At 43.4% G+C, this 121,896-nt stretch overlaps 2 protein-coding genes across 8 annotated transcripts; both read left to right on the top strand.

Moving 5' to 3' along the window:
- The first annotated feature begins 28,463 nt into the window (after positions 1-28,463).
- SPART (spartin) lies at positions 28,464-54,020 on the top strand. 6 transcript variants are annotated; one of them, XM_045015727.1, is made up of 11 exons: positions 28,466-28,699; positions 33,985-34,096; positions 35,412-36,244; positions 37,404-37,601; positions 38,581-38,685; positions 42,810-42,939; positions 44,748-44,942; positions 46,942-47,100; positions 47,199-47,289; positions 50,121-50,181; positions 52,126-52,261. In XM_045015727.1, the coding sequence occupies exons 3-10, from the start codon at positions 35,414-35,416 to the stop codon at positions 50,179-50,181; spliced, it is 1,770 nt and encodes a 589-aa protein (XP_044871662.1). In that variant the 5' UTR covers positions 28,466-28,699; positions 33,985-34,096; positions 35,412-35,413; the 3' UTR covers positions 52,126-52,261. The 6 variants fall into 6 exon arrangements, 5 of the variants coding, with proteins under 5 accessions (XP_044871676.1, XP_044871667.1, XP_044871654.1 ...); XR_006579138.1 differs by lacking the exon at positions 50,121-50,181 and adding an exon at positions 53,787-54,020 and having other exon boundaries at positions 52,126-52,390; XM_045015741.1 differs by lacking the exon at positions 46,942-47,100 and having other exon boundaries at positions 28,464-28,699.
- Positions 54,021-58,466: 4,446 nt separating this feature from the next.
- On the top strand, positions 58,467-104,271 carry LOC123369790 (coiled-coil domain-containing protein 169-like). 2 transcript variants are annotated; one of them, XM_045015762.1, is made up of 8 exons: positions 58,467-58,708; positions 69,333-69,415; positions 72,444-72,554; positions 72,667-72,707; positions 89,491-89,589; positions 89,804-89,857; positions 98,018-98,094; positions 101,249-104,271. In XM_045015762.1, exons 1-8 carry the CDS (start codon positions 58,485-58,487, stop codon positions 101,346-101,348), a joined length of 789 nt encoding a protein of 262 aa, XP_044871697.1. In that variant the 5' UTR covers positions 58,467-58,484; the 3' UTR covers positions 101,349-104,271. The 2 variants fall into 2 exon arrangements, with proteins under 2 accessions (XP_044871697.1, XP_044871689.1); XM_045015754.1 differs by having other exon boundaries at positions 58,468-58,708; positions 101,246-104,271.
- Positions 104,272-121,896: the final 17,625 nt, after the last annotated feature.

Consider the following 121,896-nt stretch of genomic DNA (forward strand, 5'->3'; position numbering starts at 1 on the left):
GAGTGGGGAATCACTCTTGACATGGTGGCAGACTGGTGGGATCATTCTGAACCAGAAGCACAGACCTCGGGATTTTAAAAGGACACATTTTTCCTTTTGACAGCCTGCAAAGTCAGGGAGGTTTTTTTTTCTTTGCTGCCTGAGGGAGAACGGGCATGAAAAGGGTTCAACCTGCCAAGCCAGGGAGTCCAACAAGCAGTTTATTTTTTTTCTAGCTTTGTGGCAATGAAATAGCTAGGCTAGAGTAGGGCAGCTCTGTGCATGAGGTTGAGGTCAGGCTCTGAAACTCTAGAGCAAGGGTTCCCAAACTTGGTTTGCAGCTTGTTCAGGGTAAGGGTGGGCCACAAAATGCTTTGTTTACCTGAGCGTCCGCAGATATGGGCCACAGGGAGCATGGGAGTAGGAGCCCTGTGTCATTTGGACTCTGGATCATCTATGACAATATTAAACACTGCAAATGTCAACCTAATGGCATACACCTCAGGGGAGTTATTTGCCATAAATATAGCATTTGGGAAACCAAATTCTGATACCTGTAAGTCAACCAACCAGCATCGACATTGGGGGCAGAAGAATGACTAATCTCAGAGTTGGATTAATGGATAGGGGAGTTAACGGGTATGGCATTGTTGAATAGATGTAATACACCTTTTTAATTGCTTGATTGATGTAGAAGCACTGGTATCATGGTCTCACAATTAATGTTATTAAAATAAGTAAGTGATGAAAGATGTTTTGGAAATAGTTGTGTTAAAGATTTTATATATAATTGTTAGTAAAATATTATTTATTATTTTTAAGTTTAAATTTTTACAATTTGATAAAATAAATTCAAATGAATTTTGTTTTACGGTTAAAAGTTTTCACCAAAAGTTATATATTGTTCAAATAAAAATCAAGCTTCTTTTGAAAAGGAAAGAGACTTTCATTTTCTTTATATCTTTCAGAAGGGGAAGCCAAATGGTAGAAGATGCGGATATATTGATTTTAGCTCTTATGGGTTTTTGTGTCAATGGGATTCTACTATGGTGGTGTGAATTTGGGCAAAACACCAACGATTCAATGGGCCATATCCCATCCCAGTGATAAGGTCTTGGCTAATAACAGAGGAATGTGTTTTCACAATTTCTAAATTAAGGAATACAGTAAGAAAAGTAGTAATGGGACCTGTTTGAATGATAGAGTTTATGGCAGAAAATTATATGGGTAAGGTACTAATCACAGATGATGCCCACAAATTTAGTATTTTATTCAGAGATCAAGGAAAGAGTATTGATGTGGCAAAGGTCTGATGAAAAATCACCACGACCTCCAAATTGTACATGGAAATTGGAGGAAGGAATAGGAACCATATGTGGTAAAGTAGTTAGGTTTGGACCATAGCAGTGTGCACTACTAGAAGGATTAAAAATATTTGCACGCTCACCAAATGTATTAGTAAGTACAGAAGAGAGAGTGGATTCAGGTATAGAACCCACAGTTAAACCTCAGACGATAGTTATGAAAAGAATGATGAAGGCAAACACAGAAACAGCAATACAGTGGATCAAATCCAATACAGCAACTATTTAAGGATGCAAGTTCACAATTTGAAAGAATGATAGGGCAAAAGCAATAGCCATTATCATGGGTCCTATAAAAGCCATAGAACAAAGCATGGAAGACAGGAGATGGAAGTTTGTTACAACCTATTACGATGCTCAGAAGTGTTCTATTGTGTATGCCTCTCAAGGACAGAGACACTTAATGACCCATCCAGATTATTATACCTCACCAAAGCCATCAAATTGTGATTGGGATGCTACTGATAATATAGGTAAAATATATGGGAAAGTAGTAAGAGTGAGACAATGGCAATGTGCCATAATAGAGGGACCAAATGTAATGGCAGGATCAGATAATTTAATCATATATCCGAATAAGGATTATTTCTGTGCCGTCATAGCATGGAGTAAGGAGAGTTCAAAAACAATACTCATAAAGTGGTATCATAATTTTGTTAATTTGACAGAAACTCTATTTCAAATTATAGACCAGCAAGGAAGATCAGTAGAATAGATGTTCGGCGTGAATTACGAGTTGAAATTATATATAAAAATCAGATGACATTACAGATACCATGGTATGCACATATGATAGAAGGTGATAAGTGTGAATGAGGAAATTCGGGTCAAGTTTTATTTCATTATTGGTGTGAAGGTACTGTAAATATAACTAGAAGATGAGGAACTGGGAGTTGGAGAATTAATGGTCCTCACTTAAGTTATTTTTTCTCTTTTACATGGATATCTAAACCAGAGTCAATGAGCATTGGTCCCTATGTTGTGAAAGAGGATATCAAGAAAGTTGATGATAGAGCCCGGCTATTCTCTAAAGAAAATAATAATAGATGTATACCATATGAATATTTCCCATCAAAATCCAGAGTGCAAAAAGTACACTAACCCATTATTTGAGGGCTGGAAAAAGTGGATGGAAACTCAACTTCAACTGAGAACTCCAACCAATAGAATGAGAAGAGATTTGATGGGTCCAATATCGGGAGGAACGGGTACAGACTTGGGTATGTTAAACAGCATAGATACCGAGGTATTGGCCAATAAATTAAATTCAGTGGGGCAACATTTGGAAGCAATCTCGAAACCTTTAACAACATCTCTGAATGATATGAGTGTTATCACAAATTTACTTCCTGGCTGGAAAAAATGACAAAGAAAAGATCATTTGACTGTTCTAAAGACAGTAGAGGTATTGCAAGACAATGTATCCTTAGCTTTAGCAAGTATACAGGCACAAACTTGGACAAATTATGTGGTAAAGGATATTATAAGAGATGGAATGAGTGGTATTTTCCCTCTTGAAATAAGCAGCATTATGTAGAAACATGCCTCAGAAGCTGAGAAAAGATTGTACTCTTGGTGGAGAATGGTAAACTTCACATACAATCCTTAATGGAATCAAGCAACCACGTTCATAATTATGATGTCTAAAGCTCATATTGAATGGATCTCTCTGACTGTATTACTTGGATTAAATATTAACACGAGTGTCATGCAACCAATTAAACTTTGGACAGTAAAGCAGAATCAGATATGGAAAACTGGAACTTGAGGCTTGTATGGAAGAATGAGGAATTGGATATAGTTGTAGTAATGATGCAATTCAACCTTATGACATATGTTTAAATGAAGAAAGAGGAAAATGCTATTACCAATTAGATCCTTTTCCATTTAATAGTTCAATTGTTGTATATGTTGAAAGAAAATGTGTATGTATTAGAAGTTGGTGCACATTATTTGAAGTAAATTACATATGCAATGTAACCCATAACCGTTATGAAAACAAGTGCTTATGTAATATTACCTCAGTGATTGGTTGTGATTTCAAGTTTGCCTTACCTGAAATTGAGAATGAGGAAATTAAAGATCAGTATCAGATATGAGAGAATTAACCCAATCCCTTTAGGATTAAACATAAATTTAGTCAGGCAATTAATGACTCATCCTGAATTGCAAAGATAATGACAAAAGGCTCAGGAGAATGCACAGAACGTTATGATCGCTTGTTGCAGCGCAGGCGTGCGTGGACAGAGCTCGACCACCAATATGATTTTTAAAGCAGAGTCATTTATTTCTCTCCAGCATATTTCATTTATACAATTAATGCAGGCAATCAAGCAATTGCTAATTGGTTAATAAGGTGCAGACAGGCACAGCTGTAACTTCATTGGCTATTTAACATCCTGGCCAACCCTTTAATTTATTATCCTGTTATTGTCTCCCAGCAGATAAGAACTAGCTTCATCCTTGAAACTTGCATGTCAGTTTCTCACACTCTCATGCACAACAATCCCACACTTCCCCCCTCTTCTCATAATAAAAAAAAGGAAGGCACAGCAAAACAATCCCAACTCACAATATCAATACTACATACACACAAGCCAAAACAAAGGGCAAATAAAAATACCAGCTGTCTAACTAAACCGTAACAATATCTTCCGCAGTACCCTGCTCTCACCTATCACATCCCCCCTCCAGGTAATGCAAGTGGCCCAAGGGGCCAGGAGGGTTCTGCCAATGTGCAAACACCCACAAAGCAGATTTCCAATAAGGGCTTCCACTGCAGCAACATGGGGCAGCAGGCAGAAGGCCGTAGTATTTATGGCACTCTGCGCCAAAATCAGCCAAGGCCGGACCCACTTCGCCGGAATCCACCTGGCTTACTGTCTTCCCATTTCCCATGCACCGTATCTGATCCAGTTAGGCCACCTGGCCTTTGCCTCACTCTGGCAGTTCCCTACTTTCTCATAACAACATTATCTCATCCCTCTGTGCTCGTAATCATGCAGCTGTAATTTTCCACCAAGGCAGCATAGGGAAATTCTCCCCTCTATTCCAAAACACATAAAAAATTAACAATAACCAATTAAGCAAAACAAAACTAAAGGCCAAATAATGCTTCCCCAATGTATAAGGCTTATCCATAACCATGCAATTCATAACATACAACACCAACAACATCAAACAAAACAAACATAAATACACAAAACCAAACACTTAAATGGTGTAAATTCTGCAGGGTTCCCCCAATCTCTATTGCACACCAAATCGTGACAAATTTCTATTACCAATCCATCCCCCATGTGTCAGGTGATCAAACTGACACTGGGGGGGGGGGGGTCCTAACAGGAAAAACACAACATAAACCACATAAACATTTTAACAAAATCACAATTCTTTCTGGCCAGAAACACATATCACAAACAAACATAAAACATGAAACATAAATTTAAACTCTATAAATAATTACATGGTACATTAAATACTATGCAGCTAACACCAATTTTCTTTAATATCTAAAAAACAAAAACAAAACTACCCCTACTGGGCAATTGATCATTACTTAAAATATACCAAAACCCTATATAGCTAGCAGGCAAAACAAAAAAAAAATTTTACTTCATCAAATAAATCATTTACATTAATACAATTGCTTCCTAGCTTACTCCTAAAATTCAAAGCTAATTACAGCTTAAAATTTCTTACTATTAGCTTCTAATTTTAAACACTAAAAAAAAAAAAACATCACCACTTATATGCCCTTAGCCTAATACAATTACAATTACATAGCACAATATACAATCTTCAACTAATGCAACAAAATATTCATGGCCAAACAATTGCAAACTAATTTCTTGCCTAAATTTATTTACAAACATTTCAAAACACCAAAAACTTTTCTCTAAGCATTTTTACAAAATTCAACCTTTATTCCCTCTGGCAACCATAGAGTTAAACTTTTAGTCTCGCTACGCCCTCAAGAGTTTTTCAGCCAGCTTTCCAAGCCTTATCTGTTGCCTGTCCGCTTGGGCCCGATCCTGTTTTCCCTTCAAGTTCTCTATCTATTGCGTGCCTGCCTGGGCCCGATCCATATTTCCTCTCCAAATACGCTGTCTATTATAATATAGGCCACATCTAATATCAAACAGTCTACAACGGCCAATAATCAGCACATAACACAAAATTAACAAAAAGTCTAAGTAGACTAACAAAGGCACTTTACATAAAAATTCTTAGGGTCACATAAATTCAAAGCCATTCTCCCAAATTACCTAAATTTATGCCTAAACAATCCACAATTCCCCCCTTGAGAATACTCAACAAACCTTTTGGCTGAGTTTTCTCAAACTTGAAAAACAACAAACAATTAAACTCTAAAAAGCTGGGGCAATTAATTCCACGTTCATCCTCCCCATGAACCCGGCAGGGTTCGATATGTAAAAGCCCTCACCCCCCAACTCAACTGGTTCACATGCTGGGGAGGGGCACTGCAAATATTTACACTTTTACTTAAACAGTATCAAAATATATTTTTACAACTCCAAATCAAATGGTACTCCTAATATATTTGTAAGGGCAGTGGGCTATCCATACTAAAGGATTTATCCAAAACACAGGGTGCAGCCTGTAGAATAAACCCCAAAATTCAATTAATACCACAGTTCCAAACATAAGTCCCACAAATTTCGTCCTGCCAGTGTGTAATTCTTTATTTCTTCACCAGGGTCAGTTCTCAATGTCTTTTAATCAGGAATTTCTGGACTTTGGCAACATCAACAACATAAGTATTTTTCCTTGTTTTCCACCACCGGCATGGTTCAGCTTCTACAGGGGAAATGCTGTCCAAAAACACAATAGGACTAAAAAATTACATAGGCCAATCATCAGTAGAAAAATTCTTCTAATGTGGAGGGGTCTTTCTGCAGTAAAAATCATGGGTCCAAGCAGTCAGTCTTTTTTGTAGCGTTTCTTTACCCATAAGAAAAAAAATCTGACACATTCCGGTAATGCCAGGCCGAATTTTGCAGCTCTCATTAACTGTTTTTTGGGCCCAGTCACGCTCTCTTTAGTCTGGGCTGTTCGCCAAGTCATATCTTTAGCTTGCTTAGTTAACTCATGCTGTTCCTTTTCCTTCCCTGCTTGGCTTCTTTTAATCTGTAAATCCTGTGTCAGCTATTATTGCTCATACCGGAGAAGCACAATGGTTTTCCCAGCACTGTCCCAGGCTCAAACCAGCCAGCGTAGGATGCCTTCTCCGGGCTTCTGTAGGTCCGAACGACCTCCGGGGCCCCGGCACAAGCCTCTGCCTGCGCCGTGCACTCCAACGTCTTCCCGTCCAGGGCTCGCTTCCAGCGGAGCACCTCCTCGTCCTGTGCCCGAAGGCCGGTCAGGAGGAGCCTCCACAACTCCCCCTCTCTTCTTAATAAGTGAATCAGTGCAGCAGGGAAGATCTTTTCCCTTTGTCGGTTCATAATGTGCAAATAAAGGCTTCTGTTATCTTTTCTTCAGCTGATACAGCGGTACTCACGTTAGCTGCTCTGCCCTTATCCACCGCGGCTTATAGCCGCCCTTCTCCTCCGCGGCTTGTAGCCGCCGCTTATCTCCGCGACTTATAGCCGCCCCTCTCCTCCGCGGCTTATAGCCGCTCTCCTCAGGGCTCAGGTGCGTCTCTCTTTTCGGACGCTCGCAGGCTTCTCCGGCACTCCCCGCTGCGGCTCCCAGCCGCTCACCGCGTCTCTGTTGGACGCCCGGGGGCGTCTCCGGCACTCTCCCCTGCGGCTCCCAGCCGCTCACCGCGTCTCTGTTGGACGCCCGGGGGCTTCTCCGGCACTCTCCCCTGCGGCTCCCAGCCGCTCGCCTCTGGGCTCAGGCTCCTGGCCGTTCGCCTCTGGGCTCAGGCTCCCGACACTATCATCACTCGATACGAGTCACGTCGGATAAGCACTCCCCGCCTCTGGGCTCAGGCTCCTGGCCGTTCGCCTCTGGGCTTCTCCGCCTGGGTCAGGCCACCGACACTTTCATTCGATACGAATCACGTCGGGGTCACCATTTGTTGCAGCGCAGGCGTGCGTGGACAGAGCTCGACCACCAATATGATTTTTAAAGCAGAGTCATTTATTTCTCTCCAGCATATTTCATTTATACAATTAATGCAGGCAATCAAGCAATTGCTAATTGGTTAATAAGGTGCAGACAGGCACAGCTGTAACTTCATTGGCTATTTAACATCCTGGCCAACCCTTTAATTTATTATCCTGTTATTGTCTCCCAGCAGATAAGAACTAGCTTCATCCTTGAAACTTGCATGTCAGTTTCTCACACTCTCATGCACAACAATCCCACAATCGCTGTCCACCATTCCACCAGAAAAATCGAGTAAGTAATTGAGCGTATAAGAAGTGATACTAAACGTAGATAGTGGGAAGTGTTTTTTAGGATGGTCCCCCACAGAAATGGGATTCTTTAATGTAGTTTTACATCCCATTGTGATGCTCTTAGCATTCCAAATTCTAATGATAATTATGCTTATTATCCTGGTATTCTGGATCAAGTGAAAATTCAAACAGCTAAAGTACATGCAGATCCCCTACCTGAAAAGGAATTATGACACCCCAAGGAGTGTAACCAAAATGAGAATCGAGAGTGATGAGGGATTGTGCCAATATGAAGATATGATGGCTCAGTTTCTGGCAAAGGAAAGCCTTGAGTCTGCTCTGGATAAGACCCCATGTTCATTGAACTCACTGGATTATGAAAATGCTGGATAGATAGAATCACAGAATATCAGGGTAGGAAGGGACCTCAGGAGGTCATCTAGTCCAACCCCCTACTCAAAGCAGGACCAATCCCCAACTAAATCATCCCAGCCAGGGCTTTGTCAAGCCTGACCTTAAAAACCTCTAAGGAAGGAGATTCCACCACCTCCCAAGGTAACCCATTCCAGTGCTTCACCGCTCTCCTAGTGAAAAAGATTTTCCTAATATCCAACCTAAACCTCCCCCACTGCAACTTGAGACCATTACTCCTTGTTCTGTCATCTGCTACCACTGAGAACAGTCTAGAGCAGGGGTGGGCAAACTACGGCCCGCGGGCCACATCCGGCCCGCGGGACTGTCCTGACCCAGCCCGCCCGCGCTGCACGGAGACACGGGAAATCGCAGCGCCTGTCCCGGGCGCAGCGGCCCCGATCGGGACCTGGGCAGCTCGCAGGGCTCGCGAGAAGCAGGACACCCCCCCGCCGCCGCTGGCTGGGCCCCCCGGCTCTGCAATCAGAGATGCAGCGCTCGGCTGCTCCTCTGCCCTAAAATCCAGCCTCCCTCCCGGCACGGGCTTGTCCCTCCTCCGCACACAAAGGCTGGTGCGGGAGGCAAAGTCTCGGGAAAGGGGAGGCCGCAGGAGCAGGGGGCAGCGAGATCCCACCCGGGGCCGGGAGAGCCCCGCAAAGGAGGCACAGACACCGCCCCCCCTGCAGCTGCCATAAGCGCCAGTGAACAAACCGGAGCGCTCCCCCCTTGGTGTGGGACACACTCACTGCCGGCCCGAGCCGCTTCCTCCTTCCTCCGCTGCACTCAGGGGCGGGAGGTTTCGGGTTACAGCGCCCCGGACCCACCACAGCTGCCGCCAAGCGAGAGGCCCGGAGCAACTGCCCGACCCTCCTCCCTCCATCCCTCCTCCTAACCTTCTCCTTCTAGCCCCCTTTCCATATCTCCTCCTAATCTCCACCATCCATTTCCCTTTCACATTTTTTCCATCCAGCCTCCTGTCAGGGGATGGGGAACTGGGGGGGGGGGAGGGTTGGATAAGCATGGGAGTCCCAGGTGGCCTGTCAGGGGGCGGGGGTGTGGATAAGGGTTGGGGGGTAGTCAGGGGACTAGGAGAAGGGGGGTTGAATAGGGGGTGGGGTTTTGGGGGGCAGTTAGGGGTGGGGGTCCTGGGAGGGAGTGGTTAGGGGACAAGGAGCACCGGGGGTTGGATGGGTCAGGGGTTCTGAGGGGGCAGTCAGGAGGCAGGAAGTGAGAGGGGGTGGATGGGGGCAGGGGTCAAGCTGTTTGGGGAGGCACAGCCTTTGCTACCCGGCCCTCCATACAGTTTTGCAACCCCAATGTGGCCCTCAGGTCAAAAAGTTTGCCCACCCCTGGTCTAGAGCCATCTTCTTTGGAACCCCCTTTCAGGTAGTTGAAAGCAGCTATCAAATCTCCTCCCTTCTTTTGAAAAGGAAAGAGACTTTCATTTTCTTTATATCTTTCAGAAGGGGAAGCCAAATGGTAGAAGATGCGGTTATATTGATTTTAGCTCTTATGGGTTTTTGTGTCAATTTAGTCTTCTCTTCTGCAGACTAAACAATCCCAGTTCCCTCAGCCTCTCCTCATAGTCATGTGCTCTAGTCCCCTAATCATTTTTGTTGCCCTCTGCTGGACTCTTTCCAATTTTTCCACATCCTTCTTGTAGTGTGGGGCCCAAAACTGGACACAGTACTCCAGATGAGGCCTCACCAATGTCGAATAGAGGGGAATGATCATGTCCCTCGATCTGCTGGCAATGCCCCTACTTATACAGCCCAAAATGCCATTAGCCTTCTTGGCAACAAGGGCACACTGTCGAATCATATCCAGCTTCTCGTCCACTGTAACCCCCTAGGTCCTTTTCTGCAGAATGGCTTCCTAGCCATTCGGTCCCTAGTCTGTAGATTCTTCCGTCCTAAGTGCAGGACTCTGAATTTGTCCTTGTTGAACCTCATCAGATTTTTTTTGGCCCAATCCTCTAATTCGTCTAGGTCCCTCTGTATCCTATCCCTACCCTTCAGCTTATCTATCACTCCTCCCAGTTTAGTGTCATCTGCCAACCTGCTGAGGGTACAATCCACGCCATCCTCCAGATCATTAATGAAGATATTGAACAAAACTGGCCCCAGGACCGACCCTTGGGGCACTCCGCTTGATTCCGGCTGCCAACTAGACATGGCGCCATTGATCACTACCCATTGAGCCCAACGATCTAGCCAGCTTTCTATCCACCTTATAGTCCATTCATCCAGCCCATACTACTTTAACTTGCTGGCAAGAATACTGTGGGATAAATGAGCAGGCAGTTTGAAAGGTCAACCAATCATAAAAGGTCAGAGAACTGAATATAAGGAGATGGCTGGCAAGCTCGAAGGAGAAGATCATCGAGAAGCAGCAGCAGCAGAAGACTAGAGATATCAGAGAAAGAAAGAAAAGATCAGAGATTGGAGAGTGTGAAAGAGTGACAGAGCAGAAGGATCTAAAGATAAGTCAGAGGGATTGAGAAAAGGAGTGTGTGACATTCCCCTCTGGACCAGTGATCTGCTAGGTCACTCCAATCCTTGACTCTGGGAGCCAGCCTTACCCTGTTCTGCTGTGAGAGCTTACCCTCTGGCATGTAAGCACTCCTTGGATTGTGCACCCAAATGGCACTTGCCAATATCTCTGGTTGCAGACACAACCCTAGGAATCTCCATCTAGAAGTGTCTAGACACTGCAAGCTTATATGAGTTCATCAATTTAACAAAGAAATTGATATGCACCAGCATTGTTATCCCAAGGGGAGTCTCTGACACGCTTTAAACCAAACACACTGCTTCAGGTAGAACAAACAGATTTATTAACTACAAAGATAGATTTTAAGTGATTATAAGTCAAAGCGTAACAAGTTGGATTTTGTCAACTGAAATAAAAGCAAAAACACATTCTAAGCTGATCTTAACACTTTCAATGCCCTTACAAACTTAGATGCTTCTCACCATAGGCTGGCTGGCTGCTCTTCAGCCAAGCTCTCCCCTTTGATCAGCACTTCAGTCACTTGGTGTGGTGTCTGTAGATGTAGGCAGGGAGAGAGGAAAGGCATGGCAAAGGTCTCCCTCTTGGCTTTGCCCCCCTCCCCCTTCAGAGTCAGGTGAGCATTACCTCATCACAGTCCTAAACTGACCAAAGGAAGGGGGGTGACTCACTCAAGAGTCCAACAGATCCTTTGTTGTTGCCTAGGCCAGTGTCCTTTGTTCCTGTGAGTCTGGGCTGGGTTTGTCCCATACATGCCCTGATGAGGTGTGAACTGCCCCTCTGCTCTTGAAGAGTTTTTGCTTGGGCCTGTTTTAAGCCATGAGGATATATTTTCATAACTATATACATGAAATTACAACCTATAACATCACTATAACAACAATGCTCCATGCATCATGAGCCTTCTGAAGACACCTGACATGACAAACTTTGCATTGGATACCACACAACCATATTATAAGGATGAACATGGGAGTACAGAGATACCCCTGAGGTACAGATTGTCCCAGAGTGTAAGTCTGATTTTTGCTTACATTAAGAAGACCGCTTGTGTGTATGCTTGTTAATAAAGCTGGATGCCTGCTTCTGAGTGAGAACTGCCCCACCCCATCCTGTAAGCAGCCAGCCACTGCTTGCAGAATTGTAATTGTTAATTGTTTCATGTTTGTTTAATGCTATATTGTAACACTTTTATGCATATGTATAGAGTACTTGTATGCTACATTGTACCACATCTAAGGTTACTGTATTATAGGCCTTATGTATTATTATACGCCTCTCTCTCGGTGGTCTCAGTACCACTAGATAGGACAGAACACCACACCCAGGAGGTCTGTGGGTTACGTACACACACAAAAAATGAGGCTGCCATATAATGTCAAGCTTTGCAGATCCTCCAGTTACTCAGATATGGTGACTGCAAAGAAGGAGCAGTGAATGGGCATCTCTGAGGAAAGGAAACAGACTTCTGACCACAACACAGGTTGACTCCCAAGTGAGGTAAAGTCATGGTCACTTTGTTGAGGACCAAAGGATTTGTGATCACTGAACACTGCTGCAAGAAAAGTGGCACAGGCCAGGCATTGATCCTGCAGAAGGTTGCACACACATTTAATTTATATATGTGAGTAGTTCCATTGACTTTGGGCAATGCGTAAGATTTATGTGTCTGCATGATGATGATGGCCTAATATTGTTTTATATAATGGTGTGTAGAGAAGTGGACTCACCCCTGCGGTGCCTCCTGCTGGTGACTTCCGGTAATTAGCTCATTCCAGCTCTGGCGCACCCTCTGCAGGCTGGTGATCCACCTGTCCTCTGGCCCCCGTATCCCTCCCTGGACCCCGGTGCCCCTTTAACTGGGGTGCTGTCCCCTAGCAGTACCCCACTAATCTGGGTCTCTCCTCCCTGGGGAACCCCCAACCCTCTATCCCCACCTCACCTCAGTATACAGCTACTGCCAGTCATTGTCTAGCCCCCGTGCCCTGGGGCAGACTGCAGTATCAGCCTACTCATCACTGGCAAGGTTGGGTTTGGACCTGCTGCCTTGGCCTACCCCTGGGCTGCCCTCTCCAACCCCCAGTACCTGTTGGCCTTATGGTAGGTCACAGCCTGGGGCTTTCCAGGCTGGAGCTCCCCAGCTCCTCTGCCTTTCCCCAGCCCTGCTCCACTCAGGTACCCTGTCTCTAGCTCCCTGCAGCCAGGCCCATCTCCCTCTACAGCCAGAGGGAGACTGTTTGGGCTCCTGGCTCACAGCCTTTTTATACAGGCCAGCTGTGGCCTGACTGGGGCGTGGACCAGCTGTGGCAGCTTCCCCAACCAGCCCAGCTTTTAGAGCTGAAGCCCTCTCCAGGGCTGCTTTTTAAACCCCTCAGGGCAGGAGCTGGTAACCACCCTGCTACACCGTGAGATTAAAAATCAAGCAGCCCTAGAGGTAATTGTATTTCAGAGTGTGTCATTTTGAATATTCAAGGCTGAGCCATTTCTTAAAGCATCCTGGGGGTACAAGGCTGACCAGACAGTAAGTGTGAAAAATCAGACAAGGGGTGCGATTTACTAAATGAAGATATCTTGAGGATGATAGGGCTGTAAGGAATAGCCAACATGGATTTGTCAAAACAAATCATGCCAAACCAACCTAATTACTTCCCCTGACAGGGTTATTGGCCTAGGGTATGAGGGAAAGCAGTAGGTGTGATATATCTTGATTTTAGTCAGACTTTTGACACAGCTCCACTTAACATTCTCACAAGCAAATGACAGAAATATGGTCTATGTGAAATTACAACAAGCAGAGTCAGCCCTAGACCAAATGATGCCCCAGGCGAGGAACATCTTCAGTCCCCCTGCCCCCCCGCCATTTGTTAAACTTTTGAATCCCTTATTTTTTATTGGATTTGTAGCCCATTTCATGACTTTGATGCATGATTTGCATACATGATTTATCCCGGTCATATAAGACCTATTGGAGACACCCCACCCCTTATATACCTGCAAGGGCATGGCTGACAACATTCTAGGAGGTTTGAGGAAATGTAGTTCTCAGAAAATCTGGAAGGTTCCATGAAATTCTACAAAGGTCCAGAACATTCTAGGAGGACAGTGAAAAATGAATCTACATATGGAATACCTGAAACATTTTACTTCAAATATTCTATTTTCCCTTTTGTCGCTAACAAAAACAGCACTGCAAGCCCAGCGCCCCCCAAGCCCAGCCCCTGCCCCTAAATCCAGCCCTGACAACAATGTGGGTGCCCAACTGATTTTAAAAGGGTACTCAAAGAATAGTTATTAATGGTTCATTATCAGACTGGGAGGACATATCTAGTGAAATCCTCCAGGGGTCTAATCTGGGTCTGGTACTAATCAATATTTTCATAATGACTTAGATAATGGAGTGGAGAATATGCTTATAAAATGTGTGGATGACAGGAAACTGGTAGGAGTTGCAAACACTTTGGAGGACAGGATTAGAATTTAAAATTACCATGATTAATTGGAGAATTGGTCTGAAATCAACAAAATGAAATTCAGTAAAGGCAAGTGCAAACTATAACACTTAGGAAGGAAAAATTAAATGCACAAATACAATGTGAGGAATAACTGGCTAGGCGGTAGTACAGCAGAAAAAATCTCTAAGGGTTATAATAGATTACAAATTTAATGCATCAACAATGTGATGCAGTTGCAAAAAGGGTAATATTCTTCTGTGGGGTATTAACTAGAGTGTGGTATATAAAACATTGGAGGTAATTTTTCTGTTTTACCCAGGACTGGTGAAGCTTCAGCTGGAGTATTGTGTCTAGTTTTGCACACCACACTTCAAGAAAGATGTGGACAAATTGGAGAGTCCAGAGGAGAGCTGCAACAATAATAAAAGTTTTAGAAAAGCTGACCTATGAGGAAAGGTTAAAAAACCAGGCTTGCTTAATCTTGAGAAAAGAAGGCTGGGGAGGGACCTGGTGAGGGCTTGTTATAAAGAGGATGTTGATCAACTGCTCTTCACATCCACCCAAGGTATGACAAGAAGTAATGGGCTTAATCTGCAGCAAGGGAGATTTAAGTTAGATATTAGGAAAAACTTTCCAACTGTAAGAATAGTTAAATAGATTACCCAAAGAAGTTGTGGAGTCGCTGTTATTGGAGATTTTTAAGAGCAGGTTAGACAAACACCTGTCAGGGATGGTCCTGCCTCAGCGCAGTGTGCTGGACTAGATGACCTCTTGAGATCCCTGCCAGGCTTACATTTCTATGGTTCAGTGACTTACAGACCAGAACTACTTGTATACATACCTGCCTGCCTGCCTGCAGCTAATACAGGGCTTAATCCTGCTTTCTGCTATGTAGATGCATTAAGTGGAGGGAAGAAAGTGTAGTGTGCAGCACAGAAGTATCCTCAGTGCCAAAGTATGATGGTACCAAAGCCAGTCAATATTCCAGCTCTAATAAGGGCCTGAAGCAGAGGCTGACAGGGAAGGCAATGTGCCTCCCTGATCTTGGAGCTGCTGATATCTAGTTTGGCCGCCAGGGCAGGTTAGATGCCCTGACTTGTGTCACAGCCACAATGGCCCCCAGGGGCGGCTCTATGTATTTTGCCGCCCCAAGCATGGCAGTCAGGCGGTTTTCGGCAGCATGCCTGCAGGAGGTCCACTGGTAACGTGGATTTGGCGGCATGCCTGCGGGAGGTCTGCTGGTAACGCGGATTCGGCGGCAAGTCTGCGAGAGGTCCACTGGTAACGTGGATTTGGAGGAATGCCTGCGGGAGGTCTGCCAATCCCACGCCTTCGGCATACCCAATGCCAAATTGCCGCCGAAGCCCTGGGACTGGTGGACCTCCCGCAGGTGTGCCGCCGAAGGCAGCCTGACTGCCACTCTCATGGTGACCGGCAGGCTGCCCCCCCGCGGCTTGCTGCCCCTGGCACGCGCTTGGTGCACTGGTGCCTGGAGCCGCTCCTGATGGCCCCTGTGGTTGTTCCAGCAGCTGGAGATAGCCAGGGTGTAGAAAGACCTTGGCTTGCCTCTTCCCTCCCTAGTCCGGCCTGCCCCACAACATGCCCCTTACATGCTTCATACACTGGGCTCCTGTAGGGTTTGTGTAGAGCTGACTACACCAACCTTTTGATTTCAGTGGGGTTTTATGTGGCTTTAGATACTGCACAATGGCTGAATCCAGTACTAAGTAGTCTCACTGCTTCCTTGTGCTCCCCATTGGTCTGTCTGTATCCATCTATTTTCTAGTCTTATACTGATGCAATATACATGACGAAGCCTATGTCTGCATAGCTCTGCTGGCATAGCTGCCTAGTGTAGACGCTGAGTATGCTGGCAGAAGCTTGGCTCCTGCTTAGGGAGATTGAAGGGTGCAGCATCCAGCAATTCTCACTGAGCACTTTTCAAATCTGGCGATATCATTTAGATGCCTAAATAGGAACTAAGTTCCTCTGAAAATATGGCCAGTAATTCTGGCGTTGCTCAAAAATAATGAGAACACTGCCATCTAGCTCTGCAGCAATATTATATCTCCAGTCAAACTCTGCTATGTGCAGAGTTAAGGCCCTCGTTTGGAAAAAATAACTATACAAACTCCAACTATATTTGTGTTAATTAAAAAATGGTCAAATACCGTATGTGGAAGATGATTTTGACAAATGACTCAAAAGGTCAGAACCGTAATGCTAGAGCTGGTTAAGCTATTCCTTATGAAAAATTTATTCTACAAATTTAGGGCCTTATCCTGCCAAGATTTATATCTGTGCCTTCAATTTAAAGGCACTAGTCATGTGTGTAAAGTTACAGGCATGTGTGTTTGCAAGTTGGAGCCATAGCCCTTTTTTCTGTTCAAGATTTGTTCCCAAACAGATTAGTATTTTTGCAAAGGGGCTTGTTTGAAATTGTTTAATAATTTTACTAATATATATTGCACTATGGATAGTTCAGAAACTGACTGTAGTGTAATATTCAATTGATTATTCAATATTCAGAATTCACTCTTTGAGCTTTATCACTGGCTACCTAAGTCATGTGGTATTGTGCCGGTTACCTTATTGGATGACCTTTAAAACTGGATGTCCACTTCCGCCCAAAACAAAGTTCATCTAGCCACAAAACAAATTTTGTTTCTTAATTAAATGAATCTCTCCTACAAGTCTGAAAATCTTTTCCTGTGATCACTGTTTCAAAGTTAACAAAACTTTGATTATATGAACATTCACAAATAACTAATCATGAAGAATGAACAAGCTGATTCAAAGCCCAGAGTCTAAATCAACCAACTATTCCTGAATCATCCAGCCAGTTCTGCATAATACCTTAGTTTCTAAGAAGAGGTATCACTTCAAAAAGAATGGCTCCCTCCATGCAAAAAGTCTACTGTAGTCAGGGTTTAATATTTCCTGCAATTCTTGCCACTATAGAAGTAACTGGGAAATTATCCCATACTACACAATCAGTTCAGAATCCACCACAAAATGGAGCTCAAGAAAGAAAGGAACCTAAATTCTAAGCTATAGTTGAGGAGTGCTCAGGTGTGTGTACGTGTGTGTGCACAAAGGAGGTTTTAATTCTCATCTATCCAGGAGCCAGTCCAACACTCAGAGTAAATTACAGTAGTTTTAGGGCCATTTACAATGGAACCGGTTCCAAGGAACACAATTCAATATGAATAGAGGCATTGTCATGCTTGCTACAAAAAGTCCCAACAAGTGTAAATGTCCCTGCAAACGTTCATTTCACTGAAGCGTTGCAACAGTTTCATGCAACTGGTTTTTCTACTTTTAAATATGGCTGGGAGGTAGAAGGAAGAATTGTTCTCTTCTACCTTGCTATTTAAAAGCAGGCTTCACTCAACACTTTACAGTCCATGGTGTATTTTTAATTAAGGAACTCGATTATACTCCACATGGATTCTTTCTTGTTTAACATTTAGCTCAGCCAAGGAAACATAATCCTAATTCCACAAGGAAATCCTTGCTCAGAAATGTTTCTTTTTAAATTAGTTTATAAAAGTTTCACTGTGCTAAGGCTTCATCTGAGTATCATGGCACTGTGGGTTAGGGCACTGAGCACAGGACAACATGTAAGGAATCCCTGCATTGTAATCTTGTCTCTATTGATGTTCCACTATGTGGCCTAGATCAAGTCACTTATCTTTTCTGTCTCAGTTTCACTGTGTGTAGATAGTACATACTCATTTAGGTCAAGGGGTCACTGTGAGAATTAGTTAATGCTGTACAGCAAGTAACCATATTAAATATTTTGTTTAAACTTGGCTTTTGATTCTCAAATCTAATACTAATAAATATTCACAAGGTACCTTTTCTAAGAAACTGCCATTGAAATGGAACTGAAAGTGTGGTCTGGTCAATATAATTCTTGGGATTGCCAAGGCACCTTTTTCGGGCTCTCAAAATGCTTTAGAAAAAATAAATAAAGCCTCACAGCATCCCTTTGAGGTTGGTAGTTACTGTTGTCTCATTTTACAGATGGGGAAGTAGACACACACACTGCTCTGATGGGGATGGTATCGACACCTACAGGGAGATTCACACACAGAGAAAGAAGAAACCTTGTGAAGTGCTTTTGGCTGTTATGTGGGTGGTCCCCTTTTCATCAGTGGTTTTGAACTCTTTCCTCCCCAACAGCTTTGGGATGGAGACCCCTCCTATTTCTTTTGGGGAAGCAGGCATTCCCCCAGAAATCACTCCAACGTACAGCTGGTCAGGAATTTTCCAACAAAACAGTTTTTGATCAGACAATATTGATTAATCTAAACCAGAAACATATTGGTTTCCACGAACTTTCGACAAAATGTAGGCAGGGTTCTGTTAGAAACCTGCCTGGTTTCCTGCTAGCTCACCTGGCAGGCTGCAGGGAAGTCCAGGTTTCCAGGGTCTGCAGCTCTAGGGCAGCCTCCAAGTCAGGGCCCCAGAGCTTCAAGGCTGTAGAGCCTGGAGTTTGGAAGCACTGGCTTTAGCCATGGCTCTACTCCGACCTCTGCAGCTGGGAGCCTGGAAACCCTGAGAACCCTGGCTCAATCCAGGGCTTCCAGGCGCACAGCTGGCAGCCTGGGAGAACCAGCTCTAGCTGGGGTTCCCAGGGCCTAGGCTGTCAGCTTCTCTGATTGTTGCCAAGCTGCTTCTGTGCCCCAAGTGTTGATGTTGTGGATCCCCATATTGGCTAGAGGGTTCTGATCCATCCCCAGTCTGGCCCAAAATGTTGAGCATGGGTAATCGAAGCGGAGTATGTGAGTGGCACCCTTGGGCTCCATCAGTCTTTGGTGACTCAGTCACCGGAATAGCCTTCTCTTTAAAGATTCTACTCAGTATGTGGGTACTGGGCGTGAAGGGAGTACAATTTCTGAAAACCAAAAGGGCCACAGACAATTGCCCAGCCAACTGCTGTTCCAGGCCAGGGGGAAATTCGCCCACCCAGTGCTTGGAGGTCAGTTGGAAGCTGGGGGCAAACTCATTTAGCATGTTGGTGGCTTTTTGACTCATAGAATAAAACTTTTTAATCTGTTCATGGGGAGTCTGAGGCCCAACAGTTTCCCTCAGATGCTTAAAAATCTTGAAGATGTGTCGTTTTGGTCCCCTGTTCTTTGCAAACGATTCTCATCTCAAACCTGACAAACTCACTACAACAAATACATTGCTTACAGGGTATTTGTCCATAAAGAGTAACCAGTAAGGTCTCTACTGAAAGCTTGAGACTTATCAATACTCCTAATTATGGTGTGATGTGCGTATGGGTAATATTTAAGGAATAATGTAACTCTGTTGAAGTTTATGCCTGTAGCTGAGGCCTGACTTGACATGAGTAATTAATACATGGAGGAGGCCTCATTCTTTGTAAGAAAGGATTAGGGAGGAAAATGAATCATCGGGCTGAAAACAGGACATCTGTGCTAAATCAGCTAAGTAAATAAGTAGGCTAAAAGGACAGAATGGCTGAGCCAGCTAAGATAAGAGGGAGAACACCCAGGGAACTATTGACTACGAACTAGATTACAAGGGACAAAATAAGTTAGAAATAGAGAGATGAGATAAAGAGGTCAAAACATGGACAGCATGTGGACAAAGCATGTAGTACAAAGATTGGTTCCTGCTAGGTAACCAAGCCAATCCTAAAATGTATGATACAATCTACAGTGAATGCAATGAGTTGTGTAAATGTATATAGAGAGTTTCTGTATAATTTTGGAGCTATGTTGTACCTGCATCCACCCCTCCTGTATTTGAGTCTGATCAACTCAGTGTAGCATTGCTATATGCCAAACAAAGATACCTGAGTGACAAAGTCAGGAATTGAACTCAGTTATAGGAAGCTGAGTAGAAAGAGGTCTCAGAGGGAATCCCAACAATGACCATATAGTCTTTAAGGTTAAAAGCAGTCACCAGAGAGTGATATGACTCGGTGACAACCTATCCATGTAGGAGGGAGCTGCCACCCTCTCTGTTTAGCCAGTGACGATAATGCAAGGCTCAGTTGTGTAGCATTGCTCCAACACAAAACAGTCAATGGAAAATCATCAAAGACAAATGCAAACAATCAAACCACTTGGAGGTAAAAAAAAAAAAAAAAGGACCATTACAATAGACAGGGGATGGCCCTGTCCATGAACAGAGAAAAAAGACTATTTCAGTATAACACAGAGTGGGGAGAGGCACTCTGGATCCAATCACCGAGGAGACATCTTGTAGAGCAGGTATTTTTCATGCATAATTGGATCCTGGTTCCTATGAAACCAGCCAACTCCGCAAAAGATTGAACTTTGGAGGAAAACCTACTTTATTAGATAGGAAAGGTAACTATTGAGAAATATAGGCTTTAGTCTGCATTTTATAATTTTGTTTTGTAACCATTTGTTTCTATCACTTTCTGTTGTTTCTAGCAGAATCTCTATTCTTTCTTAAATAAACCTTCATTTGTATGATTGTATCACAAGTGCTCTGTGTTATATAGGAGCGGTGGTTTAGGGTAAAACTGCTAAATTGTAATACACTGTTCCTTTGGGAACAGGATCTGGGATTTCTGGGATTAGCCAGTGTCAGGGGCTAGATATCACAGGGAAGTGCTTGAATGGCTAAGAGGCTGGTGGTTTTAGGGAGCTAACACCCAGTTAACACAGGCAAGACTCCCCACAAAGTAATTCACAGTCCTGGGTACCCCAAAAACCAGCATACCTGCCCACAGGGAAAGTTTCATCCTAACCTGTGCAGCTAGTGGTTGGCTTAGAATCATAGAAGATCAGGGTTGGAAGGGACTTCAGAAGGTCATTTAGTCCAACCCCCTGCTCAAAGCAGGACTAATCCTCAGACAGATTTTTACCCCAGTTCCCTAAATGGCCCCCTCAAGGATTGAACTCACAACCCTGGGTTTAGCAGGCCAATGCTCAAACCACTGAGCTATCCCTCCCCCCATAAAATTTTAGTGGAGGATGCAGGCATCAATCCCACTACCTCTCACATGCCAAGCAAGCGCTCTACCATTTGAGCTAATTCCCACTATTCTCTGAATAATGTGGGTTTTAGAATATCTACTGCTCACAAAAAGGGCTTTGCCTCAAACAAAAAACCCTAAACAGAACTCCCACACTCAGGGCTCCAGCCTGCTTCCTACAAACAATAAGAAAAGTAAAAATCCACTCATTCCCTCTTCACTATACCACTAAGGCCTGGTCTAAACTAGGGGGGGGGGGTTCGAACTAAGGTACACAAGTTCGCGTAGCTGAACTCGAAGTACCTTAGTTCGAAGTACTTACCCGTCCTCACGGCGCGGGATCGACGTCCGCGGCTCCCCCGTCGACTCCGCCACCGCCGTTCGCAGTGGTGGAGTTCCGGAGTTGACGGGAGCGCGTTCGGAGTTCGATATATCGCGTCTAGATGAGACGCGATATATCAAACTCCGAGAAGTCGATTGCTACCCGCCGACCCGGGCGGGTAGTATGGACGTACCCTCAAAAACACCCAAGAGTGTTCACACTTAGTTCTTATTTATGGTATTTCAGGAGACACTAAGCCTGTGCCAACACCACTTCTTTAACAGCGCAGCCAGGACGTTGTGAATGTCAGAGTGAACTTATGTGTGCCTGCACGCACGCACGCACCCACAATTGAATCAATGTTAGTAAGAGCACTGCTGTTGGCAGAGCCAATAGAAACCAATATGCCTTACTCAATTTATCACAAATGCTGAAGCTTTTTAAGTCAGCCAGAAACAATAGAAATAAAATAACAATACCGTATGCCACGGGGACTTTGCATACTGTTGAGTGATATTTTCTAGTGGCTGACTGATGGGGGCATGAATCAGCTAGACTAAGCCAGAAGACAAAGTGCTGATATTTCATGTTCTCAACAAAGGCAGTTTATGGTGAAATGAAGTCAGCATGCAGACTCATTTCTCCCAACAATTAAGAGTGTGAAATAAGCAGTTTTTAATTACCGGTATAGCTATTGTGTGAGACACTGCTTTCCAGGGGTCTGATCCTGTACCTTTCACTCATCTGCGTAGTCCACTGAAGTTAATAGGACAACATGCATAATTAAGGATTGCTCCCATGACTAAGGATTGTGGGATTCACCTCCAGGCATGTAAAATGTAAAGAACTTTCCCCTGGAAGTTCTCTCTTTTCTGACACATTGTTAGAACAAAAAGAAATAAACTTCAATACCTTAGCTTGTTTGTTGCACTTTTCTTCACTCTAATTGCCCCCAAGTCAGCTCTTCAGATTGCTGAAAATATAATTTTTCAGTAGGGTCTATTGGTTAATGCAGGAGAAGGGAAATCAAAACTCCTCAGTTCTGTATACTGGCTTGCTGCATCACCTAAAGCAAGTCATTTCACCTCTGGGCCTCTGTGAGTATGTCTACACTGCAATTAGACACCTGCGGCTGGCTTGTGCCAGCTGACTTGGGATCACGGGGCTCTGGCTAAGGGGCTGTTTAATGGGGTGTAGACATTCAGGCTTGGGCTGGAGGACAGACTCAAGAACCCTGTGAGATGGGAGCTTGGGCTGCAGCCTGAGCTGGAACATTTACAGTGCGATTAAACAGCCTCAAGTCCCGCAAGCCCAAGTCAGCTGGCACAGGCCAGCCACAGGCATCTAATTGAAGTGTAGACATACCCTGTTCCCCCCACCCATACAATGGGAAAGAGTGTTGTGAGGCTTAATTACAGTTTGTAAAGGGGTTTGAGATCCTTGGATGAAAGACATACTGTATTATATGTGCAAAGTATTATTACTATCATCTACAATGCCTTACTAACAAAGGGCCAGAATCTGATCTCATTTCACGGGTGTCAGTCTGGAATAATTCTATTGAATTTGATGGAATTAATCTGAATTTACACCGGTAGAACCAAGCATAGAATATGGAGCATTCTTGGACTGCTGCTTCCCTCTTCTGTTTTTCTCCCTTCAGAAACATATTATCGTTTTTATGAGTCAACATACTATCGTTTTTACTGCTTTGGCCAGTAAGCAAGGGAAGACATAATCTCCACAATGGGCCTCCACAACCGAGTAGGGGTGCAAAATCTTGAGATTGCTTTGGCTTTTTCTGCTACAGCCCAATTTTCTGACTAGAAAATGCTTGGTTAGTTTTTAATAAAGTAGCCTCACTTCCAGTTGCCACACAGATGCACAGTATAATACTCCATTAGCATTTTAATTTCTGTCACTCCTGAACTAAGTAAGAAGCACCCTGCTGCTGTAATCAAGATGTTTAACTAAACAGGGTTCAGCGATGCTCAGCCTTGCTGTGGCATATCACTACAGGGATCTGTCTATCTGTAAAGAGAGCCAAGAGAATATTTCTCCTGCAGCTGGTTTTTAAAGAGGCCAGCATTTTTCTGGCAGAATGCTGTTTGGAACAGAGCTGTGCAAATAACTGATTTTTTTGGTTCATTGGCAGTGCCAAAAATAGAAAAAAATCTGAATTTTTGACTAATTGAAAATTCTGGAAAAAAAATCCATTTCAGATTGACAGAAATATTTCATTTGACCCAGAACAAAACGTTTCATTTTGATTTCACAATTTTTAACCTTTTTTTTATATAAAAGCAGGAAATCTGGAAACAAGGGGCTAGATTAAAAAAGGGCCTTAGGTGCCATTCACAAAACTGAGGAGTCAGTGGGCCAAAGGGCGAGAGAGTTAGAATTACTATACAGCCTGGTGGTTAGGGCACCCACTTGGAGGGGGGCACGCCCAGTTTCCAGTTCTTGCTTCAATTAATTATTCATACAAACTAGAACAGCTACTACATGGAAAATTGAGAGAGACCTACCCCAAGATAGCCAATAGCCAGGTGGTTAAGACACTCATCTAGGGAAGAGGGAAAACTTACTTTCAAATCCCATCATTAGACTGGGGACTCCCACCTGATTTTCCCACATCCAAGGTAAGCACCTAACCACTGGACTATTGGGTATTGTAGGGGGAGGCACAACCTCCTCAGTTTTGTGAATGGCATCTAAATCCTGTTATGAATCTAGCTGGAATAATCAAAATATTTCACTTAAAAATGTTACAATGCACCATTTTGATATTCCTGATTTTATTTCTTTATTTACTGAAACAGTTCCCCAAAATTGCCAGGAATTCTCAAAATGTTTTGGTTGACCTGAATCTGCATTTTTCAGTGAAAAAAATGTTTCAGATGAAAAATGTTGTCCAGCTCTAGTTCTGGACACTGTTGTTAAGGGAGCTGATGACTTCTGTTACATACAACTGAGTTATCAAGTTGAACTTCCAGCCTGTCTAATCTAATTGATCAGCTCTCTGAGTCTGTTATATCTAAGGCATCTATCTCTGTGACAGCAAGACTCCTATAACATATTGAATAGCTCCAATTATTCAGTGCTTAATTTGTGCCAGGGCTTGCCAGAGCTGTGCCCTGGCACCTCTAGACTTGGCAGTTCATAGCCCCAGAACCTCTGAACTTCCTGAATCAGTTATGAAAGTAAAAAAAATTGCTTGAGCCCCAGCACCTAATTGCTTTAGCCCTGGCACCTCTTTCATTACAAATTAAACACTGCAATTACTTTGTCCACACTTACAATGTGCCTCTCAATTGTCTCTCAATTCTAGACTGGTCCTGTGGTATCTCACTTTCACTGCTCTGAATTATTGACAACAGGAATGTTGAAATTGAGGTGAAAGAAAATGGGCCCAATTCTCTCCTGGCTTTCCCCTTGTGTAATCATTTACACTTGTCCAAAGTGAATGTAAACTCACCCATCTCAGAAAGCCAGCATTTAACATTCACTTTGCTCATGGGTGATTGATTTAGTTGGGGATTGGTCCTGCTTTGAACAGGGCGTTGGACTAGATGACCTGCTGAGGTCCCTTCCAACCCTGAGATTCTATGATTATTCAAAGTGCAAAGCAGTGGAGAATCAGGCCCAAAATGGCTGCAGCCTGACAACCAGCCATATGCAATTCACAACCAGTATACATAGGGAGATCCTAGACAAGGAACAGCCCCTTCTCAGAGGTCAGATAATGTACCTTTAAATGCAAGTTGCAGGAGTGCAGTCCGATAAAAGAGATGTCCTTCTGATAGCCAGCTGCCAGTTTCCAAATGTCATGTTCTGTCCAACTTTCTAAAATGTTTGATAAGTTATCCTTACTTGTAGTCTGAGCCTATCAACCTGGACCATATAAACTTAAGATGTTTTCTGCACATTTAGTAAACTGACTCTTCATTCTAAGTTCAACATGAATAAGGCTGGGAAAAATTGCTAGGCAGACATTCTTGCAATTTCCTCCTTGCTTCAGGACAGATCTGTGTTTACTCATCTATAACATGCAAGGCCTAACTACATATACACACTGCCGCATTGGCAGGGTTTTGATGGCTTATGAAACACAGAAGACAGCAAGGGCCATTAGCTGACTCATAAACTACTTAAAGGTTACTACCCAATTCCTGTACACTAAAGAAGTAGCATGATTAATATGGTGCTGTAAAATTAATTTATGTGGCAGAGCACACTAAAGTCACCTGGAAATCCAGTTTGGGAAACCAAGACATATTTTATTCTATGAATGACATTTCAGTGAATTTGGACACATTTTAGTCTACAGTTCATTCAAGAAAGTATAAATTGGTCTAACAAAAACATAACTAAAAACTCATGAGAGAGTTGGGGGGAAAATAACTTTCTCAGTAAAACACAGGTAAAAATGGATTGAAATAATTAAAATTGAAGATCATGGTAAATTGTGTAACTGGAAGTGGTGGCGGTGATGATGATTGATAAAACAGATTACTTAGGGAATGTTTTTACAAGGTGGTGAGCTCCAGGAAAGTGTTGAGGACTCTCAGTTAGTCAGCCCTAGTTCCTCCATTATCAGACTTTCTTGGAAACTCTCCACAGGCAGCTTCTTAAAACTGATCAGACACCAAGGAGAAAAGTGGGCCAGTACCAAACCACTTAAACATGATAAGGCTTGGCCTATCTTTTCAGCATCTGGCTCAGATTATATACTTATTCTTATCTGCCACTAGATGGCAAAGGAGGAGAGGGTGATAGTGTCCAGGAGAGCAGAGGGAGGAGGCCAGTGCCCATGAGATGGAGAGGCAGTGGACGTGGGGAGATCGGTGCCCACCCCATAGAGATAGGGGAAGGTGTCAAGGCCCTAGATGGCAGGGGAAAGGGAGGACAAGTCTCATTAGTACAGTGGGGCATTCAGGGAAGATACAGGGCTATGGTTATCAGCGCAAGGACCAGTGCATAGACAGAAGATCAGGAAACAGGGTCCAGGGGAGAAGCAAAAACAGTGCTCGGGGTTAGCAGGTAATATTGCTGGGCTGAAAGCTGAGGAGGGGCTTGACAGTGCATGGAAGGGTGTTAGGGAGAGTGTGGCTCTTCCATCTGCCAGGAAAGAGGAGCACCGAAACCACCCATTCCTCGGTGTGCATTTTGTGTACAGTTGAGGTAGAATTTTCCCTCCCCAAAAGAGCTGAACACATTTCTAGACAGACTAAAAAAGAACTGAGACATTTTAAAAATATCATGATTTTAAGACAATCCCATAATTTTTGTGGAGTCTACAGATTAATTTGTGAAATCCCAAGATCAGCAATACTTTATTTATAGCGAAACTGTTCAATGCAAAATACTTACTTCACTTTACAGAGTTTTAAGGTTGGGGTTGCATCTTGTCCCTGAATGGGTTAAACTAGAAGCCCAGATCTCACACAGCCGGGTGTAGCTCCAAGACTGTCTAATTTTTAACAGCTTCACAAATGGGATTTGTGAAATGTTCATGGATCCTGAGATAATTTTTTGGGGCATGGGGTACACTGCAAAATATCTTTGCCACAGTCTGATCCAGTCCTGCTCCCTGGATGGACACCTGTCTGTTGTGACAGGATCCAACTGCTGAATCCCACATGCTTCTTAGCTCCCTATGTCTTGATAATGACTGACCACTGTTCCTAGCTCTGGGCCTTTCAGGTGCTCTCCTGTGTCTGACACCTGTATTGGGCAGTAGGACTCCATAGTCTTGCCACCCAGACCTCAGAACCAGTGCCCCTGCCCTTCTGAGACACCATTTGATTAGACATGTTGATCTGGAGTACACCTGGCTGTGTGAGATTTGGGCTTCTAGTTTAACCCATTCAGGGACAAGATGGCAGTAAAACAAGGAACCACGGGCTTAGCATAGGAATTTTTAAAATACACACACTTTACTCTTAAAAACCACAAGAGAGCTACAGATCTTAGGAAAACAACTGCTGAATGCAATTCCTCTCTGTCTTCACTACCTCTGTGAGTCTTGGGTTGGTCCAGTTCCTGTAGGCCATACAACCCTTCTGGCCTTCTTGGCCTACCCATCCTGCTTCTGGAAATTAAAAAGCTTCTGTGCAGAGAGTTGTTCAAAATCAATAGCCCTGATGGTAGAAAACCTATGAACCATTTAGTGTTGAAGGCTCTTGATTGGTCTGACACAGCTTCCCAGACATAGTCTGTCCACTAGCTATAAAGTTCCTGCTACAGAATGAATGCACAAAGCCACATTAAAGATTACATTCAAAATGGAATTTGAAATACAACACAGCATTCACAAACCTAAACGGAATTCATAAGTTGACAGAGACAAATTGTAATGATCAGCGTAGACAACCCCTCCACCAACAGATGGTGTAGTATTTTGGGGGAAAGTCTTGCCTGTGGTGCTGGAATTATTCCAATAAATCCCTGTGATTTCTATAAGGAAGTATTATAATATCCCCCATAGTGTCACAATCACCACATTGTGTTGTAGTGCCATGAAGATTTGTTGTATGGCACTATGCCCTTGTGTTGTGCTGAGATTGATGTTTGACACAGCAGGATGATCTCTGTGACTGTTCTGTGTCAACTACCCTGATCTGAAGAGACGACGGCTGAATTTGTCCCTTTGAACGAAACTCACTGAAGTTGATAACTGCTTAGTTACCTAGCACAGAAAATTTCATGGGAAGTTTCACGATCACAAAACACAAATGGGGAGGTGTGAAGTATCAGACATAACCACAAACAAGGATACGCTCTTGTGTATCACTTCCATCCTTGCACAGATTCAACATGTGAACCCCAACAATCCCTCCCAGCCTTTCAACAGAACCTGCAATAGCGTTTCAGTGCCACACGGCTCTGACACCACACAACGCTGTCGTCTCCTGTTGTGACGACATCCGATTGTCCTGTGATGTCACTGCAGCGGCAACACCATGCCCTGCGGTTGTGAGGCAGTGATGTCACAAAGCAGTGTGACGTCATGCCAGATGATACCACATGCACGCGGCAGCCCGGGCTCGCCTGCCACACCCCGATGGCGACCACACTCGTGACAGCCCGGGCCCGCGCCGCGGCGGCGCAGCCTCGCGCCGGGCTGGGGGGCGGGGGGGGAGCGCAGCGCGTGCAGAGGGCGCGCCCTGCTCAGCGCCCAAAAGCCTCCGCGTGAGGGACGGGAACAGCTGACAGGCGGTCACGTGGTTCTCAGGGCAGCTGGGATCGCTGCGATAGTGGCGCAGAGGGGGCAGGTTGCCGGCGGGCGGCTCCGGTTCCGTGTGAGTGCCGGGTTCGGGCGGGGCAAGGGGCGAGCCCGCCTGCGGGTGGGGAGCGGGGGAAGGGGCCTGTGTGCCTGGCTGGGCTGGGGAGACTCCCTGGTGTTGTGGGGCTGGTGCGGCGTCAGTTTCTTCCCTCTTCCCCCCCCCCCCCGTCGTTCTCTGTCAGTTGTGGGGTCTCCTCCCTGGGCAGACCCTGCATTTGTTTATGGGAGGCGGTTTCTAGCTGAGACCCCAGTGGAGCTGGAGGTTACTCCCCCCACATTTGTGAGGCGGGAGTTGGGAGCCCCTAGGTGCCATTGGGGTCACGGACCAGCTCCCTCCTGCTGACTTGTCACCCCTCCACTGCCAGCCCCAGTACACACGGATTAACATTGGAAGTGGTAGGCACACCCACCCAGAGACTTGTGGCGGTGGTCACCTATTTTATAAACATCAGGACAACCAACTGGTACCTGACCCCACGCATCACAAAACAAATCTGCAAGTCACTTTATTAACTGACCTTGCCAACATTTTTATTGACTTGAAACACAGAACAAAAAGTTAATAAAACCAATTATATATTAAAAAAAAAACCCCAGAGTACAGGAAAATTTAAAGTAACTTTGAAGTTGTACAGTTTCTGTTTGTGTAACACAGGTTCATTTTTTAGCTTTTTCACCCATTCCCAAAAGGTCTGCAGATACAACTGACATGTTTAAAAGTACCTGTATGATTTGGAAATTTATACCAGAATAATGAAACAATCGTTTAGAAAAATAATCTTGTAGTTTTACTTACACAGCACAGGTCTTAAATTCCCCTCTAATACTGATCCCTTGTTTTGGCTTAAGTGACTTTGCCAGACTTTTCTCCTAAGCGTTCCCACGGGAGTTGTGATGCCTCGGCAATGCAGAAAGCCAAGTTATCCAAAGCTGGGTACCCCAAAATTAGTGAACACTTCTGAAAACTTGACTGTATACACTTCTGCTTTAGTAATAATGGGAATAGTAAAATTGATCTACCTCATGTAGGTGTTGGGAGTATATTAGTACTGAATTGCATTGACCCATAGAGATGATTGAAAATCTAAGGTCTGTACCAGCTGTGTTAAATATGTTTTTCAGGGCTATCAGACTGACACTGAATGAATAGAGTATTTCACTGAAACACAGTAAGTTTACCTATGAAGCTGTAGCTCATTTTAGTTATCTAGAATGAAAGCGCTTCTCAGAATAGTTTGGTTTTTGAATTTTTTTTTTTTTTAAGAACTGTGCTTTGCAGTTTGGAGTGGGAGTAGTTCATATCTATCTGTCAGACTTGCTGCTAATAAAAGAGAGAAGATTAATGATGTTTGTTCTGTAACTTCTTTCCATGATGATAGCCAAATCTGATGGCAATTTTTTATATCGGGCTCAGTTTACTTTGTAATTACCCAACTTGTAGGTAATTGGGGTGTCAGACCTACTAAAGGCAGTGCAGATGAAGTCAAGTGAGTCATGTCGTTATTGGTTCTATGGCTTTAATCCCCCCCCCCCCCTTTTTTTTAAGGAAATATCAAATGGCGATGGACTGGGATTTAAAAGCCTCCTAGAAATAGTATGTTTTGAGGAGGAATTGGGAGGAAAGGGTGGAGCTATGGCCCCCTGGGTCAGGAGAGAATTCCAGGTAATGGGACAGTATGGGGAAAAGCCTGGAGAACAGGAGTAGTAGGACCCAAGGGGTGTATTAGTCATCATGCTGCTTGGGTGGAATGTGGGGGTTGGGAGGGAGGTGGTGTAAGGAAATTATTTAAGCATGAGCCACCTTGTAAACTGTTAGATGTCAATTGTATTGGAAGCCTTAAAGTTTGTATTTATATGATCATAAGAATTACCATATCCAGTCAGTCCAGTGGTCCATCTTGTCCAGTCCCTGACAGTGTCTAGTCTTAGAAGCTTCAGAGGAAGATGAAAGAAATCCTACAATGGACAGTTAAAGTTTAACCTGCTCATAGGAAAAGTTTCTTCCTTGCCCCTGTGAGTTAGTGATCAGTTTATACCTTGGAACACGAGGGTTTAAATCCCTTATTAACTGTCTGCCTAATGTAATTGTGTCTAATGGCCTGTCTAATGTAAAACTGGATATTCCATTACAGAATGGACTAAAACTTTTTTGAATCTTACTAACCTCTTGGCTTCAAAGATAACATAAAGAATGACTCTACTGTGTCAGACGATTCAGCAGGAATGAACAGAACAGGGAAATTATCAAGTAATCCATCCCCTATTGTCCAGACCCAACTTCTGGTAGTCAGACGTGTAGGGGCACCCACAGTATGGGTTTGTGTCCCTGACCATCTTGGCTAATAGCCATTAATGAATTTACCTAATTCTTTTTTTGAATTCAGTTAGTCTTTTGGCCTTCATAACCACCACTAGCAATGAATTCCACAGATTGATTGTGCATTGTGTGAAGAAGTTCTTCCATATGTTTGTTTTAAACCTGCTTTCTAATTCTAATATTTTTTTGAGGTAGGGCAACCAGAATTACGTGCAATATTCAAGGTGTGGGTGTACTATGGATTTATATAGTGGCGTGATATTTTTCTGTCTTATCTGTCCCTTTCCTAATGTTTTCTAACATTGTGTTAGCTTTTTTTTGACTACCATTGCACTCTGAGCAGATGTTTTCAGAGAACTATCCACAGTGACTCCAGGATCTCTTTCTTGAGTGGTAACAGCAAATTTAGACCCCATCATTTTGTATATATAGTTGGAATAATGTTTAACAGGGATATCTTCTGATAATTAACTCCATGTATTAATTGTGCACTGCTTAAAAATATTTTTTTATTATCAGTTTTAAGTTTGTTGCTCCAGGGAGGTTGTGTAACAGTTGTTGGGTACTAGGTTAGGATCTAGGGAGATCCCCTAGATTCAATTCCGTGCTCCACCACAGACTTTTGGTGTGACCTTGGTCAAGTCACTTAATTTCTTTGTGGTTCATTTTCCCCATCTGTAAAACGAAGATAATAGCATTTTCCTACATCACAACGGTGTTGTGAGAATAAATATATTAAAGATTGTGGGGTGCTCAGATACTGTGGTGATAAGTATGTGTGATAGATAGTCAGACCTGGCCTCATATGAGCAGGTTATTCCTTAAGTTAGCTGCCTTCCAATTTCATTGAATGTTTCTTATATTATGAGAGAGTAAACAGAAGCACCTGATTTTTACCTTCTCTATAATACTAATTATTTTAAATATCTCTATCATATCCCCATTTACTCATTTTCCTCTTTAAACAGGCCCAATCTTTTCAGTATTTCCTTCCATGGAAGCTTTTCCATATATCTTCATGAATAAATCTCTGGCCCAAATTAACCATCTTCTTACAAAAACTTAACTCCCTTGTCAGCAAAGTGAAAATGAAATAGTCATCCTAAGGAAATTGGATCCCATTCCTCAAAATGATTTTTAGTTCATGCTTAGTTTAAAGTTTAAAATCCAAACTGTTTACTAGACCCACCTACTAGATTGAGGTATCATATTGGGGATGGTTTTTAAATGATTTTAAGCACACAGTAAGATGCAGACTTCCTGAGATAGACAGACAGTGTATATGTACACTAAATTGTATCCTTTGGACTTATCATGATATTTCTAGCAAGTCTTCATTTTGTTTGTCTAATCTCTGAATTTCTCCCTCCTCAAACTACCTAAAATGGCTTCAGAAGGTGTCCAGCAGAATGGCTTTCCACTGAGCCTCTGGTGCCCCCAGTTCCATATTGTGTGGCTGCACACCAGAGAATGCACTGCTGCCAACAATAGATTCAAAATATAAAATCAATTGGCTATTCACATTAACACCATGAATAAAACATTTCTAACTAGTATCACAGTGTGTGGCACTAGTTGGAATCACTGAGCCTGCTGTTGCAGCCCTGTTGCTGCACAAGTATGTGCATCAGCTGCTGTGTAAACTGCTTGTGCTGACATTGCAGTTTTTCTTGCAGATCTCTTTGCAATAAAGGGGCAGCAGTAGCAGTAGTGTTCTGGTGCTAGTGCTGTACTCATATAGACAAGTTAGGGAGCTGATAATGAATAATATAATCCAATTTTTTTTTAATTTCAGTTTAACTACTGCTTCGGGATTATATTTTATGCCTTTTCTCAGTTAAAAATCATTAGCATAAAAGAGAAAAGTGAAAACTGAAAGATACACAAAAAATCTCATAACAGGCTGTGGCCCTGCATGTGAATCCACTCAGTCATTCTCACATGGAACCCCACTGACCTCAGAATGGGTCTCATTGTAAAATCAGAGGCACAGTCACTACAAATTTAAAACAAATTTTTAAATTTTGACCTAAAGGAAACCAAACATCCTTGTGTGCAATTTCTCTCCCTCCATTCCATCCTCCCATTCATTTCCTTTGTTGTCCCCCTTCTGCCAGTCTCCTGATCTGTTCCCTCTCCCTTCACTCATGGTGGATTTAAATCAGCAAGCAGAAAACATTTTATTTAAATGATTATAATTGTTTCCAGGGTGATCAGATGTTAAGGGGGAAATATCGGGACCACCGCAGGGAGGGCATGTGTATGGGTTTTGTTTAATTTAAAACCACTCACCCATCCGGGAGTTCGGCAGCAATTCGGCGGAGAGCCCTTCAGTCGCGGACGGTCTTCGGCGGTATTTTGGCGGTGGGTGCTTCTGTCTTTGACGGCAAGGTTTATTACCCGCTGCCAAAATACCGCCGGAGACCGTCCGCGACTGAAGGGCTCTCTGCTGAATTGCCGCCAAAGACCAGGAAACAAAATATCAGGACAAATAGCATCCCGACCATGCTCTGGTCGGGACGTGGGACAAACTCCTCAAAATTGGGACAGTCGATGTCTGGTCACTCTAATTGTTTCCCATTTGTATTTTAAATTATTTTTCCAAAGAAAAGTTCATTGTCACTGGTTGATATAACCATTAAAACATATTGATTTGATTATTCAAACTAACTGTAGCCTGGATGCTAGATGTGGTACTTTTTTGCTAACCAGGAGGATAAATTACAACTATATACATTTATTTAAGCAATTACATAGCTTAATTTAGATTCTTATTTCTGTTATTTTTTTCATTATATTAAAATGGTGCATCTTGTATTTCTTATTTACTAGATAACAAACTTTTTATTCGTGACTTGTGTCCAGCTGAATTTGGATGGAAAATGGAATTCAATTTAAAAAGCACAAACAGCATTTTGAAGTATTTTTATTGGTTGGGAAAAATCTGGTAGCTTCATTTAATCTCTAATTGTTGAAATTTACAGGAGAGGCTACACTCTGAAGAATGCTAGATGACTGAATAGTCTGCAAAACTGAAAATAAAAGTAATTAACCCAAAAGCACAACAGAAACTGAAAGACTGCCATTTGGAAAAAGGTAAACACCAATTTTTCCTCCATTATAAAGAATGAAAATGAAATAAATGACTCTTAGTGCCATATTTATAAAGCTTGACCTCAAAAGTTAAATATTCTTCCCCATAACATTTAAAAATAGTCTTTAACTCATTAAACTTTATGAGGACTCATTAATTCAGCTCATCATTTTTTATGTCTTTGAAATATTTAATAAAGTAGAGTGAGTGTAGGCCTTCACGTAAGTTGCTATCAATTCAAATTTAATTTTAAATACATTTGTTTTTAAAATAAATACTTAACATAAAATAGATTTTTAAGTAAAAATCCAAATATTTAATTAAACATATCCGGCTTGTTGCTGCTGTTAAGGCTTTTTAAGACATCCAAATGTAGTATCAGGAGTCTGTGCTCTCTCCTAGTGCTTAATTTTTAGACCAGTAATAATTGATATAGACTATTTACAATAGCAGGAACTGAAACCCAGCAGGACCCTCCAAATCTTTGAGTTCCCTGGATGATGAAGGTGCACAGCACCTTGCAAGGTCACACATTAACTAACTTAAACAGTTGATTAGTGTAAAAACTGAGCATCTAGTTACAGTATAAACAAAAACATTTTAATGTGAAGTACAAAATGAACAAATTGATCTTGTTCAGAATGTTATATCAGAATTGGACACATAAAAACTTCTTATAAAATAGGTTTAGTATACTGACAAATACTATCAGCAAGAGAAATGAAACTAGTTTTAGAAAACATACATTGCGGCTATTCAAAATATAGTGTTGCATTCTGTTTTGAGTTGCAAGTCTTTGTTTTTGTATCTTTCTGCACTTACCAAGAAGTGCTGAGTTGACATAAATTAAGGTAGGGAACCATCATAAATTTTTAGTAATGGAGGGTCTGTGCATATATATCCATTGGAAATACACTTCTGTCATTATAAAATATTCTGGAACATAAACCCTTTCCACAGCTTTTCTCTCTTTAATAACTAAACACCTCTGTGGTATAAGCTCCTCATTTGGGATTAGTCAGATCTGATTAATACAGGGTGAGAGTCCTCAATGAGTTGGAATCTTCTTTTCTAATCCAAAGGTTAACCAGAAATGTTAATAGAACAGATCAGACCCTGCACCATGCAGATAGATACTTTGGAGCTAAGACGATTTATAGTGCTCTGTAAAATTTATTATACTGGTTTGAACAAAACAAGCTTTATTTTATAGGAAGTGTCTTTTAATTGACTGCAAACAGTTCTTACTGGATGCCTATAAGGATCAGGAAGTTATGCCTACACTTAGTCATGTTAACACTGTGTTCCAATTTGCAGTCATGGAACAAGAACAGGATCCTGCTATTCTAGAAGATGCAAACATTAAAGCTATTAAAGAAGAGTTCAAGAAAGCCTTTATCTTTGTCAATAAAGGACTGAGTACAGATGAATTGGGTCAAAAGGAAGAAGCAAGGAACTACTATAAGCAAGGACTTGACCACTTGCTTAGAGGAGTTAGCATTCCATCACAAGGTCCTGAATGTACAGGATCCCAGTGGGACTCTGCCAGACAAATGCAGCAAAAGATGCAAGAGACTTTACAAAATGTTAGAACTCGGCTGAATATTCTAGAACAAAATACCCCTGCTAGGCAAACTAATGCCATCTCAATGAATGTGCCTCTAGAGGTGCCCAAGTTATACCCAGTGATTCCCACTAATGAAAAGCCAGGAAGGCCCCCTGCACCTTATTCTCTGATTCTACCATCTGGGCCTCCTGCAGCAAATGAAAATGTTGCAACTACAAGCAAAGAGCAACTTCCAGCTATGAGTCCTTCATCTCCAACAGCTCACTCTCTACCACATGAAGCTCCTCCTGTGTATACCCCTCAAGCTACTGATGGACACTATACCGTATCTTACGGTACAGACTCTGGGGAGTTTTCATCAGTTGGAGAGGACTACTACACAAAATGTACTCAGCCACCTCCCCTTGAAAGTCTAGGAGTAGATGCAGATGAACTGATCCTGATTCCCCAAGGAGTACAGATATTCTTTGTGAGTCCTGATGGGCAGGTTAGTGCTCCTTCGTATCCTGGATACCTGCGCATTGTGAAGTTCTTGGACACTGATGGTGCAATGGCCCAGAATCGTCCCCCTGCATTTCTTCAGGTAACAGTTGGTGTGGTGTCTAACTTTAGAATACATTGTGTCTGTTACCATTTTTTGCATACGTGCTAGAACTTTGTAATCTGAGCCATTTGGGCTCCTGCACTTCTGAGCCAAAACCTGCTTCTCTTGTGTTACTTTGAAAGAACCTGTAGCTAGTGAAGGAGTAGTTCTCTGTACATTTATTGTATGCATAGATGCCACTAAAACATGCTGTTGTGTCTGTGAAGAAATAGCTCTTTTGTCTGAGAGTTCCAGAACACCAGGTGTTTCAATGGATTGCTTTTTTGGAGTGGGTTGGCTTTTAACACTTTTTTGATTTTATAGAACTCGTTTTCTCTTTCCTCAGATAAATTTGACCTATTGAATGATATATTGCCATTAACTGAATCTGTGTATAAAGGGTCAGTTTAAAATGGACTTAAATACTTAACTTTCTAGCTGACCATGCCAGTATGGTTTACTTGGATAACCACAGTTCTGAATCTGTGGTGTATGTCCAACCTACTTATGTAAACTAGGGATGGAACAGACTTTTTAGGTTATCTAGTCCATCTTCTTGCCAGTGCAGCATTGTTTCCTTGTGTACATTTAGTACTGTTTTTCCAGCCTGGTTTCCAACTTCAGTCTCTTCTTTTTGAGAGCTTGTTTGTTTGGATCTTCTTATCCTTGCCTACAAGGGGGACGTATTCCCACCACTGGTTCAGCTCCACAAGTGTTAGCAGCACTAGAAGCTCTAGATAGCTCATTGGCAGCCATGCCCATTCTTTACACTGTGCCATGTAAACCTGCTCTGAGTGGAGCAGAATGGCATATGGACTGTAAATCTAGCACCTGTTTGGCATTAGGCTCCCTCTACTGCTGAAGCTGGGTTTCCTGGGTCTCAGTAAAAGGCTGATATGCTGTATGATAGCCCTGTGAAAGTGAATTTTATTTGTTCCTTATTTAACTTTGGTGGCAGTCTATTGGGACTGATGTATCCCAACAATACACTTTTCAGGATCATTTGAGGCTTTTTTTTTTTAATAAAATGACATGGCAACCTTCGAATCTGTGATGCTAATCTGTACAGATACTTTACCCTTCAACTGACCTTACTTTTGGCATATTGAAAGAGCATGATTCTTTAATTTATACAAATAAATGTATTTGTCATTTTCAGGTTTGTGATTGGCTGTATCCTCTTATGTGCAACCAGTCTCCTGTTCTGTGCTGTAATACTGGAGTCTACATGTTCCCAGATTTGATGTCGCAGGTGCCAGGATCCCACGTGGGAGTAGTGCTATCTTCAGAACTCCCAGCAGCTGACAGAGAGCTTTTTGAAGATCTGTTAAAACAGATGTCTGACCTCAGAGTCCAGGTAAATTCTAGGGCAATAGTTTTAAACCAAGGATAAAAGATGCAACAAATTGTAACTGCATAACAGGCATAACTTTGGGGTCTTACATAAGAGTGATCTGGATCACTTGGTAAGCTGGGCAGAGTAATATGCATTTTAATACAGCCACATACAAAGGTAATACGTTTAGAAAAAATTATTGGAGGCAGTATTTAAGGATGGGGGGGACTAGATCATGGAAAGCAGTGAGTTCCCAAAAAAGGCTAATATGAGTCTCCAGGGAAATATTGAGTAGAAGGGCACTATTATCTAGCAGTGGTGAGACCATTGCTTGACTACTGTGTCCAGTTCGAGTAGAACTTCAAAAATGATTAGACCTGGAAAGCATGCTTGAACAGAAGAGTTCTAAAGAGCTGAATCTACTTAGCTTACTGCAGAGAAGGTTAAGAGGTCACTTGACCAGTCTATAAGCACCTACACAGGGAAAAGATATTAGAGGACTCCTTTTTTAATTTAGCAGACAAAAGAATAACAAGATCCAGTGGCTTGAAGTTAGAAAAATTCTAATTTGAAATAAGATGATTTTTAGCAGTGAGGGTAATTAAGCATTGGTAAATCCATCATCACTTAAAGGCTGTAAATCAAGACTGGTTGCCTTTCTAAAAGATATGCTCTTCTTCTTTTACCGCCAAAACTCAAACTCAGTAGTGTTCATGAAGGACCCAGTCCTGCAGTGTTATGTCCAGGGAGCCCCCTTTGGCCAATGTAAAATCCTGTTAACCTCAGTGCAGCACTATGTTGGCGCAGGATCCTGTATACAAGGCATTGCAGGATTGAGGCATTACTTAGCAGGGAAAAATAACTTCCTCCAGTACAGGAATTACTTGATGAAATTCTCTGGTCTGTGTTATGCAGCAGTTCAGACTAGATGTTCATAGTGGTCCTTTAATGGCCTTAAAATTCCATGAATCTATTAATTTGCCCTGATATGATGATACAGGTGCCAAGATCCCATGAGGGAGTAGGATTATCTTCAGAACTTGCAGCAGCTGACAGAGAACATTATGAGGATATGTTAAAACAGATGTCTGACCTCAGAGTCCAGGTAAATTCTAGGGCAGTGATTTTAAACCAATGATAAAAGATGCAAATTGTCATTGAGTAACAAGTGTAACTTTATAGTGTTTAAAACTCTCAAATTGGCTTCTATGGTAGCCTGTGGTGGTGGAGTGCTCTGCAACAAAGGAAATGCAAAGGTGAATTCTGGTTCTGGTCTCGTCCCTTAATCTAAAAGGGTTTTGAAATGCTGCAGAGTTTACCCCTTGGGAGGGAGTTGCTTCTAGTTAAGAAAACATCCCAACCCCATTCTGTAATCAGTATGCTTGTGATTACATGATAGCATTGAGCACCAGCTCAACAATATTTGCTAGAAGGATGCTGGCAACAATGAGCGGGGGAAATTCCCAAGGTTCTGCTGTGGATTATTACTTGTTTAGTGCTGACAGTGAGTCAGCCTGCTTGGATTCAAAGGACCTCTGGAGAAGAGGATGAGTGGGGAAATATTTTAGGAATTTTAAAGAAATATGACATAACTTATTAAAAATATCACAGTTAAGAAAGAGGAAATAGATTCCCTCAATTATAATGTGTTCTATGTAGAACCCCATTTACTGTAGTTTAATTTTTCTCAAAATTGTCAGCCTTCTAACAAGTATTTCTATAAAGGTTCTAATTTTGGTAGAACCAGCTGCCAGATGTCTGTAAACTCAAAATATGTTACCAAATTGTTGTTTTTTGCTCTGGAGAGTAATGTATATTTAGTGCCTACAACAGGGGTCGGCAACCTTTCAGCAGTGGTGTGCCGAGTCTTCATTTAGTCACTCTGATTTAAGGTTTCATGTGCCGGTCATACATTTTAACATTTTTAGCAGGTTTCTTTCTATAAGTCTTTACATACAACAATAGTTTAGTTATATAGTAAAGTGAATAAGGTTTTTAAAATGTTTTAAGAAGCTTCATTTAAAATTAAATTAAAATGCAGAGCCCCCCCCCCCCCCCAGACCGGTAGCCAGGGCCTGGGCAGTGTGAGTGCCACTGAAAATCAGCTCACGTGCCGCCTTTGGCACGCGTGCCATAGGTTGCTTACCCCTGGCCTACAATATGCTTAGCACTGTGCAATACATACAAATAGTTAGTCAGTCCCTGTTCTGAAGAACTTGTCTAACGGAATGGCATGCAAAACATGGGAGGATGACTTAAAAGGTAAAATGCAACAAAACACTGACTTTTCATCTTTTTAATTAGAAAGTCACTACTTCTGTGACACGAAAGTAGTAGGTGTGGTGGCTTGGCAAATTGTGAAGGCATTCCTTCCTTAGGGAGCAACATAGAGAAATGCATGGGAAAGGGTTTGGAAGGAGACAAATGGGACATGAAGCCTGGTGTAAATCAAAAGGGAAACACAGCAAGAGACAGATCTGAGATGTAGGCAGATTCATGAAGGGATATTTCCTCTTGGAATAACATGTATATTTGGATTCAGTAATTTTTGATTTGCAAACATTCAGTATTTATTAGGAAAGTAAAACTTTTTTTTTCTTTTTTCAAGTACTTCATAAGCTGGTGGTCTTGATTTAATACTAAAAATATATGGTATTCACTATATATTATGTATTTGCCAGGGGTATTTTTTATCATCAGTGTCCATGATCAGTAAATCCCACTCCCTGACCTTGCAAAATACTTTCTCCCTTCCTCTTTCTACTAACCAAGTCACCTAATGTTTGTTGTTGAGAGAATCCACTTGAGACTCTTATAATAAAATCATGGAAGAGTTGTATTTCTTGGCTTTCTGTAATGACTGGCTGATCATACTTAGAACTTTGATAGCTCATAAGTTATTTCTTTCATTGAGGAGACAGTGCTTTTCAATTTCAAGAATTCTGAGCAATATGCTGAAATAGGATTTAATTGTGAAGCTTTTCTTAGAAGAGCATTTATCTTTAAAGTTGCTCTGTGTTGGCAACCAACTGTTAAGACCATTTTAAAGTGTTTTATCAAATCCAAAATAAACATTAATACTGCCTTGTCTAATTTTAAAAGATTCTAGAAATCATCATCTAAACTTTTTAGTGGCATTTATGAAGTATGTGTGTGGGGGGAAGCATTACAGAGCCTTGTTTGTTGGCTTCTGAATGTTAAGCTAAATTGTTATTCCCCTTCCCCCCCCTTTTTTTTTTTTTAAATACAGTACTGATGAGGACATAATTAGTAACTATATGTCATGTCTAACAAAAATGACATGAGTTTTACTCTATATTGCAAAAACAATCTATTTTTGCTTTATAATGACCCACTTAAGGAGCTTAGTGTGGAGGATTAGTCAATGATACAGCTGGACCCAGATAAGTTACTTTATAGTTTGTATGTGTTAAGGATTTTTATCTAACAGGTATTTTAATTGTTTACATACAAGACAGTGTACACATTCAAAAACGGGATCCTATACTGTTATCAAACAATAATTGGTCATTTTCTTGGTGTTGTGACTAATATACTAAAGTCACTGACATGAGAATAGTAGGGCAATACTGGAGGCGAGTCTCTGCATGCAAATCATACAGACTGCGTTGCAGTGTTCATCTTCCAGTAGCGTGTTATTTAGTATCTCTGGCTGTTCAACAAAAAACTAAGAGCTCATCTATTTTTGGACTTCCTCTCTGTTCACTTTTCTCCTACTGTAACAGTCCTGTTCCATGCCCCCATTTTACTTTATTTTCTGAAAATATTTATTGAAATACACTTCCTCAGATTCTCCTGTCTAGTATTATTCTGTTTTGTATTTTTGTGCCTTATTTGATATCTGTTCCGGGATGGTAATTATAACCATTCTTTTCCATTGGTCCTAGACAAATCTTCTTTTTTTCTTTCAGAACTTTAACCAATCTTCTCTTCACCTCTATAGATTACTTCTAGCTAAAGAAGGCAGAGAAAATTAAGGCGAGGTTTTAACTCTACTTAATTTTAACAGTAAATAATACTAGTACAAGTTAAATACCAGGAGGGTCAAAGTAAAGTCCATTACATACTAAAATCATATTAATGGGGATAGTTCAGTGGTTTGAGCATTGGCCTACCAAACCCAGGGTTGTGAGTTCAATTCTTGAGGGGGCCATTTAGGGGTCTAGAGCAAAAATCTGTCTGGGGATTCTTCCTGCTCAAAGCAGGTTGGACTAGATGACCTCCTGAGGTCCCTTCCAACCCTGATATTCTATGATTCTAATCCTATTAATTGCAACAAAATTGCTTTATGAAAAATAGTAGCCAGTCCGGTCTTTGCCACTGCTACCTCTGAGTGATTGACAAACGTTGCAGTCTAATCCAAAGGCTTTAGAATGTTAGAGATAAAGGCAGGTAAAGCAGCCCCCCTTGGCCTGAAGAGAAGGCGGCATCATATACCACTCTGTAGTGTTCCTGGCTGTGCCAGTCTGTAAATGGTCCAGCAGCTCATGGCATGAATAAATTTCCTTTTATTTATAAATTTGGGAGGGGAAGAGAAGAGGGAGCAAATTCCCAGCAAAGCTGTGTTTGTTGCAGCTGGAGACTCTGGGCAAAGAGAGAACAGATGGGGCTGCAGTTCCCATGCTGAACAGCAGCAAAGCATTGTCTTCCCTCTTAAAAATAAAATGGAAAGATGGACGTGTTTCTATTTTTTCTTACATTAAACCCCAAAAATAGAGTTCTCGGCTCTGTTAATTGGCCAAACACTCCTGTTAGTAAGTAAGTTTCCACTCTAATTAGACCAAAAAGTCTACAATTTTTGTTTTAAAAGTTTCTAAAAAAAAAAATATTGCTGTGAAAAAGTCACTGAATCTCTTCCTTGTCCCAAAGCAACACACAGGCTTTCATCTATTCTCTGCTAATTTATCTCAGAAATAAGTAACTTTAATCCCAAGTTTTTAAAGATATCTAGACATTGCTCTGTGTGTTGCAATGCCTAAGTCTCCTTAAAAGGTCACCAGGATGTAGGAGCCTGTCACTTTTGAAAATGAGGCTTTGGCTCTTAAGTCACTTCAGCTTTATAACACTGAGTGGAGTAACACCTAAATACCTTTTAAAAATCTTGATCTCAGCTACTGTGATTAATGGAGACCATCTAAGTACCTAAATAAGATAACTTGGTAGCTTGCTAAATACTTTGTTTTCATGAATGTGTATTTCATCCCTTAGCCTTTGGAAGCTTCAAATGATGTGATTAACCTGGCCCAGACTGTACGCATCCAACCAGAGCCTGAAGGAGGCGAGAGAGAAAGAGAGTTACCTGAGTGGAGTGAGAAAGTAGCCCATGGAATCTTGTCAGGTACTACCAGAATCAGGGATTTGTTTAATATAATTGTCCTGCTAGTAGTGTTTAAACACTATATTTTGATTTAAAGGCATTGTTGCTGATGAACATTTTGTGGGGCAGGGGAGCTAGATCCACAAAGATTACTTAAGCTCTGTTGCAATGTCCGACTTCAGGCACTAGCCACCTAGTTGAATCCATAGCTTTGAGTAAGGCACCTAGATTTCCTGTACAGTGCATGGGGAGAGGTAGATGCCTAAAAATTGGGATTCACTATAGATAGCACAGAGTTGGGGAGCCACCTAAACTAGCTAATAGGAAATTGGAGGAGGGGGGTATGACCTCAGTCAAGCTCATTAAAGGGAGTTGGGCACTTAAGTCTGAGTTAGAGGGAGGCGCCTCCCTTCACTCAGGATTCACAGCCTTGAATTCTCTCTTGGACATAGGATTGACCTGGCCTAGGCATCCTCCTCATAAAAACAGAGGAGAAGGTGATGACCTCTCCCTCCTTACACCCAATAGCCAGGTGGTTAGAGCACCCACCAAGTTCAGTGCCCACTCTGCCTAACTGGAGCAGAGACTTGAACCCTGGTCTTCCACCTCCCCAGGTGAGTGCCCTAATCACTGGGCTGTAGAGTCGATCTCTCTCTGACCCAACGAATATTTATTTTATACAAAGTGGAACAGCTGCAGAAGCTGAGAGCACCCCACTCCAGACTACTGCATAGCCAAGTGGTTAGGGCACACACCTGAGAGCAGGGGGACCTGGGTTACAGTCCCTGCTCCTCTCTGGCAGAGTGGGGATTTTAACCTGGGTCTCCCATATCCTGAGTGAGTGCTCTAACCACTCAGATATACAGTATAAGAGGGGCACCACCATCTCCACTGTTTTTGTGTGGGGCCTGATCCAGTAAGCATGCCCTAAAACTGTCTGTCTCTGAGGTGAGATTGGTGGGGAACACCTAATCTGAGATCCCACCATGAGTTAGGCACCTGCTGTCAGGATTTAGACAGCTGTGTGCATGCCAACCACCAGCAGAAACTTAGACCCCTACAGGGTTAGATGGTATCTGAGTGGAGGTTCTGAGAATCTAAATGTTGGACTTAAGTGCCTAAATCCCTTTGTGGATCTAGCCCTGAATGATTCAAGCCACTGAAATGAAACTGTTTTAGTCCTTTATGATTATATTAGAAAAAACAGGCATCTGATCTTTAAAGAAAAGATAAGCATTCTGTAATGGTTCTGTCCTCCAGGTATGCAGTGACAGAAGAATAAATTTGTCTGTTATAGAATCCTGTTTCCAGTACATTAGGCCTGCATTTCTTGTACTGTGCTTGCTTGTGGGCTAATGGGGGCAAACTGAGCTGCCCTTGAATGACTGACTCAGTACTGCTTTTTCTAAGAGTGCAGAGAGTAGTTGTGGGTAACTGTTCCTGTGCTCCCAGAGTTCTCTCCTGCTGATCACACCTCCTGTTCAGTGTGTGACGCTGGTGGGAGGGTTAATGAATGCTAATGACACTCAGCTCTCTCTGTCTCTTACTTAACCATGCTGGAGCAGGGTCTATATCATGAAATTGAGGCTTGGATGAGGGTTAGCTAGGTGTGACTGAAATCGGACAAGTTGGAGATAATGTGGTGGTTGGAGGCAGCAGAAAGAAGAGTTGTGGAAATTCATTTGTGCTAGCACCTCAGACTGAGGAAGTACATCTGCCATTTGTAATACACGTGTGTAATTTAGGTATGTTAGGAGGGAGGAGAAAATACTGCCAGAAGTCCAGTCTGTAAATACTACACATCATAAGTTAATTAATTTGTTTTGAAGGAGCATCCTGGTTGAGTTGGGGTTTGGTCAAGGGAGCAGAATATACTGGCAAAGCAATCCACAAAGGAGCTTCCAAATTGCGAGAACACATTCAGCCAGAAGAAAAACCGTTGGAAGTAAATCCAACTGTAGCAAAGGGGCTTCATGTAGCAAAACAAGCAACTGGAGGAGCTGTAAAAGTCAGCCGGTTTTTGGGTAAGATGTTCTGCATCTGAATTCTGCAAAAAGATGTTGTGTTGTAGGGGTAGGCAACCTATGGCACGTGAGCCAGAGGCGGCATGCAAGCTGATTTTTTTTCAGTGGCACTCACTCTGCCCAGGTCCTGGCCACTGGCCCCGGGGGTTCTGCATTTTAATTTTAAATAAAGCTTCTTAAACATTTTAAAAACTCATTTACTCTTTATAGAAAGAGACCTTCTAAAAACGTTAAAATGTATTACTAGCACGCAAAACCTTAAATTAGAGTGAATAAATAAAGACTCGGCACACCACTTATGAAAGGTTGCTGACCCCTGTAAAATGTATTGAATGTGCAGACTGTAAACACACCCTGTTTGCTTGGGTTTCTGAAGTGCAGTAACTAGATGAGTTAATGAACTGACCTCATTTACGGATCACTTGGCTAGTCCTGCTTATCGTTAGTGTGAGATCAGAATTAGCCCCAAAGTATCATACCATATTTGGCCTTTTAGAAAGCAAGTGGTGGGTGTGTGTGTGTGTGTGTTTGTGTCCCGTGTCCGTCTCTCTTCTCCCCCCCTCCCCCAATCAAAAGATCAAGCATATTGCAGAAATCCATGAAATATATCAGAGCAATCTTACATTTATTTTAAAATGTTAGATTGGACTCTCCATGTTGAATTAAATGGCTAAAACTGACTGTTACCTTTGGTGCCAAAAGTAGCTGGTTTTATTTATTTGTTTAGTTGTTAATGTCAGTTTTTAAAGGTTATAGCTGAACTCCTCTCTTCAACCTCTACAATTATCAAAACACAGAGGTACCAGTATAGAGTGTGTGGGGTTTTTTTTTGTTTTTTGTTTTTTTTCTTCAAATCTGGGGGCTTAAAATTAGGCCTCTAACTTCATACTTGGACATTTCAATAGAAGTGGCCTAGTGTTCAGAGGTGTTGAGCAGCCCCAGTGCCTATTGATTTCATTCTCTTATTAATTATTTGCATTATTATGGTAGTGCCTATAGGGCCCAACCACAACTAGGACTCAGTGAGTTGGGTATTATAGAGTCACCTGGAGGAGCTCGTGAAAGTAAGACAGTATGTGCCCTCCTGACCAGCTTACATCTATTTAAACAAGGCAGAAAAAAGGCAAGGCGGTATTATCCCCAATTTACAGATAGGAAACTGAGTCACAGAAAGTTGCCCCAGATTGAGTTTATGGACTAGTCTACACTAGAAGTGCTACATCGGCACAGCTGCACTGTGTCTGGTGAAGATGCTCTATGCTGACAGGAGACAGCTCTAGACTACCTGCCGTATTGGTGGGTAACGATCGATTTTTCGGGGATCGATATATCACATCTCATCTAGACACCATATATCAATCCCCGAACGCGCTCCCGTCGACTCTGGAACTCCACCGGAGCGAGCGGTGGTAGCGGGGGAGCCACAGACGTCGATCCCACATGGTGAGGATGGGAGTTAAGTCGGAATAAAATACTTCGACTTCAGCTACGGTATTCCCGTAGCTGAAGCTGCATATCTTACATCGACACCCCCCCCCCAGTGTAGACCAGGCCTATGTCGATCGGAGAGCGTCTCTTGCCAACATAGTACTGTCCACACTGGTGCTTCAATCGGGGTAACTTGCCTCGCTTGGGAAAAGTGGCTTTTTCACACCCCTGAGCAACGTAAGTTATATCAACATAAGTGGTAAGTGTAGACCTGCCGTATGACAGAACTAAGAAATTAACCTAGATGTTGACTTCAAGTCCAGTGCCTTAACCACAAGATCATCCTTCCTCTTTTAATGGGAGCTGGGGCTGCTCAGCATCTCTGAAAATCAGGCCACTTCTATTTAGGTGCCTAAATATGAATTTAGAAGCCTCTTTCTCATGAACAGAATAAAATTGCAACAACTTTTTAGACTTTAATAGAACTTCTAATTCAACCAAACATTTTTCTTTCTCCATTTAACAAGAACTTTGAGACTCAATCTGAATATTTTTTTTGTGTGTGTGTTAGTTGAAGGGGTGTGTTCAATAGCAAGCAGTATTGGAAAAGAGTTAGCCCCACATGTGAAGAAGCATGGGAGCAAATTGGTTCCTGAGTCGCTTAAGAAAGACAAAGATGGAAAGTCCACTTTTGATGGTGCCATGGTTGTAGCAGCAAGTGGAATTCAAGGTAACAAAAAAAAGAATTCTAAATGCATGCTGCAAGCTACATAACTCTCTCATTTTGCAATGTGTTGGCTTAAAATAAACTGTTGATTATATTTATAGGGTTTTCAACAGTATGGCAAGGTTTGGAAAGTGCAGCAAAATGCATTGCTAATAGTGTTTCAACCGAGACTGTTCACACTGTCCAGCACAAGTAAGTTACATTTTTATCAGCTTAGTAACTGGTTTGTCTCCTACAATAAACTAGGATCATGTATGAACAATGGCCAACATATATGCCTGTTTGTTAAACTTCTAGATTTTACAAAATTATAGTAAATCTTGCTATACAGGATAAAATCTCTTTGCACTAGGTATACAGTAAATGATTTTCTTGTAAGTGAATAGTGACAGGCTTGCCCTCTACCTAAATCTGATTATTGTATATACTCGTTCATAAGCAGAATATTTTTGGTAAAAAAAGTGACACATCAAAAAGCGGGGGTTGGCTTATAAATGGGTTTACACCAAAATGTGGTGATTTTAAACTCTATGGAATCATTGAATTGAATATCTAATACATTGTCGTTTTGTTTACCTGGAGCATTCACGGGCACGGAGCCCCTCAGCTCCCTGTGGCCGCGGTTTGCCATTCCCAGCTGCGGGAAGTGATGCACCCCCATTGGCTGGGAACAGCAAACTGCGGCCACTGGGAGCTGAGGGGCTCTATGCCTATGAACGCTCCAGGTAAACAAAACGTCCCGACCCTCCAGCAGCTTACCCTGATGGCCTGGGAGCAAAAGTTTTCCAACCCCTGAAATATAGGGTCGGCTTATGAAAGGGTCATACAGGTTTTTTTTGCTATTTTTACTTATCCATCTTGTGGGGGTGGGGGGTCGGCTTATAAACGGACAGGCTAATGAACGAGTATATACAGTATGTAACTGAGTAAATGTCCCTAAGGCAGTGGGTTTTCAAACTTTTCTGGGGACCCAGTTGAAGAAACTAATGCTTGTGACCCAGCAGAGCTGGAGATGAGGGGTGTAGGAGGGGCTCAGGGCTGGGCCAAAGAGTTAGGGTGCAGGGGTGAGGGCTGTGGGGTGGGGCTGGGAATGAGGGGTTCAGGCTGTGTGTGTGGGGGGGGGTTGGGGTGTGGGAGGGGGTAAAGGCTCTGGGCTGGCGATGCAGGCTCTGGGGTGGGGCCAGGGATGAGGGGTTTGGGGTGCAGGAGGGGTTCCATGTTTGGGGGGAGGGGTGTCTCAGGGCAGGGGATTGGGGCACAGGGTTGGGGTTCAGACTTACCTTGAGCAGCTCCCCGTCAGTGGTGCAGCGGCAGGCTTCCCGCCTATTCTGGCGCCATGGACCGCGCTGTGCCACGGAAGCAGCTAGCAGCAGGTCCTGCTCCTAGGTGGAGGTACACAAGTGGCTTCACCCGACTCTTGCCCACAGGCACCTCCCCCCACAGTTCTCATTGGCCAGTTGCTGGCCAATGGGAGTGCAGAGCCGGTTCTGAGGGTGGGGCCAGTGCACGGAGCCTTGTGGCCCCGCTGGCTAGAAGCCGGACCTGCTGCTGGCCGCTTCCAGGGTACAGTGCGGTGCCTTAGTTGGGCAGCACCGCCAATGGGACTTTTAAAATCCCAGTTGGTGGTGTTGACCAGAGCAACACTGTGCCTGTCATGCCGCAACCCATTTGAAAAACACTGCCCTAATGGATTTATTTTTTTAACTCTGTGGTCTGAATTAGTACAACTTTGAGAGATGTAGGTAGAAATCCTATTCAGATTTTAATGTGTGTGTTTCAACATTATTTTTATTTAAAAAACCAACAACCCTGTCTAGCTAAAATACTTCTAACTTTGAGTCACTTCTAACTCTGGTTGAGTCTTCACTGTTTTTGTTTACCAAAGTTTAACAAAAATTCAGATGAAGATGAGATAATCTGGTGTACAAGGAAGGAGTTTCAGCTACAAGTAGGTGCAAAGGAGGACATAAAAGGGGAGTTAAGGAAACCTTAAAACATAGGCCTCAGCAGTAGAGATATTGAACAGAGCATTTAAAGTTAGGGTGGACATAAATACAGATGTTGCCAGAGACAAGTAAGAGGGGGCGGAAAGGATAGGGGGATTTAGGAGCATGTGGTACTACCGTGATGGGAAGAAAGATGATGGTAGAGATCATCTGAAGAGATGAGAAAATTACAAACTGGGAGATATGAAAAGGAATGTTGGAAAGATGATGACCTAAGGTGAAAGGGTGCAAGTGTTGATCTGGAAAACCAATACAATAGGCATGATCAGAACTGGGAGGTTCAGTAAAGGCACTTGGGTAACAATGGAGTCAGTGACAGATGATCTAGCAGCAGCCAGGTCAAAGTGGTACATGTAAATACAAACGGATCAGAAGAGCACAAAGAAGCAGGTAAGACAATGAGTAGACAAACAATATAGAATAGAGGTCACTGGTGAAAAGTTCAAGTTCTCTGCATTTCAGACTGGAGGCTGTGGATGTACTCTTGGAATACATTTTGGGGAGATGGCAAGCAGGTTGGTGATGGGTCTTTTATAGGCAGCTGCAAGAAATGCATTAAGGCTTATGGTAGGCTGGGCATAATGCCTGCAGGTGGCATGGAAAGAAGATCATTAGTCTTACACCCTGGATACAATGACATTTCAATTTTTTTTTTAAACAAGCTTTCCACTCTGTAGAATAAAGTAAGAGTACAGAAATGTGTTTATAAGTATCTGCAAGAGCTTTGGAAATATTAGCAGATATTGCTATTTGCAGATCTATAGATTAAGCATGTTTCTCAGACATGCCCAAAGGTGGGAATAATCATGTCTCATTGGGGCTTGTATTGTGTGTATGTTCCATATGTCATTTTAGAACAGTCTGACTAATCAAAACTGCATCACTGTTACCTGGCTGTCTAATGGTATCTTACGCCTAATGAACTGTCCTAATTATTTCTAATAGGAAGTGGCTGGAGGAGCTGTATTAGTACTCTGCTGCCATTTAAAATCATATTAATGTTTGTTTTTATTTTAGATATAAAAATAGGAAACATGGAGATCAGCTATCAACAGCCACTAAGAGTGACAAGCAATAAGTAACTAAATTTTGCAGTTAACTAAAACTTACAGTATTTGATAATTGAGGATTCCTCCCATCTTTTGCATTTGGCTCTATCCAAACATGTTTTAAAATCTTACAGGAGATCTTTTAAAGCTGGTTTCAGTTTAGGTGGCAGAACTGTCTTTTTCTATAAGACAACTGTAAAAATCAGCATAATGGACATTAAAGGAACACTGTCAGGTTTCCACCAAGCTACAAGTGTTCTGGACTTGAATGTAGCTGCAGAACTACTAGCTCTGTTTGGGTGCAAGTGAAGTAAGTGGCCTCTAACTACTTAGGTTCTTATACCGGTGTCCCTCATTCTATTATCTGACTGCATCTTGACACATTTAAAAACAAAAACTCTGAGGCATTCAGATTTTGAGCTGGGGTGAAGAATCAATTTATCAAATCTTGTGTGTATATAGGGCTTAGGAAGAAAGCTAAATTAACTATACACTCTGGCATTGGATGTACCATAATCAGTACAGCTACCTGTTGTAGTGATGCTGTGGCAAATTTATTTAGTGTATCAATGGAGGAAATAACTAATCAAACTGTCAAATATTTACTCCTTCTTGCTGTCAACTAATTCTGTGATCTGCAAATTAGACCATAATCATGATTAAGGCTGCTACTCTATTAACAGAGAATATTAAATACAAATATGAGGGTTTTTTTTTTCTCATTTAGTTTCAGTGCTTGGTCCAGCCCTCAGTAGACAGGGCTGCTCTTCTCATATTAGATAAGGACCCAGACTTTGGTTCTCCTAACATAATACATTACCTCCACTCTTTTAAATCTCTGAGCTCCGTCTTGCAGGAGGCTCATCCCAGATGGTGAAGCAAAAGTGGTTTAGCACTGCTGGGATTCTGGGATCACCAAGACTATTTCTGGCCTGCTCTTATTTATGCATGGCTACAATGCATCCCAAGGGGCTGTGTGGCAACTTGGAACAGCTGGATTGCTGAGTGCTCTGGCCATTCCCCTGTGCTGGTCCAATACAAGGATGTGTTATGCTGGCCCTACCTTGCTGGAGAAATTCCTAAATGGGGAGATCTGGTTGCTTACCTGCCTCCTTAGGCTATAGAAACAGTGTAAAGAGGCTGGAACACAGCCCAGGACTGAGACCTATCTTTGAGTTTGCTGGACTAATACCTCCCCTTTGCCAGGATCTTCTGATACCAGGACACTACTGACTGAGGCTTTCCAACTAGTAGTACTACTCTCTCTTCCCATTGTTCTGTCTCCAATTCATCTCACTTCCTTTTATTCACACCTGGAGGGGAACAGTCAGATTTTTCATCCCCCAATACCATTTACACCAGTGGTTCTCAAACTATTGTACTGGTTGACCCCCTTTCACATAGCAAGCCTCTGAGTGTGACCCCCCCCTTATAAATTAAAAACATTTGTTGCTTTTTATATTTAACACCATTATAAATGCTGGAGGCAAAGCAGGGTTTGGGGTGGAAGCTGACCCCCCCATGTAATAACCTCATGACCCCGTTTGAGAACCCCTGGTTTACACCTAACTCCTGGAGAAAAGAACAGGGCAGTAGTTGGTATTCTGACACTTGAAAAGAAAGTTATGGAATTAATAAACCTTGTGACAGATTAGCAGCCATAATTGATAAGAATTTTAGCAATTTTTAATTTTGATAAATATTTAAACAAAGTCTGGTCAAACTTGATCTGGGTTCTTTCATTTTCTTTGTGCTATGCATAAGCTCTTGCTTTGGGAGTGAAGATTTCAAGAGGAGTGAATTGCTACAATCCATAGGTGTAGTCTTGTGAAGACCCCCTTCTGAAACAGATTTACAACCATGTGGGCATGGGTACCAAGGGTTTGCACATCAGGAAAAGTGAATGAACAGATGACCTCACTTGTATTAAATTTTAAAATGTATTTTCATATCTACATATGATGTTTCTTAAGGTATGGGGATGATGCAGGCCATGCTACAGACAACGCTATGAATTCTGCAATCAATGTTGGTGTGACAGCATTTAACATTGACAACATTGGTATCAAAGCTATAGTGAAGAAAACTGCAAAAGAGACTGGTTATGCTGTGCTGGATGAATATAAAGTACTAGAAAAGGAGAAAAAGGATGGAAGATAAAACATTTAATTTCCCAAAGCCTTACAGTATGGATGTAACTTACTATTTTAAAGTAATGGGATAATGCTAACCTATAATGTAAGTATTTATTTTTATAACTGTCTTTACGAAAACTAATTATTTACATACTTGAGAAAACTGAAGGCATAAAACTAGTGACTTTCTCTGAGTTGAAAGTACCCTTCATTCAGCACTTCTGCATCATGTATCAGTCTGACCACTGGAAGGATATGGATTTGGAATTACATGTAGTACATTCAGGAAAAAATCATCTCCATAATCTAATTCAAAAACACTATTTTTTGAAAATATAAAATGGAACAGTACCATGAATGGAAATATGAACTTGTCTTGAGTATTTTTGTAACACTGTTTGTAAAGAAAAAGGGTTGGCACTCTGAATAAATCTAATAGGGTTTATGGTTTATTAATTCCACTTTTAATTATTATGGTTGAAATGAGTTTACCAAGGCAGAATTGTCTCCTCTAATTATATGCACTAAGATTAGTTTTGGGTTCCATTCTTTAGTTTCAAAAGATTAGAGAAATTCCTTTAGGACAGTTAACATTTAAATAGCAGCTGACCTAATAACCAAAGTCATAGTAAAAGAAATGAAAGAGAACCTCAGGTAGCCTCCCTCCTTTTAAAGTTAAATGCTTTTCAGAACAAATATTTATGTAAACCAAAGACTTAAACCACACTTTTTATTAGGGTGACAAGTACTCTCTGTACAAGAGAACCAACTCAAAAATAATCAGAGTATTCACAAGTTGGCAGTAAAAAAAAGAGAATTCAATAATTCTGTGCAATTTTTTTTCCCTTTTGGGGGTGGGTGGGTGGGAGAGAACTAATTCTGTAGTACCAAAAAAAATCAGGGTGAGACTCTAGCCAGGAAAAAATTCTTCTATAGAAAAGATTTCACTGACCTTTTACACTGCATGTGTTTCACAATCCATCTACTGTAACTGTAATGTCTTTAGAAAGATTTCTAATGTATTGTAACATTGGGTATTACTGCCCTCTAATGGAATATCAGGGTATTTGAAATGTTAAGTTTTTGTTTTCTGTCCTACTTCAGAATCTAGTATTAAATGCCAACAATTATTAAAATGAGCTTTCAGTCTTGGTAAGGGCATGACTTCATGGGCATGAACACGATGAAAAATTAAATTCTGAAAATCATCCCCATGAATGTAATATACATGCTGCTTTTGTAAGTAGTTACTTTTTGCCCACTTTCTAATCAGACATGAACTGTCCTGATGTTTCTTATAGAACAAAAAGTGTGTACAACAGCTTTGTGTAGTATACAGGACTGTGGTACATATGAAAAACTCAGGTCATTCTCTGCTACTGACTCAAAACTTCATTACTGGGCTTCACCGCTGCTATCCGTTCCAGTCTTGATTGAACCTGTAGTGGAAACAAAATGACATTTACAAACTGTCTGTCTGTCTTTCACATTAATTTCAGAAAATGACTTAACTGTGTGACTGGCTCAGATTCATGAATAAATGCAATCAAAGTCTATACTAATGGATTAATAGCTGTGCAAATACACTACCTTCTATTACATGCCTGTAGCTGGTGATGGTGAGAAGCATGAGGCCAAGAGCGTAACAACTTGACTCACAATTCTTGGAGTGTCTTGTGGAATTAAGATTATAAATAAAACTAATTGACCTGTGTGCTTAGCATTACTATGGATACAGAGCTACTGTGTGCATTTTCTGTTGTGAGAAAAGTAAAAATCTGGGATTTTTCCTAATGTGACAGTCCAGATCATAACCTTTAGCCAGGTCTACACTAGCAACTTTTACTAGTATAGCAGTGTCTGTTAGGGATATGGGGGTGTTTTGGCAAGATTTCTATACTAGCAAATACCCTGCTCTAAATGCAGTTATATAGGCATAAGTCATTTTTGGGGCTAGTTCATTTTGCTCACTGGACTAGTATAAGGTATGTCTCCACTAAAAGGGCTTGCTTACTGATATTGATAAATCCTTTCTAGTGTAGACTAGACCTTAGTCTTGTAACCTGCTTCTGTCTCTACCTACTGCGTGCTGCTTCAGGAGCAGGCAAAACGTTATTCAAGTTGCCAATCCTGTAATGCTCAGAAAGGAGAACAGCATATCCCTTCGAGTTTATGCCATAACCCAAAATGTTCTCAAGAAGCACTATTAAAAACAGCCATACTGCCTCTGACCAATGGTCCATTTAGCCCAGTAACCTGTCTTGACAGTGGTCAGTGCCACATCCTTCAGAGGGAATGAACAGAATAAGGCAATTTCACCCCTTTCATTCAGTCGCAGCTTTGGGCAGTTGGAGGTTTAGGGACACCAGGAACAGGGTTGTACCCTAATTTTTAAACTCTATTCTCTGTATAGCTAACTTCATTTTCTTGCCACATACCATGTAAACTGGAAGCATAATTTACAAGTTTTATTCTCTTTCACAGCCAGCCTTGTATGATTAAGATTCATATCTTTAATACTAATGGGTACAAGTAGGGCCTTACCCAATTCAGTCCATTTTGGTCAATTTCACAATCATAGGATTTTTAAAATTGTAAATTTCAATTTTAGATATTGACATCTGAAATTTCACAGTAGTGTCACTATAGGGGTTCTCAACCCAAAAGAGGTGGGTGGGGGTTGCAGTAATACCACTCTTCTGTGCTGCTGCCTTCAGTGGTGAGCAGGCAGCCAGCTCTGAAGACAGCATCACCACCAGCAGCAGTGCAGAAGTAAGGATGGCAATATCATGCTATGCCATGCTATACTCACTTCTGCATGCAGCAGTGCTGCCTTCAGAGCTGGACTTCCAGCCAGCAGCCATGCCACTTCCTGCAGCCAGGGGAGGTTCCCAGAGATGTCTGACCTAGCCTCAGGAGTGGCATGTGCAAAGAAAGTCCTGTCCCTCCCCAGGACTAGCAGCTGGAGCCTGGTTCTTGGGAGTTAACGGGGCCTCCCCAGTCCCGCGGATTCGGCGGCACGGCTGCAGGAGGTCCACCGAAGCCACGGGACCAGCAGACCCTCCGCAGGCATGCCCCCGAAGGCAACCTGCTTGCCGCCCTAGTGGCGACTGGCAGAGCGCCCCCTGCGGCTTGCCGCCCCAAGCGTGTGCTGGTGCCTGGAGCTGCCCCTGGCCTTGGTCTGGCTGTATTGGAGGCAGGGGGATGACCACAGGGCCCTAGGCAGTTGCCCACTTGCTCACCTGTAAGACCAGCCCTGCCCCATACCAGGCCACCTCACTTCTGCGCTGCTGCCAGCAGTGCTGCTGCCTTCAATGGTGGTCTCCCAACCAACAGCTGCCGCCCAACTCTGCAATCTGGTCTCCCCTACACTAGCCAGATTTCACAGAGGAGATCAGATTTCACAGTCTGACGCATTTTTCATAGCCATGAACTTGGTAGAGCCCTAGGTATGTTAGAAGATGTAGTCCACTTTCAAAATAATAATACAAGAGCTATAGCTATCATATGCATCCGACAAAGTGGGTATTCACCCACGAAAGCTCATGCTCCAATACGTCTGTTAGTCTATAAAGTGCCACAGAACTCTTTGCTGCTTTTACAGATCCAGACTAACATGGCTACCCCTCTGATAGCTAGCTTAGTAGTTCTATAGTTATATTGCCATATTTCTCATATTAGCTGGTTTGAGTCTAAAAGGAAGAGGCAGACTACTGCCCTATTTAAGGTCTCTGCTATAGTGAATCCTGACAGTTAATTAGGGCTGAGTCATTACTAGTCATAGTTAAAATTATTGATTTTTGTCCACTGTTCTCTCCAATTTAAAAATCTAGTGTTCAATGAATTCTCAATGTATGGTAGCAGGAGCAACTGTTTTTAAAAGCAGTTACCATACAATTTGTCACTGATTGAGGATTTTAGACAGTTCTGCAATTCATTTGCATCTCAGATAATTCACTGAGAATAATAGCATCAATTATAACTTACTAACACTGTCAAAACCACCTCCTGCCCAGATGTTTTCACCAAATTAACTGACTTACAACTCCAAAACCCAAGCTAACAGTGATTTGGGTACAAGACCAGTTTGTATTCATTGAAAACATTGTTGCTTTTATTTTTCTCTCTTGTCACTTTTAGATTGTTAGCTGTTTAGGAGCAATCTGTGCCGCACTGACAGCCCTTCACTCGTTACAGGAACTACTACAATACACATAAAAGAGAATCTAGTTCCTCACTCTTCTTGTACAGCATAAGAGGGAATTATGCCCACAGCTGCCTGTAAAAGAGAACCAAGAGCCAATGCAAAAATGCTTGTGTGATCTAAAACTATGTCAGATGTTACTGAATCCAGTTCAATTTAAAAAAAAAAAAATACAACCCAATACATATCAGATTAGACTAGTGGCTGTTAATGTTAGGTGTTTTGCGCTCTTCAGTCCTCATTGGTTTAACAAATTAGAGCTTGTCTATACTTACTGTGGAATCAATGAGCGGCGATCGATACATCGGCAGTCAATTTAGTGGGTCTAGTAAAGACCCCCTAAATCAACCGCAGATCACTGTCCCGTCGACTCTTGTACTCCACTGGATCGAGAAGAGTAAGGGGAGTTGACGTAGCATAGTGTGGACCCCGCGGTATGTAGATTTAAGCTATGTCGATTTGAATTATGCTATCCACTAAACTCAAATTACACAGCTTAGATTGACTTTTTGCATAGCTTAGATTGATTTAGGCCTTGTCTATGCCACAGGGGAAGATTGAGCTACATTACACAACTTCAGCTACATGAAACACTTCACAGGTCAAGGTGGTTTAGACAATAGTTAGCTTATCCTACCTCGTCAAAACTCTTGTTTAACTGGGTCAAAGCTGTATCATGCTTTTTCATTAGTTTCTGGTATTCTGACAAGCTTTCTGCTTCCTTTGTGAGTTTCTCTAGACAAAGCAAAGAAGGCGAGGCATCAGATATGTGGCATTAAAGCAATAGCTGAGCAAACTCTGTAATATTTTACATTTATTTGCAAAATAAGTTCCAGTCAAGTTTTCATACCATAAACAAGTCTGCAGAGTAAAATGCAGTGCTTCATTCTGTTTGGTGCCTTCAAACCTGACCTTACATTGTACTCTTATAAAATCCTCCCATCTCTGTAGCAACAGTACTGAAGAGAACGGTTATGGAGGAACTACTAGAGCACATGTGGCTGGCAGCGAAGCACACCTCCCTTCTATTACACTCTTTATCTCTCTTCTAGTCTATAACTGTAGGAGAGGAAGGGTCAATTTCTGCCATGGAAAAAGTACTGTCTAGCCTGTGCCATGATAGGTTAAGCTTCGATGGGAAGTTTAAAGTTCCCATGTGCTGCAGGACACTCTGTACTGCCACACTCCGCTGACTCCCACAGAGGCAAGAACTGGCTGCAAAGCTTCCCTCCGTGTTTTACTTAAACTATTGCAGGCCCTTAGGCCGAGACACATCAATCTATCTGGCTGGAGCTGGGAAGTTACCCCTGTGGTAGCTGATGCAGTTCAGTCGGTCAATCTGTGCTGCTGCTTTGCCCCAGCATGAACCCATGTAGGGTGACCAGATGCCCCGATTTTATAGTGACAGTCCCAATTTTTGGGTCTTTTTCTTACATAGGCTCCTATTACCCCCAACCCCCGTCCTGATTTTTCACATTTGCTGTCTGGTCACCCCACCAACACGGTGCCAGCGACGTTTAACTCCGCAGCGGCCGCTGTGATGGGAGGGGGGCGGGGCTGCCCCCGCGCGCATCCCCTCGGCGAGCGGCTCCGCGGCCGGGGTGCAGGGGCCAGGCGCGGCGGGCCAGGCAGACGGGCGCTGCCCGAGTGACCAGAGCGGGGGGCGGCGGCTCCGGCGCTGAGCGTAGGGCCCAGCGGGAGGCGGCCCGTCGCCAGGCGCGTGAGCCTCTGCAGAGCGGCTGCCCCGCGCGGCCCCTCCCGTTACCTAGCGCAGCCGCCAGCCGCCCGTACGCCCCGTCGGAGGCGAGACACTGGGGCGCGCGCGCAGCCATTCTCAGCCAGCCGGCGCCGCGCGCAGCCCAACAGTCAGGAGCTTGAGTCGCGCGCGTCCTCCCGCCAGCGCCCTCGAGACTCGTTCCCTAGCCCGCTGTCACGTGATCCAGCGCGACTCATGTGACCTGCCCCCTCCCGGGGTGGCTGTCACGTGTCCGGGATGGGCCGTTTGATCTATGGCTCGTGTGGCTACTCCCCTCTCTCCTCCCCCGCCCCCCTTAGGCTGCCTCCTCTCCAAGGAGACGAGCGCGCGCGCACACGCCCCGTGGCAGGCGGGGTCTCGGGGCTGCTGCGGGCAGCGATGGGAGAAGGCGGGGACGGGGACTCCAGCGCCCTGGGCTCTGAGCAGCTCCGGCTGGAGCTGGGGCAGGAGACGCAGATGACGTGAGTTCCCGTCCCAGAGCGGTGGGGAAAGGGGCCGCGCTCGGTGCCTGCAGCAGTGCCTGGGAGTCAGCGCGGGCTGTGCTGCGGGGTACGCCAGGGAAAGGCTCCTAGCTAGGAGACTAGCGCCTGCCTGGTATAGGGTTGCCTAGTGCTCTCCATTATAACACCCCGCTGTCAGGTGCTTCTAGCTTTGCCGCCCCTCGAGCACTGGGGCTGAACGTCTCCAGGCTGGTGTCTGCCTGGGGCTGAGTTGTTTTGGGAAAAGGTCAGCCAAGTTGCTCCAGCTGTTTTAGAGAATGAGGCTGAGGAAATGTTTTCTCTCTGCTGCAATGTTCTCACAACCTTTGCTCTGAGCTGCTCTAGCGCCTGCCTGCTTTGAAGCAGGAGCTTGACATTTGGCCAAGGGTGGCCTTTGTGCTAGGGATGTGCCACTTGCCAGCCCCATGAAGTTCACACAGATTTGACCAAGTTCTAAGCCTTTGAAAAATATGCACATGCTCATAGATTTTAGCAGCTAAATTCCACAAAGATTCCATCTGCGCTGGGCATGCTCCAGCACTTACAGCTCTGGGCTGCTGCAGACTGTACTGGGTCTGGGTACTTGAATTGAGAGCAGGGAGCCTTGTTTTGTTTGTGCTCCGAGTGACCTACTGGTAGCCTGGAGAAGGAAGCTGCCTGATGCATGCAGAGAAGGCAAAAGCTACAGATGGTCCAGGGGAAGTAGATGGGACACAGAGCCTGGGGGGAAGAAGCTGGTATTGGAGGTTTTTGTGGTGGAGGGAGTTGAGGTGGGAGGAGAGTGGAACTGGCTGACCAATGAAACTGGGAGCTAGGAAGGGAAATGGAGGACTTGGGAGTCACTAGGTTGGAGGAGACTGAAACTGAATGAGGCTTTAGGAGGCAGACTGGGACTCTCTGGGCAAAGAGAGTGGGAGGAGTGGAATTGGGAATAGTGGGCAAGGAAGCTGGGACTGGGATGGGGAGTCTGGAGAGGTGAAATTAAGATTTGCTGGGCAAGGAGACTAAAAGGAGGATGAGAAGCCTGAGGAGTGGAGACTGGACTGCCTAGGTGAGGCAAGCGGGACATGAAGTCAGGGGTGAGGAAGAGACAGGACTAGGACACATTGAAGAGCCTGGGGCAGAAAAGGTCAAGCTTGAGGAAAATGGGAAGACGACTCTGTGCCTACTAGAACACACTCCCCTCCAGAGTATGGAATGGAACCCCAGATTCCTGAGTCTCACCATCCTTCTGCTGTCAGTAAATATTACTCCTGGGGGAATTGTGTGCCACTGCACACGTGCAGACTTCTTGTTGGATGCAGAATTATTTTTTTCTGCAGAAAATACATTCTGTAGAAGAAGTGTGGCAGTTCCGCCTTTCACCCGCCAGAGGCCGCTGACCGGCACTAACAGCTAGCAGCAGGCTGCCAATGGAGCCAGGTTAGGAGGCACCGTGGGGCACACAGGGCTGCGGAGATGGGGGAGGTCACAGACTGGGGTTCAGAAGGGCTAGTGGGGGGGACAGACTGGGGCATGGGCACAGGAGTTAGTGGGGTGACAGCATTGAGCCAGTGTCTGAATGGGAGGGGAGCTCTGGGTCACATGGGGATGAGGGAGTTAGGGGGACTACAGGGACACGTAGGGATGGGGTGAGATGTGCCCGATGAAATGGTAGAGGTTAGGTGTCAGTCAGGGTCTGTAGAGAAGGTCGCCAACTCCCTAACAATCCCTCCCCCTCCAAAAGAAACTGTTCCATACTTCTCCCACCCACACCAACAACCCTCCAGGTTCACTCCCAGGTTCCTTCCCTCTCCCTCAGCTCCTCTGTTTCCCCTAACTCCCTCAACCCTTTGCACCACTTCAGAGGGATGTGGGAAATACGTTTCTGAGTTGTAGTTTAAATGAATTACTCAAAGTTCTATATTAATATGCCTAGTAGGGAATCCATTTGCTAAAAAAATAAAAAAATCCTGAATCTTTTTTTGTATTGTTATGGACATACTTGTTGACAATATTTTGAAATAAATTACCAAAATAATTAAAACTGGCATGATCAGATTGTGTTATGTTGACAAATAAAATATGCAGAATTTTGCAGAATTTTAAAATATTGTGTGCATAACTTTTAATTTTTTTGGTGCAGAATTCCCCCAGGAGTAAAATATCTCTGAAACCCACTGGCTCCTTCTTTTGGAGTGGGAGCAGCAGTCGTCAGATACCCTCATGATCTTCTTGCCTCTAACCCTGCCCTCTCATGCATTTATCTCAACTCTCTCCATCCTCCTCATGCTTTCCTTGCAGTATGCTAACTCTCTGACTTTCTCCCTTCCTGTTGGTGTCTTCTGTTCAAACCAACAATTGTTTTGTTACCCTCCTGCCCCTGTGCCCCTCCTCCCAAATCTGAAGTGGATGGGGACAAAGAATGACTGGAGCAAGGAGTAAATTAGGACTTCTCTCCGCTCTCCCCTTCCCCCTGGAGACTTCCAGCCTCCCTGGGTTATCTGGCCCAACCTCCTCTTGGACTGGGGGCTTCTTTTGAAACCCTTAACATTTGCAGGCCCCAGCTTCCCCACAACTAGTTCCTTCCCTATCTCTTCCCTGATATGTCAATTCTTCAGCTTCCCATCCCATGTTTGCCTTCCTGCTCCTCTGATCATTGATTTGGCTGTTTAGATGCTGTCATTTTACTGAAAACTGATGTCATTTCTGCTACCAGCAGTATGGTAGTCCTGGAGATGCTGCTTGAGTCATCTTTTTCTCCCACTCTGGGATTCACGTATTCTGCCATGTTGCATCCTGTACTTGGAACAGTTGCCATTTTCTTGTTCACTCACATCACTCATTCTCTTCCTCTCCTTAAACCTCACTTTTCCAGTAGCCCTTTCTATCTTTTTCTCATCTGTAATCCTTTTTCCTTACCTTACATTCCTGTTAGTCCAGTGTTTTTGTTCACTTTAGGCTCCAGTTCTGCAATCATGTCTGCACAAACTGGTGGTGTCTTTGTAAATTTAAGAGTCCATCTGCATGGCTCAGTCCATTTGTTTGGGGGACTGCGTAGTGAGCCTAATGGCCTGCTAGGCAAGGCTGAGAGCTTCTTAATGAGGCTTTGATCCCTAAGCCCATTAGCACCCATCAACCCTTAACTAGGGGACGGAGCTACTCATGAAGACCAGGGCTTTAAAAGCGAGCTCCTAAGCGACCATAGCAGGTAGCGAACAGGAGCAGCTAACACTGGAGTTTTGAGGGGGAGTTTGAGATGGGGCTAGATACACTCAACATTCTTTACATTTAAAGCCAAAAACACCCCCTGATAAAAACAAAACAACAACAAAGGAACGAGCTGCAGGAGTAAAAAGAGAATGCAGGCAGAAGTCCAGCAACAGAATGGGGGCTATCCAGTTTATTGCATCCAATGCAGCATGTATGATTACCTGCCCTATGGGCAGGTGGCATATATATGCATTCAGTGCAAGGAGTTCCTGTCCCTCAGAAACCGTGTATGGGCTTTGGAGACCAGAGTGGCTGAACTGGAGGAGCTAAGGGAGATAGAGAGGTACATAGATGAGACTTTCTGGAACACAGTAGAACGGTCCCACCCCCGGTCTGACAGCCTCTCTGCTATTGAGGAGGATGAAAGTCTAAAGGAAGGAGAATATCCAACTGGAGCAGAGAGAAACAATACCATAGTTGGGGCCTTCCTTCCAGATAGTGTTGTGGTATCCTCTCACACTGAGGATACTTCTCCGTTTTTTAGGAAGAGACAGGTAATAGTCATGAGGGATTCGATCATTAGAAACATACATAGTTGGGTTTACGATGACCAGGAGAATTGCATGGTGACTTGCCTGCATGGTGCGAAGGTTTCAGATCTCTCAAGATATCTAGATAGACTTATGTGTAGTGCTAGGGAGGAGCTGGTGGTCGTGGTACATGTACAATGACATAGGGAAGGATAGGAGAAAGGTCCTAGAGGCCAAATTTAGGCTGCTAGGTAAGAGACTGAAGTCCAGGACCTCCATGGTAGCATTCTCTGAAATGCTTCCAGTTTCATACGCAGAGCCAGTTAGACAGGCAGAACTGCAAGATCTCAATGTGTGGATTAGACAGTAGTGTAGGGTAGGGAGGAGGGGTTTAGATTTATTAGGAACTGGGGAAACTTTTGGGAAAGGGGGAGTCTGTACAAGAAGGATGGGCTCCACCTAAACCAAAATGGAACCAGATTGCTGGCACTTAAAATTAAAAAGGTCATAGAGCAGTTTTTAAACTAAGGGGTGAGGGAAAGCCAACAGGTATGGAGGAGTACGTGGTTTGGACAGAGACATCTCTTAGGGGAGTATTTATTAATGGGGATTCTCTATGTCATAATAAGGAGGAGAGGATGGAAAATGATAAAATACAGGTAGGATCTGATGAGAAACAGTCAAATAAAAAAGAGTCCCATTCAATTACGTCGTTTAATGGCAGACAGCTAAGTAGTGACAAGTTTTTAAAGTGCTTATACACAAATACTGCATAATAAGATGCGTGAACTAGAGTGCCTTGTATTAAATGAGGATATTGATGTAATAAGCATTGCAGAAACTTGGTGGAATGAAGGATAATCAATGGGACACAATACTACCAGGGTACAAAATATATCAGCAGGACAGAACAGGTTGTGCTGGTGGGGTAGTAGTGGCACTAAATGTGAAAGAAATCATAGAATCAAATGAAGTAAAAATCTTAAATGAACCAAACTGTATCATAGAATCTCTATGGATAGTAATTCCATGCTCTAATAATAAGAATATAGCATTAGGGAGGGATAGCTCAGTGGTTTGAGCATTGGCCTGCTAAACCCAGGGTTATGAGCCCAGTCCTTGAGGGGGCCATTTAAGGATTTGGGGCAAAAATCTGTCTGGGGATTGGTCCTGCTTTGAGCAGGGGGCGTGGATTAGATGACCTCCTGAGGTCCCTTCCAACCCTGATATTCTATGATTAGGGATATATTACCGACCACCTGACCAGTATGGTGATAGTGACTGTGAATTGCTCAGGGCGATTAGAATGGCTATAAAAATTAAAAACTCAATAATAATGGGGGATTTCAACTATCCCCATATTGACTTAAGTATATATCACTTCAGAATGGGATGCAGAGATAAAGTTTCTTGACACCTTAAATGACTGCTTCTTGGAGCAGCTAGTCCTGGAACCCACAAGAGGAGAGGCAATTCTTCATTTAGTCCTAAATGAAGCACAGGATTTGGTCCAAGAGGTGAATATAGTTGGACCATTTGGTAACAGTGACCATAATATAATTAAATTTAACATCCCTGTGGCGGGGAAAACACCACAGCAGCTCAACACTGTAACATTTAATTTCAAAAAGGGGAACTACACAAAAATGAGGAAGTTAGTTAAACAGAAATTAAAAGGTACGGTGCCAAAAGTGAAATCCCTGCAAGCTGCATGGAAACTTTTGAAAGACACCACAAGAGAGGCTCAACTTAAATGTATACCCCAAATTAAAAAACATAGTAAGAGAACCAAAAAAGTGCCACTGTGGCTAAACAACAAAGTAAAAGAAGCAGTGAGGGACAAAAAGTCATCCTTTAAAAAGTGGAAGTTAAATCCTAGTGAGGAAAATAGAAAGAACCATAAACTCTGACAAATGAAGTGTAAAAATATAATTAGGAAGGCCAAAAAAAGCATTTGAAGAACAGCTAGCCAAAGACTCAAAAAGTAATAGCAATTTTTTTGAAGTACATCAGAAGCAGGAAGCCTGCTAAACAACCACTGGGACCACTTGGTGATCGAGATGCTAAAGGAGCACTCAAGGACGATAAGGCCATTGCAGAGAAACTAAATGAATTCTTTGCTTTGGTCTTCCTGGCTGAGGATGTGAGGGAAATTCCTAAATCTGAGCCATTCTTATTAGGTAACAAATCTGAGGAACAGTTGCAGATTGAAGTGTCATTAGAGGAGGTTTTCGGAACAAATCGATAAACTAAACAGTAATAAGTCACCAGGACCGGATGGTATTCACCCAAGAGTTCTGAAGGAACTGAAATGTGAAATTGCAGAACTACTAACTAGTTTGTAATCTATCATTTAAATCAGTTTCTGTACCAAATGACTGGAGGATAGCTAATGTGACACCAATTTTTAAAAAGGGCTCCAGAGGTGACCTCGGCAATTATAGGCCAGTAAGCCTGACTTCAGTACCGAGCAAATTGGTTGAAGCTATAGTAAGGAACAGAATTGTCAGACACATAGATGAACATAATCTGTTGGGGAAGAGTCCACATAGTTTTTGTAAAGGGAAATCATGCCTCACCAATCTAATAGAATTCTTTGAGGGGGTCAACAAGCAAGTGGACAAGAGGGATCCAATTGATATCGATATTTTCAAAAAGCCTTTGATAAGTTCCCTCACCAAAGGCTCTTAAGCAAAGTAGCTGCTATGGAATAAGAGGGAAGGTCCTCTCATGGATTGCTAACTGGTTCAAAGATAGGAAACAAAGGGTAGGAGTAAGTGGTCAGTTTTCAGAAGGGAGAGAGGTAAATTGTGGTGTCCCCCTGGGGCCTGTTCTGGGACCAGTCCTATTCAACATATTCATAAATGATCTGGAAAAAGGGGTAAACAGTGAAGTGTCAAAATTTGCAGGTGATACAAAACTACTCAAGATAGTTGAGTCCCAAGCAGACGGTGAAGAGCTACAAAAAGATCTCACAAAACTGGGTGATTGGCTAACAAAATGGCAGATAAAATTCTATGTTGATAAATGCAAAGTAATGCACATTGGAAAACATAATCCCAACTATACATATAAAATGATGGGGTCTAAATTAGCTATTACCACTCAATAAAGAGATCTTGGAGTCATTGTGGATAGCTCTCTGAAACTATCCACTCAATATGCTGTGGTAGTTAAAATGTGAACAGAATGTTGGGAATCATTAAGAAAGGGATTGCTAATAAGCCAGAAAATATCATATTGCTTCTATATAAATCCATGTTACATTCGCATCTTGAATACTGCATGCAGATGTGATCACCATATCTCAAAAAAGATAGATTGGAATTGGAAAAGGTTCATAAAAGGGCAACAAAAATTATTAGGGGTATGGAATGGCTTCAGTATGAGGAGAGATTAATAAGACTTGACTTTTCAGCTTGGAAAAGAGACGACTAAGAGCAGATATGGTACAGGTCTATAAAATCATGACTGGTGTGGAGAAAGTAAATAAGGCAGTATTATCTACTCCTTTTCAGAACACAAGAACTAGGGGTCACCAAATGAAATGAATAGGCAGCAGGTTTAAAACAAAAGGAAATATTTTTTCACACAATGTACAGTCAACCTGTAGAACTACTTGCCAGAGGATGTTGCAAAGGCCAAGACTATAACAGGGTTCAAAAAAGAACTAGATAAGTTCATGGAGGCAGGGCCGGCTTTAGCAAGTGCGGGGCCCAATTTGTAGGGCTTGTACTCACCGGGCGGCGCTCCGAGTCTTCGGTGGCACTTCGGATTGCCGCGCTCCGGCCGGGAGAGAGGGGCCGTGGGGCTTGCCGCCCTCCGGTCTGGGGAGCAGGGCTGCGTGCTTAGAGCTGTCTGCCCACTCTGTGGCCGGGGGAAAGGGGCGGTGGGGCTTGCCACTCTCCAGATGGGAGAGTGGGGCTGCAGGACTTGCCACGCTCCGGCCAGCGCTCTGACTAGGGGCTGCGGGGCTTGCTGCACTCCGCTGGGGAAGTGGGTCGCGGGGTTGCTGGGCTCCGGCCAGGGTAGCGGGGCCGCAGGGTTGCTGGACTCCACGCTTTGGCTGGGCGCGGTGCCCTCTTAAGTGCAGGGCCTGATTCGGGGGAATCAGCCTAAAGCCGGCCCTGCATGGAGGATAGGTCCATCAATGGCTATTAGCCAGGATGGGCGGGATGGTGTCCCTAGTCTCTGTTTGTCAGAAGCTGGGGGTATGTCTACACTACCCGCCGGATCGGCGGGTAGCAATCGGTTTATCGGGGATCGATATATCACGTCTCATCTAGACGTGATATATCGATCCCCGAACACGTGCCCATCGACTCCGGAACTCCACCAGGGCGAACGGCGGTAGCGGCGTCGACAGGGGGAGCTGCAGCCGTCGATCCCGCACCGTGAGGACGGGAGGTAAGTCAGAATAAGAGACTTCGACTTCAGCTATGCTATTCCCATAGCTGAAGTTGCGTATCTCTCATCGACCCCGCCCCCTAGTGTAGACCAGGCCTACGATTGGGTGACACTGAATGGATCACTTGATGATTACCTGTTCTGTTCATTCCCTCTGGGGACACCTGGCATTGGCCACTGTCGGAAGACAGGATACTGGGCTAGATGGACCTTTGTTCTGACCCACTATGGCTGTTTTTATGTTCTTAAGCATCAGGACCTTAGATTGTAAACTGAATGGGGAATGTGTCTTAACCTGTGTTTGTAAAGTGCCAAGATTTATATAGAGGAATATATGATTTTAAATAATAATTATCAGAAAGATAATTGTGGAGTTTAATATTTAGGCTTTCTGCTGAAATATTAACTATTTTGTCCATTTAAACTGGTATTAAAGTATTATGGAAAGCATATCTCACTAACACTGACTGGATACCTGAATGGGTGGAAATGCAAAAATCATGTCACTTCTCAGTGACTACTCCCACTGTCAAATCGCTCATAAATGCTTGATTCAATCAAAGCTTAAATTTCCAACACAATTGACAGTTTGTATATTTTGAAGACATTTCACACTCTAAAGCGCTAAACTTTTTTTTTTTTTCAAATTAAAGCTTAAGTAATAAAAATAATAGTGGCTTAGTTCCTATATATCTAGGGGAAATTTTCTATTTGTTATATATAGAGCCCTACCAAATTCACCGGCCATGAAAAACGCCTCACAGACCATGAAATCTGTATAATATTTTTGTGCTTTTAGCCTATACTATACAGATTTCATGGGGGAGAGCAGCATTTCTCAAATTGAGGGTCCTTCCCAAAAGGTAGTTGCAGGGGGGTCACAAAGTTATTTTAGCGGTATTGCCACCCTTACTTCTGCGCTGCCTTCAGAGCTCAGTGGCTGGAGAGTAGCGACTATTGGCCGGGCACCCAGCTCTGAAGACAGCACCCCGCCAGCAGCAGTGCGGAAGTAAGGGTGGCAGTGCCATATTATTCCACCCTTACTTCTGTGCTGCTGTTTTCAGAGCTGGGTGGCTGGAGAGCGGCAGCTGCTAACTAAGGGCCCATCTCTGCAAGCAGCAGCACAGAAGTAAGAGTGGCAATACCATACCATGCCATCCTTACTTCTGTGCTGCTGCCGGCAGCGGCTCTGCCTTCAGAGCTGGGCTCCCAGCCAGCAGCTGCTGCTCTCCAGCTGCCCACCTCCGAAGGCAGCACCACCGCCAGCAGCAGCGCAGAAGTAAGGGTGGTAGTACCATACCCCCTACAATACAACCCCCCCCTACAATAACCTTGTGACACCCCCCCACACAACTCCTTTTTAGGTCAGGACCCCTACAATTACAACACCGTGAAATTTCACATTTAAATAGCTGAAATCATAACATTTACTATTTTTAAAATCATATGACCATTAAATTGACTAAAATGGACTGTGAATATACTAGTTTTATACTATTTCAAACCCTGGGTTTAGCTGCTAGTTATTCTATACTTTGACAATTAGTTCTGAATGAAATCTAAGTCATTGTCATAATATGTGGCCAAAAAGTATCTAGAAGAATGATTATTAGTCTCTAAGCACTGAGTTCTGAGTTAAACTAAGATCAGAATTTCCAATAGCACTTTTCTCAAGTGTACTCGTATGTATCAAGAACTAAGATAATCATTAGTTCATTAGCTTAACACATAATGTTTTGCCAGACAAATATTGATATTTAGAGATAGTATGTTATCTTCTTATGAAAATGTCTCCAATCACAAAATTTCAGAAATGCCTCTATATTTCTAAAGCACTGTAGCAACCCTGGAGAAAAATATTGTAATGATGAGACATTGGACAGAGTGGACTGGTGCGCATGGAGGCGGTACAGAGAATTCTCTTTGAGATGCATGGCTAGCGGATCTTGCTTACATGTTCAAAGTCATACTGATCACCATTTTGGGGATTGGGAAGGAATTTTCCCCCCAAGTTAGATTGCCAGGAACCTTGGGATTTTTGGTGTGGTTTGGGAGGGGTGCTGTTTTTCTTTTTCACCTTTCTCTGCAGCATGAGTCTAGCTCACTTGCTAGGATCATCTAGGTATGTCTCACCAAATCCTTTCCCTGCCATTGCACGTGCCTCAGGCATTCGTGCACCTCAGTCCCTCCAGTTCCCTGCCTAAGGCACACAGTAGTTTAGTCTTCTGAGGTCTGTAACATTTTAATTTAATCCAGTTTACTGGATTTACTACCGGGGCAACTGAGTAGGGTTTAGTAGCCTATGTGCAGGAGGTAAAGCTAGACGATCCGGTGGTCCCTTCTGGCCTCAATCTCTCCAATGTACATAATAGAATATAAGCACAAGGACACTTCAACTACACATAAAATTTAAGTTAGATTTTGTTGTTAGTAAGAAGATTAATTAAATAACCATTTAATTAACTTCTCTATCACAGGGAAATGCTTGAACTCTCAATATTTGAATTGAGAAACACGATAACAGAACTTGAAAAAAGACTTAGCAGTGTTGAGGATGAAGGTAAGTGAATAATAATTAATCTCGGCAGGATTCAATTTTAATCGAAAACTGTCAGTAAATGTTGATTTTAGCTGACACACTGACTGGAGTGAGTGAGCAGGTCCCTGACAGCACAACTGCAGAGAGCTCCCTGTGCTGCTTCAGTGCAGTGACACCTGGTCCCTGCATGCTGGGGGAGAAGAGGGGGCAGGGGCTGTGGCCCTGACATGGGAGAGCAGAGACTCCTGCTAGGACTGCATGGAGGAGGAAGAGGACAAGGTCCCTGCTGCAGGGGTAGCTACTGTTTGCTGAATGGCTCTGCAGTCACCAGCTGGGAGTGCCGGGGATCTCTGCTTTGCCCTGCCAGGACTGCAGCCTTCCCCACATCTTGTGCCTGCAGGGATCGGTGTCACTGGCCCAGCGGTTATGCAGGGAGCTCTCTGCAGCTCTGCTGTAATGGGAGTGGGGCTGTGACAGCAGAGGGATCCCTGCATGCCATGGGACCAGACACACCCAATTCCTGCAGGCACAAGCTGTCAAGGAGACTCTGATTCTGGTCCAGCAGAGCAGAGGTCCCTGGCCAGGACTGCAAGGAGGAGGAGAGGAAACTTTGTCATCCCTGGCCTCAGAGGAGGTCACCCTGCTGCTGAATGGCTCCGTTTCTGGGCAGAAACCATTCAGCAGCATGGTGGCCTTTCCTGCAGCCAGGGACTTGTCATCCTCACGACCCTGGCCGGGGCGCTCTGCTCTTCCTCTCCAGGACCACAGCCTTCTCTGCACCTTTTGCCTGCAGGAATCTAGTGTCACTGGCCATGCAAGGGAGTTCTCTGCAGCTCTGCAGTCATGTTCCAACTCGCTTGCTCTCCAGCCCTCCCCAGCCAGGAACTGTTTTTATAGTATGTACAAACATACATTTTAACAATGAGAGTAATTAACCACTGGAACAATTTACCAATGGTCATGGTGATTCACTATTGTAGACAATTTTGAAATCAAGACTAGAATTTTTTTCTAAAAGATGTTCTAGGAATTATTTTGGGGAAATTCTATGGCCTGTGCTATACAGGAGGTCAGACTAGATCAGTGTTTCTCAAACTGGGGTCCGTGGACCCCTGGGGGATCCCGAGGGTACTTGGGGTCCATGGACCCTGCTGATCAACTCCTCCCCCACCCTCCCTCAACTCCTCCCCCTTCCTCTATCTCCAGGAGGCTACTGAATCCAAACCGGGAGATTTTAGGTGCTAAAAGTCCAGCGGGGGCTAAGGTAGGCTCCCTACCAGCCCTTGCTCTGCACCGTTCCCAAAAGCAGCTGGCACGTTCCTGTGGCCCCTGGGGGAAGCAGGGGGTTTCCGCACACTACCCCCACCCCGAGCGCTGACTCCACAGCTCCCATTGGTGAGGAACTGCGGCCATTGGTGGCATTGACTATGGGCAGGGGCAGCGCCCAGAGACTCCCTGGCCCTCCCTACCCAAGAGCCACTGCCAGAGAGATGTGGCAGTCGCTTTTGGGAGCTGCCCGAGGTAAGCGCCACCTGGCCGGAGTCTGCACCCCTCACCCCCGCCCCGTACCCCAACACCCTGCCCCAGCCCAGAGCCCGCAACCCGCACCCAAACTCCCTCCCAGAGCCTGCAACCCTCACCCCCTCCTGCACCCAAACTCCCTCCCACAGCCTGAACTTCTCACCCCCTCCTGCACCCCAAATCCCTGCCTCAGCCTGGTGAAAGTGAGTGAGGGTAGGAGAGAGTGAGCAATAGATGGAGGGGGGATGGAGTGAGTGGGTGAAGGGAAAAGGTGGGGAGGGGGTGGATTGGGGGCAGGGCCTGGGGCTGAGCAGGAGGGTTTGTGGGTCCCCAAAAGTTTTAACATCAAAATGGGGATCCTCGGGTTGCTAACGTTTGAGAACCGCTGGACTAGATGATCACAATGGTCCCCTTTGGCCTTGGAATCTATGAGTCTTGAAGATGTAAAATAAAGTCATAATAAAGACTACAAAAGTACATTAGCCATGTATTTTGTATTATTTCACATATCATGAATGAAAAATATAAAAAAACATAAGTTTCAGTTACTGGATGAAATCCTGACCTCACTGGATATGTCTACACTACAATGTGAGACCGCGCTTGACCCCGCTCCCTTGTGTCTACACTGCAATTGCACAAACCAAGAGCGTAGACCCAAGGTTCCAGGACCCTGCAGGGCTATCAGGTCCAAGCTGAAGTCAAGCCGGGACCAGGGTCTGAGCCTTATTGCTTTGCAGTGTAGCCACAGCCCCATTTGACTCAGGTCCCCAGAGTCATCTGGAAGTATCCCACAATTGGACAACTTCCTTAGTCCTCTCTATCCCAACAATCTGCAATCTACTTTATTGAAAACAGAAACACCCCTCCCCCTGGGAAAGGGCAGCAGCTCAGGTCAGCGTTAACCCATTCTGTTCTGATTGCTGATCTGCAAACATACTATCAGAGAGCTTCCCCTGGGTTTGTAATGGAGAGCAAACCAATCAAGCCTTTTGCAGAGTGAGCTACTTCCTGGTAATGTGCAGAGCAGGCAATAAAGTTTTCCCACAGCGCACCACATTTCTAGAGCTAGAGCGGGTTTCATTTCAGAGGGCAGGGGGCAAGCTAGGGGTTCTGGGATATGGTTACTGTGACTCGGGTCTGCAAACTGACTGCAGTGTGGACACCAGAGCCTTACGTTCCAGCACAGGTCATGAAATTCTTAATTTAGGTTTAAAATACAATGTAGATGCTCAAGCCCAGGGGTTCCTGGACACGGGTCAGCTGACTCGAGTCCCACTAATCCTGGGTTTACATTGCAGTGTAGACGCACCCACAGAAGTAAATTGCAAAACTCCCATTGACTTCCAGGGGGCCAGTATTTCACCTAGTATCTTTTTCAAGTTCCCTTGTCAGTAAACGGACACTTTCTTGGTTACACAAATGTGGGGTGCCAGGCTCCAAAAGGAAGTGAAAAAGGCAATTTCTAATTCTAGTGGTATGAATTAAATTTTGGAAATAAATATAACAACTTTGTGTTTCTTTTGAGGTAATGAATGGAAAACCAGGTATGAGACACAAGTAGAATTGAACAGACAACTAGAAAGGCAAACTGGTCTTCTTCAAGAAAAGATGGAACATATTCGTGGAAATCCAACAGGTAGAAATGTGCCTTCATAGATATATTAATATATAATTTTATGAATATGAGAGAAAAATATCAAGATATCACATATTTTGCTTATTTACAGATAGATTGTCTTCTATTACAGATAGATTATCTTCTATTCGCTCCTTTGATCAAATGCCTGTGGTGAGTAGATTGGCGTTTAATTGCGTAAGCATCTAACAATTCATTGTAGCTAAGGAAATTATTAAATAATTTCAGCCATTTGCAGCCCAGAAAAAAATCAGTGGCCCTATCTGGAAGCCACAAAAATCAACCCATTTATTTTTTCATTGTTTCACCTCTGCAATTGTTTATAAACTTGTAAGACCTATAGTAAAACAAGTAAATAGGGGATACATAAGACATGAATCCTGAGATATATAATCTTACATATTACAGTGGGAGTTTTTACTGAGTAAAGACTGCATGATTGGGTGCTAAATCATGAGTCAAACCTGGACAGTTTCAATTCATAATTTATATAATGTTTATTCTTGATGCATTTAGTACTATTACAAATACATTGTACACAACATATTTATGGGGAAATCCTCACTGTAGAATAAATGTTATATTTGTACAATAAAAAATGGCTTAAGCATTTTAATTTCTTTAACTTCACTTCCTCCAAAGCCATGCAGACTTCACATTCACCCAAAGCCCGAAAAATTGACCAGTATGAATGAGCCTGGTTAGGGAATGGCACTCGGGAAGCACAGAGATCTTCACCCATAATGTGGGTGCACAAGGGGGCAGAGTGAAAACAAAGTAGAATTCTGGATTTTTCTTTTGTTTTTTAACCTCTCAAGCTCCAGATACTCTTATTTTAAGGCCCTTTGCTCCTCCCATTCTGTTGTCTGTCAGGGAACAAAGAAATAGAGAATCCATGTAATATAGGCAGAAGTAGTATACGGTAGGGCAATGTGATTCTGTGAAATGTTCCTTCCAGCTTGGGAGCTCACGGAAAAACTCTGAGTTGTTCAGGCTCTCCAGATTGGATGGAAGGAGGTTGAGCCAGGATGTAGCTGCATTGTATATTAAGCTCTCTTCCCAACCCAGTGCGTTTCCAAATGGAAGTGTGTGTTTTGGAATTAATACTGCTCCAAGCACAATTAAATTCTCTCTATAGCTCTGACCCCCTCAGATGGAGGTTTGGGCACATGTGTGATGAAGGAAACCAATAACAGCACAATTTCTAAGGGATCTGTTCTGCCAGAAGGCAGAGGAGGAATCAAAAAGGAGCATAGAGGGGCCTGCACTTTTTCATTGGTATCTAGGAAACGTCTGGGTTCCCAGGGCATGCCCCTGCCCTGTCCAGGAGGCCTCCCTCATTCTTATTCCTCAGGAACTGCAGGTGTTCAGGCTTGCAGATTTATCCAAAACTTTTTTTGCTCCTGTAAGTTTGTCTGTGAGAAAATGGAAATATTTAGCCCTTTGAGGATTAGAATGAGAAACTGACATTTCTTGATGGACAGGAGCAGGGAGATCAGCAGCTAGCCATCACCCTACTTATGTTCAGTATTTTTAATGTTATTTATTAAAACTTCAAAGTCCCAAACTTGCCATTACATATGAGATCCTATGAAGGCATCCATATAATGTTTTTTTCCTAAAGGATATGCTCTAGTTCAAACAGAAATTAATTCAGGGAAGTCTTATGGCCTGTGTTAATACAAGGTCAGAGTAGATGATCACAGTGGTCTCTTCTGGCCTTGTGAGCTAAATAACGCTTCCAGTAGATATCATGTCATTTCTACATTGTCCCAATACTGGATAATGGATTCCTTTCTGGAACGTTGTAGAAAGATAAAGTCTATTAGTTCTTGTCATCTTTATGTTATTTTTAAAACACCTTCAGGAGTTTAAGAATTTATGGGATTGAAAGACTGTGGTAAATCTAAAAAGTTAGGTACTTGTATGAGAACTCTTTTGACTAGAGAAGATGGAACGAATACAAACAAATTACCTTTGTTTCATATTATTTTTTATTTATTTGTATGAGGTAGCACTTATGAACCCCATTGAGCTAGTCCTGTACAGACACAGACCAAGAAGACCCAAAGAGCAAATTGATGCCAGTAATTATAAGCAAATATCATGTATATGTTTGCCAGACATCCACAACACATTGTCTGGCAAAAGTCTACTTTCTCCACATTCCACTCTCTGCTTTTAAAAGCTACAGGTCTTGTTTTTGAGCACCAACAGGGTAATGACAAAAATAGGCACTCAGGTACCACGGCAATGAGCAAGTTATAAGAATCTAAATAGAATGGAATAGTTTACACGCAGGCAAACTCTTGGATGGTGGATAAGGAAGCACACTGGATTTTCCATACCGAGAAATTGAAATAATTGCTTTCAAAGGTCAATACCATTGGCTGGAATATTGCTGAGGAATTTTTCCTTGCTTTGGAAAATGTGTAGTTCATTCATGTTTAAACACACAGGTATTATTTTGATTATCTCATTTTGACTTGAAATTTCCTGTTTGTTTGTTCATTTGTTTCCAAAAGTGATGATGATGTCATCCCCTTCAAATAGCACAATAATATGGAACCAATAATACAAACCATTACTTCTTTATAAGAGGAGATTAGAAAATCATTTCTGCATGTTGAGGTTGGATATTGAAAAGCTCTGAAATAGAACTACAGTGAAGACTGTTAGTCATAACTTCCTTTGTGCCCCAGTGAATAATACACAGGCTGTACTGTAATTCAGTAATAATTATGAAGAAATTGAAAACCAGTTCCTTTGAAACCTAGCCCAATGCGAATTTTACTTCCTCGTTAGATAAACCAGTTAGCATTTGTTCACTTCTTTTTCGTTAAGCAATATTATGTGAAAGATACATAGGCTGTCTCCTAAATATCATTTCCCATGCTAGGAGACAAAAATCTTCATATTTTTTTCCTCTCCTTATAGTTATTGCAAGAAAGCCTCCCTAGACAGAGGCTTTATTATGCAAATAGAGGAAGGCATACTGCAGAATCAATTCAGAGGAACACACTTCAGATAGCATTGCCTTAGCAACGCTCTAGTTATGATTAGCTGCGGAACCAGGGTTTCTATTATAAATCACTGTGTTCAGCGTTGTCCAGCATCATGACTGAGGAAATTCAGAAATTATTGTTCAGGCATTTGCTTTGCAAAACTGCATTGTAGTGAAAACGCTGGATACATATTAGCCACACACAGGCCATCCCTGTGCCATACTGGGGTTTTGCAATTGATGTTACACCACTAGCAAAGTGTGTGCGATGGTGTCACATTAGAGAAAGAGCTGAAAACACAACACAGACTGGGTATCTGGATCCTAAGAAGACGTATGTGGGAATTGTTCTCTGAGCCTTTGTGTGGGGGACATCAGCACTGTGCCAAGGTGGAGGAAATTTTGACAGTTCCCTTAGCGGGTCACCTTTCACTGAACTTCACTGACCTTGTTTGCTTAAGTCTCAACTAGGGATGTGTGAAAAGTGTGTCTGAGTTTCCTTTTCTTTGCAAACTTCAATACCAGCTTGGAAAAGGGTCTGCACCGATCCCTGAGATGTCCCTGATACAGTTTAGAAAGGCAGCAAGCTGGTCCCTGGTATCAAAAACATTGAGAAATACTGCTCTAGACCTCTACAACACACCTTATGTGTCCAGGAGACCCCTGTTGACATGGCTTCCCCTGCCTCATTGCCATCCTGGTATGGGATGTTCTTCCTTTGATATCTTTGGTCACACCAGGTGTCCTTGTCTTTATATGGTCTTCAGTGGGCAGGAAACACCTGCTTTTTCTCAGCAAGGCAATAGGAGAAGAGGAAAATCCTGCTACCAGCCTTTCTTATAGCTATACAACTGAGGATTATAGGTCTTCTGTTCCCTAGCTTGTGGCTGGTCAGAAATCCTGGTGGTTCCCTAGCACCTCCTGGGTTGGCTTGGGAAAGAGGGTGCTCCTTGGAACTTGATGTTCATGTAGAACCTGAACCAATCTCTGCCCACCCCTGAGCCAAACAAACTGACCCCGGCAGACTTCATGCAGCCTGTCATAATCTTCATATTATTTTTTAATATAGCTTTAATGTGAATTATTATATTAGCCACAAGGGGGCACTTGGTATTTAAATATGCATAGCCCTCCTGGGTTCAGCTGTACTGAAGCCTTTAGTGTTCAGTGCACAAAATCTCACGTGTACAGTATACGCAGAAACATGCTTTGCTAAAGAACTTTAATATTTCATTTTGTCACAGTAATTATTACAGTAGGAAATTAGTGACAGTTTATCAATAAAGCTAAAAATGGAGTTCAATTTCAGTACCATGAAAGATGCAGCATTACTTTTTGCACTAGGTTTTAGATTTAATTACTTCAGCTGATAGACATACCTCCTGGTGTTGGAAGGAAAAGAGTTTATTTTCCGAGTGAAACTACATGTGATTTCAAATGTCAAGTAAAATAGATTGTAAAGGCTCTATTGTTTTCTTTACATACCAAACAAATGTATTGCTTATGTGGCTACCTGGTAGAGGAAAATCGAAGAGGATTAGGGCTGGAGTGAATTGCCTCTAGACCATTAGACAGCTCAAGTCAGTCTCTGGTGAAAGTAAGTTTTCTACATTGACGATGTGAACTGTTTGTCACTGTGGATATGGAGGAGTGATTGATGGAAATTGTCATCTGCATTCCTAGTGGTAGCAATACACTGAAAAATCCACTGTGAAAACAGCTTATGTGGGTGGTTTTGAAATCCAACTGTAATATAAATCTGCATAATTTCATTTGCTGGCAGGTGTTAAATCAACAGCATACTTCAGAGGGAATAAAAAAAGAAAAAGCGTGGGGATAAATGCAGAAAAGATTAATTGGGGGAGGGGTTCCCTTTACTGTGAAGCTTTGGATATTGGTCACTGCTAGAAACTAGACTTGATGGATCATTGGGCTAATAACACATTTGCTAGTGAAGAATTCAGTTATGTAAAGAAGTCTCTCAAGGTATTATTTTAAAATTGCAGCATGTCTTTTAGCCCATCAGCTCACTCAGAGTGACTTGACAGGCAGTTTAATGAAAACTAAGAATTTTCAATCCCTTAGTCAGCTTATGTCTCCTTTCCAGAAATACATTGTCCAGCTATTCAGGGTTTAGCAGAAGCTGTTAATAAACCTTAACTTACAAGAATGACAATATTTAATTAAACCAATTTCAGCGATAAAGTTATCCTGACTTTTTCAGGGTTTAGATCAGAATTTATCCCACCCAGTCAATCTTGAGGCTCGGTGGCAGCATATTCTCACAGGTCAGTGCTGGATAAAGGAGGGAGGGAGGGAGATAATGGTGTGGAGATCAGTCTGGTGCACCCGCTGCAGTCAGTCATGACACCACAGGTGACTCCCTGCCTCAGTTTCCTTTTTTGAGCTATCAATTAGTTCAGTAAGGCCCACATATAGTAAACATTGCCCTTTCAGGAGTCCAGTTTATTTAACCAAAGTCTGAACATAGTGTGCAAATTAACATAGGAATAGCCACACTGGGCTGGACCAATGGTTCATCTAGCCGAGTATCCTATCTTCTGACAGTGGTCTATGTCAGATGCTTCAGAGGGAATAAACAGAACAGTGCAATTATCAAGTGATCCATCCCCTGTTGTCCAGTCCCAGCTTCTGACAGTCCGAGGCTTAGGTATACCTACAGCATGGGATTGCTTACTACCATCTTGGCTAATGGCCAGTGATGGACCTATCCTCCATGAACTTATCTAATTCTTTTTTGAACCCAGTTATAGTTTTGGCCTTCACAGCATCCCTGGCAATGAGTTCCACAGGTTGACTGTACATTGTGTGAAGAAGTCCTTCTTTGTTTTGTTTTAAACCTGCTGCCTATTAATTTCATTGGGTGACAGATGGTTCCTGTGTTATGTGAAGGGGTAAATAACACTTCCTTATTCACTTTCTCCACACCATCATTATTGTATAGCTCTCTCTCGTATCCCTCCCCTTAGTCATGTCTTTTCTAAGCTGAACAGTCCCAGTCTTTTCAATCTCTCCTCATATGGAAGCTGTTCTGTATCCTTAATCATGGTTTTTCCCTTCTCTGTACCTCTTCCATTTAAAATATATCTTTTTTTTTGAGATGGGGCAACCAGAAATACACTGAGTATTCAAGATGTGGGCATACCATGGATTTATATAGTAGCATAATGATATTTTTCTGTCTTATCATCTATACCTTTCCTAATGGTTCCTAACATTGTTAGTTTTTTTTGACTGTTACTGCAAATTGAGCGGATGTTTTCAGAGAACTATCCACAATGACACCAAGACCTGTTTCTTGAGTGGTAACAGCTAATTGGACCCCATCATTTTGTATATATAGTTGGGATTATGTTTTCCAATGTGCTGTACTTTGCATTCATCAATATTGAACTTCATCTGCCATTTTGTCATCCAGTCACCCAGTTTTGTGAGATCCCTTTGTAACTCTTCGCAGTCTGCTGTAGATTTAACTATCTTGAGTAGTTTTGTATCATCTGCAAATTTTGCCACCTCACTATTTACCCCTTTTTCCAGTCATTTCTGAATATGTTGAATGGCACTGCTCCCAGCAGGGCTGGTCTTAGACCAAATAGCACCCCAGGCAAGCAGTGTATTCGTTGCCCCACCCTCACTCACTTTCACTGGGATGGGGCAGGGGGTTAGGGTGTGAGAGGGGGTGAGGGCTCTGGCTGGGGGCACTGGGGTGGGGCCAGAAATGAGGGGTTCAGGGTGCAGGAGTGGGCTCCAGACTGGGGCAGGGGCTTGGGGTGCGGGAGAGGGTATGGGGTGCAAGCTCCGGGAGGGAGTTTGGGTGCAGGATGGGGCTTAGGGCTGGGGCTGGGAATTGGGGTGTGGGAGGGGATTCAGGGTGCGGGCTCCAGCCGGGCAGTGCTTACCTAAAGTGGCTCCCAGAAATGGCCAGCATATCCAGCTCCTAGGCACAGGGGCAGCCAGGCAGTTCTGCCTGCGCCTGCAGGCACTGCCCCTACAACTCCCATTGGCCATGGTTCCCAGCCAATGATAGGTGGCGCTTGAGCCCGGAGCAGCGAGTGGAGCCTCCCTGGCCGCCCCTGCACCTAGGGGCCACAGGGACATGCTGTCCACTTGTGGGAGCCGCATGGAGCCAGGGCAGGCAGGGATCCTGCCTTAGCTCTGCGGCGCCACCAACTGGACTTTTAGCAACCTGGTCAGTGGTGCTGACCGGAGTCACCAGGATCCCTTGTCGACTGTTCCAGTCGAAAACCAGACACAGGGCAACCCTAACTGGATCACCCTTCTCCATATGTTTTTGACCCCCTCAAAGAATTCTAACAGATTGGTGAGGCATGATTTCCCTTTACAATAGCCATGCTGACTCTTCCCCACCTATGTGTCTGAAAATTTTATGCTTTACTATAGTTTCAACCAGTTTGCCTGATACTGAAGTTAGCCTTACGTTCGTTATTGCCAGGATCGCCTCTGAAGCCTTTTAAAAAAACTTGTCACATTAGCTATCCTCCAGCCATCTGATACAGAAGATGATTTAAGTGATAGGTTACATACCACAGATAGTAGTTCTGAAGGAACTAAAATATGAAACTGCAGAACTCTTGGGTAAATACCTTCAGGTCCTGGTAGCTTAATACTAGGGCTATCGATTAATCTCAGTTAACTCACGCAATTAACTAAAAAAAATTAATCATGATTAAAAAGTTAATCGCAATTAATCACAGTTTTAATCACACTGTTTAACAATTGAAATGTATTAAATATTTTGGATGTTTTTCTACATTTTCATATATATTGTATTCTGTGTTGTAATTGAAATCAAAGTGTATATTATTTTTATTACAAATATTTGCACTGTAAAAATTATTAAAAAAATAAATTGTATTTTTCAATTTATCTCATATAAGTACTGTAGTGAAATCTCTTTATTGTGAAAGTGAAACTTACAAATGTAGGTTTTTTTGTTACATAACTGCACTCAAAAACAAAACAATGTAAAACTTCAGAGTCTACAAGTCCACTCAGTCCTACTTCTTGTTCAGCCAATGGCTAAGACAAAGAAGTTTGTTTACATTTACAGGAGATAATGCTGCCCTCTTCTTATTTACAATGTCACCAGAACATGAGAAGAGGCATTTGCATGGCACTTTTATAGTGGCATTGCAAGGTATTTACGTGCCAGATATGCTAAACATTTGTATGCCCCTTCATGCTTCAGCCACTATTCCAGAGGACATGCTTCCATGCAGATGATGCTTGTTTAAAAAATAATGCATTAATTAAATTTGTGACTGAACTCCTTGGGGGAGAATTGTATGTCCCCGCTCTGCTCTGTTTTATCCACATTCTGTCATATATTTCATGTTATAGCAGTTTTGGATGATGACCCAGCATATGTTCATTTTTAGAACACTTTCACTTCAGATTTGACAATATACAAAGAAGATACCAATGTGAGATTTCTAAAAATAGCTACAGCACTCGACCCAAGGTTTAAGAATCTGAAGTGCTTTCCAAAATCTGACAAGGACAAGGTGTAGAGCATGCTTTCAGAAGTCGTAAAAGAGCAACACTCCAGGGCAGAAACTACAGAACCCGAACCACCAAAGAAGAAAATCAACCTTCTACTGGTGGCATCTGACTCAGATAATGAAATGAACATGCGTCCATCTGCACTGGTTTGGATTGTTATCAAGCAGAACCTGTCGTCAGCATGGATGCATGTCCCCTGGAATGGTGGTTGAAGCATGAAGGGACATATGAATCTTTAGCAATCTGGCATGTAAATATCTTGCAACAGTGCTATGCAAATGCCTGTTCACTTTCAGGTGACACTGTAAATAAGAAGAGGGCAGAATCATGTCCTGTAAATGCAAACAAACTTGTTTGTCTGAGTGATGGCTTGAACAAGAAGTAGGAGTGAGTAGACTTGCAGGCTCTAAAATTTTACATTGTTTTATTTTTAATGCGTTTTTTTAACATAATTCTGAATTTGTAAGTTCAACTTTCATGATAAAGATATTGCACTACAGTACTTATATTAGGTGAGTTGAAAAATACTATTTCTTTTTTTTATAGTGCAAATACTAGTAATCAAAAATAAATATAAAGTGAGCACTGAACACTTTGTATTCTGTGTTGTAATTGAAATCAATATATATGAAAATGTAGAAAACATCTGAAAATACTTAAATAAATGGTATTCTATTATTGTTTAACAGTGCGATTAATTTTTTTAATCGCTTGACAGCCTTACTTAATACTATTTAATTTATCTGTTTGTTCCAAAACCTCCTGTACTGACACCTCAATCTGGGGCAGTTCCTCAGATTTGGACCTAAAAAGAATGGCTCGGGTGTGGGAATCTCCCTCAGATCCTTTGCAGTGAAGACTAATACAAAGAATTCATTTAGCTTCTCTACAATGTCCCTTGTCTTCCTTAAGTGCTCCTTTGATTTAGCACCTTGATCGTCCAGTGACCCCACTGATTGTTTGCAGACTTCCTGCTTCTGATGTATTTAAATTATTTCTATTAGTTTGAATCTTTTGCTAGTTGCTCATCAAATTCTTTTTTGGTCTGCCTAATTATACTTTTACACTTGACAGTTTATGCTCCTTTCTATTTTCCTCAGTAGGATTTGACTTCCAGTTTTTAAAAGATGCTTTTTTACCTCTAACCGCTTCTTTTATTCTGTTTAGCCATGATGGCTTTTTTTTTTTTGGTTCTCTTACTATTATTTTAATCTGGGGTATACATTTAATTTGAACTAGTATTATGGTGTTTTTTAAAATTTCCATGCAGCTTGCGGGCATTTCACTTTTGTGACTTCATTTTAATTTGAGGCTAACTAGCTTCTTCATTTTTCATGTAGTTCCCTTATCTGAAGTAAAATACTACTGTGGTGGTATTTTCCCCCTCCCCTGTACGAGGATGTTAAATTGAATTACATTATAGTCGCAATTACCAAGCAGTTCAGTCATATTCACCTCTTGGACTAGATCCTGTGCTCCATTTAAGACTAAATCAAGAAATGCCTCTCCCCTTGTGGGTTCCAGGCCTACCTACTCCAAGAAGCAGTCATTAATGGTCAAATTAGCCTTCACTGCAGTGTTCTAGCAAGCTAATCTTAGTCAGCTCCCACCTAAGGCCCTCCATCCAGCCTCTTCACCAGTAAGGCCCTCTTAGGCCAGGAACTTCTTCAGGACTCAGCCCTCTAGGCATCACCTGCTGAAGGGTTCTTTCTCTGGACTCCCAGCCCCTGCATAGGTTCATAGAATATCAGGGTTGGAAGGGACCTCAGGAGGTCATCTAGTCCAACCCCTTCCTCAAAGCAGGACTAATCCTCAGACAGATTTCTACCCCAGTTCCCTAAATGGCCCTGTCATAAACAGTTAGATCAGGGTTACGGGTTTTTTTTCTACCTGTGAACACCTGACCAGAGGACCAATCAGGGACAAGATAATTTAAAATCTCTGTGGAGGGAAGCCTTTGTCTGTGTTCCTTGTTTGCTCTGTGTTCTCTCTTTGGATCTAAGAGAGGCCAGACATGTCTCCAAGTTCTCCTGGAGTAGTTCCTACTATCCAATAGTAAGTATTAATTAGAAAGGCGGATTAGTTTTATAATTTGATTTCTACATTTGCAATTGTGTGTTTGCTGGAGAAATTCTTTATTCCTGTTTGCTGTTACTTTGATTATGCTGAGGAGGAGGGAAAGGAAGTCTCTCTGGTTTTTATAAGTTAGACCCTGTATTTTTTGCATCCTGGTATGACAGAGATAGTGTACTTTCTTTTTTTGTTCTTTTAATAAATTCTTTTCTTTGGACTGGTTAATTCCTTCTCTTGTGGAAATTCAGGGGAAGGGGAGGGGGGAAGAGTGAGTCCCTCCTGGGCTTGATTCAAGGAATCTCTCTCCAGGATTAGGGAAGGGGAGGGGGAGGTAAGTCCCTCTTTGTGTTGAGTCAAGGATTTGACTCAGTGTGTATCTCTCCAGAGTAGGCTAGGAGAGAGGGAGGGGGGGAAGTGGGCTGCTTCCCTTTGTGTTGAGATTCAGGGAGATTGAATCTGGGTTTCCCAGGGAAAGTTTGGGGGAACAGGCAGTGTGTTACTCACTTAAAACGTAACTGGTGGCAGCGAGAACCAGATCTAAACTAGGATTTTAGTTTAGAGGAGTCCATGCAGGTCCCCATCTTGGAACCCAACAGCTCCAAGTGGGGGAGAAACCTATGCTAGGCCCCTTCAAGGCTTGAACTCACAACCGTGAGTTTAGCAGGCTAATGCTCAAACCACTGAGCTAGCCCTCTCCAGCTCATCACTGGAGCACTGGACTTAGCCCTTTGACCGCTGTCTGGTAAGATCCTTTTGCTGGAATCAAGCCTCTCTATGGGTTTGCTCCTTGGGGAACCTTATTCCTCCAGAAACACCTTTCCTAGTTCTCCTTGTCTGGCAAGTTCTCTAATCAGCTCCCCTGAGAAATACTCCTACTCTGGGGCCTAGTAACTGAGTCCTCATAAGTCTTTATTTAGGCCCAGGTGCTCCTTACCTAATTAGCTGCCACCCAGCTACTTAGGCAATTTACTATCCACAGGTGGATCTGGGTTATTTTATTCTCCTTAGTGGAGTCTGTCACAGGTAGACTGGGTTTCTGTTCCCTTCAGAGGGTTAGTTCTCCTGTGGGCTCTTGCTAGTCCTTGTTTTTTTTGCTGAGACTTGTCTGTGCTGTGTGTCTGTGTTCTTTGAGCTGTTTGCTGTGAGCTTCTTCTTTTGTGCTGTTTCACTTCTTTGTACAGAAAGCTGCTCACATTGGTATAAGCCTCTTGAGTTGCATCTGTTTCAATGAGGTTTTTATCCCCTCCTTTCTCAGAGAGTTAATTGAAGGTGAACACACCCCTAAGGAGTTTGGCTGGATTCTTGCTTTGTGCAGCTACACTTGTGGCTAGATGCACCATAGATAAGGTCTCAGTTGCTTGTTCAGTTACTCCTTATGTGATAGGCGTTGAAGGTAACTTATGATCTTCCCTAGCAGAGTTAGCACTTAGAATATCTTTGAAGTTTTACTGGTTTAAATTTTCTTCAGTCCATTTTCTGAAACATTTTCATCTCTTCCAGTGTTTGAATATCTAGAGAGGTTTTTCACATAAGTAAACACATGTGTAGTCTATATTGGTTCCCTGCCTCGTCTAATACCCAAAGTATGTGCTCAAGAAGGAAGAGCTCTGCAGCAGAGCTTGCCTCATTCAGTGTTCATTGTGTGCAGTACATAAGTGTTTTGTCTAGCAAATAGTTCCTTATTATGGAAGAAGGATGATCCCGTTGTTAGAGTGTTAGCTTAGGACTTGGGTTCAAGTCTCTGCTCTTCCACAGGCTCCATGTGTGACCTTGGGCAAGTCATTTAGCCTCTCTGGTTCATTTCTCCATCTGCAAAATGGGGCTAATAGTACTTCTCTACCTCACTGAAGAATTGTGAAGATAAATACGTCAACGATTGTGAGATGCTGAGATACTACAATGATGAGGGCCACATAAATACGTTAGATATATTATAGAATTTTTTTCTAGACTTTTTTCGGGTAGAAAACATAGGAATTAGGGTACTACCAGAAGTATGAGCTAGAGTTATACTAGGAAACTGAACCATTTTGGAAAATTATTTTCAGCAAATTACTTTGAGCTGGTGTTGAAAATTATTTAAGACCATGCAGATGAGTCAGATCCCTTCAGAAAGCATGTTACACGAATGCAGAGTGGAGTGCCCAAAAGTAAGAAAATGCTAAAATAAAATTTGCTTGTGAAACCTTAACTCTGCCTTGTTTACACTCGGGAACTGAAGTGTTGCAACTTAACAGTGCAGTGCATCAACACTAACCCTTCTGGTTTGGGTGCAGTTCTCCCCTGCACTAAATGCACTGCTGTCTATGAGCTACCTATTCCTCAGGCCCTGGAAGTGATACTTTGTGGGAAACTGTGCAAAGCGTTCGGATTGTCTAAAGGAATTATGGGAGATGGGGTCAAATCCTATAACTCACTGACAACTGCAGTCTGTTTTGGCATCTTATCCCAAAACAGAGTGCCCTGGAGGTTCAGAGCATTTTCTGTTTGTTCAGAGAGCCAGATTTGTTCTTGAAGAGCCGAAAATGCAGAGCTAGCTGTCTGCAGAAGTTTGAAGGTGGTGATGGTTCATATTTCAGTAGAGCACCACGGTCACCAGAACAGAATCCATGGACTTTATTTTGCCGCTCCTGGGGAGATGCTCCAGCAGAATCTACCTCCTGTGATGGTAACTGACTCTGGGTGGTCCCCCTGTACTGAGCTTGAGGGATCGGATTACTGCTGGTGGGGGCTTGGCAGAGGGCAGGCCATTTGATTTTTTTTTTTGGTCTGTCACATCAGGGGATGTGAGGAAGGGTCCTGCAGTGTCTGTTCAAGTGACTGAGTTGAAGTAAGAGAGGGACTTCTGCTCTCACTTGTGACTGTCTGCTTGTTCTTTAATAGCAGTGGCAGTGTTCATGTAGGTCTAGCCCTTGGCCATGTAGAAAAGTACAAATAATACATGGCTCCTCCAAGGTACATATTATGCTATCTACACATCTCCCAACAGTCCAGCAAATGCCTCTGATACCTCCTGTGACATAGGTGCCCTCTCCTTCCTCTTTGGGCTTTACTGTTGTCAAGGATCATTTCAGTCTCCGTAGACACCCAGGAACTAGCATCTGTTCAAACACATGTGAAGATGCAGCTACCAGCCTTGTTTTGATGCACCTTCGAGCCTTTAGTTTTCTCTTTGCACTGCTGGGCCAGATATGCATTCACCTGTCAAAAGCAATGGGGTGCTGAATAGTCTGGGTTACCTGGGATTGGATCTAACCATTGTTCAGTGAGTGTCCTGGCATCTACCTTGGGTCAGCTGCTAGCACAACTGTAGGATAACTTCTGAGAAGAAATTATCCCAGATCCAAAAGCAAACTGAGTACTGGAACACAGTGATCTTTAAGAAGATTCTGGCTTCGGACTAGAAGTGCCTGCTATGGGACTAGAAGTATGTACATGTCATTGTGTTCAGTGAGGGGCTTCTAGAAGACTTGATTCCTAGGGTCAAGTGGCCACAGAGTTCAGAAATTTGACCAGAAGAGACACTCAGTTGCTCTTCTGCAGCTATAGCTGCAACACCAGCACTTCCTGTCCCCACCAGCTCTATAGAATGATCCAGTGCAGGGGCATGTGGTGATGCTTGGACTTGCTCAGAACAATTAAAACAGTAGCATAAACTCCCATCTACTGTTGGGAGGAGTTTTGTGTGGGACACAAACAAAGTGTGTTACAAGTATGTCAGGTGGTTACACTCCCCAAAATGCTGTCAGGTAGAGATGGCTATTAAAACTTTCTTCCAACCAAAATTCAGTCTCCTAGAGTTGACAGAGTTAAGGCTTGTTCTTTCTCTTCCTTCTTTGATTCTGTGGGGACACAGATGTAATAATGAAGTAGAATATGGCACTAGTTGGATTTAGCCAAATTTCCTCCTCATTCTGTCCTTTTTCTTTTTCTCTTCAAATGGGCTGAACGTAAACACTCTGTAGGCTCCTAGATCCTATAATGGGGAGAGGTTTGTAATATGCAACAGAGTTTCAGCTGCAACTAGGGTGTTTTGACTTCCAATTTTAATTTTAAAACAATGGTTTTTCATGTCTTCTCCAATGTATCTGTCATAATAGAAAACTAAAGTTAATAGCAGCTCAGCCATGGGTGAAGCATTCTTGAAAGCCATGGCTCTGCTGTCAATTTCTGTTTTTTTTTAAATCAGCAGGAGGGGTTATTTCAGCGTGCTGGCAGCTTTTAACAGCACTTCACCTTCGGCCAAACCATTATAAATTCTTGACTTTAATGAAAATCATTCACAGGGAAAGTTTAATAGCATCCAGGAACGTTTTTGTGGAAAAGAAGGGACGCAGCTTTATTAACATTACTGTACCCAATAGAGGGTCCTTGTCAATCTAAACTTGTTTGCCTGTTGTGACACCATAACTCAAGGATAGGACAGACCAAATTATGGGGGAATTACTTCCATACGTTGTCTATAACACTGCATCCTACAGAGGCCCCATCCATGGACTCTCTACTGTCACATACTGGGAGCCAGCTTTCTGCTAATTGGTCAATCAAACTCCCTTGTAGCTCGGTCTTATGTGAAACTGAGCCATTATCACATCGATTGGAAGTAGTGGGGCTTTACCTTACAGACGCTACCCCTTTCTATTCCCCACACTACATGCGCGTCTGAGTATCAGGTAGTCACCAACCCTAATGATCCTCTGAAACCCTCAGAGCTAACTGCTGCAAAGAGTGTATGCTATCACAATGGCAGAGAAGATTTGCAGCATATGCTGTGCAGCATGAGAAAAATGATTAGTATTATGGTAGTGAGTAGAGGCCCCAATGGAGATTGAGGTCCCACAGGCTAGGCAGGAGACAGTCCCTGCCCGAAAGTGCTTACCGATTAAATAGGCCAGACAGTCAAAGGATGCAAGGGGAAACAGAGGCATGGAGCAGTGAGATAAAGTAACTTGCCCAAGGTTTCACAGCAGGTGGGTGGTAAAGCTGGGAATAGGACCCAAGTCTTCTGACTCCTAATCCAGAGCACTGCCCACTAGACCACAAAATTGTATCGGAATCATACCAGGTGAGTACAGCATAGAGTGAAAAGATAACATGTGAATACCAGATAATCCAAGTAATTCTCCCCCCCCAGCCCTTGCCCCTGACCTTGATACTAGATACAAGTACACAAAAGATACAGACCTTCTCTACGGTTATCGCTTTAGAGCTAGATTGTTGTGAGTTATCTCAAATCAGAACATGTAGTTCCCCAAGCAAAGCCAATTGCTGCCTTGGCAAGTAGTTTCCGAGTGTAGGTTCACTTGTGACCTGGAACCTCCAACCCGATGAACTGCAGCCCAGGGGCCAATCCTTGGTTACAGGTAAGGGGCAACTCTGTGTGGCCCCGTGCAGTTGAGCAGAGTGGAACTGCTGAGAGTAGCAAAGACAAAACTAAATGTGTCTCATTTAAAGATGGTGAAATTGATAGCAGCATGTGATCTGTAATGTCTGTCTCTGCATAAATCAGCAGGAGCCATATAAACAACAAGAGAGTCATGAGCATAATTAAGGCTAAGATTTTTGTCATGGATATTTTTTGTAAAAGTCAGGGACAGGTCACAGGCAATAAAGAAAAATTCACAGAAGCCTGTGACCTGTCCCTGACTTTTACTAAATATATCCATGATAAAATGGGAAGGGACTGGGCAGCTGATGGGGTGGCTGGGATTTCTGGGCCCCCCACCACCTGTGGGCGCTCAGAGCTCCAGAGTCCCCCTGCCCCCAGCAGCGGAGGGGAGCTGCAGGGTCCCTCTGCCCCCTCCCCAGCAGCAGGGAGCGCTGTGGGAATCCCCCTGCCACCACCGCAGTGGGGAGATGTGGGGGTCTCCCTAGCCCCCAGGGTGACTGCGGGGGTCCCTCTGCACCACCCCCCACCTGCGGCGGCCAGGGAGCTGCCAGGGTTCCCCTGCCACCACAGGTGGTGGGGAGCTCTGTGGGTTCCCACATCCCCCACAGCAGCGGGGAGCTGCCCATGGTGGCTGAGAGCTTGGGGGCCCACTGCCTCCGGCAGCGGGGGTACCTTACAGCTCCCTGCTGCTGCAGGAGGCAACAGGACCTTGCAGCTCCCAGCCGCCAGGGCTGAAGTCACGGAGGTCTTTGGAAGTCATGGATTCCATGATTTCCACCATCTCCGTGACAAAACCGTAGCCTTAAGCATAAGCACACAGACCTTGAAGATTGCAACTCAGAATCTAGATTGTGATAACAACCTCTATCATTGTTCAGAACAGGAATATTTGTAACCTATTGATTTTATTTTGTATGCAATTGCAGGGTTCCTTAAACCAGCTTCTTAAACAACTAGAAGAGGAAAAGAGAAGTCTCCAGAACCAACTAAAGGATTATGAGCTTAGACTGGAACAAGAAGCAAAGGTCTGTTACTTCCATATCACTCTAACCAGCCCTTTCTAGAAGCTGTTATGCTGTCTGAAATGTCTAAAGCATTGGTGTAGAGAATGTAATGACTCCATGAAACATAAAATGAAAAAGTCCTGGGGTGGTACATATGTTTGTTCCTTCCCTTTTGATTAACCATGCTAATTGTTTTGTTTGATTGTAACCATTTACCCATTATTTTAAAATGTAGGCTTACCATAAGGCTAATGATGAACGGCGCATGTACCTAGCAGAGATCTCACAGGTAAGTAACAAAAACTTTGCAACCTAATCATCTTTTTCATCCCAAGCTGGTACCTGAAGGATCATTACTGTTTAACTCTTTATTTTTTCTCCTTCATACAAATCTGAGTTTTATTCCAGCCAAGGAAAGCCAGGCATAGTTCCCGTCGAAGCCAGGCCTCAGTTAGCTGGGGCGATTGCTAGAAAGTGATGGAAGTCTGTCTGTCATCTCTCTCTCTGCCATTGTTTACACCAGACTTCTTGACTTAAAATTTCCCACCCATTATATTGCTGGTGAGAGCACTAAAGTAGACAAGGCATGATGGCTACTGGAGCTTTCACCATTGTACCATCTAGCCCTGCTCTGAGCAGAGTTGGATGGCACAGAGGTTAAAATGCCAGTGGACAGTCTATACCTGCACATCCACTGGGTGGAATTGAGCTGATGGCAACAGTGGTGGAAAGAATAAAAGTCCAGTGTATATATCCTGTCAAAGGGCTGACTACACTGCCCCTATACAGCATCTAGTCCCTGCTGGCACAGGTGTAAAGAACTATGCTCAGGTCTTATATACTCAGATTCCTGTATTGTAGCATGTTGTGCAGTTCTTAAGATGGTTCTCAGTCTGACTTCAACTTTGTTTTTAAAATGTAATAATACATGTTCAGCCAAAGCATTGTTTTGGCTAAATATAAGAACAGCCATCCTGGGTCAGACCAAAGGTCCATGTAGCCCAGTAACCTGTCTTCTGACAGTGGCCCATGCCAGGTGCCCCAGAGGGAATGAACAGAGCAGGTAATCATCAAGTGATCCATCCCTTCGCCCGTTCCCAGCTTCTGGCTAACAGAGGCTAGGGAAACAATCCTGACAAGGGTGACAATGACAAGGGTCACCATGTATGGCAGGGGTTGGCAACCTATGGCACATGTGCCAATTTTTAATGGCATGCTGTGCCCACCGCTGGCCCCGCTCAGCCCGCTGCTGAACCCCGGCAGTGGGCTGAGCGGGGCCAACAGCCTGGACCCTGGCAGGCAGCAGCATGCCATTAAAAATCCTGCTCGGCCCAGCCCACTCTTCTCCGCCCCCTACCTACTGCTCTCTCTGACAGGGGCAAAGGGCAGAAGCAAGCCTGGTCCTGCCAGCTGCTGCTGTAAGGCAGCTCCGCCTGCAGCCAAGCTTCCCCCTCCCCCGCCTCTTCCCCAGCGTGCTGCGTCATGCCCCCGCCTCCTCTCACTCCCTGCCACCGATGGCCCTTGTGAGGGAGGGGAGAAGAGGAGCCCCAGCACCCTCGCTGCTCAGACCGAGAAGGAGGCAGAGAAGAGGCAGGAGCGGGGTCTTGGGGAAGAGGGTGGAATCGGGGCATATCCCTCCAGCCTCCTGCTGTGAGCTGCTCAGGGCAGGGGGCTGGGAGCACCCCCCCGATCCCAGCCCACCCCCCCTCCCCAGCCTTCCGCCCTGACCCCTGCACCTGCCTCAGACCCCAGCCTCCTGCACCACCACCCCACAAAACCCAGCCCTGACTCTGGCACCTCCCACACAGACCCAGCCCCCCCACAGCCCATGCCCTGACTCCTGCACCCCCCTCACATGCCCCCAGCCCTCTGCCCTGACTCCTGCACCCTCCACACATACTCAGCCCCCCACATCCCATGCCCTGACTCTTGCACCCTTCTCACACACACCCTGCCCTGACTCCTGCACTCCCCACACATACCTATCCCCCCAAACCCCATGCCCTGACTCTTGCACCCCCTCACATGCCCCTCAGTCCTTTTCCCTGACTCCTATACCCTCCACACATACCTAGCCCCCCCCACACACACCCCATGCCCTGACTCTTGCGCCCCGCACATTCCCACCTGTACCCCTTGCACCAAATGGAAGCTGCCCAGGTAAGCGCTCCACACCCAAACCTCCTGCCCCAACCCTGAGCCTCCACCCTCATTCTAGCTCCTGGCCAGACCCTGCACCCCAACCCCCAGCCTGCTTCTTCACCTCCAGCCCTGTGCTCAGTGCAGAGAAAGAGGAAGAGAATGGGCAGAACCAGGGAGAAGGTAGGTACCCACTCTATGTGAGCAGGACCGGGATCCCAGACTGGCAGCAGGCTGAGTGGGGCTGGCAGCCAGGACTCTGGCTGGCAGGAGCCAGTGGACGGAACCCCAGACCAGCAGCGGCTGAGCTGCTCAGCCCACTGCCGGTCTGGAGTCCCAGCCCCCGGCTCCCCTCAGCCTGCTGCCAGTCTGGGGTTCTGACTGCCAGACCCTTGCCAGCTGGGGTCCCAGACGCCGGCCCCACTCAGCCCGCAGCCAGCCTGGGGTTCTGGCTGCCGGCCCCTTGCCAGCCGGGGTTGCTGCTGGCCTAGGTGAACTGAACCCCAGGCCGGCAGCAGGCTGAGCACGCAGGCAGCGAAATATCAACATTTAAATTTAATTTTAAATGAAGCTTCTTAAACATTTTGAAAACCTTGTTTACTTTACAGACAGTTTAGTTATGTAATATATAGACTTATAGAGAGAGAGAGACCTTCTAAAAAAATGTTAAAATGTATTACCAGCATGCGAAACCTTAAATTAGAGTGAATAAATGAAGACTCGGCGCACCGCTTCTGAAAGGCTGCCGACCCCTGATGTATGGTATAAGAAATCACCATTACCAGGTGACCCGTCTTGAAACCACATGAAAGTTTCCCTAAATGTTCTGAATACAGGTTCTTCCAACCTTTATTAAAGACAAACGCTGCTGAGCCACTCGTTGATAATGTCATATTATCTGGTCATAGTCCACACTAGGGGACCACTTGTGCCATCTAATTCTAATTCGGACCATTGGATTGGTTTGTCTAGGGTTCACCATGAACACAGCCACCGAACACTTACACACCACTGTCTTTATCTACACTAGGGATCACCTCAGCAGTGCAAAGCAAAATAACTTCCCAAATGCACAGAGTCTGTGACAGCTGGATGTGCTGATCTGTTGATTTACATAAAAGCATATTAGATCACTGTTAAGGTTTTGCATTAGTATGCAAGTTTGAAGTTGGAGTACATATTACTTCCATCTCCATTAGATACCCAAAAGCAAGAGCCTTATTACTCCTGGGGGAATTCTGCGTGCCTGCAGAAAATGCCCCCCTCCTGCAGAATTCCTGTGCTTCCCTGCAGAAAACGTCAGGGAGGCCATACGGGTGGGGGGCATGGGGAAGACCATGGGCACAAGTTTTGGGGGGGGGGGTTCCCCTGCAAACAGAGGCAAGGCATAGGAGGGTGCACAGGTTTACATGCCACTTTCCCCCTCCCCCCATTTCTGCAAGCGAATGCATAGCTGCCAAGCTGAAGGAGGCTGAGTCTCAGCTCCACTGACTCTGCAGCTGAATCATAGATTATTAGGGTTGGAAGGGACCTCAGGAGATCATCTAGTCCAAACCCCTGCTCAAAGCAGGACCAATCCCCAACTAAATCCCCAAATGGCCCCCTCAAGGATTGACACCCCCCCCACACGCAAGCCCCCTACACCCAGACTTTTTTTTTAAAACCCAGTTCCCTAAATGGTCCCCTCAAGGATTGAACTCACAACCCTCGGTTGAGCAGGCCAATGTAAGGTTTGGGTGAATAGGGAGACAGTTAAATATAGTATTTAATTTGATGATGTTATCTAATCTTCAGTTTTTTGTTTTCTACTGATTTTATGCCTTGGTAGATGTATGCAGTGTAGTAGCCGTGTCAGTCCCAGGATATTAGAGAGACAAGGTGGTGAGGTAATATCTTTTATTGGACCAACTTCTATTGGTGATAAAGATACTCCCTCATCCACCTTGTCTCTTGGTAGATGTAACAAGTTGTAAAATTTGTCATGGGAAGGTTATGACAGCAAGGTAGTGAAAAGTTGAGACATTTGATACCTGAAAAGCAATAGAAGATGTTTTGGGGTATTGGCACCTTATGGGGGATAGCTGAAGCACTGAACACCAAGGAAAAAGTGAAACACTGCATTTCTTCACCACTCCCTCATGCCAAGGACAGTGCTGACTTGACATTTTGAGGGGACAGGAGAAGCTTGAACTACTAGGTCAAGATTTTAAAACCTGGATGTCTAAATTTAGGCTTCTCAAGCCATATTTAAACACCTCAATGAAAATGTCCTGATTGTGATTTTCGGAAGTACTGAGCACCCAGAAATACAATTAAAGTTAATGGGAACTGCAGATGCTCAGCACCTCTATAGTGAGGCCACTTTTACTTTGTTGACTAATTATACATTTAAGAGCTTAACTTTGGGCAACAGGTATGGCTTACTCACCCTAGATCTGACTCCAACAACCCTTGATAGAAACCAGAATTCACGCTATTAGAGCTAGGCAGGAATTTTTCAATTCAATCCTGTTTTTGTTGAAAAATGCTGATTAATCAAAACAGAAACTGTTTGCAAAACCAGGTCAGGTTTGACAAATTTCCCAACTCAAACAAAGTAGAAGAACAATATTTCAAAATTGTTGAAATGTTTAGTTTTAACTTTTTTTTTTTTAAATGAAAAATTCTGGTTCTGGTTTGAAATGATTTTTTGTAATTAAATGTAAGTCATTAGACTGAAAAAAAGGTTAAGAAAAAAGGTTGAAATTTAAACCAAAGGTTTTGATTGATTTGGGGGGGAGGGGTTGATATGTGAATATTTTCAAGATTTCTGCTCTTCATCTTGATTTAAGATGGGGAAAATATTTCAGATTCTTTAAAAATCTTTGTGGGACAGGAAGACAGTTTCCTACCCAGGTCTACCCATTATCCCTGCTCTCATATTCATTATTGCATCCAATATGGATGAGATCACCATGTTGTTGCAGTTGGTTTCTGCTGAAATGAACAGAGAAAATAGTGAACAGTATCGACCATAGCAATAACTTTCCTTTGAGATGAACTGGCCATTTCACACCTTTCAGAGTTACGGTTGCCATCTGTCTGCAAGCTCAGGATGACAATACAGTTCACATTTCAAAGAGGTTCACAGTAGTAAGGGCTAGGTCTTATTGTTTTATAAAATGAAAGATTAGACTTTATAGCATAGTTGGATTTATTCTGCCACAAATTATGTTGCTGTGGAATACACAGGAGCCTATAAAGAGATCTTATTTCTTAGATAGTGTAAAAGTAGTAGGTTAACATGATACTCCAGAACTCTGCACAATGAAGTGACTGTCATTGAATTGCCAGTATAGCTAACTGGGGTGAGAGGTTGTAATTAGCAATGTTTCCATGTGTTTGCACAGCAGGCAGGTGGTTCACTGTGTGTAGTCATTGCTGCCTTAGGGAATGGAGGAAAATTGCTGAAAACAAATTTGCAGTGTTAGACCAGTAAATGCTGATGAATCTGGAGCTGGTAACATGAAGACACTCTGGGAGGAAGACAGTCATAAGTTAGGAAATAGTGTTGTTATGTCTAAACATAGCTGAGTGTGGAGTGTTCTTTTGTACTTAAATAATTTAGGCCACTGTTCAGCAAGGCACTTAAACACATGCCTAACTTTAAGTACATGGTAATTCCATTGCTTCAAGTTAAGCATGTGCTTAAATACTTTGCTGAATCGAGACGCTGGAAATAGATTCTGCCACCCGTGCTGTGCTTGCTTCTTGAGTAATTCCACTGATGTCAAAATCAGTCATGGGTGGAAGAATCTGGCACATGTGTGTGTTGTTGTTTTTTCCCAATTTTATTAAACAACCCACTGTCTTAGATCTGTCTTATGGAGTTGGCAGAGGCTAAGGTGAAGGGGGAATTACCACTCATGGATGACTAAACAATATTTCCATATGTATTGAGGCAAATGTAGCAGCAGGAGAACCATTGTTCTCTGACAACAATCTATTCCATAGATATTCTCTCTTAACTATATAGCTAGAGATTATTCCATTTTGTTATTTTTCCTATCATGTTATCCTTCTCCTGTATGCTTAGTAAATCAAATGCAATAGAACCTTTTTTTTCTTATTAATAGTTATTTAAAATATCAGCATAATGAATGGATTTCCTGAGAATTTTTTTATACCTTGTTTGAGATCACCCCTGTAGCTTTTAGTGGGAGTGGAGGGGGGAAGGAAAGGCTGTTGTTCAGAAAAAGTTTCTTTTAAATACACCTCTACCTTGATATAATGCTGTCCTCGGGAGCCAAAAAAATCTTACTGTGTTATAGGTGAAACTGCGTTATATCGAACTTGATTTGATTCGCCGGAGCACACAGGCCCTCCCCCCCTCCCCGCCCCTGAACAGTGCTTTACCGTGTTATATCCAAATTCGTGTTATATTGGGTGGCGTTATATCGGGGTAGAGATGTATCTTTTTATTGTTACCTTCTGTTTTTTTCAAAGTATATTCATCTTCTAAGTGTGTTTATGTTGTCCGTTCCATAAGGTGATAATCTTTTTTTTAAGCGATACAGTTAAAATAAATGTAAAGGTTTCACAAGATTTGGTATTCATCCAAAAGGCATTACTTTTTTTTTTTTCCATCGTAAAAGACTGGTTCTCAGACCACACACTATGGAACATTGATGGTTAGTGGAACTTTCCTTGTGGCTTGCAGAATGCAATATTTTGAGAACCAAGCAGTGGGGAAATGCGATAGGTCTTTAAGGCCTGGTCTACACTAAGAAGGGGGTTCGAATTAGGGTATGCAAATTCAGCTACGTGAATAGTGTAGCTGAATTCGAAGTACCCTAATTCGAACAACTCACCCGTCCAGACGCGGCGGGGTCGAACTCCGCGGCTCCCCCGTCGACTCCGCCAACTCCTTCTGCCGAGGTGGAGTACCGGAGTCGACCGCGGCGCTTCCGGAGTTCGAACTATCGCGTCTAGATCAGACGCGATAGTTCGAACTCCAAAAAGTCGAACTCTCCGCGTCGAACCGGCAGGTAAGTGTAGACGTACCCTAAGAGAACCTTTTTCTTAAAGTGGTACACAGAATTAAAAAAAAAAAACTTCAAAAATTATTTCTCATAAGTCAATGTTTTTAGTAGAACTCCCTGAAAGCAGACAATTTAACAGTGCTTTCCATAAATGAAATCCAGGCAGCTCTTACTCTGTCTTTACTCGTATATTCTTTGAAAATGTCTTCGTTTGAATTATAGTAGGCTTTGCTAGTACAGTGTTAGTGAGAGTAGTTGTCTAATGCAGTACATACATGGAAGCACATTAGAAACCAGTGTATTTGTTATAACCAGTCACAGATGTGGTTCCTTGCTGTGCTAGGTTCTTTCCCCTCTCGTGAAGAATGCATTCACATACATTTTAAAGTATAACATTAAGATTTAAAAATAATCCAAACCATGTGCTTTGTTTAAATGGCATCAAAGAGATCCATGGCTCTGTGCTTTTAGAAAAAAGTCATCTATGGCTCCCTAGTGTGGCCAGCTGTCTTGCTTTGCCTTATGCTCCCACAAAGCCCCTCTATGGGGGCTCTGTGGGTCTGGGAAGTTGGCAGGATTGTGTCAGTTTTCAACAAGCACACCCCATCCCACCAGCCACAGAAGCACTAAGTTACTGCAAAGTAAGCCTGAAGCATTTTTCGTTGCTTCCCCCTCCATTCTATGGAAATTCCTACAAGAGGATGTTTCTGGGGTGACAGTTGGACATGAGCCTGGAGGAGCTCGGCATCAAGGGGATCTGTGAGCCAAGGGACAAGAGAGACAGTTTAAGTTCTCCCCACATTTTTGCTTTTTATTATCAAAGTTTTATAACTGCTTCTTGGATTTTATATATCCCAGTATTGTAGTAATGCTCTCTAGAGGCAGCAGGGATGATGTAAATGCTGCACTCTTCTCACTTAATTTCATAATTCCAACAGCACAACAAAATCACTAAAACATTCATTATTCTATCTTTCCCATACAGGACAATACATAGGGGAAAATTGCTTGCAGATGGAAAATACAGGATTCTTGTCCTAATTAGTAATGCATGGATTCAAGTAATATAGTTTTTGATTCAGCGGAGAACTTAAACATGTGATTGTCTTGTTGATTTCAGTGGGACATAACCTTAAGCATGTGCTGTGCTTAAGCATGGGCTTAAATTCTTTGCTGAATCAGGGTCATAGTGCTTGTCTTTTCTAAATCAACGTGAGGAGAATTTTTGCTTTCCTAACAACATATATACTTGGAGGATAACTTGCTTTATAAAAATTTGATCATTGCAGACATCAGCTACACTTAAAATTGCTGAGAGGCAGAAAACAGATGCAGTACAGATCAAGAAGGAAAACCAGATACTAAGGTAAATCTTTCATATTCCCTCCATTTTCTGATTTAATACATTTATCTAAATACTCTCCCTTGACTATCATAGCCCTCTATCCAAGATAAAGATTGCTGCAGATAATCTTACTGACAAAATATTGATGTCCATATCACTCTTGGTACTGATTTTAAATCAGTTTATTACCTAACAGACTATTACAGAATGATAGTACAGTACTCATACAATGTAAGTGGCCTTTGTGGAACCTAACAGAAGTTTTGGCATCCTTACATATAAATCTCAGTCAAAAATAGGCCTTTTTGCTAAGTCTGCTCTTACATTCTCCAGTCCATTAACAGTAATGTAATTAAATGCTCAGCCTGGTTCTTCTCAGTCAATAGAGATTGTACAGCTGTCTAGTGGATGAGAAGGTGAGTAATTGTAGATGACCTCATATTAACACCTAATTGCTTAATAAATCAAAGCCAGTTTTTAGTTACACAGGTGCAAAAGAGTTTCCCCAAAGTTTTTAAATGTGAAGAGCACCAACCTGTTTGGAAGAATTTAGAACATAAAAATGTGTGTCTGGGCTGAGCTCTGATAAACCAAGTTTCAAATTGAAGCTGATTCTTTACTGGAAATGGAAACACTAACAAATCCTTAACTATATCATTGCAATTGAGCCATGATACAAATTGAGAACAGCTGTCCCATCATTAGATTATAAAAGCTAATTGATATGAAATAGTTTTCCCACCTGTTTTCTATTTTAACCTCTCACTCAGGACATGAATAAGACACATTCTGCAATGTTAACTATATTCACCGATTCCCTCTCTTTGGTCTCATGGTGAGAGTTCAGTAGATTACTGTTATTAGAGTAAGGTTTAATGTCTGCTACTAAGGATTCTTAAGATCAGACAAGTATTGTGTGGCTCTTAAATACTTAATATGCAGCCCGTAGGCAGTTTCTGGCTCTGGCTGTGTTTTTTATATAGCTCCTGTGGAGGAGGCCAGAGAGGGCAGAGCCAGCATGTTTCTCCCTTACTCCCTCTGGAGGGACTAAGGAAGCCAGCAGCAGCCAGACATTGAATACCGGCTGAATAGTAGCACTGTTCTGTGGGTTTTAGACCAGTATTTATTTGAGAGTATTATGATAGTTGCTGTCTTTAATTCTTTTTATATTAGACAAAAATAATTTCCTATAGTTGTTCTGGAAAGATACATGTTGTGACAGATTACTGCTGCATCACCTCCTCTTCTCAAAGCTGATGGTTTTGTAACCTCAATCAGCACTTTTCAAATTACTTTATGCACATGATGGGATTTCTTCACCTTTTGCTTAGAATAGTAGAATACCAGCATTGGAAGGGACCTCAGGAGGTAATCTAATCCAACCCCCGCTCAAAGCAGGACCAGTCCCCAGACAGATTTTTGCCCCAGATCCCTAAATGCTTTGAAGATTGAACTCACAACCCTGGGTTTAGTAGGCCAATGCTCAAACCACTGAACTATCCCTGCCCCTGAAAGGAACTGACGGTTAGAGCCATGAGGGAGCTCTTAGGTTGCACTGCATTGGCTTCTGTGGCCAACTGCTTAGAACTTTGAGCCTGGTGAGTTCCCCACCTTGGTCTCACCTGGCAGCTTTTACCAAAGAGTGGTGTTATGTCACAGTGTGTATCATCAGGAAGTAGCAAGCACAGGTGAGGAACCCCTTCAATGTATGGAGAATTTAACAGAGAGCCATTGTCATCATTCCTCCATAAATACTACTCTAATGACTTTAAAGACTGGGGGCCTGAATCTGCTCTCACTCACACTGATGCAAATTAGAAGTAATTCCATTTAAATTCCAGAGTAAAACTATGCAATAAATCCAGGCCTTGAGAACAACCTCATAATTTCCTCCAGCATCTTCTCGTCTAATTTCAACTGATATTTCAAAGCTTTGTCTTCACTGGGTTTCAAATCAGGTTAATAAACAATATTAAACTTTGTTTAATCCTGGTTGCTGGTACATTCTGGCTGAATTAGAAGCCAGTTTAAATAGAGGTTCTTACCATGGTTCCTGGGTCAGGTCAGATGGGGCTTTAGACACTTGCACGACAGTAGAAAAACATGGGAACTGGAGGGTGGGGAGAGGTTGATCTGTCTGTCTACTCAGTTCTGCAACAGCTCCTCATTGATTACTGAGTCAGATTCAAGACTTTGGCTCTTATCTTCAAAGCTTTAAATGGAAGCAGGCCCCATATACTGCTCATGACAGTTAGAACAATGGAACTTGGCAACCTCAAAAGTGAAACTAGAGAGCACTGGAGATGGTGCTTTCTTGGCAGCTTGCCCAGAAACCTGCAACTCATTCCCAGAACATATGAAATGACCGCAACTTTCACCATCGAACAATATGCAGAATAGTTCTCCAATCATCAGTGCACACACACATGTGTATGCAATTGATATATATTCCCTTCCTCCTTTCTCAACTGGGTGAGAGAGAAACTGAAACCTTGTATGTTAGACTATATAAAATGCTCAGATACTGCAGGGATGAATAGAGTTTTGCATAATAGTAGAGAGATGCTGTCTACATCCTCCTGAGACTGGCTTTGTGGATTTACTTAGTCACTTTTCTCCCCTTGGAAATTCTGTTCTGTAGTCCTATAAATTAAACTTTATGATCCAAAAGTAAATAAAGAACACTTTATAAAGCTTAGGGGAGTTATTCCCATTAAGTGAATGTAAACTTATCAGCTACCAAAGTTTTATAGGTAAGGGCATGGGACTTAAGAGCAGGCTCTCTAGAGGATACTGCCTGCAGAGAGCTCTAATTACAGGTGCAGACAGTAATTTCCGTGTCTTGATCAGGAGCATATAATTGGTGAAAATGTCTCCCCAGCCTGCTGCCTTCCTGTTTATACAAATGTTTAATATTCTTTTCATGTTCCTTTAAAATTTCATCATCTAAATAATATAAAGTTATTCAGGAATGATGAGATGAGGATTGGGATTTGTACACAGAATAATTAAATGCTCTGTTAACCTCACACTCAGAAAGAAACTGTTTATTAATTAACCATAATAATCAGTTATTTTAATATAAAAAGTATGCCAATTTCCAACAGTCAAGTTTCCAGAGCATCATCTTGTAAGTGACATGTAATGATTAACCTTTCTGACTTTATTTCAGAAGAAGACATAATGTTCCTGAAAATCAAAGGATTCTGGATCCAAAAAAAGGACCAATTAAAAAGACTGCAGGAGTGAAACAACTTCCAAAATTAAAGCACTGACTTAATATTCTTAACGAGAACTTCCAATCACTTTTATTCTTGTTTCTATATATTTAACTAAATGTTTCTGAAGAAAAATGTATGTATCACATTGATTTAGGACACATTCCAATAACAATAGCTACTAATGAAGATCTGTGTGCCTCCTGGCAGCTTCAGAGGCTCCCTATTCTGAGGGAAAAGTAGCCCTCTGTAATCCTGTGGAATAGTTCATTGGGCAGTTCCTGGGTGCCCTCTTAATGCTGATGAAATCTGACTCTTCCCAGCCTGATTGCCAGATGTAAAAACTGAATCAAGGAATCATAGGAATAGAGTTGGATCACTGAGGGAATCACTTAAATGCCTTATGCTAGGCAGATTCTTCCCCACTTTGACTCCACAGCCAGTCACTGAAAAAAAATTTAAAGGGTCTGTGTTTAGAGCTCAGTGAAGGAGGAGAAGAGAGGAGTGATGTGACCTGAAGAGTAACCCTACTACCTATACCAGAAGGAAAGAGGAATACCCCATTAGGAATAGCAACTTAGCACACAAGCTACTGGGGAAGCTCCCTTGATTACTAGAGGATGGGAAAACAGATGGTTCTTTCTAGGAAGACAACCGCAATTTTCAGATTCCAAGGCTAAAAGGGACCACTGTGATCGTCTAGTTTGACCTGTATACCACAGGCCAGAGAACTTCCTCAGAATAATTCCTACAGCAAAGGATCCAATCTTGATTTAAAAATTGCTGGTGAGGGAGAATCCTCGATAACTCTTGGTAACTTGTTCCAATGGCTAATTACTCTGTTAAAAATGTGTGCCTTATTTCCTGTCTGAGATACTGCCTCCCCTTTGGCTGATTGGCTCTCAGCTTGCAAACAATCAGGTTCTGGTCAGGTTCCCAGCAGTAGGCTAGGGACAGGGCACACCTATGGCATTCGGGAGGCAGAACTGGGTGGCGTAACAGTGGAGTCTCTTCCCTGCTGGCATGACAGAGAGGCAGCCAAGCATGACTGATTCCGTGACCTGGCACATGGGATTGCAAGACCACTCAAATTTGGCCTGCCCACTCCTTTGTCATACCAACAGGGAAGGGGCTCTACTGTTATGCCACCTATCTCTGGTCAAGGGCTAAGCCGGGGGGCCTGGGCCCCCCTTTGTTGCACCCCTGGTTTCTTAACTCTCAGGGATCCCTTTAAAAAAAGCTCTGCCTGCTAGAGGCCAAGCTTGGAGTCAGTCTCATCCTCCCAGGACTATGCAGCACAGTTCCTCTACCCTTAGGGCTGTGCTATGTTCCATGAACTGCCTGGCTTTGGCAGGGAAGACAGAGGAATTCTAGGACTGGCCTGTAAATGGCCATGCTAAAAGGGATGGCTTCTGCACAGCTGGTATCCACAGCCTTCAGTAGTTTGCATGGCTTGGAATGCCACTGCTGTTTTCAGCTGGGTAGGGCCCTTACTGTGTAAACCAAAGTTTGAATGTTTTGTGAATGTCCTCAAACAAATATTGTTATGTAAAGATTCTTCAGAGTGTACCTGTTGTGAATGAAGAGTTCTATCTTAAAATCCTATGTATATTTCTTGTTTGCTGGTGTATGTATTTTAGTATATGAAATCTAAACGTACAAACTGATGTTTCCATCAAAGGCCCCGATCCTGCAAAGACTTCCAGTGTGCTTCAATGGGACTGCTCCCATGGATCATTGCAGATTTGGGGCCTAAGTAAGATTTGGGGCATCCTTTTAAATTCTGCCCTGTAAATCACCGCTGAGGGATTATTTGAAGTATTTTGAACTATATCTTCAATCTTAAGCATGCAATTGTTGTTGCAGTTTCTTTGCCAACAATATTTCAGTAATTGAACTTTGGCAGGCCCTTTTTCTTTCTTTCTTTCTTTAACTGCAGAACAGTGAAGAGAATGTTTTGGTATTTAAAAGTCAACCTTCTAGGTTAGATTTAAAAAGCACTCTTCAGAATAAATCTGATTGATGGACTCTTTTTATTTTAAGAGCTTCTGTAGCTCTTCACGGTATTCATTAAAGCTTTTTGTCTCTTTAAGAGCAGTGCTAATAGCATAGTTTCTTATCACTGGCAGCATTAAAGTGAGGCTGCAATTAAACTCATACAGAAAGAACATGATGTCATTACAGTTCTTGTTTTCTTGCATTTGAGCAATGATATACAGCATATTCATTATGGAAACACCATTTCCTCATCTAGATGGAGATTTATAAGATATTTATTCTGTTTCTATGATACAGCTGGTGTGGTTCTTTAACAATCAGACTGCTCTGTCTGACCCTTTTAGCCCCAACAACAGTTGAAAGCCTAGCACCGATGATTAGGTTAACATCATTCTGTTCCAGTTTTTCCATATGGAAAGTTTTCAGATTCTGATTGTTCTGGCATTTGTCATTAGTGAGAGGTTGGGGGGGAGGAGGGGGAGAGTAACATAATGCTCCCATTAGCATAAAAGTTAAAGAACATCTGCTAATAGTGAAGGTGATCCCATTCTTGGATACACTCAACAGAGGGGCATACTCTTTTGTCTGTATCAGGTGGCTGTCCCCATAGTCAATTGTGATCATTTTAATAGGCTTGAAGGAACTAGAACCTTGCACACTGATACAGGTGGAACAGCTGTTAGTGATGACTCAGACTTTCATAGCACAGAATTTTTTCACATGTATCACGTGACTGTTCCTCACTGAGGACATACATTTGACGTTTTAAAGGTCAATCATTTATTTAGTTTTCTGCTTGTTCTGATGATGTGGAAGACTAGCAGAGTAGAACACTGTGTCAACCAGCCAGGGGAGGCGGAGGCTAAAAACAGAAATAAAATCTAACATTTTAAATCTAACATAGCAGTTTTCAAGTATAAAAGGTTGTTATAAGGAGGAGGGAGAAAAATTGTTCTCCTTAACCTCTGAGAATAGGACAGGAAGCAATGGGCTTAAATTGCCGCAAGAACAGTTTAGGTTGGACATTAGGAAAAACTTCGTAACTGTCAGGGTGGTTAAGCACTGGAATAAATTGCCTAGGGAGGTGGTGGAATCTCCATCATTGGAGATTTTTAAGAGCAGGTTAGACAAACATCTGTCAGGAATGCTCTAGATCAGTGGTCTCCAAACTTTTTTGAACGTGCACCCCATCAGTAAAACTTTTTTGAGCACGCACCTGCAATATATGCATATTTATGTATAAATTATATCCATGTGCTATTATACTAATATATTATGTATATTATAAAACATACACAAAAAGTAGAAATTAAAAAAGGATGAGATAAAGATGAAATAAACAATATTTTTAAATTATTTTATTAAAGGTACAAAACCTTTTTGCTCTCACAAAAAATATTAATATTTGTAGTGAGAACAATGTAATTGAATATGCTTCATTATTTCTGAAAATCTTGGTTTAACACTTTGTGATACAGCAATTTGAAGGTCTGGATTAGGGTTAGGGTGCGGGAGGGGGCTCGGGGTGGGGTGCGGGGTCTGGGAGGGAGTTAGGGTGCAGGAAGGTGCTCAGGGTGGAGGTGTGGGAGGAGGCTCAGGGCTGGGACAAGCAGGAGGTGCAGGGCACTTATCTGGGGCAGCTCCTGTTTGGTGCAGGGGGCTCTGCATGGCGCAGCACCACTCCCATGGCCGCGGTTCTGGGAGCTGCCCCCCACTGTCCCCGGCAGGCAGGACCACCCGGAATGCAGGGGCTTTAGGGGCTGCAGGGCCCTGGGCTAAGGCGACCCAGGGGCCCTCGCCGGCAGCTCTAAAGCCCCTTTCGGAATGCGGCCCTGTGAGCACGGGCTGGAGGACTCAGGAGGAGCAGGGGCAGCCGCACAGCCAGCAGCTGGAGAAAAGCAGTGCTTTCCCCTTCAAAGTGCCGCTTCTCTCCAGCCGGCTTTGAAGGGGAAAGCGCCGCTTCTCTCCGGCCGCTGGCTGCGTGGCTGCCCCTGCTCCTCCATGAGCCAGAAAGGTGCTTTCGAGCTGCAGACCACGGCCCTGGGGCCCCCTTAGCCCAGGGCCCTGCAGCCCCTAAAGCCCCTGCATTCCGGGTGGCCCTGCCTGCGGGGGGACAGCTTCCCTGCTCCCTCCCTCCTCTGGCCACCCCCCCCTTTTTCCCCTCCGGCGGCGCTCCTCCTGCCGTGCCCCCCAATGGATCGTCTTGCGCACCCCCTGTGGTGCATGCACCCCACTTTGGAGACCACTGGTCTAGATAATACTTAGTTCTTCCATGAGTGCAGGGGAGTGGACTAGATGACCTCTTGAGGTCCCTTCCAATCCTATGATTCTATGATTAAGCTGCTTATTTAAGGCTTAAAACATTGGGGTTTTAGCAGATTCTTTTTTTTTTATCTATAAACTGTGGTTTGAGAAATTGATACATATAAACACACACTTTACTCTCAGCAGAGATGCGTTTTGCGTTTCCATTTCTTTTCCGAGCCCTTTCGGACCTAAGAGCAATGTGAGGGACTAGAAAAGAAAATATTGTTTCTGTGTAAAAAGAGGGGGCCTTTTATTTCTGGCTGCAAGTGTGTTGGGTTTTTTCTTTTTTACTTGAATTTAACTCTTGTACTGTTATATTTTTTTTAACAGCTTTCCTGTGCCATGGTGTTTTGTTTGTTGGCCGGGGGGAGGAGGGGCATTATTTGGGGTTTTAAATTGTCTTGGTTTATTTTGTATGATTTATTCTTCCCATACTGTCCAACTCTTCTGTGTGGCTTTCCTTTCTAATATTGTTCTCTGGATTAAAATGGTTTTGCTCACATTTGCATTAATGAGTAGTATTTGTACTTGTATTGCATCTTTCATATGAGAATTTCAAGGCATTTAAACATTAATTCTTGCAATATACCCCATACTTCTCTGTTATCCCCATTTTGCACATGGAAAACTGAAGCAGTGATTCAGGGCCCGTTTACACTAAGGATAAAACAAAAATACAGTCTGATTTACAATACTGTTGTGCACTGACCCAATTATGGTTCTGTTTTGTGGTGTAACAAGCCTAAGGAAGGTTCCATCACTATGGAATTTAAGCTTAGAGGATAGCTAAAGCTTTGGATACTCCAAAGATGCAGAAGAGGCCACTGGATTCTGAATCTGATGCTATGATGAGAGAACGAGTTGAGCTGAGGGTACAGAGAAAGTCAGGATCAGAGTCCAAGCTTTGAATGTAGTTAAAGTTTTGTCTGCACTACACAGTGGAATTGGGTCCCCAAACATGATTATTCTGGTCCACTAACAGAAGGTAACCCAGGTAATACCAAGCATCAAGTACCGAGTTAGATTTCCTGACTTCCTTAGCCCAGTATTACATAGAAGTAACTCCACTGGCTTCAGTGGAATTACTGTGATTAGCACCAGTGTACTGAGCACAGTCTCAGGCCCCCGGTCTTCCTCTCTTTAGCTTTATAAAGCTGTCATTGTCACTTCAGATTTCTGGACGGGATAGGCAAAGGGGGTTTTTGGTAACACCTGCCCCAGTTTTTTAATTTGGGGGTTTTCTTAAAGCTGCAGCTCTTGGAATCAGAACCATAGGGTTAGAAGGGACTGCAAGGATCATCTAGTCTAACCCTGTGCCAAGATTCAGGATTTGTTGTGCCTAAATGATTCAAGACAGATGGCTATCCAGCCTCCTTTTGAAAACCTGTAGTGATGGAGATTCCATGACTTCCCTAGGCAGTCTGTTCCTTTGTCCTGCTGTTTTTACAGTTTGGAAGTTTTTCCTGAGATTTAATCTAAATCTGCTCTGCTGTAGGTTAAACCTGTTGCCTCTTGCCCTGCCCTCTGTGGCAAGAGAGAAGACTTTTTTTTCTCTACAAAAGTCTTTTTTTTTCTCCTACTGATAATAGCTCATCTTAATTAATTAGCCTCTTAAAGTTGGTATGGCAACTACCACCTTTTCATGTTCTCTGTATGTATGTATGGGATCTGGGAAGAGAGAGTGAGGCTGACTATGCGCACCTCTCCCTCACTTTAATCCAATCCACGCGCAAGTCTTGACATCTAACTTCCGTAAATTTCAAAGTCCTGTGGCGATGGGCGAGCGACGAAGCAGCAGGTGTGGATACACTGGGAGCTGTAGCCGTGGACCTGCACACAGGCGGCTCAGGTCTAATGGTCGTCTTCTTGCTGATCGAAGCAACAGCTGGATTCGGCGTCTACCTGAGTGACTGAGCAGCCCTTTTTAGGACCGCACTGCTCACCTCCGTAGCAAGAGGAAGGGGCTAGAAAAGGTGCCCTAAACATTGTTTGCTTCACAGAACCCTGGCCAGCTTACCGCGGCTGGAGGGGATCCCATCTTATGCGGTCGAACAACAAAACTTCAAATAACAAACCGCAAGGTGACACCACTCATTATTGGTACATGGAACGTACGCACGCTTCAAGATAACCCCTCAGCAGATCGACCAGAAAGAAGAACAGCCCTGGTCGCTAGAGAGCTCGCAAGATTTAACATCGATATTGCAGCCTTGTGTGAAACTCGTCTAGCCAACGAAGGTCAGCTCACAGAAATAGGGGGTGGTTACACATTCTTCTGGTGTGGACGTAGCAGTGACGAACGTCGTGAATCTGGAGTTGGCTTTGCGGTTAAGAATCAGCTTGTCCGCAAATTTGCCAGTCTTCCCAAGGGTGTGAACGACCGACTCATGACACTGCATCTTCCACTACCGAGAGGAAAGCAAGCTATACTAATCAGCGCTTACGCACCCACAATGACGAATCCGGATGAAGTAAAGGACAAGTTTTATGAAGATCTTGATGCCCTACTCTCATCCGTGAAGCGTACCGACAGGCTGATTCTACTTGGCGATTTTAACGCGAGAGTAGGATCTGATCACTCTGCCTGGGATGGCGTCATTGGAAAAAATGGATTCGGCAAATGTAACAGCAATGGCCTACTACTCCTGAAGACATGTGTGGCTCATGATCTGATCATTACCAATACTATCTTCCGCCTGCCCACTCGCAAAAAGACGTCCTGGATGCATCCACGCTCCAAGCACTGGCATCTCATTGATTATGTCATCGTGCGGAGGAAAGATAGACAGGATGTAAGGGTGACTAAGGCCATGCCGAGTGCTGACTGTTGGACTGATCATAGACTCATCATCTCTAAATTAAGCCTTTACATCAAGCCAAAGAGACGTCCGCAGGGAAACAGAGCTGTGGTGAAAAAGATTAACGTCAGTAAACTGAGGAACCCCAATACAGCAGCTTTACTAGCAGAAGATCTTGACAACCAACTCTTAGAGCTGCAATTAGAGGAAAATGCTGAGAAGGACTGGGAACGCTTCCGGAATATTGTGCACTCTTCTGCACTAAAGGTTCTTGGACCCTCACACAGGAAACAGCAGGACTGGTTTGATGAAAACGATGAAGAGATCAAGGCCTTACTTGCTGAAAAGCACCGCCTTTACCGTGCTCATCAGAACGACCCGTCGTCATCAGCTAAGAAAAATGCCTTTAACAACACTCGCAGGACCGTACAGAACAAGCTTCGCAAGATGCAGGACTCCTGGTTGAGTGCCAAGGCAGGTGAAATCCAGATGTTTGCTGATAGAAACGATGCCAAACGGTTCTACGAAGCCCTCAGATCCTTGTACGGACCTCGGCCCTCAGGGAGCTCTCCTTTACTGGATTTAGATGGTGTAACTCTCATTACTGAGAAGACTCTGATTCTACAGCGTTGGGCTGAGCATTTTCAATCTGTACTGAACCGCCCATCTTCCATTAATAACGAGGCGATTGATAGAATGCCCCAGGCGGATATCAACCACAGTCTGGACGTTCCACCATCAGAGTCTGAAATCCTACAGGCCATCAGCCAGCTGTCCAGTGGCAAGGCCTCAGGATCTGATGCGATCCCAGCAGAAGTTTATAAGGATGGTGGTGCAGTGCTTGTTGACAAACTCACTCAACTGTTTCAGTCCTTCTGGAATCAAGGGTCTATTCCTCAGGAATTGAAAGATGCATCCATCGTACACCTCTACAAGAGGAAAGGAAATCGAAAAGTCTGCGACAATCATAGAGGAATATCATTGCTTTCCAGCGCAGGCAAGATCCTTGCATGAGTGTTGCTGAATCGCCTGATTGACCACCTGGAACAGGGTCTATTACCCGAGACACAGTGCGGCTTTCGTAAAGAGCGTGGCACTGTGGACATGATCTTCGCAGTCCGACAGCTCCAAGAGAAGTGTCAAGAGCAGAATCGTGAACTGTACACCATCTTTGTGGATCTCACTAAGGCTTTTGACACTGTCAGTCGTGAAGGTCTGTGGCGTATCATGTCGAAGTTTGGGTGCCCTGATAGATTCATCCTGATGGTACGTCAGTTCCACGACGGCATGACGGCTCGTGTTCTGGACGACGGAGAAGCTTCAGAGGCCTTTCCCGTCACAAATGGTGTCAAGCAAGGGTGTGTGTTGGCACCGACCCTGTTCAGCATGATGTTTTCAGCCATGCTGTCAGACGCCTTTCAGAACAGTTCCTTGGGAGTCAGCCTGAGATACAGGACTGATGGGAAACTGTTCAACCTGCGAAGACTCCAGGCTGTCACCAAGATAAAGGAGACTGTGCTACGAGACCTCCTTTTTGCTGACGATTGTGCCCTGAATGCTGGATCAGAGCAGGAAATGCAAGCCAGCATGGACAAATTCGCAGCAGCATGCGATAACTTTGGCCTTCTTATCAACATAAAGAAAACCGAAGTGATGCACCAGCCAGCTCCGAAAGCCCAACACCAAGAGCCCATCATCACAGTGAAGGGGCAAAAGCTGCAAGCAGTGGACCAATTTACATACCTTGGCAGCACCCTCTCCCGTGCAGTGACAATTGACATCGAGGTCAACTGCAGAATCGCCAAGGCAAGCTCTGCATTTGGCGGACTGCTGACCAACGTGTGGGACCGCCGTGGAATAAGCCTTGCTACAAAGCTTAAAGTCTACCGAGCAGTAGTGCTAACTACCTTGATGTATGCCAGTGAGACCTGGACTGTATACAGGAGGCACGCTAGGCAATTGAACCACTTCCACACGACTTGCCTCCGCAGACTTCTGAGGATTCGGTGGCAGGATAAGGTGCCTGACACAGAAGTCCTTTCCAGAGCAGGCCTGCCATCAGTTTACACTCTGCTTATGAAAGCCCAGACACGCTGGGCAGGCCATGTTGTGAGGATGCCAGACCACCGCATCCCCAAACAGCTCTTCTTTGGTGAGCTGTCTCAAGGAAAGCGATCGCACGGGGGACAAAAGAAGCGATACAAAGATACGCTGAAAGCCTCTCTTAAGTCCCTGGATATCGACGTCACCTCCTGGGAAACCCTGGCACAAGACCGATCGACATGGCGTACGCTGATCCACCAAGGCTGCCAGACATCTGAAGCTAGAAGGATAACACTAGCACAAGAGAAGCGAGCACTCCGTAAAGCCAGAGCTGCAAATGTTGTAACAGTGGTGCCCACGCATGTCTGCCCGACATGTGGCAGAACATTCCGTGCCCGTATTGGCCTTACCAGCCATTTGCGGACGCATTGTGGACAGCTCACAACCTGATAGATGTTAAGGTCTTCTTCGAAAACGATGGACGAACATCATCATCATATCTTCTTACTGTGTGTTCCATTCTATACATCTGATGAACTGGGCTGTAGCCCACGAAAGCTTATGCTCATATAAAATTGTTAGTCTCTAAGGTGCCACAAGTACTCCTGTTCTTTGTGCGGATACAGACTATCACGCTGCTACTCTGAGACTTTTTCTCCATCTTTCTTATGGCAGCCTTTCAAGTATTTGAAGACCATTATCATGTCCCCCCTTAATTGCCTCTTTTCCAAATTAAACATACCCGGTTCCTTCAGCCTTTGCTCATAGGGCTTGCATTCCAACCCTTTGATCATTTTTGTCACTCTCCTCTGGATCCTTTCCAGTTTCTCTACATCCCTTCTGTACAGCGGTGATGAAAATTGGAGTCGTGATTGTGAGAATCAAAGCTTTTAAAGTAGATAGCCTCGTGGTTGCAGAGAAAAGCTTTACAACATGAACAAAAGGCTCAAACACCAGAAGGCATATAAACCAAGTTTATTAATTTTCAAATTATGATTGTATGGGGCCTGACTGATTTTTAGTGCTTTCTTGGCAACACTGTATTCGTCTTCTATAACATAAAAAATATGACCATCATGGTACATGAAAAGGGTTAGCTAGTGACTGGGGAACTGATTATGTAATCAATTAACATTGCCACAGAATGTGGAATCCAGAGACCCTCGCTATAACTATGTGCATACTGAGGCTATTCTTAACAACAGGCAAGATATTTAATTGTTGGTGGACTTAGTTTGAAGATGGGATCACTGTACAAATCAGTAAAGAGGTGCATGTGTCATTCCCCTCCTACTTCCCCAATTTCTCCGAGGTCGTATCTACATTAGGAAAAATGAGATGTATAATTCATCCTGATGCAGCTCCATTGGCAGCAGCAATAGTGGAAGGTGCCATGTAGGCATGACAACAGTGATGACAAGGCAGTAAAAATAAATAAATAAATCTATGCCTTGCCTACACTATAACTTCTATCAACATTGCCCCGAGCAGAGAGCTATAGCTAAGGTTATGTGCACACTGAAATTTTCTGAAAGTCTCCCCGTGTTGCAGTGTCATCAGTGCAATTCTGCTATAGCAAGAAACAATGGGAATGCCAGAGTTTACTGGTATCTTTACCAATGCTGTCTAAACATGCTCAGAATGGGCCTGGATAATATGGTGGTAAAAATGCTGGTGGCTAGCCTCTGATAGCACTAGTGTTGTGATAGTGGTGGAAGATTTTCAGAAAGACCTCGGTGTAGACAAGACCTCACTGTGCAGCATGTGTCATCTGGGACATTCTCTGTTCCGTGTGAATTTTGACAGTGGACAGTCAAGCCTGAGGCCTGCTCTTCACTAGGGACTCACCCAGTTTCAGCCATCATTGATCAACTGACTAGCCAAGGGCACCAGAACCTCTGCAGAAATTGCGGGACCGAGGCCAAAGTGCCCTCTCTTTCTCCACGCTGCCTGCTCCAGCAGTGAACCAGCTGCCCTCTCTTTCTTCTGGTGCCATAGCAGACCATGGCTGGCAAAAAGTGTAATTGCAGCACCACCCTGGCAAACTATTGTTCTGCTGGGGGGAAAAAATCTGCAGGGGACATGAAATCTGCACTTACGTTCCTTTTGTTGAAAGCGGGAGCGGGGCGGGAGGACATGGTTCCATGGTTCCGGCACCAGTGCCACCAGCATAATTACAGGGGTGCAATTTGCAGCTCTCTAGGGCAAGGCACAAATCTGCCATTTGAACTGGTACAAAACTTCTCCAATTGGTAAACTACACTGGAGCAAATGGTCCAATGCCTTGGTCCACTAGGGCTTTGCATTGATGGCTGAATTCTCCAGCACAGACCAGGCTGGAGAATCAAGTTACCCGAGGGTGGAAGGCACTAGGTGAAAGGAGACCACTCAGTCCCCTCTCTCAGTGGGACAAAAATCTGAGCTGAGCCTCCTGCTCCCCTGCTCTGTCTCACAGTCTGAGCCCAGACAGCGGCTGCTCAAGAAACATGAACACCCCAAGTTGTTATTTCTCCCAGGCCCCTCCACCAGGGCAGCCCTCAATGTGAAGAGACCCAGCGAGCCCCATCCTGGCCTCAGTGCAGGAACACGAGTCCCTTAAGGCAGGGAGCTGGACTGAGCCCTGGCCCTCCCTCAGTGCGGGGAGACTTGAGGTGAGCCAGCGAGACCCATCCTGCCCTCAGTGCAGGGACACCGAGTCTCTCAGCACGTGGAGATCCAGCACACCCTGCCCTGCCTTCCGTGACGTATATGGTGCTTGAAAAGATGAGGTCCCCACACTGAAAAGCTTATGCTCTGTTAGATAGATAGAAACTAATAAGCTTCAGATGGGAGAAAACAACAGTACGGAAACTGGAAGCCTAAATTGGAACATCTAAGCAGAAGTAAATTCTAAGCACGGATTAGATCTTCCAGCACAAGATCACCCGTATAGTATATTTCTAAAACTGTGTCCAATCTTCCTTTGTTTTTAAATGTCCCACGCAACGTGGCATCCTTGGTTATACTGAGGATTAGTTTTGCAGGTTCTTGCAGGAAGCTTATCCTTTCAGCCTAAATGTTTGTGTCTGGTTTGGTGGTGGTGGTTTGTTTTTACTCCTACTTCTCCAGTTATAACTCCCATACCACAATGCATTCCTCTGCATCCCTGTGTTCATAATCTTTCAACTAATTTGATTGGGATCTTGTGTGGAACTTCTAAACCTGTTGCCACACTAACAAAATTGTGTATGTGGGAAGGGTTAATGTTTCTACAACCATCCCTGCCCTTAACATCTGCATTTGGAGATGTGTAAAATGCACTACAGCCTTCTCTGACACTAAATGTCTAACTTTTATGGGATTTGGCAAACCAGAGTCCAAAAATTGCTCTGAAACAGAGGTCGTCAGCTGTCACCAATCCTGTCAGATCTGTTCTGGGTGGATAACACTGACATGAATAACAACTCACTAAAATGCAGAAGTGATTTACTTTAAGCACTTTAGCATCTGCTGTTACTAATTACGGGATTACCAGGCTCCAGCTTGTAGCATGGGGAGTACTGTCTACACGCTACCTTTCAGTGGTGGGTTCCTTAGCTATTCTCTCTTCTTTCTGACCTGTCAATCCCTTAATTTTTAAGATTTTACTTTTGAGTTGAAGCTACTAACTTTGCTTATGGGATAGGAAATTGAATAATTAGTAGAAAGGCAGAAATTATAGCAATCTACATTTTTAACATCCACATTGACTGCAGATTTAGATTTCAAATAGTTAATGCAATTGATAAAAGCCTTTTTTCAGACACTGATTTATTTTATTATGCAGAGTCATAATTAGCACTGTGACGGGTTCCCCCCTGGTGCCACCTGGAACTGGGATACCACTGAGTCCTCCTGACCCACCAGCCTGGGCTACCTTTTCATTGTACTGCTGTGACAAGCTGCCCAGCCCTCTCCAGGCTGTAGCCTGTACTTTTGCCAGCACACATACAGGTAGGGACACACTCAGCTGCAGTTACATGCGGACACTGTGACCAGCCCCTGCATGGGAAGGCTAGGGAACTTCCCAGCTACTCAGGCACCCACCCCTTCTGGAGTGTAACCCAAGATGATACCGTCTTGTGCTGCACAAGGAACTGTACAGTGTAAGCTCATGAAATTCGCCCCCTCCCTCAATGTGGAGAGGAATACACAACAGCTTTCTGCCCCAAGTTATGACTCCCACACATGGGGGTTTAGACAAAGCAAAAACAAGTTTATTAACTACAAAAGATAGATTTTAAGTGATTATAAGGGATAGCAAACAGATCAAAGCAGATTACCTAGCAAATAAACCAAAATGCAAGTTAAGCTTAATATACTAAAGAGATTGGATATGAATAGCAGATCCTCACCCTAAGTGATGATACAAGCAGGCAGCAGATTCTTAAGGGGAAAGGTGCACCTGTTGACAGCCTAGAATCTCCAGGTATTGCATTCACACACTAAAAATTCCTTTAGCCTGGGTCCAGCACTTCCCCCAGTTCAGTCCTTGTTCCTCCGGTGTTTCTAGGAGTCTCTTTGGGTGGAGAGTCAGTGAAGAACCTTGATGTCATTCCCCTGCCTCATATAGCTTTTGTATATGGCAGGAACCCTCTGTTTCAAAGCTTGGTTCCCATGCCAGTCAGTGGAAAAATACTGATATCCCAAGATGGAGTCCAGAACCAGGTGACCTGGTCACATATCCCTATAGTGTCACAGAAGCCATTACTGGAGGCTGTGTGTAGCATCCTTAGGAAAGCTCCCCAGGTGGTAGATAAGCTTCTCCTAAGGCTATTGTTCTCTCTAATGGCTCATTAACTTGAATGGGCACTTCCCAGACAGCCATCTAGACTGAGAGCCTTTTGCCTAGTGGACGTTGCCAAGGAATAGCTACATGTGAAATAGATACATAGCCAATATTCATAACTTCAGATACAAAAATGATACAAGCATACAAATAGGATAAGCATGTTCAGCAAATCATAACCTTTCCAATGACATCTCACATGACTTATCTTGCATAAAATACATCATAACTGTCATAATCATATCATAATATCACTTTGAAGATTATGGGGTGCCGTATAACAAGCATGTCCTGAAAAAGTTGCAAAAGAAGGTAGAGATGGAAAAGATGTTATGTCCTTTAGCGCCTGGCCTTGCTAATGAAGATTTTTTTCCTGTATTCCATTCCACAATGCTTCGATTGCAAAAATGGGAGTCCACCACTTCTCTTAGGAGGCTCTTCCACATGTCTTGCTATAAAATTGGTTTTGTGCTGATCAAGACAATCTTTTCTTTCCCTAGTTTCATTCCATTACTGCTATACCCCTTTGTGCTCTAACCAATTTCCATCTCTCCTTAATATTTTACAGTTTTTTGGTACTTAAACCATTTTATTTAAACTCTTTTTGCTTCTTATGTTACTTAAAAGTCTGAGTCTTAGGAAGATTTAATGACATGTCTCTGAGTTTGAGCACTGACCTTGTGACTTCTCAGCACCTCCTGGCCAAATATGTACAGGAGCCTGTAGCACCTCTTTTTTTTCCCCAAGAGCTCTGTGCTCATCCAAACATTGTTTATGATGATGCCCACTGTGTCCTAAGTGCTTATTAGATAGGAAAGAAGGAAAGGCGGCTGTCCCAAAGAGCTTGCTTTGGAATTGCTGCAGAGGAAAGAAAGCTGGGAAATGGAAAGGAAAACCTCCTAAGTACTAAAAGGACAGAAAGAACCTCAATTTATTTCCAGCCAAGGTTGTTTGACAGAAAATCCTTCTGTGGAAAGTGGAAACAAAAATAGATTTATTTGTTTTTTAGACCATGTCTATATTAAAGCTATAAATGGTTTACTCCAACCCAATTACAACATAGTCAAAATGTGGCCGGGGACGTGGGCTGAAAAAAATGTCCCACCCACTCTAAACTCTTTGATCATGTTATAACAAAGTCACTCAATTATTCCTGTTCAAACCCGTTTAAGATAATGGGTTTGTATTTTGGGGCAAGATCTGGCCTACAGAATCTTTGCCTTGAAGTTTTGGAGGAAGAGTAATACATTTTACAGGAACACTTTTGTTCATCCTGGAGAAATTGAGACAGATTCCAATAAGTTATCCTATAGAACAGTATCTGCAAAGGTTTCCTTAAGCAATACATTTTTCAGGACTATTTTAAGTCAAAAACTGTTGGAGGCAAAGAATAAATTTCTGCTTTTGACTTGTTTAGGGAGAATTTATTGTGACAGGATCCCCAGGGTACAACCTGTACTGGGGTACCACTGTTCCCTCTTAACTCTCCAGCCTGGGCTGTCTCTCACAATGCTTTGCTAGTGACAAGCAGCAAACCCCTCTGGGCGCTGTTATCACTCAGCACAACAGCCTGTGGAGCCCCACACCCAGCTAGATTGCATGGATGCTCCCAGAGTCACTCATGAATCACACAGAGGCACCAGTCAATTCTCCAAAGCCCCCAGCCTTGCATCTGCCTGACCAGTTAAGTTTATTACCAAGTCCACCCCTCCCTCAATGTGGAGAGGACATACACAAGTCTTTGTAACCTGAGCTGAGATTTCCCAAGCATTTCAACCAAACTGCAGTTTTAGGTAAAATCTAAAAGAGATTTATTAACTCCAGAAAGCTAGATTTTCAGTTATGATAAGCGGGAGGCACAAAAAGGTCAGAGATAGTTACCAAAGAAAATAAAAGGTAAGTGCAATCTTAAACCTTATTACACTAGGCCAGGGGTGGGCAAACCTTTTGAGCCGAGGGCCTCATCTGGGTGGGGAAATTGTATGCAGGGCCGGGGCAGGGGGTTGGGGTGCGGGAGGGAGTGTGGGGTGTGGGAGGGGGTGCGGTGTGCAGGAAGGGGTTCAGGGCAAGGGATTGAGGCAGAGGAGGGGTGCAGGGTGTATGAGGGAGCTCAGGGCAGGGGGTTGGGGTGCAGGAGAGTGCTGGGTGTGGCAGGAGGTTCAGGGCAGGGGATTGGGTGCAGAAGGGGTGTGGGGTGTACAAGGGGGCTCAGGGCAGGGAGTTGGAGTGCAGGAGGCTCAGGGCAGGGGGTTGGAGTGCACAGTGGTGCAGGGTGCACAAAGGGGCTCAGGGCAGGGAGTTGGGGTGCAGGAGGTGTACAAGGTGCAGGCAGGGGGCTCAGGGAAGGGAGTTGGGGGGTGGGGTACAGGAGGGGTTTGGGCTTCGGCCTGGCGCTGCTTATCTCAAGCAGCTCCAGGGTGGCAGTGGCAATCCCTGCCCTACATGCCTGCCCTGTCCCCAGCCCTGCGCTGCTCCAGGAAGCGCTGCGGCTCCTGGGGGAGTGGGGATAGAGGGCTCCATGTGCACTGCCCTTGCCGTGCCTCAGGTACTTCCCCCGAAGCTCCCATTGGCCACGGTTCCCTGTTCCCAGCCAATGGGAGCTGCAGGGGGTGGTGCCTGGAACCAAGGGCAATGCATGGAGCCCTCTGTGCCCCCGCCCAGGGGCCACAAGGATGTGGTGCTGTCAGCGCCGTGGGCCGGATCCAAAGCCCTGAGGGGCTGGATCTGGCCCGCGGGCCGTAGTTTGCCCACCCCAGCACTAGGCAGCATATGGATCAAGCAGTTTTCTCACCCCACTCTCACCCTATCTGTGTCTGAGAAGAAAATCACAGTTTCCATTTGGAGATGTTTGTTGTGTGCTTTTGTGGTTTTATAGCCATGTGACATTCAGACTGAACTACTGCCCAATCAGCAAAAGGGAAGTTCCATAATCCTCTGCTACCCTGGAGTGTTTCAATGATCTATAGCCTTTCTTGCTGTCTGAAGCCTTGTAAATACGGAGCTCTATGAAGTAGAAATGAACCATTAGTGTTATGGAGACATAATGCAGTGACATTACTGGTTTGTTTCTGTTTAATTGTTTTGGTGTTTGACAATAGAAGAATCTTGTCATAACACTTGTATAAAATAGATTTCCCCTGATATCTCTTTATATTAACATTGAAATAGAAAAACATTGAAGGAGAGAGAAAGCATTCAGAAAGCATTCAGAATTAAGTGAGATCCAAAAGCCTTTTCACTGAGAAATGCCAGGTATAGAAGAAGGGTCCTGAATAACCTATTAGCTATTTGCAATTTGGAGAAAATAACTATTCCAATATGTATGCCTCCATGAATAGTCCTGTTTGCATGTTATTTCTGCCTTTCTATTTATTATTACGTGTATAGAGAACTGAAAGTATTCAGCGCACTTTAGGAACATGTAAAGGAGTATAAAGACAAAATGTACAAAGTGCTTTGATTCTGGCTATGTCTGTAGAGTGTGTGTGTGTGTGTGTGAGTGTGTGTGTGCATGCCCAGCAGAAAATTCACTTTTTTCCTTTTAAATTATAAAATTATGTAAACTGGTCTTAAATAGACTAGGTCTGTAACCTCTAATGCAAAAAAAAATTAAAGGACCTCAGGCTGCCATTTACTCAATGGTGATCAATGGAAACATTCTGCACTAGAGTCAATTAGAAAAGCTGGCAACTCTTGAAGGTTTTATGCAGCAAGACTCAATGTGTACAGAAATAATGCTTCTTTTTTCCTAAGTTTGGTATTGTTTTAATGTGAGCCATTTCTTTTTCTACAGATGCTTTTTCTACAGTGCAGTGGTCTGATGCTAAAGCTACTGCAGGTGTATGGTTCTTAATCAGGTGGCAGAAACGCATTAATAGAAAGCATAGAGGTCATCCCTTGAAAGCTGACTGCTTTACTTATTTACTCGTTTTCTACGTTCAGAGCAAAATTAGAGGAAACTTGCAATACAAAAAAATTCAGCTTCTATGGTGTAAAGTCAGAGCTGGTGGCTAAAGGAATATTGGAAATGCAACAGATATCTGTTGCAAATGATTGCTATTTGGGGATTATAAATAAATATTTAAAAAGAGAATAATAGTCAGGTTTTGTTAACTCTTAGAATCTGTGCAAAAGACTTTCTAACTAAATCTTTTGATACAAAGTCTTTTAATGACTATAACTTTTAGTGGTAATTACCATAACAGTTTCCCTGTTTAGCTTTTTATTGTTTTGTTTTTCAGGTGAAAATAGCCATCTTATTAGTTGGAGGAGATGCTGCTGTTGAGAGTACAGTAGAGATTATAGAGGAATTATTTCTGTTGCCATCATGTTGCCATCATGATTAGCAGTGTTGATAATGCAGCAGTTTTCTTGGATGAGTACATGTTCAATGCGGTCTTTCTAAAGATGAATTCATTACCAACTGCAAAGGTATAGGAAGCTGTCGGGCTAATTAAGTAAAAACAAAACCCTCTAAAATTCTTGTAACTTTATTCTAAAGGTGTAATAGCTGTAACTAACTGAAAGCTTTTATATAGGCTTTTATTTTCTTCTGGCCTTAGTTATTCAGGCTGCTACCTACAGATTGTACCAACTTTCTTTTGCTTTATGTGCGTCTTGCACCCTCCCTGCACTATATTCTTTTGAACAGGGATATTGGAAAAACTTTTTTTTTAAAGGTGTTAGGTAGAGTGATTCAGATGAAAAATTGTCTCTTTAAAATACACTCAATTAGTCATATTAAGTCCTTAGATTGCTAAGTAGTTTTACTTGAGCTCGCCATCTTGTGTGACTGATAGTATTGCATGAGTGTACCCAGCATGCTGTGATGATTACAGCAATGTCTGGTCAGCTGGGATGGGGCAAAAAGTTCCCAGTAGAGGAAATGGTCATGATCTACTTTCTTATGAGTTGAGCCACTTTATCAAGTTACTGTTGACACAGCCTGTCCTAATCTACACTGATTGCTGAGTTGGTGTCAGCATTTTGGATCATCCTGTAACTCAGATATCATAATGGTTCAGACATGGTAAATATTTGTGTGGACAAGGCCTACAGATAGATACTAATGGTCATACTTATCTCTTCTCTAAAATAACTTTTAATTACTATGTTGACTCTGAATAGATGGTTTTGATGCTAGGACACTGAATTGGGACTTCGGAAGATGAGATTGTCATGATCAGTTTCTTATCTGTCAAACAAGTAAAATACCTCTAAAACATTAAAGAAATTAAATCCTCGCAATGCCCATATGAAGTATGAGGTTATGGGAATTCCGAGGCTTATATTTTTTTAATGTTTTAGCGGGTTTGGGTCCTTCACTGATGAGCACCATAGGTTCTACCATGAGCCAGTGCGCCAAAAGGATGGAGCAGACAGTGGAATGGATGGCACAAATGGCATTTGCTTGTATTCAGTACATGCCTTCAGATCACATTAATTGAATGAATGAATGAATTTGGTGGTTGGATTAGCAGAATACAGGAGTTGAAATATTAACAATGTTGCTTTAGAGTTAAGTGATTGTAAGCTTTTCAGGGCAGAGACCATACATGTCTCCAGGGCCCCATTGCACTGATCTTGACTCGGGCCTCATGATGCTCTCTTATTGCTAATAATACTTTCAGTTTCATAAAGACAAAGTAATGTTGACAGGCTAATCAATGTTGTCCACTCTTCCTGCTTGGAGGCAGGACACAATGCTGTCCTCTCTGGACAACCCTTCCTTTGGGTTAAGTGAACCTAATTATTTGAGACCCCAAGAACAATGGGGTGGGGGAATTCTCCTTCACTGGATCACCACAAAGTGTCCATTTTCATAAATGGCTTCAACCCAGTCACCTTCCAGCTTGGTATTTGGATGAGAAGAGGGAGCCATTCTCACTCCACTTTTCCGTAGACCCTATCCTATGCCACGGTCCAAAGCAACCCAAATATCTCTGGCTATGAAAATAGGAGAAAAACAACATAAAAAAGGCAATGTGTGTGGATGAGGTGCTCTTGTTTCGCATAAAGTTTGCCTCATTAGTACTTGCTCTTTTTGAAGTGTCATAGCTGTCATGGATGAGTAGCTGGATTTAAAATCAACATTGTGGGTTGACAAGCTCATGGCAAATTCAAGATCTGCTGATTAAATTGGCCCAATGCCTCCTAAAGCAGCTAGGTATAAATATTGCACCAAAAATCTTACAGCAATTTGAAGCAAATTACTGACAGTCTAAAACTAGCTTCAAAATGTATTGGATTGTGATTGCCATCTAGTCAGCTGGCTTGTGTGAACAGTTGTAGTGGGGATGGTGGCACTACTGCCTCTTTTTATGTAGCTGAAATAGTTCTACTATAAATTAAAAACACTTAAACTCGTGATCATTTTGTTTAGTTCATTATTTGGCAAAACAAGCACCAAAGATGAGTTAGAACAGCCTTTGTGGCTCATAGAGGAAAGGAAACTTTGGTACTTAAAACATTTTTTCACTGCAGTACAATACAGAAAGTACCAATTTGTACTAAAAAGTGGGATTTAGACTACTAGAGTACCTGTTAGTGAGGGTCACAGAGCTCAATTGAAGGCAGATCAGGCATCATGCACTGCCTTTCTCTCAATACACCAGTACATGTTTTTTTTAATGTTAGGATCATTAAGCCAACT

This window comes from Mauremys mutica, chromosome 1 (assembly GCF_020497125.1).
Source record: "Mauremys mutica isolate MM-2020 ecotype Southern chromosome 1, ASM2049712v1, whole genome shotgun sequence".
NCBI classification, from domain to species: domain Eukaryota; kingdom Metazoa; phylum Chordata; order Testudines; family Geoemydidae; genus Mauremys; species Mauremys mutica.

What these genes read in the sequence shown, in the direction of transcription:
- SPART (XM_045015711.1), top strand. Translation starts at nt 35,414, where the DNA reads ATGGAACAAGAACAGGATCCTGCTATTCTAGAAGATGCAAACATTAAA. An exon ending in GTCCCCCTGCATTTCTTCAG is followed by an intron (nt 36,245 to 37,403) that starts GTAACAGTTGGT and finishes TGTCATTTTCAG; the next exon opens with GTTTGTGATTGGCTGTATCC. An exon ending in GTTCACACTGTCCAGCACAA is followed by an intron (nt 47,290 to 52,125) that starts GTAAGTTACATT and finishes ATGTTTCTTAAG; the next exon opens with GTATGGGGATGATGCAGGCC.
- LOC123369790 (XM_045015754.1), top strand. Translation starts at nt 58,485, where the DNA reads ATGGGCCGTTTGATCTATGGCTCGTGTGGCTACTCCCCTCTCTCCTCC. An exon ending in TATTCGTGGAAATCCAACAG is followed by an intron (nt 72,555 to 72,666) that starts GTAGAAATGTGC and finishes CTTCTATTACAG; the next exon opens with ATAGATTATCTTCTATTCGC. An exon ending in ACCTAGCAGAGATCTCACAG is followed by an intron (nt 89,858 to 98,017) that starts GTAAGTAACAAA and finishes TGATCATTGCAG; the next exon opens with ACATCAGCTACACTTAAAAT.